At 43.1% G+C, this 144179-nt stretch overlaps 1 protein-coding gene across 1 annotated transcript; it reads right to left on the bottom strand.

The window, feature by feature from the left end:
• Nucleotides 1-42600: 42600 nt before the first annotated feature.
• LOC135526930 (serine/threonine-protein kinase D1-like) lies at nucleotides 42601-101139 on the bottom strand. Its single transcript, XM_064955599.1, has 19 exons — nucleotides 100972-101139; nucleotides 76500-76638; nucleotides 71189-71320; nucleotides 68955-69118; nucleotides 67584-67607; nucleotides 67127-67331; nucleotides 65885-65962; nucleotides 65271-65463; nucleotides 64018-64141; nucleotides 63548-63625; nucleotides 62968-63256; nucleotides 62556-62608; nucleotides 61897-61969; nucleotides 61483-61589; nucleotides 61058-61219; nucleotides 60282-60380; nucleotides 57098-57365; nucleotides 55407-55492; nucleotides 42601-43753 (listed from the first exon to the last, which is right to left on the bottom strand). The coding sequence occupies exons 1-19, from the start codon at nucleotides 101137-101139 to the stop codon at nucleotides 43520-43522; spliced, it is 2676 nt and encodes an 891-aa protein (XP_064811671.1). The 3' UTR covers nucleotides 42601-43519.
• Between the last annotated feature and the right edge of the window lie 43040 nt (nucleotides 101140-144179).

Here is a 144179-nt window from a genome sequence, read left to right as displayed (position 1 = left end):
AACCAATCTTTTTCTACCACCATCTAGCCATCACTCTGTTTGTAATGCCGATAGTGTCCACAAGATGGCAGCAGTGTATGTGCCAGATGGATAACTTGAAGTATGAGTGAACAACAAGACTTTTAGTGTGAAGTCCCCAGGTACATTTGGACAAATCGTGAAGGAAACATTCACATTCATATTCCATTTTTCAGCAAGAATATTGTCAAATCTGTATACTTGGATTTGATCTAGCTTTCCAAGTATTAGTAGCTATATTATAAGTTCAACATTTGCAAAACAAGCAGTTTTCATAACTTCATAACTCCGAATATCCTTATAATTATTGTTCAAAAGGCATGCTGTCGTAATAGGTTAGTAGATACATTTTACGACATATACATGGTCCCGTACTCCCGTAAAGAGTATGGGATTGACTAAGAAGTCACTATAATTAATGATTATAACAATTGAAATGCTAATCCTTTACACATGAACGCTCACTCGTTCGGGAACAATTGTAATCGATATATATATTTACGCTCAGTGTGTCGTCTTGATCGCTGGTGAAAAGTTTGTGTCTTTTGTAGAATTGTCCATATCTCCCCCTTTCTCTCTCGGTTGTGGTTAGAGGGGATAGTTCAAAGTGACATTCATTAATTTGTTATAGAATGGATGTTTCGGCGGTTGTCGTTCTTCGCATTCAATGATACCAAATTCCTAGCTAGTAATCAATATCAAAGACTTGTTCTTATTCTGTCGGTATCGATAGTCTAAGAGTTTAACCACGTGGTATGGTTAAAAGATTCAGCAATGATCTACAACCTTTGTCTCATCCTAATTTAGAAAAGCATGGTCTGCAACCTTTAGCCATCTCGTAATTGAGGTAAGCTTGGTCTGGTGATAATTTCTCAAAGTTGTGTTTTATTCGGAATGGCAGAAAAGGGTTGTGCCAGGATGTCTGAAACTAACTGGGCTCAGAGGTGGTTCTCTGATTTAGTTCAAATCCAATTCCCTTTTTGAGTTTTCCTTCATTAAACAGTCCAAAATCACATTGTAAAATTGTGTAAACAGTATCATACTCACTAATTCATCTTATACAACAATTAGATGTAAACCTTATAACTGGGGCTATTATATAAACAGCGTTATGGTAATGTGGCCACACCGTCTCCCATGAGCTTCCCAAGTTGTGACAAACGGACCAGTTCGTAGCTGGATTCTTCACCGATCTTTTACACTTTCTCCGGAACATGAAATTTGTTCGTACCTCAAGTTCTGTGAGGTGGAAGGATTTCCTTTGTCCTCTATGAAAGTTTACCCTCTATAACTGTGTGTCCATGAGGTCTTCTCAGGAATTTACGACATCTGACCACAGCAACCTAGTTGAAGGAGGAAAGGGGGGAGGCAGGGAGAGGGGGATGGGCTTGCTATACCCAAAGAGGCCAATGTCATGACATTAGGAAGGTGATATTAATCATTTTAACACTCAGTGGTAAGTTTAGTATTTTCAATCAATCCAAATTGAAATCAACAATGTGTCAAAGGATTTAACTAGTGAAAACTGAAACAAACAAATGGATCAAACAAAGACTCAGATCAGATCAACCACACTATTCAAGCCTGCTGAAGGTGTGGAGCTGTGGTAACCCCCTCCCCCCATGGCAATAACCAGGGGCATGCTTGAGGTGGTCTCGCACAGCTATGCGTACGTCATGTTCTATGGCCTTGCCGCTCCATTTCTTTTCTGCAACTCAGAAACAAGCATTTAGTTCTATTATATAAAACACTCAAAAGTAATGTATATGTAGAACCAATGGCCTCGGTAACACCAGGCACTTAAATGCCACTTTTATTATCCGTTCACTCCAAGCTGCTTTAGATCACATGGTGCTCACATTAGGTTTAGATCTGCCAGGATTGGCATTGTGTTCGGAATCTGACATACAGCACAAAAACCATAGGCTTCCAAAAGGGTTCTGCGGCTGTCTCCATAGCAGAACGCTTTTCGGTTCCAGGTGGAACCATCTTTGGTTCCAGGCAGAGCTATTTTGGGTTCCATGTAGAACTCTCTATGTAAAGGGTTCTACATGGAACCCAAAAGGGGTTGTTCAAAGGGTTCTCCTATGAGGACAGCCGAATAACCTTTTTTGGTTGTTGATAGCACCTTTTTTCCAATAGTGTAGTCTGGACGCAATCAGGCCACCAAATATGCATAAGCAATGTAAAGAGATGTGATGAATGAGTGGGGAAAAGTACATACCACACACATAACTATCATAATAACAAAAAACTAATTTGTGTGCCTGAGGGGAAATAAACTTTCCCACAGCCAAAAGGGTTAGGAAATGACAAGAATAATCAACGGACAATTTGCACTAATCTAAATTAACATAGATGATGGAACATACTCCCCTTTGCTTTTGAAATGAACCGCAATTGTGACAAATGCCTAACATTTAGGTGATCTCTCACCTCACTGGCTGTAGAAGGGTTCTTCCTAACCAGTCCCTCAATAGCTCTCTGACTGAACTCCACCCTCACTGGGTCCTCAGAGGAGAGGAAGGCTGGGGAAAGATGGAGGGATGGAAGGATGGATCAATCATTCAACATACAACTCTCCTTCCGTGGCCTCCAACTGCTCTTAAACGCAAGTAAAACTAAATGCTTGCTTTTCAATTGAACGGACGGCTCTGACTTAGAATATGTGGACAACTACAAATAACTGGGTGTCTGGTTAGACTGTAAACTCTCCTTCCAGACTCACATTAAGCATCTCCAATCCAAATTTAAATCTAGAATCGGCTTCCTATATCGCAACAAAGTATCCTTCACTCATGCTGCCAAACATACCCTCGTAAAACTGACCATCCTACCGAACCTCGACTTCGTTGATGTCATCTATAAAATAGCCTCCAACACTCTATTCAACAAACTGGATGCAGTCTATCACAGTGCCATCCGTTTTGTCACCAAAGTCCCATACACTACCCACCATTGCGACCTGCACGCTCTCGTTGGTTGGCCCTCAACTCATACTCGTCGCCAAACCCACTGGCTACAGGTTATCTACAAGTCTCTGCTAGGTAAAGCCCCGCCTTATCTCAGCTCACTGGTCACCATAGCAGCACCCACTCGTAGCACGCGCTCCAGCAGGTATATCTCACTTGTCACCCCCAAAGCCAATTCCTCCTTTGGTCGTCTTTCCTTCCAGTTCTCTGCTGCCCATGACTGGAACGAATTGCAAAAATCTCTGAAGCCGGAGACTCACATCTCCCTCACTAGCTTTAAGCACCAGCTGTCAGAGCAGTTTACAGATCACTGCACCTGTACTTAGCCTATCTGTAAACAGCCCATCTACCTACCTCATCCCCATATTGGTACTTATTTAATTTGCTCCTTTGCACCCCAGTATCTACCTGGAACATTCATCTTCTGCCGATCTACCATTCCAGTGTTTAATTGCTATATTGTAATTACTTCGCCACCATGGCCTATTTATTTCCTTAACTTACCTCATTTGCACTCACTGTATATAGACTTTTTGTTTTCTTTTGTTCTACTGTATTATTGACTGAATGTTTTGTTTATTCCATGTGTAACTCTGTGTTGTTGTATGTGTCGAATTGCTACGCTTTATCTTGGCCAGGTCACAGTTGCAAATGAGAACTTGTTCTCAACTAGCCTACCTGGTTAAATAAAGGTGAAATAATAAAAAATAAAAAAAACAAGTCAGTAAAATAAAAATTGCTTGGATAAGTTTAAAAGTCCATCTCCCACCCATAGAGACCGATATAATTTATCTTACCCGCCAAACAGTCTCGTAGGTAATGTGGCGGGGTGGCTTTGCTCATCTCCTGGTCAGTAGGGGGTGAGTGAATCATCCCTGGTTCATAGACACACACAGGACAGGGACATAGAGCCAAGTTAATACAACACTACTGTAAAGAGAAATAGGAATGGTGTCTTTTTGTAGGCTCTAACTCCGCATTGGTTTGTTGGACAAATCTTACAGTGAAATTAATGGCATTTTTGTCGGGTTTATGGATAAACGCAGACAGTAAGGTCTGTGGTAAACACAGGCTTAGGAGATCTTATACATTTTGTTCTATGAAATAATCTTCATCATCTTCAATATCACTTTTTTTAAATTTTGAAGCATTTATGGAATTATAAAAAGCACATAAATACTTCATAATTCATAATGGTCATGTTAACTGACTGATGTTATCTCACAGAACAAAACGTATAAGATCTCCTAAGCCTGTGTTAATAGCAGACCTTATTTTCAGCGTTTATCCCAAAACCCCATTCTTTCCCTCATAGGAATGGCTGAATGAACCAGAGGTAACTCATTTATTGTTGTCCTTCTTAACTGCCCATGGGAAGATTAAGTAGTAATGACTTGAATTAAATATAAAACTCCTGATTTCTTGGCCACTGAAGCAGCCTGGGACGGTACTGCCTGACAGTGTACAGTCTGCCCTTTGACCTCTTGAGGAAGATCCAATCTGTCATCAAGCTGCTCCGTTTCTTCACCAGACAGTGGAGTCATCAGTGAGAGTAGCTCCTTGGTCTCCTCATCCTGAGGGAAAGAAACACATAACACACACCCTTCCCTGTGCCCTAACACATGACTCATAACAAGGCAGTCATAGCCTATTGTAGGAGTACACCTCAATAGTCTACATTGGCTTCCTCTATCTCCTTTCTTTCATTTGTACTTTCAACAACATATGTGAAAGCATTATTTGTTTTCACCCATTCATTTAGATCAGTAGGAGCAGAGAACATAATATATTGAGAGTGAGCCACTTCAGACTATTGATATGCACCCTAAACCTTCGTTAAGGTGCTATACTGTACTGTACCTCCAATTTAAGCTTGGCTCAGTTGACAGGGGAAAGGACATGAGGGTGGTGATTATTAGACCAAACAGAAGAAAACGGACTTCAACAAAGCAGGACTACATGGACACTTCCCATAACAAAACACTCATAGTTGTTCTCCATAGGAAAAATGTTTTTCATTTCTCAAATGAATACCGGGAGGCAGACAGGTCAGAAAGTAGTGTGAAGAGCTCTGATCGTGTGACAGTTCTGTGCCGTAGTAATGGGGGTGTACCTGAGCGTAGCTCCTGTTGCTCTGCATCACTCAGTAGTCTCACACACAGCAGCAGAGCCTGGCTCACATAGAGCTGCTGCTCCACAGGGGGTTGGCTGAGGCCTGGCACAGCGACCGCAGCACTTGGACACACAAACAGTCACACACAATCAACAAAACCGTCATAAATACATAATCAGTACCAGTCAAAAGTTTGGACACACCTACTCATTCAAGGGTTTTTCTTTATTTGTACTCTTTTCTACATTGTAGAATAATAGTGAAGACATCAAAACTATGAAATAACACATATGGAATCATATAGTAACCAAAAAAGTGTTAAACAAAATCAAAATAGATTTTATATTTGAGAATCTTCAAAGTAGCCACCCTTTGCCTTGATGACAGCTTTACACACTCTTGACATTCTCTCAACCAGCTTCATGAGGTAGTCACCTGGAATGCATTTGAATTAACAGGTGTGCCTTGTTAAAAGTTCATTTGTGGAATATCTTTCCTTCTTAATGCGTTTGAGCCAATCAGTTGTGATGTGAAAAGGTAGGATTGGTATACAGAAGATAGCCCTATTTGGTAAAAGACCAAGTCCATATTATGGCAAGAACAGTTCAAATAAGCAAAGAGAAATGACAGTCCATCATTACTTTAAGACATGAAGGTCAGTCAGCTATGCAAAATCCCAACTGTTACATGCCCACCAACATCACGTTGATCTGTGAAAAAAAGCAAAAAGCAAAAATGAGCCTTGGAATGGCAACATATTGTAAAAACCATTCTGTTGATATTATCTTACAATGACAGTTAACAGTTATGCCACTGGTATGACAATAATTTCACTAGCTAGCAATAAAGAAGTGAAATACATCACAGGTTAACAAAACTCTGGTAAGGAGAATGCACAACTCTCTTTTTTTGTCAGTGATTGTGTGCACAGATACACATAGAGAGCGGGTGAAAGTCTAAACAACATCTTGACCTGATTCATGATTTTGCACGCTTAAAACATGTTTGACTAACTAACTAATACAAATGGTTAAGTTATGAAATGTATCATGGCGGAAAGGTTTTTGCTGGAGCATCAACAGTAGGTCGATTCAGCCAACCGTACTTTTTTTGAAAGAAAAAAATGTAACCTTTATTTAACTAGGCAAGTAAGTTAAGAATAAATTGTTATTTTCAATGATGGCTTAGGAACAGAGGGTTAACTGCCTTGTTCAGGGGCAGAAAGACAGATTTTTCCCTTGTCAGCTCAGGGATTCAATCTTGCAACCTTTTGGTTACTAGTCCAATGCTCTAACCACTAGGCTACCCTCCGGTCCTAACTTAATATTCATCATTATCTTACAAGTTCTACTCAACAACATGTATTTCACTACTTATTTACTACATACATATTTTCTAAATGTTAGTGAATTCTAAAAGGCCCTTAGTTGACTCTAAAATGTGTTCTGTACCCATTTGAAGAGAAACAAGCTATTAAGGTGTTTGATACGATTAAAGATTATCTCAGGGGACCCTATAAATGTTTTTAATTCGGTCCCACTGTATGTCTCATTACTCTCTGTGAAGAAAAGTTATTTTGTTATGAGAACTTCTATTGGCCCAGCTTCATTTCAGCCAACTGCTCCTGCTGAGGTCAGGCTCCGTTCAGGCTCCGTTAGCTTCTAACGTCATCCTTCTAGCCAGCTAATTATAGCTAGCTACCTGGCTAAAACCCAGAGCCCTTGAGCTACCTCGCTAGCAAGACATCTGACTGAAATATCAGCGACTATTTACCAGTTGTGCACTCATTCTCCGAGAGTCAGGGGGTTTGTTTGGGGGATGTCTGTTGACACGGCAGGAGTCAAGGGATGAGAAAAAACCCCACTGTCAGCGATGTCTCTCTGACACTTGCCACTCTAGGTCTGGGCTGAGGTAGTTCGTTTCACATCTCAGCCTATGTCGTGGGTGGAGTTTCCATAGGGAGCAGGTGAACATAACAAGCATGCATTAATCATTCATGATTCCACTAGTTCACAGAGGTAGGCATGATTAAAACTCAGATCAAGAAGACTTCTGTGCTATGATCAACACTGGGAATGTAATAAGGATGTGGATAAATGATAATTAACAAAAAAAGGTGAGTAAATGCTATTTCACAAATAATAACATGTATAAACAGTGTTTACCCTCCACTACATACCTGGTTGGGTCAAGCAAAACCAATTAATAAACATCAATATCCTGCCAGGCAGGTTTGAATCTACATTTGCCCCGCATTTTAGCTATCGATGTGACAGTTGGCGGTGTTTAATCCTTCAGTTCTGTACCTGCTGGCTGAACGGCAGTGTGGGTGGAATGAGTGTGCGCTCCTGGAAACCAGAGGGCAAAACACATGCGGAAATTAAACTCGGTAGTCTGCCTGGAAATCAATTTGCAAGGCCAATACATTCTTCTAATATTTTTCTTATTAACATGTTTTATCATTTTCTTTTCAAGTACCAACTTGAGAACATTTCTGATTTTCAAGATATTACAGTACTTGAATTTCAGAGTGCCACATTAAGCCCCCCTTACGAGCAAGCTACTTTAGCTAACTATGATAGTTGGATAACTACAGTAAGCTAGTTAGCAAACCAGCTAGCAATGCCTTCTCTCCTTGTTTACCTGTTAGGTAACTTAGCATCTGACTGCAGGTAACTTTACCCAGAATAGCTATCCTTAACGTTAGCTGCTAGTTTTTTGGTGTGTGAATGACTATCGTTAGCTAATCACCAGAAGTAGCTAGCTAGGTAGCTACATTTGGTCAACTCATTGTCCTCATCTCCCCTTCATAGTGGCTAAACTACATCTATGCTCGCTTCGAGGCAAATAACACTGAAACATGCATGAGAGCACCAGCTGTACCGGAAGACTGTGTGATCACACTCTCCGCAGCCGATGTGAGTAAGACCTTTGACAGGTCAAAATTCACAAGGCTGCAGGGCCAGATTGATTACCAGGACGTTTACTGCGAGCATGCGCTGACCAACTAGCAAGTGTCTTCACTGACATTTTCAACCTCCCCCTGTTCGAGTCTGTAATACAAACATGTTTTAAGCATGTGGTAAGGGTAGGTAACAACACAACCGCCACAGTGATCCTCAACACAGGGGCCTCTACAGGGGTGCGTGCTCAGCCCCTCCTGTACTCCCTGTTCACTCATGACTGCACGGCCAGGCACGACTCCAACACCATCATTAAACTTACCGATGACACAACAGTGGTAGGCCTGATCACCAACAACAATGAGACAGCCTATAGGGAGAAGGTCAGAGACCTGGACGTGTGGTGCCAGGGCAACAACCTCTCCCTCAACATGATCAAGACAAAGGAGATGGTTGTGGACTACAGGAAAAAGAGGACCGAGCACACCCCCGTTCTCATCGACGGGGCTGCAGTGGAGCAGGTTGAGATCTTCAAGTTTCTTGGGGTCCATATCACCAACAAACTATCATGGTCCAAGAACACCATGTCAGTCGTGAAGTGGGCACAACAAAACCTATTCCCCCTCAGGAGACTGAAAAGATTTGGCATGGGTCCTCAGATCCTCCAAAGATTCTACAGCTGCACCATCGAGAGCATCCCTGACTGGTTGCATCACTGCCTGGTATGGCAACTGCTCGGCTTCCGACTGCAAGGCAGTACAGAGGGTAGTGCGAACGGCCCAGTACATCACTGGGGCCAAGCTTCCTGCCATCCAGGCGGTATCAGAGGAAGGCCCTAAAAATTGTAAAAGACTCCAGCCACCCTAGTCATAGACTGTTCTCTCTGCTACCACACGGAAAGCGGTACCGGAGCGCAAAGTCTAGGTCAAAGAGGCTTCTCAACAGCTTCGACTACCAAGCCACAAGACTCCTGAACATCTAGTCAAATGGCTCCCCAGACTATTTGCATTGCCCCCCCACCCGCTCCCCTCTCCACACCACTGCTACTCTCTGTTGTTACCATCTATGCATAGTCACTTTAATAACTCTACCTACATCTACATATTACCTCAACTAACCAGTGCCCCCGCACATTGACTCTGTACCAGTACCCCCCTGTATATAGTGTCGCTATTGTTATTTTACTGCTGCTCTTAAATTACTTGTTATTTTTATTTCAAATTCTTATGCATATTTTTTTAACTGTATTGTTGGTCAGGAGCTTGTAAGTAAGGATTTCACTAAGGTCTACACCTGTTTGGCGCATGTGAATAATACAATTTGATTTGATTTTGATTTGATTTGACATACTGTACATCTCGTGTTTGAGACATTGAACTGTGACTCCACTTTATCTCTATCGGCGCTATCTTGTTAATATGTGAATTTTATTGGGTTAAAAAAAGTTACAGTGTCTTTGGAAAGTATTCAGACCCCTTGACTTTTTCCACATTTTGTTAGGTTACAGCCTTTTTCTTAAATTGATAATATATATATTTATTTATTTATATATATATTCTCAACAATCTACACACAATACCCCATAATGAAATATCACATTTACATAAGTATTCAGACCCTTTACTCAGTACTTTGTTGATGCACCTTTGGCAGCGATTACAGCCTTGCGCCTTCTTGCGTATGGCACTACATGTTTGGCAAACCTGTATTTGGGGAGTTTCTACCAATCTTCTCTGCAGATCCTCTCAAGCTCTGTCAGGTTGTATGGCAAGCCTTGCTGCACAGCTATTTTCAGGTCTCTCCAGAGATATTCGATCAAGTTCAAATCCAGGCTCTGGCTGGGCCACTCAAGGACATTCAGAGACTTGTCCCGAAACCACTCCCGCATTGTCTTGGCTGTGTGCTTAGGGTCATTGTCCTGTTAGAATGTGAACCTTCGTCTCAGTCTGAGGTCCTAAGCGCAATGGAGCAGGTTTTCATCAAGGATAGTGTATCTGTGTACTTTGCTTCATTCATCTTTGCCTCGATCCTGACTAGTCTCACAGTCCCTGCTGCTGAAAAACATCCCCACAGCATGATGCTGGCACCACCATGCTTCATAGTAGGGATGGTGCCAGGTTTCCTCCAGACGTGACACTTGGCATTCCAGCCAAAGAGTTCAATCTTGGTTTCATCAGACCAGAGAATCTTGTTTCTCTTGGTCTGAGAGTCCTTTAGGTGCCTTTTGGCAAACTCCAAGAGGACTGTCATGTGCCTTTGACTGAGGAGTGGCTTCCGTCTGGCCACTCTACCATAAAGGCCTAATTGGTGAAATGCTGCAGAGATGGTTGTCCTTCTTGAAGGTTCTCCCATCTCCACAGAGGGACTCCAGAGCTCTGTCAGAGTGAGCATCGGGTTCTTGGTCATTTTCCTGCCCTTCTCCCCCGATTGCTCAGTTTGGCCGGGCGGCCAGCTCTTGGAAGATTATGGGTGGCTCCAAACTTCTTCCATTTAAGAATGATGGAGGCCAAACTGGAGACCTTCAATTATGCAAACATTTTTTGGTACCCTTCCCCAGATCCGTGCCTCGACACAATCCTGTCTTGGAGCTCTATGGACAATTCCTTCGACCTCATGGCTTGGTTTTTGCTCTGACATGCACTGTCAACTGTGGGACCTTATATAGACAGGTGTGTGCCTTTCCAAATCATGTCCAATCAATAGAATTTACCACAGGTGGACTCCAATCAAGTTGTAGATACATCTTAAGGATGATCAAGGAATACTTATTTAAATAAGGTATTTATGTTTTTTGTTTTTAATACATTTGCTTTGTCATTATGGGGTATTGTGTGTATATACTGATGAGGATTTTTGTTTATTTAATCCATTTTACTTTCCGAATGCACTGTATTGCAGCATGAAGTTTATTAATTTACTTGGTACCATACTGATTGGTTTATGTTTACCTGAAATTAAATATCTTATGAATATGTTGATTTATTGAGACAGGTGTACTTATTACATTTCCTCAAACAATACTTTTTGCTGTGTGCATTTTGTTATCTGATAGTGGGTCAGGTTATGTTAGGGGTATTTGAGTAGGGAATCCGAACACACCTGGGGTTATTTCATTTTAGTTACACCCCAGACCAGCTCTTTAAACCACTATCAACCAGTCACCCACCAACCCACCCACCCACCCACCCACCCACCCACCTACTTAACTACCCACCCACCCACCCACCCTCCTTCCTTCCTTCCTTCCTTCCTTCCTTCCTTCCTTCCTTCCTTCCTTCCTTCCTTCCTTCCTTCCTTCCTTCCTTTATTCCTTCCGTCCTTCCTACCTACCTACCTACCTACCTACCTACCATCCCTCCCATACAGTGTATTCTTAGCTATACATGGTTGTTCACCCCGAGGACTGAGACTCGTGTAAGACTAAAGGGGATTTCATGAATCACTTGCCACAAGGAAGTGATTTTATGCGCTTGATATTTGTTTTGCCCAAGAGTGCTTTTAGAATAGGCTTTTTATTTTATCAGTCCATGCAGGCTAAAGCTGACAACATGACCACACAGAAGTGAAAATAAAGACACAAGCCATTCACTCTGGAGATTAGGCCCAGCCTCCCATGCAGCTACCTCTCTGGGATTCTGGAGTTGGAATCCAAATCCAGAATGGCTATTTTGAACATATCTGCTTTTAAGACATTCCTCTCAGAAATGTTGCTTCTTGTTTGATCTAGGAATTTGTATTTTAGAATTCACAGTGAAATCATGAAAGTAGAAATAATGTAATCTCAGAATATTTAGAATATAATTCATTTTCATTTAAGATTTTAAGGTTTGTGTTCTAGTAATTGAAGCATCATCATTGTTAGGAGCATCATGTAACCGTTGCACACAACATAATTAGTGATTTTGGGAGCTGGGCATATAAACAGGTTTTAATGGAACCATATCAGACAAATGTACAGTACTGGCCTAATTTTAACCCTCTGACCCCAACATTCATGGATCTGTCTACACTCTCTTGTTTGATATATTTCACATTTGATGCTGAACTCATATTAAACTATATGATAAAACATATGGTTTTGCAGGTAGAAGCCATCTATCTCTCTCTCTATCTTCCCATGCCTATTCCAAATTATACAGTCAGGCACCTGTTGCCCTGAGTACACAAACACTTCAGTAGAGCAACTGACAAGCCAACTGACAAGCCAACGAGTCGCTCTTTCGTTGCTGAGAATTTTCAATATGCAAACTTATAGTGTATTTGAGGTTTGAAAAGGCAACTAAAATGTGTAATTCACCACTTTAAATTTCGGACTTGATTTGTTATAACAAAAAAAATTATCAACCCCTACAAAAACATTTCCATGAATTCTAATATAATAATTCACCTTTCCTGTTGCTGCAGGGTTATTTTCCTGCTGTAGCAAAGTGGTTAAAAGGAAGGTCCTCGGTGCGTACAGCTTTGGTTGTGGTGTAGTCGTCTGACCACGGCTGGGCCTATAGCAGTCTGCATGGTCCTGAAGAGCTACTGCCCCCTAGAGTTAATTATGTCTCTGGTCAGTTATGATTTTGTTCTGATGGCCCACAAAGCAATTTTAGGTCCACTTTGATTTTACAAGACCTACTCACTTATGTTATAACGGGGCATAACAATAAGCTTTGAACAAAAGAAGGCTACGACTACAGAGTTTATGTTACTCTAGTTTCTATGGTAGGAAGGTCCTTCCTTCTTAATTAGAATCTTTACCCGATCAACTACACACTATCCACACACATTTCAGAATCAATGTATTGTTTGTGGTTAAAAAATGTGTTGAAGTTGAAGTGATATCTTCCTCAAGAGAAATGTAGGAAGTCTAATCATGTTTGCTCAATGCACAATCTGATCTGATTTGTCTTGCCATAACCATACTGAACGTAAACCTAAAATGCGTAACAATGATCTTAAATATATTTAATGTTTCATGTGTAGACAACAACCAGTCTCAGTGGTTTGTATGTTGGAGCCCTGTGGCTGTGCTTTGCTGTCTATATCAAAGGAAAAAGGCCTTGGTGCAGATGCCAGAGGAGAGAGGTGTCAGGACATGAGCAGGAGGAGAGGAATGGGAGCAGCCGGTCCTTGTTTAATTAGTGATGGCTCCTTTCAATTGACCAACGGAGGATTTGCCTTGTTTATAACCCAGATCCTGTTTTTCTAATTCTCCCCCTTTTGTTTCTTGGACAGGCAGTGGATCTGGCTCTTTTTAGACATTAAATAGAGAGCTAATTCAATCGGAGGAGACGCTCTCTTGCTCCCTCTCGCTCTCTGTCTCTCTCCATCTCTCTCTCTGGGCCACGTCTGCCTTGATGCATAGCCTCTGCCAGACTCACTGAGGCCTATTGTATCCTAGCCCTCACTGCATGTGTCTTCACTCCCCAGGCTGGTCAGATTTTATTTGTCTTGTGGGGATAATCAGCTTGGAAGAGTGCAGTGTGATGTGGTGGGAACTGGAGCTGCTCGAGGGTCCTCTCTGAAGGTGTTTGTTGTTAAATAGAACAATTCAGCTAGCTCTTTAGAAAGCCTGACAAAAGCAAATACTCCCTGCTGAACATTTTCTTAGCCCGTCACACAAAGGCTCAAGTTTGTTTAAGAAATTGCCGCTAAAGAAAGCGCCAACCCATTAAGGTAATTATATGGAACCTGTGTCGTATAAAGGCTTAATTGATGTTAATGTTTGTCTAATTGGGGATTCAGGGAGAGCAAAGGACTAAAGGTCTTCATAGCACTTTCAGGCAAGCCTCTCACAAGGGTCTTTCTGGTTTTCACACTTTCCACAATGGCTGCCCGTCTTTCTCACATTACGGCCTGTTTTCAGCTCCTTCCAGCATTCTGCAGTATTACTTAGAGCACAAAATAAGGGTGAAGAGCCATTGTCTAGTGCAAGCACTTCTCAAAGAGTGTTCCTGACAGGAATTGTTAAGGGACTCATGTAGGAGACAAGGGGGTGTGAGGGTGAAAGCCACAGTCATCCACTCCTGTCATGTCTCCACTGCTGCAGCAATAGGCTCCTAATTGCTGCATCTGTTTTTTTTCTCCATTCCTCTATTCTTTTAAACAAATACTTCACCCAGGCTAGGAACCTCATGTTCTTCTACTCAGATTGTACAAGTTTTCTATTGTGACTGTCAATGTATTTGCATGTTTTTGTACAATGTGAATGTATAAGGGAACATTTGTTTAATTAAATGGTACATTTTCCCCCTTCGTTTTTTTTCTCCATATCTTTTAATGGGGAAAGATATTTCTGTAATCTAACACAGCAAGAAACAGAGAAGAACTCTCAAACTCTCTCACACACAAAGCAATCATTTTCTCTGGTTATTTTTATTCAGAGACATTACGTGACATAACGTTTATCTGCCTCTAGTTTGTTGCTGCTACATCATTGATATACACAGCTATAGAGTGATTAGTGGGGGTCAGTTGTTATTCACAAAAGACAATCATCATCAATGTGAAATATGTTCACCGGAAAGAGTAGTGTTAAAACCAAGAACTAGAACCCAGAGTAGTGTTAAAACCAATTATTAGAACCCAGAGTGGAGTTAGAACCCAGAGTTAGAACCCTGAGTATAGTTAGAACCCAGAGTTAGAACCCAGAGTATAGTTAGAACCCAGAATTAGAACCCAGAGTGGAGTTAGAACCCAGAGTATAGTTAGACCCCATAATTAGAACCCAGAGTATAGTTAGAACCCAGAAATAGAATTCACAGTGGAGTTACAACCCAGAGTTAGAATTCACAGTGGAGTTACAACCCAGAGTTAGAATTCACAGTGGGGAGTTAGAACCCAGAGTTAGAATTCACAGTGGGGAGTTAGAACCCAGAGTTAGAATTCAGAGTGGAGTTACAACCCGGAGTTACAATTCACAGTGGAGTTAGAACCCAGAGTTAGAATTCATAGTGGGGAGTTAGAACCCAGAGTTAGAATTCAGAGTGGAGTTACAATCCGGAATTAGAACCCAAAGTGGGGGTAGAATCCAGATTACACCATACTCTTGTCTAATTCACCAGTTCCATAGTCTGTTTTGATCGACAGAGCAGGAAACAAAACAAATAAATGTTTCCCACATTTTACCCTAACCTGTCCTCATCTGATTCTGAAACATATGTAAGGGTAAATCCAAGACGCTAGCTTAGTCTCTTTCAAATATTTCCTTTCTGTCTAATTGCTATAACCATGTGTTAAAACCAACGCATGCTTTTCTATGTTAAGCTAAAATAGGAGCAGTGGTGAATGGAGAGGTGATTGTGCGGCTGTCAGACTCCCGCAGGAATCTCTCTTTGCAGACGGGGAGGAAGTGTGAGGGGAGGAAAATGAAAGGCACTTCATTTAACTTCCACCAAGCTGATTGGAGTGGAGAAGGCAATTCAGATCTTAAGTGGAGTTCACATCACAAACCTGACCCCCTTACCTAACCCCACCCCCTCTCACCCGTCCCACACTCACCCTGTCAGTCAAAGCTCACAAGGGAACCTTGGCCAAATTCAACTGTCTCCACCACCACCAACAGTGAGTAATGAATGGCCACTGAAGAACACCCTGTGTTGATCCCAAATAGCACCCTATTCCCTATATAGTGCACTACTTTTGACCAGGGCCCATATGTAGGGGATAGGGTGCCATTTGGGACATAGCACCAGCCATAGAGGCAACCCTGGGCCCGGGCATGATGCCTTCTTGATTAATTTCACCCATCAGATGGAGAGAAAGAGGTTGACAAGCAGTTTCCTCTACCCTCTCTTCTGCCGTCCTCTCTCCTTCATGACCTGGAAACCAATACGTTGCTGAGTGGTCAAGGGGATGTGAATTCATTAGTAGGCGAACAGAAGAGTGCCCTTCCCTCCTCGATAGCCAGCTTACATCAAGGATAGTCATGTGTATCCTACCTGAGTCCTTCATGGAAGAGTTTGCCATCCCCCCTTTGAATCAGCTCTCTGTCACAACTTCTGCCGAAGTCGTTGCCTCTCCTTGTTCGGGCGGTGCTCGGCGGTCGACGTCACCGGTCTTCTAGCCATCATTGATCCATTTTTCATTTTCCATTGGTTTTGTCTTGTCTTCCCACACACCTGTTTTCAATCCCATTCATTACCTGTTGTGTATTTAACCCTCTGTTTCCCCTCATGTCTTTGTCAGAGATTGTTTTTATGTCAGTGTAGTTTTATGTTTGTATAGGTGCGCGACGGGTCCTTGTACCCATGTTTATTTATGTATGTACATATTAGTGTTTGGAGCATGTTAAGTGGGCATTTATTAAATGACTCCACTTGCACTCCGTTTGACTCTCCTGTGCCTGACTTCCCTGCCACCTATACACACGACTCTGACACTCTCGTTTTGTCAGAGTAGAAAAGCATGCACACATTTAAAAATTATATGCTACTTATCGTTATGTCTTGCACAACAAACTTCATTTGTTTTGATAACTTCATACATTTATCTTGGGATCCACCCATGCAAACGCCATTTGCATGATAATGTGTGAGTGGAGTGAGTGTGTGATGTGTGAGTGGAGTCTCATTTCATACAATCACATTTTCATCAACATTCCCTCTCTTCAATTATCTTTGAGCTTTTTCAAAAGGAGGCGAGAGAGAACGGAGGAGAGAGGACGCAAGAGTTGAGCAAATCCAATTGAGAAAAGGCCTGTGTGTCTGCTTGGGCCCTTCCACCTCCCTGGCTTGGCTGCTTGTCACAGCATGAAGCACAGACCTTGCTGCTGCTGGGCTGGCTGGCAAACCTCCATCACCAGGCGAGAAGGGATTTTGAGACTCTCTTTACATTGACTGGCTGCCACACCTGCGCCACCTACCCCTGTATTAGAAATATGTCAAATGCCTGTCACCAACACAATTACCAAATAACCAGGTACATTCACTATGCCTGGAAGAAAAATACCCTCAACTAAAAATAAAAAAATCCATTAAAAAAAATGTATTCTTGCAAGTTTAGGTTTATAATGACCTACTGACTAAGTGACTGTTATTCATGCAAAACTGTTAAATTTGTCAACAAGCCATGAGGCACTCTACCTACTCGGTGACAACAATCTCTCGCCATGAAATGAATTAAAAACATGGAACGTCATTACAAGCAGTTTGCACAATTCTGTGACCACAATGAGCATTCTGATAGGTGCAGGCACTGGTTTTATACCCATGACATATTATTCATATTTCTTGATTGATTTGAAAAGCATATGGACTACTTAATACAAGTTGTTCACTTCCCCACCGAAAGTGTTTCTATCAAAATGTAATCCCTGGCAACAAGGAGTAACATAATCACAGTAGTTCGTTCGGAACAATTATCTGCAGACCCTTATCTACAAAGTGTCATGTTACTCATCAAAGTACTCTGCGGGTGAATAATGACCACAGGTCGCAACCTTTGACCTGTCTGGATGACCCCTGAGAATCTGCGAGTCAACATGCCCTGTCCATGCTGCTACCTCCTCTTCTCCCCGAACCCTGCCTCACTCCACAGAGAGAAAGTTGACTCCACATCAGCCCTGTAATCACGTTAGTACTGTTTTTGTTCATTTGGATGATCTAAAACAACTAGCAGGTGTTTGGAATCTCTAGCTTGTCTCCACATAATGAAGCATTCTGTAAACAAAAGCAGAGTTGTTATGTTGCTTCCAGCATGCTGGGGATATGCTCAAATGAAACAACTGATTTTCTTGATAACATACTGTAATCATGCTGTTCCTCTACCCTGCACTGTGCTGCTCTGGATGACTGGAGAAAAAGCCTATTAATTCATTCTCCAGCAGTTCTCATGTAAAGAGCAAGAGGGCCCTCCTTCCAGGGCTAAGCTGCTATTAATCATTATACACATGGAGGAAAGAAGTGAACAATCATCAGGCTCGCCTGGGAAGAATGAAATTATTGTGATTATTTATTTATTATGCTCACGCCTCTGCATGTTTTTGTGTGGGGGATGCAGTCCACTTTTGACTGGTGCAGTGCTCCCTGATCAAATGCTATTTAGTAATGATCAATGTTGCGGAGCAGTAAACACCATTTGACTTAATTCAAGGTTGGTCCAAAAATAATATTGTGGCTATTTATTTGCCATGTAATTACCATCCGTATAATAGCATTTATAAAACTAAGAGTGGGCTGGTACACACTCTTAGTTTCAGAACACTTAGAGATTATTTAATCAACATTTTTTCGTTTAGCCTTTTTGTATTACTGCTTTTTAGCTAAGTGAAAATTAAATTATCCGAATAGGACAAATATAATGCACCATAACATCAATGATTTATTTAATTACTAATAAAAAGTTAGATTTTCTATAATTATAAGTTACCAGCACTTTCCACTGATCTAAGCTTTGCAACTGTGAATCATCTTCAATAGATTGATGGAGTAGAGAGAGTTGGTTATCTCACCCTTCCATTTATCTCTCTGTCCCCTAGTCTGTCCCCCAGTGTGTCTCCCAGTCTATCCCCCACCCTGTCCCCCAGTCTGTCCCCTAGTCCCTTTCATGCCCAGTCTTCTGTTCCCCAGTCCTACTGATGTCCAAGGGAAGTTCACATGGCATCAGCACAAACCATCCCAGTCTCAAGAGCTTCATGTCTGCCTCTTCACCTCCTTCAGGGTGTAGTTTAGAGAGAGAACAATAAATCTGTGGGTACTTAGTATCTCCCTTGTCTTGCTCTTTGTCCTGCACCTGTGGAGAATGGCCCTTGTGAACCAGTGGTGGAACAAGAGTCAGGTCAACGGTCAAAGGTCAGTGCACTGTCAAGAGGACGTTGTCTCTCAGAATAGAGAGTCACATATCATTCATCTAAAGTGACAGCCATCTGTCAATCAAGGAATTCGTTGTCCACTTAATGCAGCATTGTCACAGTAAGATACACTTCTACGTGTCTGAAATATGCTACATGAGCTCGACCATGGTTCATGTAACATGAAAACAGCAATTGTCTTGTAATTTGATTTTATTATTTATTACAGTTTTTTACAATCACTTTGGCACTAATTTCTTGTGGTAATTTTTCAAAACTCTAGACACAAAACTCAACGGTCATCACTTGTAACACAGGCGTCCAATGTTCAAAACATTGCATTGTGTTACGATAACTAGGAGTGGTGGGTGGAATCAGGCGCAGAGAGCAGGGTTCAGTCATTTTGTGAAATTTATTCCCCAGCGCAACAAAAACGGTTACGCCAACACACAGGGCGTATATAAGTTGCCAGTCCAAACAATAGGACAGAAATAGTCCGGCGAATAAGGATATGAACAACATAACACCATCCAACACAGAGTAACAAAAAACAAGCCCGCACAAATACCCAGCGGGCCTAGTGCCCTTAAATACCCTACAAACAAACCCTAATACAAAACAGGTGTACCCAATTAACCAATAACCAAAAACAAATGGAAAGGGAATCGATGGCAGCTAATAGGCCGGAGACGACGACCACCGAGCCCCGCCCGAACAGGAAGAGGCACCATCCTCGGCGAGATTCGTGACACATTGTGCATTCATATCTTTAAAGAAACCTTGGACTTGCAGAATCATTGGTTCAAATAACTATTTTTTTTATATATATATTTTTATTTCACCTTTATTTAACCAGGTAGGCAAGTTGAGAACAAGTTCTCATTTACAATTGCGACCTGGCCAGGATAAAGCAAAGCAGTTCGACACACACAACAACACAGAGTTACACATGGAGTAAAACAAACATACAGTCAATAATACAGTATAAACAAGTCTATATACGATGTGAGCAAATGAGGTGAGATAAGGGAGGTAAGGGCAAAAAAAGGCCATGGTGGCAAAGTAAATACAATATAGCAAGTAAAACACTGGAATGGTTGATTTGCCATGGAAGAATGTGCAAAGTAGAAATAATAATAATGGGTGCAAAGGAGCAAAATAAATAAATTAATTAAATACAGTAGGGAAAGAGGTAGTTGTTTGGGCTAAAATATAGGTGGGCTATGTACAGGTGCAGTAATCTGTGAGCTGCTCTGACAGTTAGTGCTTAAAGCTAGTGAGGGAGATAACTGTTTCCAGTTTCAGAGATTTTTGTAGTCCGTTCCAGTCATTGGCAGCAGAGAACTGTAAGGAGAGGCGGCCAAAGAAAGAATTGGTTTTGGGGGTGACTCGAGAGAGATATACCTGCTGGAGCGTGTGCTACAGGTAGGAGATGCTATGGTGACCAGCGAGCTGAGATAAGGGGGGACTTTACCTAGCAGGGTCTTGTAGATGACATGGAGCCAGTGGGTTTGGCGACGAGTATAAACAAGGGCCAGCCAACGAGAGCGTACAGGTCGCAATGGTTGGTAGTATATATATGGGGCTTTGGTGACAAAACGGATTGCACTGTGATAGACTGCATCCAATTTGTTGAGTAGGGTATTGGAGGCTATTTTGTAAATGACATCGCCAAAGTCGAGAATTGGTAGGATGGTCAGTTTTACAAGGGTATGTTTATCATGAAATACCATTGGAAAATTAATTTAGATCACCCACACACAAGATACCAATAGTTTCACTGTGTAGTTGTTCGTACAATCATTAAATATTGTAGTAGAAAATATGTGATACATGTTCGTTATGCCACTACACGTAAATACATCACTGTAAAAGGACTAGTAGAGAGAATACTACAGCCACAGTGGAATCATTGAACAAAATATGAAGTGTATTGATGAAATACAATAAAATCATAGCATAGGTTTCTTTGAATCAAAGCAAAAATAATTAGCTACAAAAAAAGAAAAAATCTACAGTAAAACATCACTGCAGTGTTCCTCACCTGGCTTACTGTAAAACATCACCTGCAGTGTTCCTCACCTGGCTTACTGTAAAACATCACTGCAGTGTTCCTCACCTGGCTTACTGTAAAACATCACCTGCAGTGTTCCTCACCTGGCTTACTGTAAAAAGCAAAACAAAGGATTGATTACTGTACTTCTATATTTCCATCAACCCTGTCTTGTGGATTTGGCCATAGGTTCTCATCCACATCACAATGGATGTTTTCGTTAGCCAAACATCTTGGGAAGAATCTTCGGACGAATCCAGGCCTGACACTGGTCTGCCGTGATGTGATTGCATGCGTCATCCATGGCCTGGAGAAGGGTGCCTTGTTCGTGCGGCGCCTATCATATACCTTCCACCTCCAAGTAGAGAAAAATTCCTCAATCGGGTTAAGCAAAGGAGTATATGGGGGTAAGTACAGGGTGGTAATTTGTGGTTGGGCCTGAAACCATGCTTGCACCATTTGAGCATGGTGGAACCTGACATTATCCCACACAATGACATAGGTCATGCCATCAGCTCTACAAACCTGATTTAACTCATCAAGGAAGGTTACATTCGAACAGCGAATCATGTGGCTGTCTGCAACTCAATATATAGAGTATATAGAGTATAGAGCTTTAGATGTTGTTCGATCAAACATTTGAACAGGGAAGATGAGTAATCTAAGCAACTTTGGCCCTGGTATGATTGTTGATGCCACACATGGTGATTCCAGCATCTCAGAAACAGCTGCCTTCCTGGGATTTTTATGCACTACAGTCTCTAGAGTTTACAGAGAATGGTGAGATAAACAAAACACATTCAGTGAGCGGTAGTTCTGTGGGCAAAAACACCTTGTTATTGAGAGAGGCCAGAGGAGAATGTCCAGACTCATTCAAGCTAACAGAAAGGCCACAAACGCTCAAATAACAGCCGTTTAAAACAGTGGTGTGCAGAAGGGCATCTCTTAATGTACCACACCGTGAATAATTCAGGCTGTTCTGGAGGCAAAAGGGGGTCCTGCCCAGAACTAGATAGGTGTACCTAATAAAGTCAAATCTGAAAACATGGTCTGGAAAAGTGGTACATGGGACCATAGAAACAGTGTCTAATAAAGAATGATGATGAAATATTACATCCATAGATGTCCAATCGGTTCATGTTCCACGGTAATTGATGTCAATGGATCTTGTTATCCTAAAACTTTCATGATCTAAACATGGAATATTGTTTGTCAGTTTCCATAAAACTATGCTTTAAGAGTGATGCAACAGTTACTTATCATTTTGAGCAGTTGTATCAATTGATAGTTAGATCATTGTAATGAAATTAATAGACAGTCATCTCAGATGTAATGTGTGATTTGCATTTTGAAATGGTAATACTTTGATGTTATTTTGTGTCATTTTGAACAGGTGATTTTAGTTCAATGAACAAATGATCTTAGCTTTATGTGTATTGTATCCAAGCAATTGTAAAAAGTGTTTGAGCTTTGAAAAATTTGCATTTTGATCATTGGTTGTGAGTTTTGTGTCTAGCGTTTTGAAAAATGACATCAAGGTTCAGAAATTAGTGCAAACCTATATTGTGATTTTATTGCATTTCATCAATAAATTTCATATTTTGTTCAATGATTCCACTGTGTCTGTTGTATTCTCTCTACTAGTCCTTTTACAGTGATGTATTTATGTGTAGTAGCATAATGAAACATGTATCACATATTTTCTACAACAATATTTAATGATTGTACAAACACCTACACAGTGAAACTATCAGTATCTTGTATGTGGGTGATCTAAATGATAAATGAGTTATTTGAAGAAAAAAAATATTCTGCAAGTGTAAGGTTTCTTTAAAGATATGAATGCACAATGCAATGTTTTGAACATTGGACAGCCTGTGTTATAAGTGATGACCATTTTGAGTTTTGTGTCCAGAGTTTTGAAAAATGACCACAAGGTTCTTAGTGCCAAAGTAATTGTAAAAAACTGTAAAATCCCCTGTTGAGTGCAGTGCAGGCCAGTGGCAGCACGGCAGAGCGTCAGGGGGACCGTGGGAAAGCATCTGACTTGTCCCCTCCCATCAGGCAGCCAGTGTGACTGTGACAGACAGGGTTGAGGCTCACTGAGTGTGTGTGTGCGTGTGTGTGCGAGCCAGCAGGCGAGTGAGACAAGTCATGTAGACAGGAGAAGACAGATCAGCAGCTGGGCGTTCCTCCCTCCCTCTCCTCCTGTATTTGCTCAGGTGGCATACTGGTGTCAGGTATAACCTTCACAATGCACCATGTTTGGAAACAAACATGACTCTCCAGCTTCTCAAATGAACTCTCATTCAAAAGTGTTAGGGAACTACCTCTGGCTGGGTGAGACAATACTTTGAAGTGAAATGAATGGGGCTAACATAAGCATCTGGGCATGATTGTCTTGTTCTCAGTGTTTATGATGTGGATTATAATCAACCTGGTCTCAGAGCATTTCGTCTTATTCTGTAAGGGTTAAGGTAAGGGTTAGCTAAAATGCTAAGTAATGCAAAGTAGCAAGTAGTTGAAAAGTGGCTAATTAGCTAAAATGCTAAAGTTACACTCCCACCCCTCCTTAAGTAGCCACCTGTCTAATGTCACCATATGTCATGCCCTGGCTCAATTTTGGTTAGGCCAGGGTGTGACTAGGGTGGGCATTCTATGTCCTTTTTTCTATGTTTTGTATTTCTATGTCTTGACCTGGTATGGTTCTCAGTCAGGGACAGCTGTCTATCGTTGTCTCTGATTGAGAACCATACTTAGGTACCCTTTTCCCCCACCTGTTTTGTGGGAAGTTAACTTTGTCTTTGTTCAGGGCACATAGCCCAAAGCTTCACGGTTTGGTTTATGTTCTTCATTTGTCGGCGTCATTTTGAATAAAGAAAAAATGTACGCTTACCATGCTGTACCTTGGTCCAGTCCTTCAGCCAGCCGTGACACCATACCAAAAATAACATATCATACTCATCTCTATGTCCTGGACTTACAGTTGAAGTCGGAAGTTTACACCTTAGCCAAATACATTTAAACTCAGTTTTTCACAATTCCTGACATTTAATCCAAGTAAAATTCCCTGTCTTTGCTCAGTTAGGATCACCACGTTATTATAAGAATGTGAAATGTCAGAATAATAGTAGAGAGAATTATTTATTTCAGCTTTTATTTATTTCATCGCATTTCCAGTGGGTCAGAAGTTTACATACACTCAATTTGTATTTGGTAGCATTGCCTTTAAATTTGTTAACTTGGGTCAAACGTTTCGGGTAGCCTTCCACAACAAGTTGGGTGAATTTTGGCCCATTCCTCCTGACAGAGCTGGTGTAACTGAGTCAGTTTTGAAGGCCTTCTTCCTCGCACATGCTTTTTCAGATTTGCCCACAAATGCTCTATATGATTAAGCTATTTTGACTCAACTTTGGAATTATGCTTGGGGTCATTTGGAAGACCCAAGACCCCTTTTTCCTCCAAACATAACAATGGTCATTATGAGCAAACAGTTCTATTTTTGTTTCATCAGACCAGAGGACATTTCTCCAAAGGGTACGATCTTTGTCCCCATGTGCAGTTGCAAACCGTAGTCTGGCTTTTTTATGGCGGTTTTGGAGCAGTGGCTTCTTCCTTGCTGAGCGGCCTTTCAGGTTATATCGATATAGGACTCGTTTTACTGTGGATATAGATACTTATGTATCGGCTTCATCCAGCATCTTCACAAGGTATTTTTGCTCTTGTTCTGGGATTGATTTGTACTTTTCGCACCAAAGTACATGAATCTCTAGGAGACAGAACGCGTCTCCTTCCTGAGCGGTATGACCGCTGCGTGGTCCCGCGTTGTTCATAGTTGCGTACTATTGTTTGTACAGATGAACGTGGTACCTTTAGGTGTTTGGAAATTGCTCCCACGGACGAACCAGACTTGTGGAGGCCTACAATTATTTTTCTGAGGTCTTGGCTGATTTCATTTAATTTTCCCATGATGTCAAGCAAAGAGGCACTGAGTTTGAAGGTAAGTGAAATACAACCACAAATACACCTCCAATTGACTCAAATGATGTCAATTAGCTTATCAGAAACTTCTAAAGCCATGACATCATTTTCTGGAATTTTCCAAGCTGTTTAAAGGCACAGTCAACTTAGTGTATGTAAACTTCTGACCCACTGGAATTGTGATACAGTGAATTAGAAGTGAAATAATCTGACTGTAAACAGTAGTTGGTAAATTTACTTGTGTCATGCACAAAGTAGATGTCCTAACCAACTTGCCAAAACTATAGTTTGTTAAGAAGAAATTTGTGGAGTGGTTGAAAAACGAGTTTGAATGACTCCAACCTAAGTGTATGTAAACTTCCGACTTCAACTGTACGTTTACTATGTTAAGTCTTGTCTTTGAGACCAGGCTGATATAATACATAACTAGGAATGATAGAATAGTGACTGTTTAGTTTTTTCCAGACTTTCCATCTCACACCTTCCTTTGCTGACGTGTGTGCGTTTTTATCAATTGCTCCTCAATTAAGAACTATTTCTGATCTCATCTCAATACGAATAGGTGATCAAAACAGGCACCTGTGTAATTATTATTGACGGCACCCATCGGCTGAATTAACATTTGCTGTGTCTGGAAATCAGAGAGGGAATTACTGTGATGTGTGATAATAACATGCAGATGTGTTTTCCTTCCATGTCATCAGTAATCAGAGCACAGAGAACACGGCTCAATGGTGTACACACACGTACACACATATATACATACACATACCTGCACACACACACACACGTGCACACACACACACACACACACACAATCAAAACAAGCAAATAAAAAATTAAAAGGAAACAGGTAATACTGCATATTCATGACCGAAACCATCATAATATGAGGAGATTGATAATGTGTTCCATCATGTCACACTGAAACCGTCAACTTACGAGGAGAGTGATAATGTGTTCCATCATACGAGGAGAATGATAATGTATTCCATCATGTCACACTGAAACCGTCAACTTACGAGGAGAATGATAATGTATCCCATCATACGAGGAAAGTGATAAAGTGTTCCATCATGTCACACTGAAACCGTCAATATACGAGGAGAGTGATAATGTGTTCCATCATACGAGGAGAATGATAATGTATTCCATCATGTCACACTGAAACCGTCAACTTACGAGGAGAATGATAATGTATCCCATCATACGAGGAGAGAGATCATGTGTTCCATCATACGAGGAGAGTGATAATGTGTTCCATCATGTCACACTGAAACCGTCAATATACGAGGAGAATGATAATGTATTCCATCATACGAGGAGAGTGATAATGTGTTCCATCATGTCACACTGAAACCGCCAATATACGAGGAGAATGATAATGTATTCCATCATACGAGGGGAGTGATAATGTGTTCTATCATGTCACACTGAAACCGTCAATATACGAGGAGAATGATAATGTATTCCATCATACGAGGAGAGTGATAATGTGTTCCAACATGTCACACTGAAACCGTCAATATACGAGGAGAGTGATAATGTGTTCCATCATACGAGGAGAATGATAATGTATTCCATCATGTCACACAGAAACCGTCAACTTACGAGGAGAATGATAATGTATTCCATCATACGAGGAGAGTGATAATGTGTTCCCATCATACGAGGAGAGTGGTGATATTGTGTTCCATCATACGATGAGAGTGATGATGTGTTCCATCATATGAGGAGAGTGATAATGTGTTCCATCATACGAGGAGAGTGATATTGTGTTCCATCATGTCACACTGAAACCGTCAATATACGAGGAGAATGATAATGTATTCCATCATACGAGGAGAGTGATAATGTGTTCCATCATGTCACACTGAAACCGTCAATATACGAGGAGAATGATAATGTATTCCATCATATGAGGAGAGTAATAATGTGTTCCATCATGTCACACTGAAACCGTCAATATACGAGGATAATGATAATGTATTCCATCATACGAGGAGAGTGATAATGTGTTCCAACATGTCACACTGAAACCGTCAATATACGAGGAGAGTGATAATGTGTTCCATCATACGAGGAGAATGATAATGTATTCCATCATGTCACACAGAAACCGTCAACTTACGAGGAGAATGATAATGTATTCCATCATACGAGGAGAGTGATAATGTGTTCCCATCATACGAGGAGAGTGATATTGTGTTCCATCATACGATGAGAGTGATGATGTGTTCCATCATATGAGGAGAGTGATAATGTGTTCCATCATACGAGGAGAGTGATATTGTGTTCCATCATGTCACACTGAAACCGTCAATATACGAGGAGAATGATAATGTATTCCATCATACGAGGAGAGTGATAATGTGTTCCATCATGTCACACTGAAACCGTCAATATACGAGGAGAATGATAATGTATTCCATCATACGAGGAGAGTGATAATGTGTTCCATCATGTCACACTGAAACCATCAATATACGAGGAGAATGATAATGTATTCCATCATACGAGGAGAGTGATAATGTGTTCCATTATGTCACACTGAAACCGTCAATATACGGGGAGAATGATAATGTATTCCATCATACGAGGAGTGATAATGTGTTCCATCAAATCACACTGAAACCGTCAATATACGAGGATAATGATAATGTATTCCATCATACGAGGAGAGTGATATTGTGTTCCATTATGTTACACTGAAACAGTCAACATACGAGGAGAGTGATAATGTATTCCATCATACGAGGAGAGTGATAATGTGTTCCATCATACGAGGAGAGTGATGATGTTTTCCATCATATGAGGAGAGTGATAATGTGTTCCATCATATGAGGAGAGTGATAATGTGTTCCATCATATGATGAGAGTGATAATGTGTTCCATCATACGAGGAGAGTGATAAAGTGTTCCATCATACGAGGAGAGTGATATTGTGTTCCATCATGTCACACTGAAACCGTCAATATACGAGGAGAGTGATAATGTGTTCTATCATGTCACACTGAAACCGTCAATATACGAGGAGAATGATAATGTATTCCATCATACGAGGAGAGTGATAATGTGTTCCAACATGTCACACTGAAACCGTCAATATACGAGGAGAGTGATATTGTGTTCCATCATACGGGGAGAATGATAATGTATTCCATCATGTCACACAGAAACCGTCAACTTACGAGGAGAATGATAATGTATTCCATCATACGAGGAGAGTGATAATGTGTACCATCATACGAGGAGAGTGATATTGTGTTCCATCATACGATGAGAGTGATGATGTGTTCCATCATATGAGGAGAGTGATAATGTGTTCCATCATACGAGGAGAGTGATATTGTGTTCCATCATGTCACACTGAAACCGTCAATATACGAGGAGAATGATAATGTATTCCATCATACGAGGAGAGTGATAATGTGTTCCATCAAATCACACTGAAACCGTCAATATACGAGGATAATGATAATGTATTCCATCATACGAGGAGAGTGATATTGTGTTCCATTATGTTACACTGAAACAGTCAACATACGAGGAGAGTGATAATGTATTCCATCATACGAGGAGAGTGATAATGTGTTCCATCATACGAGGAGAGTGATGATGTTTTCCATCATATGAGGAGAGTGATAATGTGTTCCATCATATGAGGAGAGTGATAATGTGTTCCATCATATGATGAGAGTGATAATGTGTTCCATCATACGAGGAGAGTGATAAAGTGTTCCATCATACGAGGAGAGTGATATTGTGTTCCATCATGTCACACTGAAACCGTCAATATACGAGGAGAGTGATAATGTGTTCTATCATGTCACACTGAAACCGTCAATATACGAGGAGAATGATAATGTATTCCATCATACGAGGAGAGTGATAATGTGTTCCAACATGTCACACTGAAACCGTCAATATACGAGGAGAGTGATATTGTGTTCCATCATACGGGGAGAATGATAATGTATTCCATCATGTCACACAGAAACCGTCAACTTACGAGGAGAATGATAATGTATTCCATCATACGAGGAGAGTGATAATGTGTACCATCATACGAGGAGAGTGATATTGTGTTCCATCATACGATGAGAGTGATGATGTGTTCCATCATATGAGGAGAGTGATAATGTGTTCCATCATACGAGGAGAGTGATATTGTGTTCCATCATGTCACACTGAAACCGTCAATATACGAGGAGAATGATAATGTATTCCATCATACGTGGAGAGTGATAATGTGTTCCATCATGTCACACTGAAACCGTCAATATACGAGGAGAATGATAATGTATTCCATCATATGAGGAGAGTAATAATGTGTTCCATCATGTCACACTGAAACCGTCAATATACGAGGATAATGATAATGTATTCCATCATACGAGGAGAGTGATAATGTGTTCCATCATGTCACACTGAAACCATCAATATACGAGGAGAATGATAATGTATTCCATCATACGAGGAGAGTGATAATGTGTTCCATTATGTCACACTGAAACCGTCAATATACGGGGAGAATGATAATGTATTCCATCATACGAGGAGTGATAATGTGTTCCATCAAATCACACTGAAACCGTCAATATACGAGGATAATGATAATGTATTCCATCATACGAGGAGAGTGATATTGTGTTCCATTATGTTACACTGAAACAGTCAACATACGAGGAGAGTGATAATGTATTCCATCATACGAGGAGAGTGATAATGTGTTCCATCATACGAGGAGAGTGATGATGTTTTCCATCATATGAGGAGAGTGATAATGTGTTCCATCATATGAGGAGAGTGATAATGTGTCCATCATATGATGAGAGTGATAATGTGTTCCATCATACGAGGAGAGTGATAATGTGTTCCATCATACGAGGAGAGTGATATTGTGTTCCATCATGTCACACTGAAACCGTCAATATATACGAAGAGAGTGATAAAGTGTTCCATCATACGAGAAGAGTGATAATGTGTTCCATTATGTCAAACTGAAACCGTCAACATACGAGGAGAGTGATAATGTGTTCCATCATACGAGGAGAGTGATAATGTGTTCCATCATGTCACATTGCTGTCTGCTTTTAATTGATTTTGCCCCAAATGGTTGTCGCCCAAATGGCACCCTATTCCTGATTTAGTGCACTACTGTTGACCAGGTTCCTCGTCTTCCGAGGAACACAAAACTAAATTAGCCAACAGGTGAAGCAGGTCAGAAAGTTTGAAATATTTCCAACCATCACACCACAAATACAAGTGTAATACAAGACGTGCATTTTATCTGATACAATATTATTTTTATCTGATTCTATTATAGTATTTTGTTTTGTTGCATTGAGTACTGCTCGTCATCTGCAAAAGAGTGGGATCCTAATTGGGAGAGTGTGGTCTGGTACACCCAATCTACCACCATTATCCGTCACCTCTAATTGCAGTTCATGAGGGAATATGTCGGGGGGAGATCAAGCAAACTTTTGCCTCACCGTTATTTCATTTTCCCTCCTCATTTCCACTATGTGATTCCATGTTGCTTGACAGCAAATGGAAGGGGGGGATGGGAGGTGGTGGGGGGCTTGGAGGGCTGTGACACCTGCAGCTCGTCTGAAAGCCATGTTGTTTCAGTGTACTGTGGAGCCTGCTGCAGTACATTGTGTTCAGGGGGAGAAAGGATCAGACCCCTTTACCTGACCAGCTGAGGCATTTGGGCCGCACAGGGACCCTTCTAACAGATTGGTAATGAGCGCCCTGGTTATATCTGGGGTTTGCTAAGGCATTGCAGATCCCCCCCCCCCCCCCCACACACACACACCCCTCCACACCTCCAGGGAGACTGTGGTCGAGGATAATGAGAGGGCTATGTGTCCATGATTCACAGAGACCATCCGTGCGGATTAGCTTTCTCACCATGTACACAATGTCAATGTGGATTCCCAGGGTTAGGAAGAACACAGCCAGATTGGCCTGGTTCAGCCCTGGGGGTAGAAGGCCCTTTCCCAGAGTAGAAAAACACCTCTCAGTGGGCCCATGTAGTTTGATGGTAAACCATAAATACCTGTTGGCCCCCCAAAAATGCATTTGACAGATTCCTTGGAACACAAACACAAATACTACCTGCTAGATTAGCACATGAGACAGAACAATGGCCTCACCTTGCAAGCATTCACTATCAACTTAATTTAAATGGATGGTGAGATAGAGTCAAGTGCAGTAAGTCAACATCCCGTTAAGACATCGTCCGTGTGTCTTGAAGTATTAGCAACAATGCCAGTGTCACTGTAGTGTTCATCACTCTTTTCTCACTCGCTTCTCCCTCTGATTTTCTCTACAAGGTGCCAGCAAGAAAACAATGCAAAGGGCCTGAGGGACAAAGGAGTGTGTAGAATTCAAAACAAACTCTCTCAATATGCTCCTTAGAACAATATGTTTATGGTTTGGATTTTGTAAACAGAGACATGTCTTATCAAGAAGAATGGTTGTGCCAGTGATGGCCTTTGTACTCAGGCTATTAGAGTTACTCCTACAGCGGTTTGGCTGTTTATTGTATTTATGTTTGACATGAATTGGATTCTCTCACAATCCATCAATTATGTCCACTTTGTACTTTGATAGATTACATGATTAACTTTACACAGAAGTGAATTCATTTCTACACTCGTCCGTATATCATTATGGAAGCGGTGGAAATAGACAACGCTGTGCACGGCAGCATTTTTAATCTATGTTTACAATGACTTTGTATTAACCTTAAACATCTTCAGGTAATCACAAATATCCAGAGAAAAGCAATGAGACATCTATTTGTATTGTGTGTTGTTGAGAGCGATCCATGTCACTATAAAAATCTAAGTGATCGATATTCAGTTGTTAGAAGTCTGAAAATGTCTCAGATTTAGTAAAGGCACTTATGTGTGTTTGCAATACATGAGTATCCACAGTACAACTTTTCCTTTTTAAATCTGTATAGGTACGATATCTTATGCATAAATACAATATTCTCACAGCATCATTCCATTACACCTTTTATTCAAAAATTCATTAAAATCCCCATTGCAGTTTTTACATACTTCAGATACTGTGCAATGTGATTGCAATGGTGGTTTTGTCGCTCGTTGTGACACTAATTTGGTGAATATGTAATAATTTACCAATCTCCCTCAAGTAGGAAATGGACTCTTTGATTAGCACTGATTTGCACAGAAAGCACAGACAAAGGGCCAGTGTAATATTATGATGTTCAGACTACATACTCCAATCATTTAATAGCCCCTTACAAGACTGAGAGATTGTGTTACCACCCTCCTCTCACAGTGCAACTTTGGACCACATACAATACCTGTTAAGATCACAACAATAGAAACAATAATAAACCTACCTTACAAGACTCTGCACTACATCCTTCCAACCTGCTCTGCTCTCGATGTTTTTGCATAGCTGAACTGGAATAGGCTGGCCTGCCCTAGGCACAATAATAATCATCTGAATACAGCAGCTACTAAGCCGAAATAGAGTAGGGTAGGCCTAGGCTAGTTTCCCACTGCATGGCAAGGAGTTGTGGTATCCCAGAATTACTTGCTAAGCCCCAAGGTCAAGATTATAATCAGGTTATAAGGCAGAGAATCAGTCAGCTCCTAGATAACTCTCTCTCTCTCTCTCTTTCTTTATATCTCCCCCCCTTTCTCTCCCTCTCTCTCTCTACTCCCCCTTTCTCTCCTCTCTCTCACTACACCCACTCTTTCTCTTCTCTCTCCCATCTCTCTCTACTCCAACCTTTCTCTCTCTACCCCTCTTTCTCTCCTCTCTCTCTACCCGCCCCTTTTTTCTTTCTCTCTCTACCCATCCCCCATTTCTCTCATTTATCTCTCTTTTTCTCACCTCTCTCTCTCCAGCCTCTCTCCTCAGGCTGAACTCATCGTGAGCCACCAGAGTGTTATTTATCTTCTCTAGCCAGGGAACCAGTCTCTTCAGATACCTCTGCTGGCTGTTGATTAATGCTGTTGGACTGCTGCTATAAACAACCATGACCAAGTCAACATGCCTGGGATCGGAATATTTGTAAACAGTCAGGCGTCTAGATGACATTGTCAGCAGCAGTGTCAGTTCACCTCTAGCTCAGTCAGCTGGGGAGAATATGGCTGCCGATATCTCCAAGGTAGACAAAATAGCTAGAATATTTTTTAAATGTTATGTTCAGGTCAAATATACTCATCATTCAATGATGCAAATGCAAAACCTGTAATAGCTGCAAAGATTTTATGTTAGGTAATGTTCACGAAGAGGTCAAATACAGAGTACTTGGATTCAAATATGCTGAGGCTAAACCGGCACTCAGGTGAACCATTCCTATTATCAGTACAATATACAAATCACACTAATGGTGCTGTTGTTCCCACGGAAAGTCTGAAGTTATAAAAGTCATCATACAGACCATCTCTTGTGACAAGAAAAACGTAACATGGCATAATGAGAATGTCGGAACGAAACTATCATACAAATATTTACAGACTAATAAACATCCACCACAAACCCATCTGAACAAACCCCAGGTTAGTTCGTATCAAACTGTCCAGACTACAAGAGGGAGGTTGTCAAAGCAGTCGTTTGAAAAGGTGTTTGATATGTTGAAACATCAGGTAAAACCCTTCATTCACAGAACCCAACCGCTTTTTCTAAGCCATGTGACACGACTTAAAATGAAGAACACAGAGGCTTTCTTCATGTGACTGTCTAATTAGATTCCTCTAAGCAGGAGTAATGTCAGAAAGTGAAACTATTTGTGACGCTTGGTTGAAAAAGAATGTGTTTCATGCAAATAATCAGACGACTATTACTTTGTGGCCAATTACATTGCCTTCAAGTCGTTTTATCTTTTTAAACTATTCTCCTGTCTGAAAATAAAACACAGAATGTAATCCTGTACACAACAAGAATAGAATGAAAAGTACATATTGTAACTCTAGCTTTAGCTCCCACCAGAGTAATGTCATGTCATGTCAGCCAATAAACTGAGAGTGATTTTGTGAGGCGCCCAATTAGGATATTCAGCAGGACACCATGATGACAAAACAAACCTATTCTTTGAGGTGCCAATCTCTTTTCAGAAAACACAGTACAGCCAAATGCATGAAGCGTATCGCAATAGTAGTCAGTAATTTGCAAACAAGCCCACTTTTCATATTTTTCTACAAAAACAAGTTCATGTTACCATGGTTTCTGTATACCCCACAGGCAACATATAGAAAGATATTGGATTGCATTTCTAAAAGTCTTCTTCACTCAACACAGTCTCCATGCTGCTGTAAGGACCTTAGCTGAAGGTAAATTGAAGTTGAAATTGAAGAATCTTGAAGTTGAAGGTAAGTTGAAGTTGAAGGTAAGTTGAAATTGAAGTTAACTTCAAGTTGAAGGTAAGTTAGTCTTACCTCAAGAAAGTACCCTCTACACAGTTTAAGATTCTAGACCTTTTTTAAGGGTGTATAAAACGTCATGAGAATGTTCTATTTCTGATTGAAATTAAAGTAGCACTCGCTCAGTCAGCCCTACTGTGAGAAAGAAAGAATAACATTAAAAGACAGCATATAGAGAACAATTAGGTAACAATTTAGAACTCAATTTAGAACTCAATTTAGAACTTGCATGCCAAACGGGTATTTTATCCTGAAACGTTATACCAAGGACACGCTAGAGAAACCAATCAAGGGACTTTATTATTTTTCCTTTAGTTCCTGTTCAAATTGGAGCTTTCCTGGGGTCTCTGTAATGGACAGTTATCCAATCTCCCTCACTCTGATTGAGATGATGATGCTCATATGAAAGTAACTCTCATTTCATGCCTTTAGAACATTGGTTTGTAATAGGGGCCCTTTATTAAAGCTCCGGACTAATGTTCTCTTTCTAACTTACAGTAGGGGCTTTTTTTTATGGTTACCAAGGTGACGTTAGACACAGCTTCAGCAAACAGGGATGGTGTCACCGAGGTGAATAAGAAAGATAGCAAGGTGAATTTGACCGGGGGAAATTGCATGCCATTACTGTTAATATTTACTCATTAAAAGATCCAGGGAACTGGAGGGATGCTTGCACAATTCCTAATTTGTCAAATCAACTGCTGAACATACCCTTCATTGTGACCCTGCCACTCATTGTGCTCTCGCACTCTCGCTCTTTCTCTCTCTCTCTCTTTCTCTCTTAATGGACATTACAAGTGAGATGGAATTGAGTCCATTACATTATAGTCATTTTCCCCCATTGCTTTTTATATAGAAACAACGACTTTGATGCCAGTGTTTTATTTGTCATCTAAATGATACCATTGAAAGACTTTGGAAGAAGCTGGTTTAATACGTTACATCATTTTAGGAATTGCTATTGGGATTCTTAATTTTTGAGTCTATGCTGTACTTGACAGGCTCACTGTAAGATTCATGTACAGTGATAGAAAATAGAGATTAAATGATCTTTTCAATACTTGCTTTTATTGTGTCAACAATGTATAGTGTAAAATAAACAACAGTTAATGACAATCAGTTTATTGAATCAAATCAACTATCTAGGTCTTTTTCAGGGTTCCTTGGGGGTCAAAAACATATTTGCACTCCATCTTAAGTGTGAGACTCAGAGTTCCTACATCGTAAGCCAGCCAAACACCTGTCAAACTAGAGGGAAACTACCCTTCCACTTAAAATGAAAAACAGCTATTTTATACTTCACCACATTCTTATATAGAATATTGCAAATGCTATTTTCATTTAACCTTTGATTTATACAGATTATTCTCATTGAGATCAAATCTATTTTACAAGACAGACCTGTTCTAAGGTTATATTAATGTTCTGTTAAATGTGTATATAAGTTCTACTACTGTATTTGATGAGATGTATGAAATGTGTATATAGACTCTCCTACTGTATTTGATGAGATGTATGAAATGTGTATATAGACTCTACTACTGTATTTGATGAGATGTATGAAATGTGTATATAGACTCTACTACTGTATTTGATGAGATGTATGAAATGTGTATATAGACTCTACTACTGTAATTGATGAGCGGTATGACATGTGTTTATAGACTCTACTACTGTATTTGATGAGATGTGTGAAATGTGTTTATAGACTCTCCTACTGTATTTGATGAGATGTATGAAATGTGTATATAGACTATACTACTGTATTTGATGAGATGTGTGAAATATGTTTATAGACTCTACTACTGTATTTGATGAGATGTATGAAATGTGTATATAGGCTCTACTACTGTATTTGATGAGTGGACTCTCATGATATTTCTACAGCTTTTTCCCTCCAGACAGAATCACCCAGGTCCATTATTCTACTGTCTTCTTCTGTCTGTACCTGACCTACATTCCCACCAACTGGCACACAGACTTGAGAATTCATCTGAATAAAATAGCTCCATGACATAGTCACTGACTGACTGAGTGGGAGATAGAGTGGGTGACTGACAGACATAAACGGCACCTCAGTGACACGAAGAAAGCTGCTCAGAGTGTATGTATGCAGCCTAACATGAGCAGGCCCAGCCCAGTTAGAGTTGGGAGGACCAACATTTATGTTCCTCTTAATTGCCGATGAGAAGAAGAACATGTTTGGGGGAAGAAGCAGGATCAACAGACAGCACTGAGGGCAGATTCAGGCAGACCCGTGTCAAGTAGTGGACCACTAACATTGGCATGCTGTGTCTGTGCAGAGCCAGAAAGGAAGGTTTGTTTAATCCCTAAACCCTCCTCCCTCTGCCAAACCCGTAATCCCACTAATCTCCACCACATTGCCCAAGAACACACAGAGACTCAAAAAATCCCCATACAGCTAGTCATCCAATCCCTGCCTCCCTCAATCCCGCTTGGTCAGTATGGCATCCCTGGCAGCTAAACACAAACACACAGGGAATTTGCAGTGTTGGTGGTGTAACTGCACAGTTTGTTGTATTGGTGGTGGACGGTGGGGGTGGGGCCAAATAAGGGAAATGTTACCCTGCCCGACCACTTCCGCTCCTGGCCCCTTGCGTGCGAGGCAGGGTGTGCTCATTGATGCCAACTATTGAATTGTAGACACAGAGGGGCTTCTCGCTCGCCGGGTGGCTCTGCTCTGGCTGCCGGAGAGAGAGAGAAGTGGTGACCCAGAATAACTTCATCTAACCACTACTAGGAGACTATGGTGGAATAATCAGGGCTATTTCGCTCTCTCGCTCTTTTCTAGTCAGACACACTTTGCAACAGAGTGAACGTTGAGCGATCAGCACAGAAATTCTCTCTGAGCCTCTTAACTACTCTGTTGGCCAAACAGCTAGCACTACCATGACAAACAAAAGTATATGAGCATAAACAGGCCTGGTGTGAAATAATCCCAGGAAAACAGACTTTGAGGGAGAGGGGAGAGAGAGCCTGTGAACCTGAATCTGTCTCTCGATTAATTGACAGACAAATTGCTTATTGACTTTCCAGATTCTCTCTCTCCGACTAGAGGCAACAGCGCTCATTGGATAGAGACAACAGCACATTTGTGTTTGGGCTAAATAAGTTCCCATGATGCTCTCTGGCACAGTGCGGTGCAGTGCAGCGAGGTTGATTCCCCACCACTAGCTCCCTGACATTTCCATGAGCCATGCACTTGAAATGTTGCACAGTAATTGATGTTGAGCCTAACATGTGTTCAGACTCCACTACAAATTAGAAGGGAAAAGGTTATCATAATATTTAGCTAGCCCAATTTGTAGAACTTGAACTGTTCCCTGTGGGGACATCCAAAGGAAAAATATATGTTTTAAAGTTTAACTTTTGACTAAGGGGATAGCAATATTGCTGAAATATTAAACAGAGTGGAGCACTCCAACAATCATCTGGAGGCCTGACTGTGGAGATGGAAGGCTTGAGCACTCCAACAGTCATCTGGAGGCCTGACTGTGGAGATGGAAGGCTTGAGCACTCCAACAATCATCTGGAGGCCTGACTGTGGAGATGGAAGGCTTGAGCACTCCAACAATCATCTGGAGGCCTGACTGTGGAGATGGAAGGCTTGAGCACTCCAACAATCATCTGGAGGCCTGACTGTGGAGATGGAAGGCTTGAGCACTCCAACAGTCATCTGGAGGCCTGACTGTGGAGATGGAAGGCTTGAGCACTCCAACAATCATCTGGAGGCCTGACTGTGGAGATGGAAGGCTTGAGCACTCCAACAATCATCTGGAGGCCTGACTGTGGGGATGGAAGGCTTGAGCACTCCAACAATCATCTGGAGGCCTGACTGTGGAGATGGAAGGCTTGAGCACTCCAACAATCATCTGGAGGCCTGACTGTGGAGATGGAAGGCTTGAGCACTCCAACAATCATCTGGAGGCCTGACTGTGGGGATGGAAGGCTTGAGCACTCCAACAATCATCTGGAGGCCTGACTGTGGAGATGGAAGGCTTGAGCACTCCAACAATCATCTGGAGGCCTGACTGTGGAGATGGAAGGCTTGAGCACTCCAACAATCATCTGGAGGCCTGACTGTGGAGATGGAAGGCTTGAGCACTCCAACAATCATCTGGAGGCCTGACTGTGGAGATGGAAGGCTTGAGCACTCCAACAATCATCTGGAGGCCTGACTGTGGGGATGGAAGGCTTGAGCACTCCAACAATCATCTGGAGGCCTGACTGTGGAGATGGAAGGCTTGAGCACTCCAACAATCATCTGGAGGCCTGACTGTGGAGATGGAAGGCTTGAGCACTCCAACAATCATCTGGAGGCCTGACTGTGGGGATGGAAGGCTTGAGCACTCCAACACCAACACCGGAAGGGCTTCTCAGAGGGAGTGAAGCATAGTGCAAAGTTCAGACTAAAAAAAAATTGTTTTTGTAGATTGTGTGCTGCCCCTCCCCTTACCCAACCCCATTTAACAAACCTCCAACTAATGGAATTAGGTATTCCATCGGTGTATTTTACTACTTTGAATCATAATTATTCTACCAACTAATTGTACTTAAAAAATGTTAGTCTTTATTAGATTAAAAACTATTTGACACTTTTTTTCAGTGCTCTGGCATAAATTACACAAGCAGTGAGTGAGAAGTTGTATTCAGGTCCATTGGTGGAGGCATTTAATCTAGGTGATACTGTTGAATAATTGGAATGAACGGAATGTTTATTTGATGTAATATATTTTGATTGAGAACACCACTGGTGGAGTGTGTGATTTGTAAAGTTATTCATTCAATTTGTCTGCGTGTCATGCTCTTTAGATGAGCTATTCCTGGTTACAGTTGGAACCCGATGTTTTTATACTTTAGATGTGATCTGTCTTTTATTCATTCCACTTGTCCTCGTGCACGACCTAGCAACCTCTAGCGCTATATAACCTATTCATTGGACAAGTAGGTTTCATTTGTGAAACTAATATTAAAATATATTTCCTCTTCTGCAGACAAAAAAGGGAATATTCCATGCACGAATGGGTGTTGTCATATTGTGATCAAATTCAAACAGACTAAAATGTGTAAAATCATTTTAGTCTTCCCAATATATTGGGAATAACTGTATTATTTATGAAGACCCTATCAAAATCGGCATGTGCAGGAAATTAAGTTATATAAGGATGAGGTCTCATAATTACCAAAGAGAGTGCAAGTTGTAGACAGAATTACAAACGAAAAGAAATAATATGAAAATACTTTCATTTTGCGGAAATAAATGTAGGCCTATTTTTTTCTGTTTGATTTTTAAAGAGGGTGTAATTTAAAACTCAGTGTTATGTGTAGGCAATGTGTGTGTTGAAGGCCTGTTTATAAGTTATGCTTGAAAAGTTGTCTCCTGCTCTCGTCGCTCACTGACCGATGCGACCACGGTTGTTGTAAAGAATGTGTTTGGAGTTGCAGAGTGACGGATGGCAGAGTACAACTGCAGGTGTACATTCTTCAGACAGCGAACTGGCATCCACTCAGCACCACGCTATTTCCGCGCGCTAATGGAGTCGTCTCTGTTCACATGGGCTCAGTGAGCCTCCGCCGCTATAGTACGGCGCTCATGGGCAACCAACACTGATCTATAAATGTACTGATGTTGTGTCAAATAAACACCAACTGACGCATTAATGGTCACCAAGCATTGTATATTCAAAGTTGAGAAACTCTTTTCAAATGATCCTTTGGGGGCAACCTGGAAAGGAAAACAGTCCTGACATAAAATCAATATCAGAGGAGGAATACAAGCCACCACTAAACGGTGCAGGAAGAGAAAGAGCACATACTAGTGTAGTGTAGCCTACATGAAGAAGTCTCGTTTGGTATAGGCTATGGTCTCGAAGTTGACATACCCTCCTCAATTTGCAAAGGGACTTTGTTGGTTCTTGTTGTCTAACAGAGGTACTACATCATTTGGCTTTTTTATTTTCCTTTTGGTGGAATTATTATTTGTGCCAACAATTGGAAAAGAATGAATAAACGAGTTAGGCTACTAATGCCACAATCCCATTCAGCATGTTATCTGGAAACAGAACATACGGTTTATCATCGGTAGAACTTGTGATTTCTCATTAGCATATACACTAGTCTACATATCTTCTACGGCAAAACCCGCTATTAAATAGCCTACACGTTGTCGACAGTTCTCTTCTGTTGTAAATAAAATGATACAAACAGAAGTAGAATATGCAGATTAATTCATGAAATTATGTGAATGTGATTTATTTAGGCCCATTTATTTTGCAGACATGAGCCGATGAGGGCTATTCGAGGTGAGATTTTCATTTACCAGTAGGGCCTAAACATTGGTTCCATCCTTTGTATCGTGTTTCATACATTTTCCTGTTTGAATTGATTATCATTATTGAGATATCTGTTTGGTTCTCTTTGATTGATCGTGCACGCTGTGTCGGAAGGCTAGACGCAAGATTTGAATTCTCGTTTATTTGTGGAATATCTCCCGCAAAATAAATATCATTATCATGTTATAATGTTTAATGTATTTTTTATGCATTAGTAAATCTTCTTTGAAAATAATGGTCTGAAGATTATGAGTCTATTAAAATAACAATAATGATCTTATAATAACAGCAAAAAAAACATTGTTAATAATAATGTAGGCCTAATAATAATTAATTATAAATTATAATCAATAATAAAATCAGTTAAATGTCTAAGTAATAATAACAATAAACTAATGGTAATACAATATTCAATAAAAACAATAATAATTACAATTGTGCTAAGTTAGTTTTTTTATTTCAAGCATCTGAATATTGGTAATGACCGGTGTCTCGAATTTCGTCCCTTAATTAATCAAATCCTCGGGAGACTAAACTGTAATTTTCGTTGCATTATTGTTATACCCGAAGAATCGTGTAGGCACACCCAAATTAGAGTATAGCCTATAACCAGCCATAACAAGTGAATATCCTGCCTTTCCAAAAATGTATTGCTGACTTATCGAATATGGCTACAGTTTAGAATTTGCGATATGTGTGTAATAATGTTTGCAATAAGTCAACAATACTAATTATTCATTATTTCAAAAGCAATCCTTATCGATGAGATGGCTTCTCTGCTGCATTTTTCTGTTTCGATATGCCACATACCGGTAGGTAATCTTGATTTGACCAAGCTTTCAAAGAAGGCAAAGTGTACAACCTCGTCCACTATTTTGACAATCATGCCGAGAAGTGCACACAGCATTCCTTTATGTTCAACAGAAACTATGAGATAAATCAAAACATATTTGCGCTGGTTCTAATCCACTCAATAAAATATTTTTAAGAAATTAACTTGCTAATTTAAGTTTATGGTAGTTTTAGCAGGGTAGTATTTATGGAAGGATGCACTTTAAACGTGTTATTATTCCTTAATAGTTAAATGTTCGATGTAAACATACATCTTAGTGTTTGCAAATCATTTTACTTGAAGCAATCACTTCTGCTCTTATTTGTTTGGGTTTCCTATAATAGTCACAAGGCTGGTAATTCATAATATTCATATTTTTGTCTTGTATGGAATGCATGTTTTGATTTACCGTTTTTCTTAATTTTGTATGTTTTTCTTGTGGCCCTTGGTGCCCAACTAAACACAGAAGTAGGTATTCGTGGACCCTGATCCATTGACTAACGGAAAACATTTTGTATTGAGCGCCATCTCATGGTAGAATAGTAATTGTTGTACATTCAACAGTGCGTGTAACTTTCCAATGTGCCAGTATAAACCAGCATAAGTTGTTATGTGCCTTCATATCTCCAAAGTATTAAAACGGATAACTTATCTCTTAAATAATAATAAATAAATGTATATCTCTGGAAATTGATTACGAATTAGTCCCCAGAATGAAATACCCAACCTAATGTACCTAGGCCTTCATACCAATAATAAACCATCCGATTCAACCAGCTCTCAATCATATAAATGTAATCTCAACATGAATCTCCAAGTGAATGATAGTGTCTCTCTCTCATCAGTGGCATTCAGCCAATGTGCATATGGTTTAGTCTCACTTCTGGCTTGACTTTCTTCTCCCAGTATGGGGAATGGCCCTTTCCCCCTCATCTTTCTCCCTGATTCTCCTGCTCATTCTTCATGCAGTCCCCCTAAACTATGGATGAAGATGCAGCATGAGTATGGGTGCTATGTTTAAAATGACTTGCAATTTGTAAACATATGTTCTCAATAACTCCTGTTGCCAGTGTACTCAAATGTAGGTCACAATATAAGGCATGAGGCATTGGGGTGTATGTGTAAAGCAAACTCACAAATCATGTAATAAATCCATGGTATTAAAGACTTACATATCAGCTTTGAAATATATTTATTTAAATGTGTAGCCAGAGAAAATAATGTATTCCCTGTAGGCAAAAATGCATTAAAGGCTGGTTGCAATCGCGCAAAGAGCACAAACATACTGTACAGTAGCCACATACGCAACATTCAGCATCACATCATGAACACGTTTCAACACTATAGACTAGAAAAGCAGCTAGCTCATGATGAGAACAAATGCTTACAGGTATTCTACATTCACTGTTTCTCTGTATCCAGGCCTCAGGATTTTGCCTCCACACTCTTGAAGCCGACAGAGTCCGCTCTCTATCTCCCTCTCTGTCTTTGTCTTTCCACCATTTCTGGCTATACTGTTTTTCTGTGAATTATCATGTCATCATATAAAGGTACATTCAAGAGTGAGATAAAACTTGAGTAATAATAGTATCAGTTCTCACTCTTAATACCGCTAAGTTTTAGTCCTGAGCTGTCTCGTTGGGTCGCACCCAATCACAGTGAAACACATCTCATTTTGGTTTTGACTAAATTGTTTAGCTGGCTTTTTGGGGGGGGATTGTTTGCTGCTGTTGACTTAGCATACAGTACACCTGGATGATCCTTCACACCCAGAGTTTTACAGTATAAGAAGTTAGATTGTCTTTCATGAGGCAGGGAGGCAATACACCTGATTGACTCATATACAGACAATTAGAAATGGGATTATTTGTTAGTTAGGCAGTTAGTTTAAAGGCAGAGTTTGGATATCGAGCCCCGAGCTGCTGGCTGGGAATGGAGGACTCAGTCAGTCAGTCAGTTAGTTGTGGTGTGTTGTGTTGTGGAGGGAGTGAGAGGGGGCAGATGCAGCAGTACGACAGCACGTTGACTCTTAAGGGGGCAGAGGCAGCAGTACTACAGCACGTTGACTCTTAAGGGGACAGTATCCCTGCATTTACAGTATTCACATAACGCTGACTCTGTCGCTGAGGGCCGCCATGGAGTCCACCTCCTCCGACTCGGGGTCAGGCTCCACCCCCTCGCTGACGTCGGCGTGTGGGTTGACGAGGTGGGCGGGGTACGTCAGGCCGTGCTGCTCAGCGTGGCGTTCCCAGCGGGTGTCATCGCTCTCATGCGTGACGTAGCGCTCATGCATCTTCCATTCTAGGCCACGTAGGTCCAGCCACATTTGGTAGTCCTGAGAAGGACATCATTAGCAGGGACACAGTAGTTAGCATTAGCCAAAGGTTTCAATTGTATTCTTTTGATTGTGTCAAAAAAAAATGTAGGATTTTTTGCGGCTGTTGGATGACAAACTCATGTCTCTCATCTCTCTTGCTGTAGGGATTACCTGTATCCAGGAGTGTCTGAGAGACTTAGTGTAGCCAGGGGGGTCTGACAGACTTAGTGTAGCCATGGGGGTCTGACAGACTTAGTGTAGCCATGGGGGTCTGACAGACTTAGTGTAGCCAGAGGTGTCTGACAGACTTAGTGTAGCCAGGGAGGTCTGACAGACTTAGTGTAGCCAGGGGGATCTGACAGACTTAGTGTAGCCAGGGGGGTCTGAAAGATTTACCGTAGCCAGGGGGTCTGACAGACTTACCGTAGCCAAGGGGATCTGACAGACTTAGTGTAGCCATGGGTGTCTGACATACTTAGTGTAGCCAGGGGGGTCTGACAGACTTACCGTAGCCAGGGGGGTCTGACAGACTTACCATAGCCAGGGGGGTCTGACAGACTTAGTGTAGCAAGGGGGATCTGACTGACTTAGTGTAGCCATGGGGATTTAAAAGACTTAGTGTAGCCATGGGTGTCTGACAGACTTAGTGTAGCCATGGATGGCTGACAGACTTAGTGTAGCCATGGATGGCTGACAGACTTAGTGAAGCCATGGGGGGTCTGACAGACTTAGTGAAGCCATGGATGGCTGACAGACGTAGTGTAGACAGGGGGGTCTGACAGACTTAGTGTAGCCATGGATGGCTGACAGACTTAGTGTAGCCATGGGGGGTCTGACAGACTTAGTGTAGCCAGGTCTGTCTGACAGACTTACTGTAGCCAGGGGGGTCTGACAGACTTAGTGTAGCAAGGTGGATCTGACAGACTTAGTGTAGCCAGGGGGATCTGACAGACTTAGTTTAGCCAGGTCTGTCTGACAGACTTACTGTAGCCAGGGGGATCTGACAGACTTACCGTAGCCAGGGGGATCTGACAGACTTACCGTAGCCAGGGGGGTCTGACAGACTTAGTGTAGCAAGGGGGATCTGACTGACTTAGTGTAGCCATGGGGATTTAAAAGACTTAGTGTAGCCATGGGTGTCTGGCAGACTTAGTGAAGCCAGGGGGGTCTGACAGACTTAGTGTAGCCAGGGGGATCTGACAGACTTAGTGTAGCCAGGGGGGTCTGAAAGATTTACCGTAGCCAGGGGGGTCTGACAGACTTACCGTAGCCAAGGGGATCTGGCAGACTTAGTGTAGCCATGGGTGTCTGACAGACTTAGTGTAGCCATGGGGGTCTGACAGACTTAGTGTAGCCATGGGGGTCTGACAGACTTAGTGTAGCCAGGGAGGTCTGACAGACTTAGTGTAGCCAGGGGGATCTGACAGACTTAGTGTAGCCAGGGGGGTCTGAAAGATTTACCGTAGCCAGGGGGGTCTGACAGACTTACCGTAGCCAAGGGGATCTGACAGACTTAGTGTAGCCATGGGTGTCTGACATACTTAGTGTAGCCAGGGGGGTCTGACAGACTTACCGTAGCCAGGGGGGTCTGACAGACTTACCATAGCCAGGGGGGTCTGACAGACTTAGTGTAGCAAGGGGGATCTGACTGACTTAGTGTAGCCATGGGGATTTAAAAGACTTAGTGTAGCCATGGGGGTCTGACAGACTTAGTGTAGCCATGGATGGCAGACAGACTTAGTGTAGCCATGGGGGGTCTGACAGACTTAGTGAAGCCATGGATGGCTGACAGACTTAGTGTAGACAGGGGGGTCTGACAGACTTAGTGTAGCCATGGATGGCTGACAGACTTAGTGTAGCCATGGGGGGTCTGACAGACTTAGTGTAGCCAGGTCTGTCTGACAGACTTACTGTAGCCAGGGGGGTCTGACAGACTTAGTGTAGCAAGGTGGATCTGACAGACTTAGTGTAGCCAGGGGGATCTGACAGACTTAGTTTAGCCAGGTCTGTCTGACAGACTTACTGTAGCCAGGGGGATCTGACAGACTTACCATAGCCAGGGGGATCTGACAGACTTACCGTAGCCAGGGGGGTCTGACAGACTTAGTGTAGCAAGGGGGATCTGACTGACTTAGTGTAGCCATGGGGATTTAAAAGACTTAGTGTAGCCATGGGTGTCTGGCAGACTTAGTGAAGCCAGGGGGGTCTGACAGACTTAGTGTAGCCAGGGGGATCTGACAGACTTAGTGTAGCCAGGGGGATCTGACAGACTTAGTGTAGCCATGGGGGGTCGGACAGACTTAGTGTAGCCAGGGGGATCTGACAGACTTAGTGTAGCCAGGGGGGTCTGACAAACTTAGTGTAGCCAGGGGGTTCTGACAGGCTTAGTGTGGCCAGGGGGGTCTGACAGACTTAGTGTAGCCAGGAGTGTCTGACAGACTTAGTGTAGCCAGGAGTGTCTGACAGACTTACCGTAGCCAGGGGTTTCTGACAGACTTAGTGTAGCCATGGGGGGTCGGACAGACTTTGTGTAGCCAGGGGGATCTAATAGACTTAGTGTACCCATGGGGGTCTGACAGACTTACCGTAGCCACGGGGGTCTGACAGAATTAGTGTAGCCAGGGGGATCTGACAGACTTAGTGTAGCCATGGGGGTCTGACAGACTTAGTGTAGCCATGGGGGGTCTGACAGACTTAGTGTAGCCAGGGGGATCTGACAGACTTAGTGTAGCCATGGATGGCTGACAGACTTAGTGTAGCCAGGGAGGTCTGACAGACTTAGTGTAGCCATGGATGGCTGACAGACTTAGTGTAGCCATGGATGGCTGACAGACTTAGTGTAGACAGGGGGGTCTGACAGACTTAGTGTAGCCATGGATGGCTGACAGACTTAGTGTTCCGGTTGGAGCGAGCGGCCGCATCTACACTTCGGTCCGCAGGTAGTATAACTTTTTATAACTTTTCATTACATTTCGTTATAGTACAACGGTTTGATTTGTCTAATCTTAGCAATTTCTTCTTAGCCAGCTACATAGCCGTCCTTGTATCAACGACAATTGCATAATTATCGTATTTCGTCGTCCTAACGTATCTGCCCAGCAGCTAGCTAAGCAGCTAGCTAAGCAGCTAAGCAGCTAGCTAACATCCACTGTCCACTAGCACTGTAGTAACTATTACACTCAACTGAACGACTCGATTAGCGTAGTGTCAGCTAGCTACATAGTTGTCTTCGTATCCAAGATAATTGTGCAGTTTAGAGTGTGTAGACTTAGAGTGATTATCTTAATTTACCGAGGTTAGCTAGCCAGCTATTTGTCGTCCTTAACGTAGGAAATGCTGCTAGCTAGCTAGCCAACAGCTAGCCAACCTCTACCGAATTGAACTCCAACTACCCGGTCAACATTCGCGTCGTTCCACAGGTAGTATCACATTTTCATTTCACTTCATTACAGTACAACGGTTTGATTTGTTTGATCGTAGCTAGCCAGCTACATAGCCGTCTTTGTATCTAAGACAATTGTGTAGTCTAGAGCGATTTTCTAGGTTAGCTTTCTAGGTTAGCTGGCCAGCTATTGTCGTTCTTCTACTGTTTGAATAGCAGCACCGTAGTAACTATTACAGTACAACGGTTTGTTTTGTTTGATCGTAGCTAGCTAGATACATAGCCGTCTTTGTATCTAAGACAATTGTGTAGCCTAGAGCGATTTTCTAGGTTAGCCAGCCAGCTATTGTCGTTCTTTTAAGTAACGGAACGCAATCAACCTTGCTAGCTAGCCAGCTAGCCCCGAATAGCAGCACTGTAGAAACTATTACACTCGACGGAACGACTTGATTAGTGTAGTGTCAACATCGCAGCCACTACCAGCTAGCCTACTCCAGCAGTACTGTTTCATTTCAATCATTTTAGTCAATAAGATTCTTGCTACGTAAGCTTAACTTTCTGAACATTCGAGACGTGTAGTCCACTTGTCATTCCAATCTCCTTTGCATTAGCGTAGCCTCTTCTGTACCCTGTTAACTATGTGTCTATCTATCCCTGTTCTCTCCTCTCTGCACAGACCATACAAACGCTCCACACCGCGTGGCCGCGGCCACCCTAATCTGGTGGTCCCAGCGCGCACGACCCACGTGGAGTTCCTGGTCTCCGGTAGCCTCTGGAACTGCCGATCTGCGGCCAACAAGGCAGAGTTCATCTCAGCCTATGCCTCCCTCCAGTCCCTCGACTTCCTGGCACTGACGGAAACATGGATCACCACAGATAACACTGCTACTCCTACTGCTCTCTCTTCGTCCACCCACGTGTTCTCGCACACCCCGAGAGCTTCTGGTCAGCGGGGTGGTGGCACCGGGATCCTCATCTCTCCCAAGTGGTCATTCTCTCTCTCTCCCCTTACCCATCTATCTATCGCCTCCTTTGAATTCCATGCTGTCACAGTTACCAGCCCTTTCAAGCTTAACATTCTTATCATTTATCGCCCTCCAGGTTCCCTCGGAGAGTTCATCAATGAGCTTGATGCCTTGATAAGCTCCTTTCCTGAGGACGGCTCACCTCTCACAGTCCTGGGCGACTTTAACCTCCCCACGTCTACCTTTGACTCATTCCTCTCTGCCTCCTTCTTTCCACTCCTCTCCTCTTTTGACCTCACCCTCTCACCTTCCCCCCTACTCACAAGGCAGGCAATACGCTCGACCTCATCTTTACTAGATGCTGTTCTTCCACTAACCTCACTGCAACTCCCCTCCAAGTCTCCGACCACTACCTTGTATCCTTTTCCCTCTCGCTCTCATCCAACACTTCCCACACTGCCCCTACTCGGATGGTATCGCGCCGTCCCAACCTTCGCTCTCTCTCCCCCGCTACTCTTTCCTCTTCCATCCTTTCATCTCTTCCCTCTGCTCATTCCTTCTCCAACCTTTCTCCTGACTCTGCCTCCTCAACCCTCCTCTCTTCCCTTTCTGCATCCTTTGACTCTCTATGTCCCCTATCCTCCAGGCTGGCTCGGTCCTCCCCTCCCGCTCCGTGGCTCGATGACTCATTGCGAGCTCACAGAACAGAGCTCCGGGCAGCCGAGCGGAAATGGAGGAAAACCCGCCTCCCTGCGGACCTGGCATCCTTTCACTCCCTCCTCTCTACATTTTCCTCCTCTGTCTCTGCTGCTAAAGCCACTTTCTACCACTCTAAATTCCAAGCATCTGCCTCTAACCCTAGGAAGCTCTTTGCCACCTTCTCCTCCCTTCTGAATCCTCCTCCCCTCCCCCCCCTCCTCCCTCTCTGCAGATGACTTCGTCAACCATTTTGAAAAGAAGGTCGACGACATCCGATCCTCGTTTGCTAAGTCAAACGACACCGCTGGTTCTGCTCACACTGCCCTACCCTGTGCTCTGACCTCTTTCTCCCCTCTCTCTCCAGATGAAATCTCGCTTCTTGTGACGGCCGGCCGCCCAACAACCTGCCCGCTCGACCCTATCCCCTCCTCTCTCCTCCAGACCATTTCCGGGGACCTTCTCCCTTACCTCACCTCGCTCATCAACTCATCCCTGACCGCTGGCTACGTCCCTTCCGTCTTCAAGAGAGCGAGAGTTGCACCCCTTCTGAAGAAACCTACACTCGATCCCTCCGATGTCAACAACTACAGACCAGTATCCCTTCTTTCTTTTCTCTCCAAAACTCTTGAACGTGCCGTCCTTGGCCAGCTCTCCCTCTATCTCTCTCAGAATGACCTTCTTGATCCAAATCAGTCAGGTTTCAAGACTAGTCATTCAACTGAGACTGCTCTTCTCTGCATCACGGAGGCGCTCCGCACTGCTAAAGCTAACTCTCTCTCCTCTGCTCTCATCCTTCTAGACCTATCGGCTGCCTTCGATACTGTGAACCATCAGATCCTCCTCTCCACCCTCTCCGAGTTGGGCATCTCCGGCGCGGCCCACGCTTGGATTGCGTCCTACCTGACAGGTCGCTCCTACCAGGTGGCGTGGCGAGAATCTGTCTCCTCGCCACGCGCTCTCACCACTGGTGTCCCCCAGGGCTCTGTTCTAGGCCCTCTCCTATTCTCGCTATACACCAAGTCACTTGGCTCTGTCATAACCTCACATGGTCTCTCCTATCATTGCTATGCAGACGACACACAATTAATCTTCTCCTTTCCCCCTTCTGATGACCAGGTGGCGAATCGCATCTCTGCATGTCTGGCAGACATATCAGTGTGGATGACGGATCACCACCTCAAGCTGAACCTCGGCAAGACGGAGCTGCTCTTCCTCCCGGGGAAGGACTGCCCGTTCCATGATCTCGCATCATCACGGTTGACAACTCCATTGTGTCCTCCTCCCAGAGCGCTAAGAACCTTGGCGTGATCCTGGACAACACCCTGTCGTTCTCAACCAACATCATGGCGGTGGCCCGTTCCTGTAGGTTCATGCTCTACAACATCCGCAGAGTACGACCCTGCCTCACCCAGGAAGCGGCGCAGGTCCTAATCCAGGCACTTGTCATCTCCCGTCTGGATTACTGCAACTCGCTGTTGGCTGGGCTCCCTGCCTGTGCCATTAAACCCCTACAACTCATCCAGAACGCCGCAGCCCGTCTGGTGTTCAACCTTCCCAAGTTCTCTCACGTCACCCCGCTCCTCCGCTCTCTCCACTGGCTTCCAGTTGAAGCTCGCATCCGCTACAAGACCATGGTGCTTGCCTACGGAGCTGTGAGGGGAACGGCACCGCAGTACCTCCAGGCTCTGATCAGGCCCTACACCCAAGCAAGGGCACTGCGTTCATCCTCCTCTGGCCTGCTCGCCTCCCTACCTTTGAGGAAGTACAGTTCCCGCTCAGCCCAGTCAAAACTGTTCGCTGCTCTGGCCCCCCAATGGTGGAACAAACTCCCTCACGACGCCAGGACAGCGGAGTCAATCACCACCTTCCGGAGACACCTGAAACCCCACCTCTTCAAGGAATACCTAGGATAGGATAAGTAATCCTTCTCACCCCCCCCCTTAATGACTTAGATGCACTATTGTAAAGTGGCTGTTCCACTGGATGTCAGAAGGTGAATTCACCAATTTGTAAGTCGCTCTGGATAAGAGCGTCTGCTAAATGACTTAAATGTAATGTAAATGTGTAGCCATGGGGGGTCTGACAGACTTAGTGTAGCCATGGATGGCTGACAGACTTAGTGTAGCCAGGGCTGTTTGACAGACTTAGTGTAGCCAGGGGGATCTGACAGACTTAGTGTAGCCAGGGGGTCTGACAGAATTAGTGTAGCAAGGGGGATCTGACTGACTTAGTGGAGCCATGGGGATTTAAAAGACTGAGTGTAGCCAGGAGTGTCTGACAGACTTAGTGTTGCCAGGGGGGTCTGACAGACTTAGTGTAGCCAGGTCAGTCTGACAGACTTAGTGTAGCCAGGGGGATCTGACTGACTTAGTGTAGCCATGGGGATTTAAAAGATTTAGTGTAGCCAGGGGGGTCTGACAGACTTCGTGTAGCCAGGGGGATCTGACAGACTTAGTATAGCAAGGGGGGTCTGACAGACTTAGTGTAGCCAGGGGGATCTGACAGACTTAGTGTAGCCATGGGGGGTCGGACAGACTTAGTGTAGCCAGGGGGGTCTGACAGACTTAGTGTAGCCATGGGGGTCTGACAGACTTGCCGTAGCCAGGGGGGTCTGACAGACTTAGTGTAGCCAGGGGGATCTGACAGTCTTAGTGTAGCCAGGGGGGTCTGACAGACTTAGTGTAGCCAGGGGGATCTGACAGGCTTAGTGTAGCCAGGGGGATCTGACAGACTTAGTGTAGCCAGGGGGATCTGACAGAATTAGTGTAGCCATGGGGGGTCTGACAGACTTAGTGTAGCCATGGGGGATCTGACAGACTTAGTGTAGCCAGGTGGATCTGACAGACTTAGTGTAGCCAGAGGTGTCTGACAGACTTAGTGTAGCCAAGGGGGGTCTGACAGACTTAGTGTAGCCGGGGGGATCTGACAGACCTAGTGTAGCCAGGTGGATCTGACAGACTTAGTGTAGCCAGAGGTGTCTGACAGACTTAGTGTAGCCAGGGGGATCTGACAGACTTCGTGTAGCCACGGGGGACTGACAGACTTAGTGTAGCCAGGGGGGTCTGACAGACTTAGTGTAGCCATGGGGGGTCTGACAGACTTAGTGTTGCCATGGGGGGTCTGACAGACTTATGTGTAGCCAGGGGGGTCTGACAGACTTAGTGTAGCCAGGGGGGTCTGACAGTCTTAGTGTAGCCAGGGGGTCTGACAGACTTAGTGTTTCCATGGGGGGTCTGACAGACTTAGTGTAGCCATGGGGGGTCTGACAGACTTAGTGTAGCCAGGGGGGTCTGACAGACTTAGTGTAGCCATAGATGGCTGACAGACTTAGTGTAGCCATGGGGGGTCTGACAGACTTAGTGTAGCCAGGGGGGTCTGACAGACTTAGTGTAGCCAGGGGGGTCTGACAGACTTAGTGTAGCCAGGGGGGTCTGACAGACTTAGTGTAGCCATAGATGGCTGACAGACTTACTGTGGCCGGCCTCCCGAGTGGCGTAGTGGTCTAAGGCACTGCAACGCAATGCTAGCTGTGCCACTAGATATTCTGGGTTTGAGTCCAGGCTCTGTCGCAGCCAACCACGACCGGGAGACGCATGGGGCGGCGCACAATTGCCCCAGTGTCATCCGGATTAGGGGAAGGTTTGGCAGGCAGGGATGTCCTTGTCCCATCGTACACTAGCGACTCCTGTGGCGGCCCGGGCGCTGTGCACACTGACACGATCGCCAGGAGCACGTGTTTCCTCCGACACATTGGTGCGGCTGGCTTCTGGGTTAAGTGGGCATTGTGTCAAGAAGCAGTGCGGCTTATTACAGCGAAGAGACAAGACTGTAACTACCAATTGGATACCATGAAATTGGGGAGAAAACGGGGTTAAAAAATAAAAATGAAACAATTATATAAAATACTTACTGTAGCCATGGATGGCTGACAGACTTATCCAAATACAATAAGTCTTCTTACTCCTTTGTGGTATGTACAGTACCATTTTATTTATTTTATCTGTTACATTGTCTGTTAAATCTCTAATTTAAAGGAGTTTTCCCCCCCCACGTTGTAGACATACTGTACTAGTAAAGGCCCAGTGCACTACTTTTGTGATTTTTTGTATTACTGTTTACCATAATTTCTAACTTGAGTCTGATGATTATCTGAACAAAGCAGTTGATCTGATAATACTTGTGGAATATAAAAATACTTGCTTGATATACAATACCAGTCAAAACTTTGGACACACCTACTACTCAAGGGTTTTTCTTTATTTTTACTATTGTCTCCATTGTAGAATAATAGTGAAGAGATCAAAAGTATGAAACAACCCATACGGAATCATGTAGTAAACAAAAAAGTGTTTAACAAATTAAAACAAGCCTCCTGGGTGGCGCAGTGGTTTAGGGTGCTGTACTGCAGCGCCAGCTGTGCCATCAGAGACTCTGGGTTCGCGCCCAGGCTCTGTTGTAATCGGCCGCGACCGAGAGGTCCGTGGGGTGACGCACAATTGGCCTAGCGTTGCCCGGGTTAGGGAGGGCTTGGCCAGTAGGGATGTCCTTGTCTCATCACGCACCAGCGACTCCTGTGGCGGGCCGGGCCCAGTGCGCGCTAACCAAGGTTGCCAGGTGCACAGTGTTTCCTCTGACACATTGGTGCGGCTGGCTTCTGGGTTGGATGCGTGCTGTGTTAAGAAGTATTGCGGCTTGGTTGGGTTGTGTATCGGAGGACACATGACTTTCAACCTTCATCTCTCCTGAGTGCATGCTGAAGCGATGAGACAAGATAGTAGCTACTAAAAACAATTGGATACCATGAAATTGGGGAGAAAATGGGGTAAAATTCGAACAAAAAAAACAAAAATGAAAACATATTTAATATTTGAGATTCTACAAATTAGCCACCCTTTGCCTTGATGATATGAATCTACATGAATCAAGCCTTTGTGGTCCAAATTTGAGATTTTTGGTTCCAACCATCATGTCTTTGTGAGACAGATGATCTCCGCATGTGTGGTTTCACCTGGTGAAGCATGGAGGAGGAGGTGTGATGGTTTGCTTTGCTGATGACACTGTCAGTGATTTATTTAGAATTCAAGGCACACTTAACCAGCATGGCTACCACAACATTCTGGCTGTGTAAGGGCTATTTGACCAAGAAGGAGAGTGATGGAGTGTTGCATCAGATGACCTGGCCTCCACAATCACCCAGACTCAACCCAATTGAGATGGTTTGGGATGAGTTGGACCACAGACTGACGGAAAAGCAGCCAACAAGTACTCAGCAAATGTGGGAACTTCTTCAAGACTGTTGGAAAAGCATTCCAGGTGATGCTGGTTGAGAGAATGCCAAGAGTGTGCAAAGATTTCATCAAGGCAAAGGGTGGCTATTTGAAGAATATCAAATATACAATATATTTTTTTATTTGTATAAGACTTTTTTGGTTACTACATGATTCCATATGTGTTATGTCATAATGTTGATGTCTTCACTATTATTCTATAACATAGAAAATAGTAAAAATAAAGAAAAACCCTTGAATGAGTAGTTGTGTCCAAACTTTTGACAGGTACTGCATGTTATCCAGTTTCTTGAAATACTTCACAAATGCAACTTCTTTCTACATGAAAACTGAAAAGTTTTATTCATTCCTTTTCAGTAGTGAGTGGATACATTTTCATATGTTCAGTCCCCCATGGGAATCGAACCCACAACCCTAGCATTGCAAGTGCCACACTATACCAACGGAGCCACATTCTCACATCACAAACCACTTCTCAATGTACTCAATTACAGCATTGTGCATTGTTTTTCATCATGGTAATAGAAAGTCTACAGGTCCAATCCTAGGTAACCAGCCTATGTACAATGCAGTAGCGTACCTTTACATTAAGTGGTTTGTAAGGATAGTAATTTAATATTGCACAAAAAGTGATGTTATTTGATCAAGAAAACGATTTAATTTGATGTGGATGTTTTGTGTCTTTGCCCATAACTTTGCACCTTTTGATGTAAATCTTTGAGGAAAGGGTTTTGTTCTTTCTGGATTCCATTAGAGTGACAATAGCAGAGAAAGAGGCATGGGAACTACTCTTACAATATCAACTATTGAATCCTGCAAGATACTGTTCTTAATTATACAACTAAGTGGAGATGCAGATGTTTTTCCTTCCATTCATTACAGACATCTATATCAGTGGAGGCTGCTGAGGGGAGGACGGCTCATAATAATGGCTGAAACGGAGGAAATGGAATGGCATCAAACACATGGAAACTATATGTTTGATGTATGTGATACCATTCCACTCATTCCGCTTCAGCCATTGCCACGAGCCTGTCCTCCCCAATTAAGGTCCACCAACCTCCTGTGGTCTATATCAGCCCGATAATACTACTAAAGGCACGGTACTTTTAAGAAAAAATATATATTTGTATTAATATATATTTTTATTAATATATTTTTAAATTGTGATTTTTCAGGGGGTGCTGCAGCACCCTCAGCATCCATACTTTCCGCAGCTATGGAAGGGTAGCTTATCTGTAGCCAGGGATGGCTGAAAGACAGGCCGAAAATGTCTTATTTTTAAAACTATTTTGTGATATATGCAGTATGGAGTGTATGTAGTAGGGAGAGCTTACCTGTAGCCAGGCATGGCTGAGCGACTTGTCCACGCTGTAGCGCTTCCTCATCTTGACTTGCAGCAAGTTATTAATGAGGTCAATTGCTGGAACAACAAAGCAGGCCGTCAGAGGATAACTCATGGTGGGAAACCTAGAGGATTTGGTGCAGGCCCCTTTCAGAGCCATGCAAGGGCTAATGAGCAAAGCCAACATCATGTTAAGATTATTTCAGGGGTCATGGTTCTCTGAGTCCCAGTTGGGATTCTTGACCTTTAGGCTCTCCTCTATAGTACCAGGGATCGCTTGGCATTATGCACATGAATAGGCTGCAACAAGAATTGGTTCTCTCTCTCACACACTCTCTCTCTTCCCCCCCTCTGTCTATTCCTCCCTCTCTCTCAAGCACACACACACTCTCCCTCTGTTGCTTTCTCATCCCTCTGTCTCACTCACACACAACACTCTCTCTCTCTCTCTCTCTCTCTCTCTCTCTCTCTCTCTCACTCTCACTCTCATACACACTTTCTTTCCTTCCTTTTCCATCTCTCGGACAATGACGCATGCCATCCGCCCAATTCAATAGCAGCATAGTTGTTGGGGCCAGGATATGTGTTGTAGGCTTTCAAAGTGGTTTTGTGAGCCACTGAGCACGAGAGGTGAGAAAAATTGTGATAAGAGAGGTTCCTATGCTAGACAGGCCCTAACACGAATCAATTCTAAAAAATCTGCAGACTCCCTCAGATAAACATAAAACTGACTCACTGACCTCGTAAATGCATGTATTCATGTGAAAACATATTTTTTTAAATTTATCATTAGTCTCTGTGTTTCATAATTTCTTTTCAATTTGCAAGAGGCTGAATGTATCTCACCGGAGAAAGCATCTGAGTGAGCGAAACAGCGTCCCTCTGTTTCTGTATGTGTATGACATCTATCTGATTCTGTCTGGTCCTAAAGAGTATGACATTGTTGCCCCCTGTACCATTGAATGCAAGGAAAGCCAGTGAGCATTTGGCCTCCCTTGACAAAAAAGTATAAAATATCAGCTTTGAGCTAAACTGAGTGAGCACAACAGTGAATGGTCCTGGCACACCAAAAAACGTGTCAAGGGAAGCCAGTTTGGATTTTGCTTCACTCCTATCACATCGCATAAAAATAAATACGTAATTGACAGAAACAACTTAAATTGTTGCATCTAGTTGTGTTGTGTTCCTCCGGTGGCTAGATAAAATTGTCCCTTTCCTAAATTAGCCATGGATGGAGGTAGGGATTTGGGCCTGTGATTTTACTTCATTCTCAGTACTGGTCAATGATTATAATGCCGATTCGAATCCAACCCTAAATTCATACATTGTGCCCCTGGACTGAGAGGACGGAAGTTCAATATGTAGCTAGATGTTGAATGCTAATGTTAACTAGAGCAAACAACTCAATTATCACAACACATAGGTTGTAATATGGCTTTTCTTTCTGGCTAGGGTTCCCCAGTGATTTTACCAACGCACCGCTACTAAATCAGATTATCATAAAAGGCATTCTGACCGTGTAGCAAACATTCACTATATGATTACAAGATCTAACAGAGACTCAGGAAGAGGCTATTCTAGTCTGATTTTCCGAGTAATGATGTATCATTCCAACACAACTATATCAAATGTTATTTTACAGTAATGGACTTATCACAGTAATGCTGCTCGACAGACACCCACCTTCCTGGGACACCTTCTTCCAGGGGTTGGGTGGGTACATGAAGGCAGCATTCTGGATCTGGTCGTGAATGTCCTCGTCCTCGTTGAAGGGGAAGGTGCCGCTGAGGCTGACGTAGATGATGACCCCCACAGACCACATGTCCAGGGAGCGGTTGTAGCCTTTATTCCTCAGGACCTCAGGGGCCAGGTAGGCCGGAGTGCCCACCACTGACCGACGGAAAGACTTCTCTCCAATGATGCGGGCAAAGCCAAAGTCGCACAACTTCACCTGAGACACAGATAGGGTGTGTCTCAAATTATATCAGTGACGTTTGAGACACGGTCATGTGTGGTAGTGAATATTACACTAGATTCCACACTATGTTGGGAATATCAGTGACGTTTGAGACACGGTCATGTGTGGTAGTGAATATTACACTAGATTCCCCACTATGTTGGGAATATCAGTGACGTTTGAGACACGGTCATGTGTGGTAGTGAATATTACACTAGATTCCCCACTATGTTGAGAATATCAGTGACGTTTGAGACACGGTCATGTGTGGTAGTGAATATTACACTAGATTCCACACTATGTTGGGAATATCAGTGACGTTTGAGACACGGTCATGTGTGGTAGTGAATATTACACTAGATTCCCCACTATGTTGGGAATATCAGTGACGTTTGAGACACAGTCATGTGTGGTAGTGAATATTATACTGCCACAGTTCCAAGTCTCGTATTCACTTGAACATGAGAAAGTGTGGTGGTAATCAAGGGTTTCCTACAAGAGTAACTGGACTAAGACTTGTTAGAGAAGGCTAATACATAACATCCTGTATGTTCGCCATCCAAACAGTTGGTTCCACAGACATAATAATAATCACCTGGCAAGGATTATCCAAAAGGCCACTTAACATTATCACACTGTCTGTTCGACATGGACACGATATGGTCTACAGACGATTTACTGTAGCTACAGAAATCTACCAAAATAGACTTTGGCAAGACTGCAGAGGATGTCAGTTCTCAGCACTATAATGACGCCAGTGATGTTGCCAGAGGATGTCAGTTCTCAGCACAATAATAACGCTAGTGATGTTGCCAGAGGATGTCAGTTCTCAGCACAATAATAACGCTAGTGATGTTGCCAGAGGATGTCAGTTCTCAGCACTATAATAACGCTAGTGATGTTGCCAGAGGATGTCAGTTCCCAGCACTATAATGATGCTAGTGATGTTGCCAGAGGATGTCAGTTCTCAGCACAATAATAACGCTAGTGATGTTGCCAGAGGATGTCAGTTCCCAGCACTATAATGACGCTAGTGATGTTGCCAGAGGATGTCAGTTCTCAGCACAATAATAACGCTAGTGATGTTGCCAGAGGATGTCAGTTCCCAGCACTATAATGACGCCAGTGATGTTGCCAGAGGATGTCAGTTCTCAGCACAATAATAACGCTAGTGATGTTGCCAGAGGATGTCAGTTCCCAGCACTATAATGACGCCAGTGATGTTGCCAGAGGATGTCAGTTCTCAGCACAATAATAACGCTAGTGATGTTGCCAGAGGATGTCAGTTCCCAGCACTATAATGACGCCAGTGATGTTGCCAGAGGATGTCAGTTCCCAGCACTATAATGACGCTAGTGATGTTGCCAGAGGATGTCAGTTCTCAGCACAATAATAACGCTAGTGATGTTGCCAGAGGATGTCAGTTCTCAGCACAATAATAACGCTAGTGATGTTGCCAGAGGATGTCAGTTCTCAGCACTATAATAACGCTAGTGATGTTGCCAGAGGATGTCAGTTCTCAGCACTATAATGATGCTAGTGATGTTGCCAGAGGATGTCAGTTCTCAGCACAATAATAACGCTAGTGATGTTGCCAGAGGATGTCAGTTCCCAGCACTATAATGACGCTAGTGATGTTGCCAGAGGATGTCATTTCTCAGCACAATAATAACGCTAGTGATGTTGCCAGAGGATGTCAGTTCCCAGCACTATAATGACGCCAGTGATGTTGCCAGAGGATGTCAGTTCTCAGCACTATAATGACGCCAGTGATGTTGCCAGAGCATATTTGGGGAAATGAAATACAGATATATAAGAACGGACTCTCTTTCTTCCCTTTCAGAAAATATTTGTTGTAAATAACACAAATGCAATTTGTTTAACACCCATCCAATGCCTGGCCATGCCTAAGACAGTGACTCATAGTACAGTACAGAGCAGTACTGGGCTATGGCTATGGAGAGAAGGGCAGCATAATTGGGAGTGTATCATTAAAATCAAGAGACATAGAAGATTGTAGAGACACTGAGCGTGCAGTTTCCATAATCATCCACATTATCTTAGAGTAGACTGATAGATGAATGTCTGTTTATGTCTGTGAACTTGATGTTTCTGTTTTGGCTTGTTTGGGGGATGAGCTGTAGGTGTCTGTTTTGGCTTGTTTGGGGGATGAGCTGTAGGTGTCTGTTTTGGCTTGTTTGGGGGATGAGCTGTAGGTGTCTGTTTTGGCTTGTTTGGGGGATGAGCTGTAGGTGTCTGTTTTGGCTTGTTTGGGGGATGAGCTGTAGGTGTCTGTTTTGGCTTGTTTGGGGGATGAGCTGTAGGTGTCTGTTTTGGCTTGTTTGGGGGATGAGCTGTAGGTGTCTGTTTTGGCTGGTTTGGGGGATGAGCTGTAGGTGTCTGTTTTGGCTTGTTTGGGGGATGAGCTGAAGGTGTCTGTTTGGGCTTGTTTGGGGGATGAGCTGAAGGTGTCTGTTTTGGCTTGTTTGGGGGATGAGCTGTAGGTGTCTGTTTTGGCTTGTTTGGGGGATGAGCTGTAGGTGTCTGTTTTGGCTTGTTTGGGGGATGAGCTGTAGGTGTCTGTTTTGGCTGGTTTGGGGGATGAGCTGTAGGTGTCTGTTTTGGCTTGTTTGGGGGATGAGCTGTAGGTGTCTGTTTTGGCTTGTTTGGAGGATGAGCTGAAGGTGTCTGTTTTGGCTTGTTTGGGGGATGAGCTGTAGGTGTCTGTTTTGGCTTGTTTGGGGGATGAGCTGAAGGTGTCTGTTTTGGCTTGTTTGGGGGATGAGCTGTAGGTGTCTGTTTTGGCTTGTTTGAGGGATGAGCTGTAGGTGTCTGTTTTGGCTTGTTTGGGGGATGAGCTGAAGGTGTCTGTTTTGGCTTGTTTGGGGGATGAGCTGAAGGTTTGCTTACTTGTGGAAAAGCGTCTGCGGACGCCAGTAAGACGTTCTCTGGTTTGAGGTCACAGTGGACGATATTCTTGAAGTGGAGATGACGAAGAGCCTGAAGAATCTGAAAAATATGTGAAATTAATGATTACACAGTGAATGATTACTTTAATTAGGGATGATTAAAACATTTAATATAATCTGGTCATTTGCATTTATATACTGTCAAACATTACTGCAATGAGCTAAATCAGTTTCACACTGACTGTTTCTTGGTAGTCTTAAACAAATCTACTTTGAAACAAAAGCATACAACTCAAACACATGGTTATGGGCTTTAAAAAAAGAAGACACCTGTACCATGTCAGATATAGAGTTGAAATGTATTACATTGAGAGTTTGCATCCTAATATTACACTTTATATACATCACAGAAGTCTGAAATATAACAAAAATATTAGTTTGACATAGAAACACTGGATTTTCTGCGTTTAAAAACAAATCATGTTTAAAAATATGAATAACATTTCAGCCATGAGGCCACTAGGTCATTTGACTACAGCAAAGAGCAACTAATACATTACATATCATAGTGAAAAGTGCAACAACACGTGATTAAACAAATATTATAATATTATTATCAGAAAAATACATAAGCATACCTGTAAACCTTTTACTTCACTGACTGTGTTTCTATACAGTATACAGTATGTGAGTGTCACAGTAAAAGCAGGTGTGTGGCACTGCTACAGCACATCCGTCCATTGTCTGCGAGCGACAACGCTTGTCAGCCAGGGTTACCTGTGAGACGAAGAACTTGGTGATGCGTTCAGGCAGCCTGCCCTTCTCACTGGACAGGATCATCTCCAGCATGTCTCCGTGGAGCTTCTCCATGACAACGAAGACGCGCTCCGGCGTCTCAAACATGCACTCCAGGTTCACTACCCCAGGGTGGTGCAGGTTCTAGGAAGTAAACACAGAAACACAGGAGCCTTTTAAAGGAAGCAGGCAGAGAGCTCGACAGGCTCTCCAAACACCCACTGTGTTGTCATGATAATAACTTCATTATTTACCTCCTGAGACAATATCTCTATTTTTGTCTTTAGGTCTGTTGTTTTTCCTCTCATGTGTTCATCATAACGTGTGTCTGGCAACATCTGAGAAAAAGGTTCTAATAGTGTGTGTTTCATAGGAGCACATAGGGCCACGCGTACTGGTGTGTTTACCTGAAGGATGGCGACCTCATTGCGTAGCTGGCTCTCCTGCTTGGTGGGGAAGCGTAACTTGTCAATGATCTTAATTGCTACATCCCGGCCAGTTTTTCGGTGCTTTCCTGTAGTATGGATACATTATATTATGGAGAAATCAATGGCAGGTTACAGGTTTAAACAGGTTTTACTTCTCTGAATTAATGACTATCTCAAATACTTTTTCAAAAGATTAAAATTGATCTGATGAACACCTTTTAACAATGTACTGCATTATTTCACAATATAATAAACACCTTCTTGGTCATGCAAATATTTTTCTGGCATGAGATTAGGAGAGAATTGTTATAAAAGGCTGTGTCCCTCGTGCAATCAAGTGAACACTTTTTTTTGCCAGGTTATCAGTGTGACAAGGAGGTACAAATGCATCACCTCCATAAACAATCCCAAATTGGCCCGATCCAAGGACTTCATCCGGGAATATCTGATACACTGAGCTGATATCCTGTAGGTGTGAAAATCCAGTCAATGGGTTTAAATGTGCATACTGTCACAAATATTTAGTTTTTGGTTTGTCTACAACCATTTTTATCTCTTCTCACATGACAACTTAATACCCACTAATCTCATACACGACTGGAAGAGTTACCCAGAAATATAATTATAACCAGTGGTACTGTGACTAATTATCGAGAGTAGCTATGGCAACTGCTTGGCTGAGTGGGTAATCAAAATCATCTCCATTTGAGCTACTTAGAAGATGATGTCACCTCAGAAATCTAACCACGCATTCAGCTTTTTTCTTTATGTTGAAGGTTGGACAGTCCCAGCCACTGTCATGTCTAGTTTAGTGGATCCATGTCTGTGGAATGTTAAGTTGTCTACTGTCTTTTGTCTATTATTTTTTTAAATCCTACAAAATCTAAAAAATAATCTAACCATACATGAGGAGCAGGCATGACCCGCAATATATTATTACAGCAATATTATATATAATATAGATATATTATGACCAACATTATAGTCACTAAATCTGAAAATAAAAATATAGCCAAAGTTGTTCAAATAACGTGAGACCAAATCCTACTTACCACATTCTCTTGAATCTGGCAGTTGGACACTGAAATACTGATGGAAACATCCTCTGTTGATGTAAGGGAAATGTTAAGAGTATTCCATAAGAGTTAAGAGTATTCCATAAGAGTTAATAGTCTTCCATACTATAACCTTGAGAGTGTTCCTTCCTAATGCTAAGTAGGGTTACAAAATTCTGGTAACTTTCCCCAAATTCCCAGAAATCCTGGTTGGAGGCTTTAGGATTTCCTGCCTATTCCCCTCCTGATTCCAGGAATCTTCCAAGCAGGATTTCTGGAAAACCTGGGAATTTTGGGAACGTTACCAGAATTTTGCAACCCTAGTGCTGAGTAATACAAGGTTGCTTCAATAATATTACATTCATTTCTATAAGAGTTCATCTATCCAATTAACTCTGCTTATACTTACTGTGGCCACTGTGACGTGACCCGTGTGACAGTCCTTTAGAGATGGCGGGCATGAGGGCATGCTGGATGGCCATCTCCCACATCCTGGCCACATCCGGCCCGACCCCGCTGACCAGCATACTGCTGTGGGCCGACATGCTCCCCGGGCCCTCCGGCCTCGCCAGGTTCTCCCCTACGTAGTAGACCAGGCTGCCCGTGGCGATCTCAAAGCAGTGGGCGTTGGAGCCCTCAGACAGCAGGTTGAAGGTCTTGGCTGGGTCCAGAGACAACACCTCTGACAACGGAATTTCCTGCCGCATAGCAGAGGTAGTATTGCTCTTTGTTGTTTGGGGTCTAGGCCGGGTTACTGTCAAGTGCTTTGTGACAACAGCTGTTGTACAAAGTGCTTTATGAAATACATTTGATTGATTGTTGTAGTAGCAGTCGCTTTACAGTGGTTAGAGTACTTGCATTTCAATATAAACATGATATTTCAATCTGATCAATGTCTGATCAATGTCTTGGTCCATTAACTTCAGTTCTTAGATTCCATTCACCCTTCACCCATAATAATCTATATAACATATCAATTGATTTCTTACCTTGTAGTATTTGCTGCCTGTGTCATTCTGGAAAAGGGTGATGCATTTGCTGTCCAGCCTCCAGTAGTGTCTTTTCCTCTGAAGTGGAAACAGATCGAGAGCCTTGCACAGACTGGGACTACATAACATATTTTCCTGGTGGGTTCCCCCTCTTGGCAATGGGGGTTTCCATCTACTCATACAGCATCTATTATGCCATAGGTCAGTGCCCATAGCAGATTTGACTAAATAAAAACAACATTTAACATTTAAAAAGACATGCATTCCCAAAATAAATTACACAAAACACACAAAACATTACAAAAAAACACAGAAAAGATGAAGTCTATAAAATGGCAGAACATTAGTGTTGCAAATTTTCAGTACGTTTTCCAAAATTTGCAGGTTTTCCAGAAATCATGGAATTTTGCCACTCTACAGCAGATTGATTAGTTGGTGTGATAAAAATACATTCATATAATCAGACTTACCAGAGTGTCTTTGCTGCTGAAGTGCACTAGCCAACCTTCCTTCATGATATTGCTACTTTTCCTCTTGGTGTTTTTGACTGACTGGACCACTCGCATAAGTGGGATGTTGTTGCTAGTAGATGGGCTTTGAAATGAAGGGAGTCAAACATAAAAACTCTGGCCGTGTGAATGCTTTTCTTCTCAACTTCAGGACTCAGTTAGGGTTACGGATTGGGTCAGGGTTGTGGTTAAGGCTAAGGGTTGAACCGGAATGTGGACATGAAGCTAGGGTTAGGGTTGAGGTTAAGGCTAAGGGTTGAACCGGAATGTGGACATGAAGCTAGGGTCAGGGTTGTGGTTAAGGCTAAGGGTTGAACCGGAATGTGGACATGAAGCTAGGGTTAGGGTTGAGGTTAAGGCTAAGGGTTGAACCGGAATGTGGACATGAAGCTAGGGTTAGGGTTGTGGTTAAGGCTAAGGGTTGAACCGGAATGTGGACATGAAGCTAGGGTTAGGGTTGTGTTTAAGGCTAAGGGTTGAACCGGAATATGGACATGAAGCTAGGGTTAGGGTTGTGGTTAAGGCTAAGGGTTGAACCGGAATGTGGACATGAAGCTAGGGTTAGGGTTGTGGTTAAGGCTAAGGGTTGAACCGGAATGTGGACATGAAGCTAGGGTTAGGGTTGTGGTTAAAGCTAAGGGTTGAACCGGAATGTGGACATGAAGCTAGGGTTCGGGTTGTGGTTAAGGCTAAGGGTTGAACCGGAATGTGGACATGAAGCTAGGGTTAGGGTTGTGGTTAAGGCTAAGGCTTGAACCGGAATGTGGACATGAAGCTAGGGTTAGGGTTGTGGTTAAGGCTAAGGGTTGAACCGGAATGTGGACATGAAGCTAGGGTCAGGGTTGTGGTTAAGGCTAAGGCTTGAACCGGAATGTGGACATGAAGCTAGGGTTAGGGTTGTGGTTAAGGCTAAGGGTTGAACCGGAATGTGGACATGAAGCTAGGGTTAGGGTTGTGGTTAAGGCTAAGGGTTGAACCGGAATGTGGACATGAAGCTAGGGTTAGGGTTGTGGTTAAGGCTAAGGGTTGAACCGGAATGTGGACATGAAGCTAGGGTTAGGGTTGGGTAGGGTAAGGGTTGAGCCGGGGTAAATTGCTTCATTCTAAGCAGTATGCTAGAATGGATATTTTAACAGGACCTATGACTACTGTACATATCCACAGCCATAGCCATTGGGGGTCCCCCTGTCCTAGTCCCAGGCCCAGTCAATCACCTTATAGCCCTGTTGCAGTCATCCTCTGGGTCATGGAGGTCTCCCATTTCCCCATGGCCAGCCTCCAGCAGGCCCGAGTCAGGCACTATGGCCTCCTCCATGTCATCCATCAGACCACTGTTCATGTCACTGTCGTGGTCGTCACAACCCTCCCCCATCCCCACATCAGACTCCGCCCCTGAGCTCAGCAGATCTGGAGGAGGAGGAGCAACAGGTGGAAACACACAAGGTGTAGACAAAGAGAATAGTAGAAAATGAAGTATGACAGAGAAACCCTGTTTTTTAAAAGAAGAAATAAGGAACAAAAAGCGGAAAATACAAAGAATATCAGAGTGGTAGTGTGGGAGAGATTTTTAAATAAAACAGTGACATCATTTCACAGTCATAATTCTGTTGATATTTCAAGGAATATTCTGGTACTTCCAAGAATTCAGCTGGTGTCCTACATATGATTCTCTTCCTACAGTCTCTCATAACTGAAGTAAATGTTGCAGAATTGAAAGAAAAATATCTCAATCCTGTGACATTTCTTGGAAACTACATGAGATGGACCACCACTTACTAGGGGAAATCTGCCATACTTAAAGCAAATGACTATCTAAAGTGAAACTTGCCTTCAGTTTTAGACACTTCTCCAAGGCAGTTGTTTGGCACTTTGGGCGCACATCGTTTATGACAGTTGAATTTGCAATCTGTAACCGTGAGAGAGAAACAGAGAGAGTGAGAGAGTGTGTAAGATGGGAAGGATAAAGATAGAGAAAGGAGAGAGAGAGAGAGAAAGGAGAGAGAGAGAGAGAGAGAGAGAAAGGAGAGAGAGAGAGAGAGAGAGATGGCCTGTCCATATGAAACCTATCTAATAGCACTGTGAGTACAAACAGACCCTTATCTGTCTGCTAGAGTACCTAATGAACTGTCTCACACACGATACTATCACACTCTGTTCTGCTGAATATATAAAGTACAACTCTATTGAAGTGATAATGTCCGAGAAGCCGGTGTTTGGAAAGGGTGTTGTTAAGCTCAATGTCACGACTCCTACCGAAGGTGGCTCCTCTTCCTGTTCGGGTGGCGCTAGGCAGTCGTCGTCACCGGCCTACTAACTGCCACCGATCCCTTTTCCATTTTCTGTTGGTTTTGTCTGATTTGTTTCACCTGTTTCTTTTTTACATTTTGAGTTGGGCTATTTAAGCCGGTAGGCCCGCCTGCTCTTTGTGCGGGCTTGGGTCTTTTTCCCACTGTGTGATGTGTGGTAGTGCGTGTTGTTTAGTTACCTGTTTTGGGCTTTTGTTTTATTACGCCCAGTTTCGTGGAGAGTGCCTCCGACACCTGACTCCGCACCCACTATGCCTAGTGTGTTACACCCGAGACTAAGTCGAGAGCCGGCCAACCGTTCCAATATTTGAGGGCGTTATCACTTGTATACAATGGGTTACCAACATATTCAAATAATGATTGACATATTCTTGTGTACACTGTAGTAACCATAGAGTTACAGTGCATCTGTGAATTATATGACGTCTATGGTAGTCACAACACTGTTTCTGCATTTGCAATTAGCATGTAATTATAAAGTTACAGGGCTATCTATTAATCAGGCCACAATAGTTATTTAAGATGTCACGAAGAAAGCTTGAGGTAGAAACAACTGCCATCTGTTAGCTTTGCCAACTCTGTGACAACAGAGTCTTGAGATTTCCAAAAATAATACCATAATAATATTGAGCTGGCGAAAGCCCACAGGTGAGTCACACAGTATAACAGTATGTACTGTGTGACTCACTATCATCCCCACCTCCTCCGACCAACCACTGGTAACCTCTATCATTATCTCAAGTTTCTCTGAACCCCTACGGTACCTTTGCATTGCAGGCCTTGACGGAACAGGCCCTTGAGTAGCTTCTTGCAGTGCTGGCAGACGGTGGGGCGTGTGTAGGAGTGGATGACGAGGGTGTGAGGCACCTTAACTTTGGACAGGAGGATTTTGTCTAACTCTATAGGTCGGCCGATGTAGGAAGAGGACCTTCTCTCTCTGCCAGAAAAGAAGTCTGTCTGCGTCTTTTGCTGTGGAGGGTAAGCAGGGTAGACTAGTCAGTGTTGCTCTGATGCCCCACTCAGAGCAAGGCACATGGTGGTTAACAGATCACAAGCAACAACAACCTAAGCTAAGATTATATTATTCAATCTCCTTTCTTTGTCTTATTTGTCTTATTTTGGCATATGACACAAAACAAACAGGGAAACAGCGATGTGCTTCTGGTGATAATAGGCGTATTGATACTGCAATACGTGAGGCCAGGGTATTGGGGTACCTACCTCCATGCCAGGACTGACAGGAGACTGAGCATGCAGCGAGGAGAGAACAGGGACACACAGGGAGGAGGTGAAGAGAGAGATCAGAGTTAAACCATAACAATATTCACACACATGCCTGACTGCTGCTGAAGTAAAGACCTGCTCCTACAGAATTCATAATGAAAACAACCAGCCACAAAGGCCTTCATAATCACATCAGGTCCTTTATATTAGGAACATGCTACTCATCATAATTCAACAATTTGCCATTGAGAGGTTGGGAATGTATAGGCATGTACTGTAGTAATCTATGGCGTGTGTGTGTGTGTGCCTGCGTCTGTGTGTGTGTGTGTGTGTGTGTGTGTGTGTGTGTGTGTGTGTGTGTGTGTGTGTGTGTGTGTGTGTGTGTGTGTGTGTGTGTGTGTGTGTGTGTGTGTGTGTGTGTGTGTGTGTGTGTGCCTGGGTCTGTGTGTCCATCCATGCCCGTGTGAGCATGCACATGTGTGTGTGTAGCTCTTCATGATGACCCACAGTAACCAGGGTAAACTCACCAGTAACCAGGGGAAAACTCATCAGTAACCAGGGTAAACTCACCAGTAACCAGGGTAAACTCGCCAGTAACCAGGGATAAACTCACCAGTAACCAGGGATAAACTCACCAGTAACCAGGGATAAACTCACCAGTAACCAGGGGTAAACTCACCAGTAACCAGGGTAAACTCACCAGTAACCAGGGATAAACTCACCAGTAACCAGGGGTAAACTCACCAGTAACCAGGGTAAACTCACCAGTAACCAGGGGTAAACTCACCAGTAACCAGGGGTAAACTCACCAGTAACCAGGGGAAAACTCACCAGTAACCAGGGTAAACTCACCAGTAACCAGGGTAAACTCATCAGTAACCAGGGTAACCTCACCAGTAACCAGGGTAAACTCACCAGTAACCAGGGATAAACTCACCAGTAACCAGGGATAAACTCACCAGTAACCAGGGATAAACTCACCAGTAACCAGGATAAACTCACCAGTAACCAGGGTAAACTCACCAATAACCAGGGATAAACTCACAAGTAACCAGGGGTAAACTCACCAGTAACCAGGGTAAACTCACCAGTATTCAGGGGTAAACTCACCAGTAACCAGGGGTAAACTCACCAGTAACCAGGGTAAACTCACCAGTAACCAGGGTAAACTCACCAGTAACCAGGGATAAACTCACCAGTAACCAGGGGTAAACTCACCAGTAACCAGGATAAACTCACCAGTAACCAAGGTAAAGTCACCAGTAACCAGGGGTAAACTCACCAGTAACCAGGGTAAACTCACCAGTATCCAGGGGTAAACTCACCAGTAACCAGGGGTAAACTCACCAGTAACCAGAGTAAACTCACCAGTAAGGCCTCGTCGGAGGTGAAAGGCGAAGGTTCATTGGACCGTGTGGTGGTCAGTGTGGTCAAGCCGGTCAGAGAGACATTGGACAACCTCCGCTTGCGGATACCACTGCAGTTATTTGGGATTTTAAAGGCACAGCGCTTGTGATAGTTCAGACCACAACCTTCAGGGGAGAGAAACAAGCGGTTTCAGAGCAAAGGTGAGTTCACGTGTAACGTGGTCATTTTTATACTTGCATCAAACTTGTGAGAGACTGTCTTTATGGAACTACACTGAACAAAAATATAAATTGAACATGTCAACTGTTGATCCCATGTTTCATGAACTGAAATAAAAGATCCCATAAATGTTTCATACACACAGAAAGCTTATTTCTCTCAAATGTGGTGCACAAACTTGTTGACATTCCTGTTAGTGAGTGTTTCTTATTTGCCAAGGTAATCCATCCATCTGACAGGTGTGGCATATCAAGAAGCTGATTAAACAGCATGATCATTACACAGGTGCATTGCCATAGATGTCTCAGGTTTTGAGGGAGCGTGCAATTGGCATGCTGACTGCAGGAATGCCCACTAGAGCTGTTGCCAGAGAATTTAATGCTCATTTATCTACTATTAGCCAGCTCCAACATTGTTTTAGAGAATTTGGCAGTACATTCAACCGGCCTCAAAACTGCAGACCACGTGTAACCACGCCAGCCCAGGACCCACACATCCGGCTTCTTCACCTGCGGGGTCATCTGAGAACAACCACCCAGACAGTTGGTGAATAAGTGGGTTTGCGTAACCAAAGAATTTCTGCATAAACTGTCCGAAACAGTCTCAGGGAATCTCATCTGCATTCTCGTCGTTCTTAGGGTCTTGACCTGACTGCAGTTCAGCGTCATAACCGACTTCAGTGGGCAAATGCTCACCTTTAATGGCCACTGGTACGCTGGAGAAGTGTACTCTTCACAGATGAATCCCGGTTTCAACTGTACCGAGCAGATGGCAGACAGTATGTATGGCGTCATGTGGGTGAGCTGTTTGCTGATGTCAACGTTGTGAACAGAGTGCCCCATGGTGGCGGTGGGGTTATGCTACGGACAACGAACATAAACTATGGACAACAAACACAATGCATTTTATTGATGACAATTTGAATGCATATACTGTAGATACCCTGACAAGATCCTGTGGCCCATTGTCGTGCCATTCATCCACCACCAACACCTCATGTTTCAGCATGATAATGCATGGCCCCATGTCGCAAGGATCACTACACAATTCTTGTAAGCTGAAAATGTCCCAGTTCTTCCACGGCCTGCATACTCACCAGACATGTCACGCATTGAACATGTATGGGTATGCTCTGGATTGACGTGATGACAGCTTCTTCCCACCAATATCCAGCAACTATCCAGCAACGCACAGCCATTGAAGATGAGTGGAACAACATTCCTCAGGCCACAATCAACAGCCTGATCAACTTTATGTGGAAGAGAGGTGTCGCACTGCATGTGGCAAATGGTGGTCACACCAGAAACGGACTGGTTTTCTGATCCACAACATTACTTTTTTTAAGGTATCAGTGTCCAACAGTGAAATCCATAGATTTGGGCTTTATTTCAATTGATTGATTTCCTTATATGAACCGTAACTCAGTAAAATCTTTGAAATTGTTGCATGTTGCATTTATATTTTTGTTCAGTATTAGTAGGAGTCATCTATTGGAACAAGTCATTCATGGATAGTTGAAACTTTGTCTTTGGGAAACTTTCCTCCATGAGCTCGCCACCATTCCAGTCAGACACCACATTATGTAATACTTTTATACATGTTAGGCTATTGTGTGTACCTTCATCCCCTCTATGCACGACCTTTCCAACCACTTTCCAACTGCCTCCAGCCTGACAGAAGACAAATTGTTTTCTTCTTCTCAACACTCTTCAAGCAGGGACTTTGCTGCTCATCGTGGACCCTGAAGAGACCTCTTCGGACCAGAGTACACCTGAGTGGCCTGTATCCAATGTACCCTGATAATATCCCCTCTTAGAAAGTTATGTAATGGTGTCAGAGTGGCTGGAACCTAATTACATTTCTTGAAATAGGTCCACGGCGGTATCCAAAATTGTACCCTATTCCCTACAAAGTGCACTACTTCCCACCAGAGCTCTGGTCAAAAGTAGTGCACTATATGGGGAATAGGGTGCCACTTGAGACGCAACCCAGAGCTCCTTCTATACAGTACCTACCTTCACACTTGAGACCCTGTCTCACCAGGCCCCACAGCATCTCTCCACAGTGGTCACAGAAGGCAGGGGACCGGTAGGAGTGGACAAACAAGCCATGGGGACGGATCTGGAAGTCCTCCACTGTGGCAGAGGCTAGAACAGGACAACGACAATGACAACAACAGTCAATGGTTCAATTCCAACATTTTCCTCACACTCCTAGATTTAAACAGTACTCAAGAACTGAGTTGTATTCTGTGAATAGTGATATAATAGTAGTGTAGTGGGACGGTGTTTTCAATGGATGTACAATTAAAAATGAATGGCCGTTCCCTGGTACAGTATTTGTATATGTTGAGGTAACCAAGGCTTTTTGCTGCATATGGAGTTGTGATTTTCTGATTGGCTGGTGCAGTTAGGCTGCATTGGGCCAATGGGATAGAGTGGAGAGCACAGCATGAGAGTAGACTGCCTCAACAAACACACATATCTCCCCACCAACATGCTTGTCTTAGCACGCTCAAGTAGGATACATTCTGATTAGCCATTCTGCTGGGTAAACTGCTTCAATTTATTCAAATTATTGTTTTGCCTTTTGTTTAAAGGCCAATATATGTTTGGAAGTTTAACAACATGTAAACTGTCATTACATGCTTCAGAAAATTAGTGTGTATGTGAATGTGGAGTCTAGGTAGTCTGAATCTAAATATGTTTATTTGCATTTTAAAGCATACTACAAGAACACAAACTTTACTGTGGTGGTAAAGTCTGCTCACATGATACAGTGTATCTACATTCCAGTATGGTACAGTATTGATCATTTGACTCTTCCACAATGGCAAAAAGTGTTCCAGTGTGCCACATTTCAGTGTACAAACAGGGCAGAAAGCATTCTCATAGGACAGAGTTCAAGTTGAGTTCTTCCTCTCTTCCATATTTATGTTTACAGTATGGTCTACACACCCCTGCTTGCATCCAGTAGCATCCTGCGCCAACGTAACAAATGTACGCTGTTCACACCCTCATGCTGATGACAGAAAAAGTGGTTTTAGCATCCTATCCACCTTCACACTAATTAACTTGCTCTATAAGTTGTAAAGCTCAAACGAGGATACACAGATTGCGAGATCTTTGACAGTAAGACTGACTGGTGAAAACAACTCTCTGGGATGCAGTGTAACAAACCGTAATGTTAATTTACCAACCATAAGCATTTTTATTTCTCCTTGTACGTAGGAGATTTAACCCAAGTGATCATCTGTGAAGGGAATGAATGATTTTATTGATGAGTTCAATGGAGCTCAAGTGTACTGGATCTGTCAAGTTGGGAAGCGTTTATAGCAGCTGTTCTATTTTAGCATGATCACACTCACACTGTCTTCCCTCATATATCTTCTAAGACTCATCAAGATTAAGGAACAGAAGAAGGTTATATCCTGTTCTGATCTTTTATCTCAAATGTGAGTGTGAGCATAAACTGAGATTAACTGACTAAAGACAGTAGTACACAAATAAATACCTGTGCAGTAAGACATACCAATGTGAACCTTTACAGCACGTGACCCTAACATAACACAATAGCTATACATTAGAATCAATGCAGTTCTCTGTTGTGATTCACTTTGCGCTGCCTGGCTGATGCAAAAACAGACACAGAAACACATGTCAACACACCACAGTCAACAGAGGACACATTTTGTTCAGATCAGCGACCTTGGTGGAAATGACCACAATTAATAACCACAGACTGTCTCGTCTTCACTTCTTCTTTCTGACAGTTGTAAGGTTTTCCCTGCGTTTCTTTTAGTGTGCTCACTGTTCTATCAGCTGTTGAGTGTGTCATTAAAACGTGTCATGACAGATGTCGGGGAGCATGTCTATGAGAATCTGTGCATCTGGGCGAGTAAATCACTAAATGACCTGAGCCGTCACCTTCCCAGTGAGGCATGTAGCCAAGGTAACAGAGGTGTCGCTCTACCCCATGTCTCCCCTGTCGCTGTACCAGACACAACTAAATGACCTGCCATACTGTAACACACAGAGGGGGAAGAGAAAGCCTGCCAAGTGTTTAGAAAAACACTTTACCAGTGTCAAGATTGATACTTGAATCACGTCCTACTCCTGAGCTAAGATAAGCGCACCCCTGATTTCTCACCAGGTGAGGCATTTAAACTTTCCACAACAAGGGGAGCGGGTGGAGAGGGGCAGAACACTGCCAAAACAAAGCAAACCCACTGATCACACACTGGTTGAATCAATGTTGTTTCCACGTCATTTCAATTAAATTGAAACAACTTGGAATAGACATCTGTGCCGAGTGGGGAGGGACATCACTGGACACACAGAGATGAGCAACGATTTGTGTGACAACTTACTGTTTTGTTATTTCCATATTATTTCACAAGAGAGGGGCATCTGAGAGCTTACTGTCTTTGGTAAATGTGCATATTGGGATAGCTCCAAATGTCTAGACCTTGACTTGTTCTGATTGGCAGCTAACCTTCTAGAGTTTTTATTATTATTTATTTAACTAGGCAAGTCCGTTAAGAACAAATTCTTACTTACAATGATGACCTACCCTGGCCAAACCCTGGACGACGCTGCACCAATTGTGCCCCTATGGGGTTCCCAATCACAGCCAGATGTGATACAGCCTGGACTTGAACCAGCAACTGTAGTGACACCTCTTGCACTGAGACACAGTGCCTAAGACCGCTGCGCCTAAGACCGCTGCACCACTCTGGATATGTGGATAAATGATCTTTGGTAGCAGGCTACATCAGCCAGCAGCAACATACACTATAGTTCTGTATTTTGTCATGCAGACAGTTATTCATGTTCTTGTCTGTTGTGTTGACTGACTTAACCATATAGCTATTAGCCAAGCACACTGAATACACACAAGCTTATCTCATGTAAATTCATGTCATAGTAACATTATGTCCTCACTATTATCATTGTGTCGTCTGATTAGTCCATTACTCTGAGTAACATCTCTCTCCTCCTTTTCAAGCTGCTATTATGGAGATGCTTTGTACTCTGTTCACAATCTGTATGAAGCTCGAACATGTTCTGCATTTTGAACACAACAAAAGGAACCTACCAATTTCTGCTGTTATTCAACCTCAAGGGTTCAAATGAGAGTTCACCTCTCTTCCCTATGTCAACTGGTCTATTCCAGAGGCTACATAACTGACAGAAAGGAGAGCTGAATAGAACCAGTGAATGCAATAGGCCTATGTTCAATTGCAAATGAAATCAGATCAAATCCAATTTTATTGGTCACATGCACATGGTTAGAAGATGTTAATGTCAGTGTAGTGAAATGCTTGTGCTTCTAGTTCCAACAGTGCAGTAATATCTAACAAGTAATCTAACAATTCCCCAACAACTACCTAATACACACAAATCTAAAGGGATGAATGAGAATATGTACATATAAGTATATGGATGAGCGATGGTCGAGCGGCATAGGCAAGTTGAGGTAGATGGTATAAAATACAGTATATACATGTGATATGAGTAATGTAAGATATGTAAACATTATTAAAGTGGCATTGTTTAAAGTGACTAGTGATCAATTTATTAAAGTGTCCAGTGATTCCGTCTCAATGTAGGCAGCAGCATCTCTGAGTTAGTGATTGCTGTTCAGCAGTCTGATGGCCTTGAGATAGAAGCTGTTTTTCAGTCTCTCGGTCCCAGCTTTGATGCACCTGTACTGACCTCGCCTTCTGGATGATAGCGGTGTGAACAGGCACTGCCTCGGGTTGTTGTTGTCCTTGATGATCTTTTGGCCTTCCTGTGACATCGGGTGCTGTAGGTGTCATGGAGGGCAGGTAGTTTGCCCCCGGTGATGCGTTGTGCAGAACGCACCACCCTCTGGAGAGCCTTGAAGTGGAGGGCGGTACAGTTGCCGTACCAGGCTGTGATACAGCCGACAGGATGCTCTCGATTGTGCATCTGTAAAAGTATGTCAGGGTTTTGGGTGACAAGACAAATTTCTTCAGCCTCCTGAGGTTGAAGAGGCACTGTTGCGCCTTCTTCACCACACTGTCTGTGTGGGTGGACCATTTCAGATTGTCTGTGATGTGTACGCCCAGGAACTTAAAACTTTCCACCTTCTCCGCTGCTGTCCCATCGATGTGGATAGAGGTGTGCTCCCTCTGCAGTTTCCTGAAGTCCACAATCATCTCCTTTGTTTTTTTGACGTTGAGTGAAAGTTTGTTTTCCTGACACCACACTCTGAGTGCCCTCACCTCCTCCCTGTAGGCCGTCTCGTTGTTGTTGGTGATCAAGACCACTACTGTTGTGTTGTCTGCAAACTTGATGATTGAGTTGAAGGCGTGCATGGCCGTGCAGTCGTGGGTGAACAGGGAGTACAGGAGAGGGCTGAGTAGACACCCTTGTGGGGCCCCAGTGTTGAGGCAAAGTGGAGATGTTGTTTCCTACCTTCACCACCTGGGTGCAGCCCGTCAGAAAGTCCAGGACCCAGTTGCATAGGGAGGGGTTGAGACCCAGGGCCTCCAGCTTGATGATGAGCTTGTAGGGTACTATGGTGCTGAGCTGTAGTCAATGAACAGCATTTTTACATACAGTACGTATTATTTTTGTCCAGATGGGATAGGGCAGTGTGCAGTGTGATGGCGATTGCGTCGTCTGTGGACCTGTTGGGGCGGTATGCAAACTGAAGTGGGTCTAGGGTGGCCGGTAAGGTGGAGGTGATATGATCTGCATTAATATACTGTGGACAAAGGTTAAATGAATGTAGCCTATATGCAAAAAGAACACAGGTGAACAGAAATCACCCTCAAACAGGAGCATGCTGCATACTCAAAACCAGAGGAACACTGTATGCATGTTGAGAAGTTCCACTTTAAATGATGAAGATTTAATTTTACCTTTATTTTGCGAGGCAAGTCAGTTAAGAACAAATTCTTATTTTCAATGACGGCCTAGGAACAGTGGGTTAACTGCCTGTTCAGGGGCAGAACGACAGATTTGTACCTTGTCAGCTAGGGGATTTGAACTTGCAACCTTTCGATTACTAGTCCAACGCTCTAACCACTAGGCTACCCTACGCCATGCGTGACCTTCTAAGGAGGGATCATTTTCATTGGGGAAACTGTGACAAAATGTTTTGAAACATTTTGCATCAGAAAACCAAAACAAATGTTTCCTATTGGTCAAGTTTGGGTATTTCCTCCCTATCTCAGTTTATTTTCTTCCGTTTTGGGCTAACGGACACAACCCTATTCTAGTGTGTACTGTAGTCTTACCTGACAGGACCACCTCAACCAGGTAGTGTGTATTGTGTAGTGAACATTGGTCTTACCTGACAGGACCACCTCAACCAGGTCTCCCTCTGTGATGTCTGTAGCACATTTCACCAGCTGGAGGATGTTCTCTGAGCCTGGGTCGTGGCGGAACAGCAGGATCTTGTCATACATCCCATAGAAGCCACACTCGGGTAACTGTGTGGGAGACACAAAAAGAGTAGCTGGCATTGGTTAACATTTGTTGTTATATTGCTGGTTGACTTATTGGAGAGAAATGTACAATTATTTCCTTTCAAACTATTATAAAACATGATGTTTAATTGTCACATTAAAGAGGCCCTTTTCTGCTTTGCTTGTATGCAACCCAAGAAGACAGCAGTCTCAATAGAGGCCCTTCTGGGGGCATCTCACACAGCAGACTAGGACAGAGTGTACGCTACAGTGTACGCTATTCTCCACATAGCTCACCGTAATATACATGCATACCATTTTCTTTTCAAGTTATATACGGTCTATACACACCATGTATTTATATTTATATTCTGGATTCTGACACTGCTCACTCTAATATATCTACGTGGAGAGTTAATTGGACTTGTTCTGACATTTCGTTGTTCATTGTTTTATTTTATTTGTGTATTAGTATTGTATTAGCTAGACATTCGACTGAACTGTTGGAACTAGTAACGTAAGCATTTCAATGCACCTGCTACATACAACACCTGCAAATCTGTGTACGTGACCAATAAACTTTGATATGATTTTGATTACATTAACCTTATAACATTTAGAGGAACAATGACGTTGTCTCTAAATTCAATTTAGAGAGCCCATTGTTCAAATTTTCACAATTGATGATACTGTACTGTCTGATACCAAACTGACAATTGATGTAATAAATATACTAGCGCATTACTGAGTAGCTCCAATGGTTCTTCAGGGATATTTACAAAGCTGTTCATCACAGCATCCTTTCAGTAGTAATGCAAGTCACAGCTAGGTAATATGCCTCATCAACTGAGTTTTACTCTGCTGATTATGCATAATGATGCAGACTGTTATAAGCATGTTACGAGCCCGTATTATGTCTTATTATGCAGCTTATAATATGTTATATACAGTCTTTACCAAGTGGCAGAAGCCTATAGCCAACAAACAGACATGGCAATTGTTTTCCTTTGGTAAATGTAGGGTAGGTGTTAAACCAAACAGTCTTTTGCCAAGGAGCCCACATTAATTAACAGACCCCTTACTATATTTTAATGGAGTTAGAAAATTACCTTAATTAATACTTAATACAAATAAATACCCAGGATGCTAGAAAACAGTCCACAGCAAGGCCACTAAACAAACCTGGGGTGATTTCAATTAGGTGAAACATGCAGAATATTGCAGAGAGAAACGCATTGGATAGAGCTGCACATGCTGTAATGTTGCACCCAGCTGAACAGACCCTTGGTATTTAGAAACATAGTAAAAGGAGACTGGTCTGTTTCACCATGTTCTGTAGTAGAACACTGGATTTCTCAAGGTCAGTTTTCACTAATCTATCCAAAGTCAAACTACTTGCACAACGTTTAAACACTATTTCTGTGGTTAGTTACAAAACAGTTTTAGGAATAACAGCCTGCCAATCAATCCAATGTCAAAGAAAAGAGCAACATATTGACTGACCTGTGTAGTGTGGTGAGGGAACCACTGCTGTGCATAACCCGCTATTGATCTACTCTGATGAGCTAGGTTACAGCATGTAGCCAATTCCACTACTTCACCATCTAGCCAAGCACATACACACACACACACACACACACACACACACGCACGCACGCGCGCGCGCACGCACGCACGCACGCACACACGCACGCACGCACGCACGCACGCACGCACGCACGTACGCACGCACGCACGCACGCACACACACACACACACACACACACACACACACACACACACACACACACACACACACACAGGGATACAGTCATTTGATCAACTGTTACCCTTAGACTAGTCACAAAGTATGTTCTGCAAAGGGAGCACCCGAGGATAACGATGCAACAGAAACAGCTAGAGGGAAAGAGACCTAGTAGATTTTTTTTATCAATATGAATGAACAATGATAATATTTTCCAAATATTGTCTAAGACAAAAAGAAAGAAGACTTCAAGTGGCATGGAAATTAACATATCTCTATCATTAAAAAAAGTTAAGCATCTCACAATTGTACTATGAGTCTAATATGTTAGCTAATCCTATTGTGAATAATGCGTCTTAGTAGCAATATCACACATTTTAGGATGTTTTCACACTTGGTCACATTCAGACAATTTTTGTGAACCCAAATTTGTCGTGCAGTGTGAACACTCCAAAAGGAACTCAGACCACTTAAAAGAGCCCCGAAGCGAACCGAACTGAGACCATCGCAGGAGGTGGTCTGGGTTCGGTTCACTTTAATTACAAGGTCTGGCTGACTTTTTTAAGATAATATGTACACAAAGGCCTCCAGGTTGGCTTGACATTATGCAACACCGTTTCCCTTGCCATAACACCTCTCATTGGTTCTGCAAAAGTGAGAAGATGATGATTCAGATTCGTGGAGAAACAAAAAGTATGTGTGGCGTTTTGTACTGACAAGATGTTTCTGATTATTTGTTTGCAATATGTGAGCTATAGGCTAAGAGAGCTTCATATGCTGTTTATTTGATTGTGGGGATTGAATAGTGTGACGACCCTCCCACTCTGTCTGCCGTATTCTGTCTTTGTTCTTGTTTCCTTATTAGGATGCCGGTGGGCGGAGTTGGGGAGGGTCGTCAGCTACATGGGAAACACAGGGCCAGGTGTGTCCCAGAATAAATGGACCTCTTCCACATTCATGGAGGAGACTCTCTCCATGCAGACACCTTTGTAGATTGTGTTGTGGTTCTTGGTGGCCTTTTGTTTGTTTGCATTGGCACCTTTCAACACCCTGCATTATCACATTCATGCATGCAAAAACACTCACTTACATTACTGATTACACACACCATTGTATATTTTCCTTAGTTGCTTTGGTTAATAAATATATTTTGTTACTCCTTATCTCCACGTTGTCTCCCTTTGTTACGGGCTTTGAGCCGGTTCGAGACAAGTGGGGGCTCGTCCGGGATCTTTGAACTATTGGTTTGGGAGACCGTGGAGGTATGTGTTTGGTTTGCATATTGTGTTTTGAGTTTGATAGGCCCAGTATTGGTTGATTTTGTTGCTTGGTTTGTGTGCTGCGTTGGAGAGCGATAATGGTTAGTTTCCAGGCCCTGCCTAGCCTGAACTCTTGTTCTGCTTTCTGTTGGGAAGTCAGTCTGAGGAGGTGAGTAAATCGGCTGTGTACCTCGGTAGGAGATTTGTGTAGGGTAGTGGAACTTGCTACCTGGAGCTATAGCCTTTTACCCCTGATAGGCTTAGCGACGTGTTTCATTTTTGGACATGTTTGGCATGGTTAAATGTTTGTTATTTTTGTGTGGTGTCTGTGGACTGAGCAGTTGTCTCGGGGGCACATCCGTGGCTTGGTGGAATTTGCCAGCATGCTGGGGAGTTTTTCCTTGCCAGCGGGCTACAGTGCGTAAATTCCCACCGCAAATCTGCACGAAGACTAGGGTTGAGTTATTGTAGGTTTGGGGAAGCTCCGTATCTCATCTCTCTTCTGTGGTGCTCAGGGTGATTGTCATTTCTCTGGTTGTGGTCTGATGTGCTCAGCAGAGGGGTTGAGCAAGATTATTGACTTTACTTATGACTATGGTGTCTCATGTACACAAGTTCATTCGCTTTCCATCAGAGGACCTGTTAGAATTATGTACTAAAGAACAGCTGTTGAAGATGGCTGAACACTACAAGGTTAAATGATTGAAATTAGTGAAATTATGACTCGTTGGCAGTGACTATGACTTGTTGGCAGTGACTATGACTTGTTGGCAGTGACTATGACTTGTTGGCAGTGACTATGACTTGTTGGCAGTGACTATGACTCGTTGGCAGTAACTATGACTCGTTGGCAGTGACTATGACTCGTTGGGAGTTGTAAAAATTAAGGACCCTGATGTTCTTTTCGTTGGAGTTTGTAGCTGTTGTGGTCTCTTGTGCCATTTTACTGAATGTTTGTGACTGACCATTGGTTGGGGTTGTCATCTATCTTTCCTGTCTGTTTTTCCTGGTCTTGTGTTCTTTCTTCTTAAATATTGCTTCCTATGCGCAAAGGTTGCTGAGGTCTGGGGAGGAGGTTGGTTGGTGGAGGTGTGAACACATAACCCCTCATCAATTTGGGACGCAGAGGCTGTGTCAATTTGGGACGCAGAGGCTGTGTCAATTTCGGACTGCAGAGGCTGGTATGTTCCGGGGTCCTTGTTGGTCCCCGGTTTTATGGGGGGGAATGTGACGACCCTCCCACTCTGTCTGCCGTATTCTGTCTTTGTTCTTGTTTCCTTATTAGGATGGCGGAGTTGGGGAGGGTCGTCAGCTACATGGGAAACACCTGGGCCAGGTGTGTCCCAGAATAAATGGACCTCTTCCACATTCATGGAGGAGACAATATTTTGTGACAATCACAAAATAGGTTACAAAATCAACACTAGCTCTTAAAGGGGCAGTAGCCTACATTGGGGTTTCAATTACAGCAATATTTAATCTGCAATTATTATTTTTCTCTTACCAAGCATATTTACATGTTAATATTATCTTCTGATTATAATTATTATGCATTGTCTTTGAACTAAATGCAATCTATTAGCATTCAAATTGTAAATACAGTTGAAGTTGGAAGTACATAAACCTTAGTTCTCACAATTCCTGACATTTAATCCTGGTAAAAATTCCCTGTCTTAGGTCAGTTAGGATCACCACTTTATTTCAAGAATGTGAAATGTCAGAATAATTGTAGAGAATTATTTCAGCTTTTACTTCTTTCATCACATTCCCAGTGGGTCTGAAGTTTACATACACTCAATTAGTATTTGGTAGCATTGCCTTCACATTGTTTAACTTGGGTCAAACATTTCAGGTAGCCTTCCAAAGCTCCCCACAAAAAGTTGGGTGAATTTTGGCCCAGTCCTCTTGACAGAGCTGGTGTAACTGAGTCAGGTTTGTTGCCCTCCTTGCTGGCACACACTTTTTCAGTTCTGCCCACAAATGTTCAGTAGGATTGAGGTCAGAACTTTGTTATGGCAACTCCAATATCTTGTTGTCCTGAAGCCATTTTGACACAACTTTGGAAGTATGCTTGGGGTCACTGTCCATTTGGAAGACCCATTTGCGACCAAGCTTTAACTTACTGACTGATGTCTTGAGATGTTGCTTCAATATATCCACATAATTTCCCTCCCTCATGATGCCATCTATTTTGTGAAGCGCACCAGTCCCTCCTGCAGCAAAGCACCCCCACAACATGTTGCTGCAACCCCCATGCTTCACGGTTGGGATGGTGTTCTTCGGCTTGTAAGCCTCCCCCTTTTTCCTCCAAACATAACGATGGTCATTATGGCCAAACAGTTATATTTTTGTTTCATCAGACCAGAGGACATTTCTCCAAAAAGTGCCATCTTTGTCCCCATGTGCAGCTGCAAACCGTAGTCTAGCTTTTTATGGCGGTTTTGGAGCAGTGGCTTCTTCCTTGCTGAGCAGCCTTTCAGATTATGTCAATATAGGACTCGTTATACTGTGGATATAGATACTTTTGTACATGTTTCCTCCAGCATCTTCACAAGGTCCTTTGCTGTTGTTCTGGGATTTATTTGCACTTTTCGCACCAAAGTACGTTCATCTCTTGGAGACAGAATGCATCTCATTCCTGAGCAGTATGATGGCTGCATGGTCCCATGGTGTTTATACTTGTGTACTATTGTTTGTACAGATGAAAGTGGTACCTTCAGGCATTTGGAAATTGCTCCCAAGGATGAACCAGACTTGTGGAGGTTTACAATTTCTTTCTGAGCTCTTGGCTGACTTCTTTTGATTTTCCCATGATGTCAAGCAAAGAGGCACTGAGTTTGAAGGTAGGCCTTGAAATACATCCACAGGTCCACTTCCAATTGACTCAAATGATGTCAATTAGCCTATCAGAAGCGTCTAAAGCCATGACATAATTTTCTGGAATTTCCCAAGCTGTTAAAGGCACAGTCAACTTAGTGTATGTAAACATCTGACCCACTAGATTTGTGATACAGTGAAATAGTCTGTAAACAATTGTTGGAGAATTTACTTGTCATGCACAAAGTAGATGTCCTAACCAACTTGCCAAAACTATAGTTTGTTAAGAAGAAATTTGTGGAGTGGTTGAAAAATGAGTTTTAATGACTCCAACCTAAGTGTATGTAAACTTCCAATATCAACTGTAGGTACTTCTAGCTGTCTGATAACACATTCTGATGGAATGGCTTTTCCTGCACTTCGTAAAAACCCAGAGTGCATTGAGTGAATGTTGGTAAAAGATCTTGGTTCCTTTCATAGCAATGTGAATGCAAAGATAACTCAGACTACAAAATAGATGAGGTGAACTAGCAAAAGAGTTGAGTCCTCATTCAAAGGCAAGGGCAGTGTGAATACAAAGAGAACTGAGTTATTTGACTCTTATTTATTTTTTTAACCGCAGAGTTCACTTTAATTAAAGAGGACTGAGATCACTTATTTTAAGGAGGACTATATGTGAAAAAGCCCTAACCTGTATGTCTGGTTGAAATTCAAACAGCTCCTGCACTCTCAGAAATCTCAGAATTTAGTTCCTTAAGGGGCACAAACACTCGTCACTGTGGTACCCTGCAAGGTACGTTCCTTGCACCTTTTAGTTATAGGTACATAACTGTACCTTGGTAGTTTGCAACTTAATAGAGCCAATAGTGTACATTAGGGGACAAGATAGTACAGGTAGAAAAGCTTACCTTCAGAAAAGGTACAAATTTGACTTTTTCGGGTGCCACCACTATGACAAAGCTGTGTGTTCCTTTTAAGTGGCAAAAAAATAACCTCTAAAAAGGTTTTGGGGTGTTGCTTTAACACTGTAGTGTGTAAAGCCTTATTTGCATATTTCCCAGGGTGCCTTTCAAACACATTTTTGAGTTACCAGTACCACCCATATGACTGTGTGCTCGTGATAGAGATATGGTTGTAGCATTCAATGGCTTTCAGTCCTGTAGAGTGCCTAAATTAAAATTGTATCATTTAAATTAAACTCTTTGTGACAATACATTACATATATCATGAGGCGATAACTTGACACTAGTTTTACCGCAACACAGTGGTCTGAAACTCCTGGTTTGCAGGCCACATTAGGCAAGTCACATTATGCTGGCTTGCAAAGTCATATGTATTTCCTATTTGAATCTAGCCAAAGTTAGAATATCCATGAATGTTAACTTTTAATCACCTGAATTCTGCATTTATAATGACTGCCAAGGTAGGGAATAATAAAAAATGAGACTACGTAAACCATCTAAACGGGAACAACCATCTCAGTAACGGGTGCAATAAGTCCGAATACTAACAGATTGGATTAGTTTAGAAAAATGTATGATATTTATCTTTGTGTAGCATAAGATCAATCAATCAATGTGCATGCAAAAACACATATTGAAACAAACAAAAATCGACCTACAATAGAGCATGCTGGGAAATATGATAATGGGTGTGGTTTTTGAGAGTGTGTGATGATTGTCCCTTTTATATACAAAATATTGGGTACAAAAATGTACCATTATAGTAGATTATCCACACATGTACCCTAAAAGGTACCGAACAGTAGGCCTACCATGTAAGATTTTATCTGTACTTGAAGATACATTATGTGATTTATTTTTTATATTTTTTTTTTATATTTGTACTGTACCCTAACCATACCCTTATTTCTAAGAGTGTGGAAAATACAAATCTATATCTCAATTTTCTCTACCTAGTTAATGGCAGTAGATATCTCTCCTGTCAGCCTCTAATGAGGTCTGTACAAAAAATATACAGAGGTAAGTGTGGTACTGAGGTCACCATGAGAGCAATCCCACTGTAACAGTAGGGTTGTCATGGCAGCGTAACCCAAGGCTCGATTCCTGATTGAAATTATATTCATTTATTTGACACAACGGATTCACATATATCTGCTGAATGTCTGAACCATCAAAAGAAAAGCAGAGAGAGACTGAACCTTGTCATTTACCCCCCTATGAGGGAGAAATGCTACTTTTAAAAGCACAGGACATTCACAGGCAACAGTACTAGCTATATTGCCGCTCTGGGGAGACTGATGTGGCACTTCTAAGATGGCCTTTCAACACTGTTATTTTCCTGCTTTATATTTTTTACGGATAAGTGCGATGTACAAAGAACATCAATTTGGAGGCCGTCTTCTCTCTCAAACAATAGGCACAGTCAGTGGCGTAGCTAGCTGAAGTTCTGTTTTTAACACTGTTAGAAGCAGCTGCGGCTCAGTCCGTCGGCTGAGGGGGAAATAGCCTCTGAAAGCTATTCAGCCTGTGTGAATCACCAATGCAGCTCTAACTGCCGTTCTGCTCCCACACCTACGCCATAGACTAGTCTTATTGAGTTGCCCTTCCTTCTGAGAACATCAACCTATGCTTTTCTTTCACCTTACACCTTGGTAGCAAACTCCACTGTGCAAAGGTTTAAATCTTGTTGTTGAGGTTTTCAAACAAGATATTTGTGACTAAAAAGCTATGAAAAAATGCAATATGGTACACAAACTGTGAAGTTCAACAATGTCATTGATTCATGACTGAGTGAACCTGTGCTATAAGTGTCTCATGCCCCATTTTTTTATACCTGGTTCCAACATGCATCCTTTGTCTTGATCTTGTCCTCATTCTGATTGTGCCCACATTTTCAGACAGGTGTAGATGATTAAAAGATGCATTCTGATCTGATTGTGATCAGATATTCATGACCAGCTCTGGAGATAGTCAAGCAATCATTGTGTCTGGATATCTTACAAGTGTAGACAGATATGGACAGTGAAACCATTTAATCATTATAATTATGTTTTAAAATAAATAAATAAATATGATGTTTTGAAAGAATAGGCCCAGGAAATCTGGTCACAATGTGGACAGATATGAGACACATTTTAATACATTGTGTAGACATATTTCTGAAAATGTGTGCACGATCAAAATCCGGATATGATCAAGACAAAGGACGCATGTTAGCGGCAGGTATAAACAAGGCTTAAGTCGAGTTCCAAGTCCAAGTATAATCACGGCGAAATGATCTGATTTAAAATTGAATATGCACATCAGCTGCAATTGAACAAAAAGTGTCTAAGTGGTGGGAGAGCAGTCTGTTGCAGCAGTACTGTATACATCTCAGTGGATAGAAGTGTCTAAGTGGTGGGAGAGCAGTCTGTTGCAGCAGTACTGTATACATCTCAGTGGATAGAAGTGTCTAAGTGGTGGGAGAGCAGTCTGTTGCAGCAGTACTGTATACATCTCAGTGGATAGAAGTGTCTAAGTGGTGGGAGAGCAGTCTGTTGCAGCAGTACTGTATACATCTCAGTGGATAGAAGTGTCTAAGTGGTGGGAGAGCAGTCTGTTGCAGCAGTACTGTATACATCTCAGTGGATAGAAGTGTCTAAGTGGTGGGAGAGCAGTCTGTTGCAGCAGTACTGTATACATATCAGTGGATAGAAGTGTCTAAGTGGTGGGAGAGCAGTCTGTTGCAGCAGTACTGTATACATATCAGTGGATAGAAGTGTCTAAGTGGTGGGAGAGCAGTCTGTTGCAGCAGTACTGTATACATCTCAGTGGATAGAAGTGTCTAAATGTACCGTGGTCATAACGTTTCTAAACTAACGCCCAAGAATAGCAAAACCAAATGCTATACTGCTCTGACAAAGGAAGTACACAATGACTACACAACCTATTTCAAATCAAAACAAATCCAATTTTCACAGTTTTGTGGAAATGAGTGACTAAGCAGAATTGAGTGGGGAAAAAAGACTAAGAATAACACAAGCACTCTCAAAATGGACGTGGGTCGTTCCACGAAATGAGTGACTTTGATATTTTAAGTAGAAGTTGTGCATCAACATTACATTTTCAACGAAGTGCCCTTTAATAAAAAAAAGTGCCCTTTTGCATCTATCCAGTATATGTGACCAGAAATAATATTAATAATAATATATTAACCACATGGAGAATCAATCACATTCACAATTCAATAAGAATATGTATAAAATAAAGTGCAAAAAATTATACATTTTCACATGTCCCTCTGTGCACCATCTGTGGACTTCTAGGAAGAGTTTAACCCACTTAACCCCAAAATGTCTCAGAGTCATTGTAAAGCCCTAGTTATTTTGTTGCTTTGAAAAAGTTATTTTTGAAGATTATTAGTTATTTAATGTGATTAGTGATTCATTTGAAGGAAAAATGTTGAACTGTCCCTCATTTTAAGGTCAACCCTGTCATGTGATCTGAACTCTCGTTTTAATATTGTGAAACTTTTACTTTTTTCCCCAAAAGAAACATTGAACATCTGATGGTCAAATAATAGCGTAAAAGCAGGTAAGCTGGTTCTACTCTGTTTGCCAATTGTCTGGTGTTTTGTGGTGGAAGACTGAGTGGGTTGAACATAACACGTCAACCCTGCTACCCATAGATAGACAGGCTAGAATAACATGTCAACCCTGCTACCCATAGATAGAAAGGCTAGAATAACACGTCAACCCTGCTACCCATAGATAGACAGGCTAGAATAACACGTCAACCCTGCTACCCATAGATAGACAGGCTAGAATAACACGTCAACCCTGCTACCCATAGATAGACAGGCTAGAATAACACGTCAACCCTGCTACCCATAGATAGACAGGCTAGAATAACACGTCAACCCTGCTACCCATAGATAGACAGGCTAGAATAACACGTCAACCCTGCTACCCATAGATAGACAGGCTAGAATAACACGTCAACCCTGCTACCCATAGATAGACAGGCTAGAATAACACGTCAACCCTGCTACCCATAGATAGACAGGCTAGAATAACACGTCAACCCTGCTACCCATAGATAGACAGGCTAGAATAACACGTCAACCCTGCTACCCATAGATAGACAGGCTAGAATAACACGTCAACCCTGCTACCCATAGATAGACAGGCTAGAATAACACGTCAACCCTGCTACCCATAGATAGACAGGCTAGAATAACACGTCAACCCTGCTACCCATAGATACACAGGCTAGAATAACACGTCAACCCTGCTACCCATAGATAGACAGGCTAGAATAACATGTCAACCCTGCTACCCATAGATAGACAGGCTAGAATAACATGTCAACCCTACTACCCATAGATAGACAGGCTAGAAATGTTTTAACAATACATTTTTTGCCCCTCCTGGTTGCACACAACAAGCTTCCATTCCCCCTGTCACAAGGGGATGGCTGATTTAAGATAAAAAATGGTAAACCCTGTTACGGTCAACCCTGTAACTTTTTTGGGCACTTTACAGGTATACTATAATACTATATCTATATATTTTTATTTATTTAACCTCTTGATATGGAAAAACTTGTTTTTATGAAGTTGATCATGTGCTCTTTATGACAGAATGTTAAAATAAGGTTAAAGCAACTGTTTTTTTCCCCTCAAAGTTACATTCCCCTCTCAAAAGGCACCAAATTGGTGGAACGACCCACATAACAGGCTCATTGCTCTGATATCAATTACCTCTTCTTTTTGTTAATGTATTTTTGTTTCATGTTATGGATCAGTTTCCAGTGCCTGTACCTCACAACTATACTGTGGGCGTATATTGCTGACTATTTCGTTTTAATAATGCAGTTACTGTAAATATAAGCCTTGCATCACATAGAATGGACACCTTTTCAATCAAATAGCAACTTACAAATCCTGACAATCTTATAGGATCACCTTCCTCTCATGAGAAATGGCATGTACTCCCAAAATACAGTGCATTGCGCAAAAAGTTATACACCTTTCCTTGTGTTTACTAACTGACACCTTTACCCCAGAGATAGTGTGGTCTTTGGCTCAGAGTCCTGACTGAGTTGTGTAAATGGAAAGGAACTCCCTATCAAGAGACAGAGGTGTGGATGTGGCTTGGGTGATACTAAATAGCACACTCAGTATAGCACATACAGCTAGAGACGCCTCAAGATTGCCTGACTTGTCCAAGCCCTTGTCACCACCGAAGGTGAGATATTGTCAAACTCGACTGTACAAAGCATTACATTTCAAAAGGATCCCAAACGGGTTCTGTGCAGAGGGAGAGGGTTATGCCGTTTTCATCTGAAGAACCCTTTTTAGTAGACGAGGGTTCTTTCTACCTTAAACAACATACGAACCATTTTGGAAGAAAGGGTACATTGATTATTATTTATAATCCTTCTGAATTTGAATAAGCTTTTTTATTGTCATGTTTTTCTCTTTCTTTGAAATAGTGCCAGAGCATTAGTGTTTACCTCAGTGTTTAAACTTTAACATCAGGAGTTTGGGTAATATGATACATTTAAAAATATAAGTGAGAATGTTTTCAACTGTGCCTACATGGGAATATTTGTACATGTATATATTATTCCCTTCATCCTTTTACGTATACAGTACTGATGTACAGTAGTTGAGATCTTTGCCATGATTTCTGTCTTTCAATGTAGCCCTTTGATGATTTTATTGAGCAGAAAGTAGGAGAATATTGGGCCCCGTTACTAAGATGGTTGTTCCAGTTTAGATGACTTGATTAATCAATATGCTCTACCCTGGCAGTCATTCTCTATGCAGGTTGAGGTTGATTAAAAGTTCCAATTGTTGGATATCCTCACTCTGGCTGGATTCCAATAGGAATTACACATCACTTTGCAAGCGAGCATAATGTGACTTGAAGGGCTGATGTGGCCTGTAAACCAGGAATTTATAACTAGGTGTTGTAACTAGGTCCTTAAAGTTTTTATGATACAGTATACAATATGTCACGTATTGTCATTTTATATTTTATAGGCAAATAGAGTAGGAGTATGACAATGTATGCACTCACTACTGTAAGTCATTCTGGATAAGAGTGTCTGCTAAAATGTAAACATCTTCAGCCAGGTTATTATCCCTGTATGGTATGAGCAGAGGTTGATCATGTGTTTCTCACTGTGAGTATTGCTGGCTGTGGTGTGACAACCACTGGTCAATACTGTTACACTTCTGGGCTTTTGCTTCTCTGCCTCACTCTGTACACACAAACCCCTATGACTGGCGGACATAGAAGAGCTGTTGCTGCAGCTATTGCTATTATTTTAGCCCTCAGAGTGATACGAGGTGCAGTACACATAAATGCTCACAACACATACAATTGCAATTCAAAGGCAAACTCTCTAGTCTAGACTAACCCTGCCACGTTTTTTTATTTTTTATTATGTGATTTATGTAACTCTTCAGGGATACTAGTGTATTTGAATAGAGTTGCAAAATTCCAGTCACTATCTCTAAATTCCTAGATTTTTCAGAAATATCGGTTGGAAAATTCGCAGAATTAGAAGGGAATGAACAGGAAATCTGGAACCTTTTAATTTAAGGTATTAATTTGGGGAAATATATATTTGTATATTTTATAACTCTAGACTTGAACGCATGCCTTTAGAGAGAATGTCTGATATGAAAGCTAGAGAGATAGCTACTAAAGAGCTGAGAAATGATTGGTACCATGGGGTACGATGGGTGGACGTCCATAACCAGTAGAGAAAAGAAAATCATTGTTATTATAAAGAATAATTACCGGAACAAAATCAATGAACATGTCTCACTGTAAATTAAATTCCTACTTGTTATTATACTGTACTTTTCATTTTACAGTGAATAACCAAGGGTCTGGAGTGCTCACTCACTTAGATAAATCAAATCAAAATCAAATCAAATCAAATTTTATTTGTCACATACACATGGTTAGCAGATGTTAATGCGAGTGTAGCAAAATGCTTGTGCTTCTAGTTCCGACAATGCAGTAATAACCAACAAGTAATCTAACTAACAATTCCTAATCTACTGTCTTATACACAGTGTAAGGGGATAAAGAATATGTACATAAGGATATATGAATGAGTGATGGTACAGAGCAGCATAGGCAAGATACAGTAGATGGTATCGAGTACAGTATATACATGTGAGATGAGTATGTAAACAAAGTGGCATAGTTAAAGTGGCTAGTGATACATGTATTACATAAGGATGCAGTCGATGATATAGAGTACAGTATATACGTATGCATATGAGATGAATATTGTAGGGTAAGTAACATTATATAAGGTAGCATTGTTTAAAGTGGCTGGTGATATATTTACAACATTTCCCATCAATTCCCATTATTAAAGTGGCTGGAGTTGAGTCAGTGTCAGTGTGTAGGCAGCAGCCACTCAATGTTAGTGGTGGCTGTTTAACAGTCTGATGGCCTTGAGATAGAAGCTGTTTTTCAGTCTCTCGGTCCCAGCTTTGATGCACCTGTACTGACCTCGCCTTCTGGATGATAGCGGGGTGAACAGGCAGTGGCTCGGGTGGTAGATGTCCTTGATGATCTGTATGGCCTTCCTGTAACATCGGGTGGTGTAAGTCGCTCTAGATAAGAGCGTCTGCTAAATGACTTAAATGTAATGTATGTAAATGTGTCCTGGAGGGCAGGTAGTTTGCCCCCGATGATGCGTTGTGCAGACCTCACTACCCTCTGGAGAGCCTTACGGTTGAGGGCGGAGCAGTTGCAGTACCAGGCGGTGATAAAGCCCTCCAGGATGCTTTCGATTGTGCCTCTGTAGAAGTTTGTGAGTGCTTTTGGTGACAAGCCGAATTTCTTCAGCCTCCTGAGTTTGAAGAGGTGCTGCTGCGCCTTCTTCACGATGCTGTCTGTGTGAGTGGAACAATTCAGTTTGTCTGTGATGTGTATGCCGAGGAACTTAAAACTTGCTACTCTCTCCACTACTGTTCCATCGATGTGGATAGGGGGGTGTTCCCTCTGCTGTTTCCTGAAGTCCACAATCATCTCCTTAGTTTTGTTGACATTGAGTGTGAGGTTATTTTCCTGACACCACACTCCGAGGGCCCTCACCTCCTCCCTGTAGGCCGTCTCGTCGTTGTTGGTAATCAAGCCTACCACTGTTGTGTCGTCCGCAAACTTGATGATTGAGTTGGAGGCGTGCGTGGCCACGCAGTCGTGGGTGAACAGGGAGTACAGGAGAGGGCTCAGAACGCACCCTTCTGGGGCCCCAGTGTTGAGGATCAGCGGGGAGGAGATGTTGTTACCTACCCTCACCACCTGGGGGCGGCCCGTCAGGAAGTCCAGTAGCCAGTTGCACAGGGCGGGGTCGAGACCCAGGGTCTCGAGCTTGATGACGAGCTTGGAGGGTACTATGGTGTTGAATGCCGAGCTGTAGTCGATGAACAGCATTCTCACATAGGTATTCCTCTTGTCCAGATGGGTTAGGGCAGTGTGCAGTGTGGTTGAGATTGCATCGTCTGTGGACCTATTTGAGCGGTAAGCAAATTGGAGTGGGTCTAGGGAGTCAGGTAGGGTGGAGGTGATATGGTCCTTGACTAGTCTCTCAAAGCACTTCATGATGACGGAAGTGAGTGCTACGGGGCGGTAGTCGTTTAGCTCAGTTACCTTAGCTTTCTTGGGAACAGGAACAATGGTGGCCCTCTTGAAGCATGTGGGAACAGCAGACTGGTATAGGGATTGATTGAATATGTCCGTAAACACACCAGCCAGCTGGTCTGCGCATGCTCTGAGGGCGCGGCTGGGGATGCCGTCTGGGCCTGCAGCCTTGCGAGGGTTAACACGTTTAAATGTTTTACTCACCTCGGCTGCAGTGAAGGAGAGACCGCATTTTTCCGTTGCAGGCAGTGTCAGTGGCACTGTATTGTCCTCAAAGCGGGCAAAAAAGTTATTTAGTCTGCCTGGGAGCAAGACATCCTGGTCCGTGACTGGGCTGGATTTCTTCCTGTAGTCCGTGATTGACTGTAGACCCTGCCACATGCCTCTTGTGTCTGAGCCGTTGAATTGGGATTCTACTTTGTCTCTGTACTGACGCTTAGCTTGTTTGATAGCCTTACGGAGGGAATAGCTGCATTGTTTGTATTCAGTCATGTTACCAGACACCTTGCCCTGATTGAAAGCAGTGGTTCGCGCTTTCAGTTTCACACGAATGCTGCCATCAATCCAAGGTTTCTGGTTAGGGAATGTTTTAATCGTTGCTATGGGAACGACATCTTCAACGCACGTTCTAATGAACTCGCACAACAAATCAGCGTATTCGTCAATGTTGTTATTTGACGCAATACGAAACATGTCCCAGTCCACGTGATGGAAGCAGTCTTGGAGTGTGGAGTCAGCTTGGTCGGACCAGCGTTGGACAGACCTCAGCGTGGGAGCTTCTTTTTTTAGCTTTTGTCTGTAGGCAGGTATCAGCAAAATGGAGTCGTGGTCAGCTTTTCCAAAAGGGGGGCGGGGCAGGGCCTTATATGCATCGCGGAAGTTAGAGTAACAGTGATCCAAGGTTTTTCCGCCCCTGGTTGCGCAATCGATATGCTGATAAAATTTAGGGAGTCTTGTTCTCAGATTAGCCTTGTTAAAATCCCCAACAACGATGAATGCAGCCTCCGGATAAATGGTTTCCAGTTTGCAAAGAGTTAAATAAAGTTCGTTCAGAGCCATCGATGTGTCTGCTTGGGGGGGGATATATACGGCTGTGATTATAATCGAAGAGAATTCTCTTGGTAGGTAATGCGGTCTACATTTGATTGTGAGGAATTCTAAATCAGGTGAACAGAAGGATTTGAGTTCCTGTATGTTTCTTTCATCGCACCATGCCTCGTTAGCCATAAGGCATACACCCCCACCCCTCTTCTTACCAGAAAGGTGTTTGTTTCTGTCGGCGCGATGCGTGGAGAAACCCGTTGGCTGCACCGCATCGGATAGCGTCTCTCCAGTGAGCCATGTTTCCGTGAAGCACAGAACGTTACAGTCTCTGATGTCCCTCTGGAATGCTACCCTTGCTCGGATTTCATCAACCTTGTTGTCAAGAGACTGGACATTGGCAAGAAGAATGCTAGGAAGTGGGGCACGATGTGCCCGTCTCCGTAGTCTGACCAGAAGACCGCTACGTTTCCCTCTTTTTCGGAGTCGTTTTTGGGGTCGCTGCATGCGATCCATTCCGTTGTCCTGTTTGTAAGGCAGAACACAGGATCCGCGTCGCGAAAAACATATTCTTGGTCGTACTGATGGTGAGTTGACGCTGATCTTATATACAGTAGTTCTTCTCGGCTGTATGTAATGAAACCTAAGATGACCTGAGGTACTAATGTAAGAAATAACACGTAAAAAAAACAAAAAACTGCATAGTTTCCTAGGAACGCGAAGCGAGGCGGCCATCTCTGTCGGCGCCGGAAGTACAGTGCATACTGTATATGCACTGTATGTATACTGTATGTACACTGTATGTATATTGTATGTATATAAAACTGATCTTATGCAGTATGGACTGAACTAATTAACAAACACTTGAGATATGAAAGACCTGAATCTAACATGGACTAATCTAATGTACTGTACCCTCTACTAATCTCTTACGCTCTTTCTCCCAGACACAACTATAGTCGACAAAGAGAATACGTTCTTGGCTAATAATTTCACAACATATTTAATCATAGTTCTCTTTTAAGACGGTTTCTCATTGTCACCATAACAGAGATACTTTTTAGGAGATGGGGAAACTCAATTGGAATCGTTTTAACAGCCATTGTGTATGTGTAACAACCCTTCAAACGTAAAAATGGTTTGAAGTCTATCTAGTCAACGCGGCCCGTTGATGATGTGTGGCCAACATACACAATGGCCGTTAATAAGATTCCAATGGAGTTTCCCATCTCCTAAAAAGTTGATTCTGGGACAAGGAGTGCACTCCGCTAGGAGTGAATGGGAGTCAATTGGGCATTAGCTCAAAAACCCAACATTAGCATGAATTACGTCAACAAGAACTACAGCTTTAAAAGCCTCCAGCAACAGGAAAGGTGAATTATCATGTGGATTATAATTCATGGACATCTTTGTAGAGGTTTACACATTTTTTTTACACATCAAAAGGGAAAATCACATCTGAAATTCCAAAGTGGAAATGACAAACTTCAGAAGCCTTTTAAAACCTCAAAAAAGTTATATATTTCTGCATTTCAGGAATGTTCTCCTGCAACACAGTGATCAAAGCTTGGCCCCAGTGATGTACGGGGCCTTACGCATTACCATCTGTAGTGCCTTACGGTCAGAGGCCGAACAGTTGCTATACCAGGCGGTGATGCAACCGGTCAGGATGCTCTCGATGGTGCAGCTGTAGAAATTTTGGAGGATCTGGGGACCCATGCAAATCTTTTCAGTCTCTTGGGGGATAATAGGCATTGTCGTGCCCTCTTCACAACTGTATTGGTGTATTTGGACCATGATAGTTTGTTGGTGATGTGGACACCAAGGAACTTGAAGCTCTCGAACCGCTCTCCTACATCCCCATCGATGTGAATGGGGACATGTTCAGCCCTCCTTCTCCGGTAGTCCATGATCAGCTCCTTTGTCTTGCTCACATTGAGGAAGAGGTTGTTGTCCTGGCACCACACTGCCAGGTCTCTGACCTCCTCCCTATAGGCTGTCTCATCATGGTCGGTGATCAGGCCTACAACCGTTGTGTCGTCAGCAAACTTAATGATGGCGATGCAGTCGTGGGTGAACAGGGAGTAGAGGAGGGGACTAAGCATGCACCCCTGAGGGGCCCCAGTGTTTAGGATCAGTGTGGCAGATGTGTCGTTGCCTACCCTTACCACCTGTGGGTGGCCCATCAGGAAGTCCAGGATCCAGTTTCAGAGGGAGGTGTTTCGTCCCAGAGTTCTTAGCTTAGTGATGTGCTTTGTGGGCACTATGGTGTTAAACGCTGAGCTGTAGTCGATGAACAGCATTCTCACATAGGCGTTCCTTTTGTCCAGGTGGCAAAGGGCAGTGTGGAGTCCAATTGAGATTGCGTCATCTGTGGATCTGTTGGGGAGGTATGCGAATTGGAGTGGGTCTAGTGTTTCCGGGATGATGGTGTTAATGGGAGCCATGACCAGCCTTTCAAAGCACTTCATGGCTACAGACATAAGTGCTATGAGGCTGCAGTATCGATTTTAATTTTTCCCAACACTGACAGAAACCACAGCTTATTTTTTGTAATTTCAATTATTGAGAGTGCAGTGTTTACTTAATTACTAAAGTAATTAACAGTCAGGCAGAGGTATTTTGTTGCCTTTCTCTAGCATAAATATTAAATATTAAAGGGGCAATCCAGAATTGGTATAAATTATTTATTTTTACTTTTAAATGTATGTTATATAGCTATTAATATTATTCATATGTCATGACACTCCATCAGAACCCAAAAGGTAATAATATTTTACTCCATTGTTTGCAAGTGTAAACAAACACATTACTGCATCTCATGGATGGTCAATCCTTGCATCCATAGCGGCATCTATGTAATTTTAGTACAGTTCCATTCCTCCAGTTGTTTACAAGTGTTTTGTTGTTGTTTAAGTTACGGACTGCAGCTTTAAAGGGTGCAACCAGAGAGGATGAATATTAGTCTGTAAGAACACACTAGATAACACAAAGTCGACACTACAGATTTATACTGTACATCCTAGTTAATAGTTAATGAGACCAAAGAAGGCTTTTATGGTGCCGACACTAAGGGGAGAGCACTCATGAGAGTGCTGGGGCAGAAAAGGGCCATGATCCTCAAAGGGAATGGTGACCCTCTACAGCATCTCTTTTATGCTAATGAAGATGCATGGTGCTTAGAATGCTTTCCAAAACAGCTGCCCCACAATGGCCTATGCACATCGCACAACCTTCATCTTCGGTTCTGTTCTTCCCAAAGTGCGTGTGTGTGTGTGTGTGCGCGCGTCTGCTAGTACGTGACCCTACTGCACATGGCTCTCATCAGGATAATGGCACTCATATGGATACTTCACAGGCAATCAAAATCAGTTGCCAAGCAACTGGGGGACCATTCTCTAACTAGGAGACAAACCTTGGGGAGCTGACCACAGAATGTAATCATTTTGCTAATTAATTTCATCTTCGGGACACGTATAGTAAACTATAACTTGATAATGTTTGTTTAATGTTTCTCATTTGTATATCATCATGATATAAAAATCACCATCTTTATCTCCAAATACATAACATACATTACTTCTGTTTCTCAAACCATATTCACGACATTATGAATTTATGAGAGCATCCCAGTGTTGAATATGAGTGGTTATTATTGTGGGTGAAGAAATAAAGAAAGCTTGGTGTGAAGAAGAAGTAGAAGAATCGTAATGGAAGGTTGAGGTTGGTTGAAGGACTTGAGGGATGGATGCTTAGTCTATGTGGTCATCACAGCTCCCATCATAGCTCTACTTATGGACTGACACAGACTGAACAAGGAAGTTAGCACTTCCTGTGAGGAACTAACATGGTGCCACCTGATTAATAAGGACACTTGAATGAAAAGAGCTGTAAAGAGCGGTAATGTAAAAAGGTGGCAAAACTTCAAACAAAGGCACCATCCTTTTAATTAGTCCTGATAACGCTTGGCTCTGGTGGATTCCAATGTGATGGCCTGTTAACAGTCTATTAGGTCTATTAGACAGCCTTTTGATGGGAACCAGGACCCTGGTTGAAGAAGTAATGAAGAGGTCAAGGCGGTGACTGCCCATCCTCGTTTCTCTGTCCAACATCAGGTGAATTTATTAAAGGACTGTTCAACACTCATACATGTCATGTCAATAGCAATGGTTATGCTGGTTCATGGTTGCAAGATCTTATTTGGATCAGGACTTGCATGTTAGGTGGAGGATGACACGACAATCCGATATACATCATGGACACCTACATCGGCATACTATACAGACCTTAACTTGATCAACCTGTTGCAGGATAACTTTCCTGGTTAAAAAGGCTTCTGAAGTTTGTAATTTCCACTTTTGAAATTTCTGCTTATCTTAATTGGCGTAAGGTCAAAATTGAATTAAGCATACGCAGATTAAAACACCTGCTTTTCTGAACAATCTGTTGAATTATTAAGACATGTAAACACCTTAATCGTCATTCCAGCAGTGTATTTGATCTGCACAGCGGTGTATTTGATCTGTACATGTGCTAGCACCAGCCGAATGAGACTCCCTCTTTAGCGCGAGTGAAGTTCGGAACAACAATGTATGCGTCATACAAGTCGTTTTCACATACAAACTTTATATGTCTGAACTCAGAAACAAATATGCTTCCCAAAAGTAACATGTTCACCGTGGTAGAATGTTTATTTTCATTGGCAGTATCATCAGGTAGCCTGATTTCCAATGTGCCCATGGAAACAGGATAATTGTTATTTAACTAGGCAAGTCAGTTAAGAACAAATTCTTATTTTCAATGAGGGCCGAGGAACAGTGGGCCTAGTTCAGGAGCAGAACAACAGATTTGTACCTTGTCAGCTCGGGGATTTGAACTTGCAACCTTCCAGTTACTAGTCCAACGCTCTAACCACTGGGCTACCCTGCCGCCTCTTCCTGCAAAGCATGCCATCGTTTTAATTAACTATTACATTAATCTGACTACACACAATAATCACATTATTATGTGCATGTAACTGCACTCAGTGTCTGAATCAGTATAAGTATCCGTTTCAGACAGACAGACAGTCATTGAAGGTTATTCAGAAGGTTATTCAGAAGGTGATGTCAGAAGGTGAATTCACCAATTTGTAAGTCGCTCTGGATAAGAGCGTCTGCTAAATGACTTAAATGTAAATGTAAATGTTATTGACATGTCCATCTAAGCTATAACAAGACCCTTTCAAGGAACTTCTCTTTGGACATTACTATCAATGTCATCATTGCCCTTAAATGATCTAACTCTCTCTTTGTCACAAAGAAGACCCAGAGAGCTGCCAGAGTAGTGCTGTAAACTTTGATTGGACCTTGAAATTGTCAAGCATTCGATGCAACCACTCCCAAGGAGGTCATTTATCCTGGAAAGACCAATCATCGTGCCAAACTAGCTTTTAGTACAGTTGCAATTTGATTACTAATTCTAGGCATTTAGGGCCAAATCTTAACTTCTATAAAGTTAACTTGATCCATCCCAGGACATGCTAATGTGAAATCAAACTTACTTTCTCATAATCCACAGTGTTTAGGCCCTGTTGCATACTGTTAGCTTTGTCACTTTATACACCACACACACCCACACACAAACTCACACACACACACACACACACGCACGCACGCACGCACACACACACACACACACACACACACACACACATTTAAGATCTCACCTCACTTCGTAATATTTAAATGAGTGTTTCTGAGCATCTATACAGGAGAGGGAACCTCTCTCTGTGATAAAATGTGTCTACAACAAGGTGTTGAGGTACAACCTCCTGTAGTTCATATATATTTTGTGCTTTACTTAATTAAGAATTTAGTGTGATTTTCCCACACACACTAATAACCCTGGGACAGAAGGTGTTTCTGCTTTCTAGTGTCATGTCAGTATTACTACTGTAACCCTTAGACAACAACAAAAGCCTACATTTTAACACCCATGACAGACGTGCAACCCAGGAACATTATAAGTGTTACAGATAACTTCTCATATGACCAATTACAATAACTTGGGCCTGTGGAAACGGTATCATGTTGAAAAGGAAATAAACTAATGAAGGGAGACTATACCCACTGGGCACACAATGGATGAATCAACGTTGCTGCCACGTCCTTTCAATTAAATGGCGTTGTACCAATGTAGAATAGACGTTATATTGAAGTCTGTGCTCAGTGGGTAAAGACGTCATCACCAAATTCAACTATCAAGTTACAACATATGTAAGCCTACATAAAATTGTCTTTGAGAGATAGTTTTCAGGTGGGTGTTAACAAACTGTGTTTTTTAGCCCATACCCTTTTCAGATATAAACAAAATACGGTAGCCTATAAAGAAGATTCTATGATAAAGAATATGTGTTTTTCCTCTAGATATGAAAGGGGTTTATACGACCTCAGATCTTGGAGTAATAGATGGTCATACATACACCATGTCGGCTACAACAGGCCTGATGATTATGGAGGAAGGAGGTGATCACCACATGCTCGAATGGTAGATAATTGTCTTGTTATTCAAAGCTGTTCTACAATGTCAGTGATCTCTGTGCATGGAATGTACTAGAACTCCTCACCATGCTCACAACACACATAGTTCGCATCCCAAATGGCACCCTATTCCCTATGGGCCCAGGTCAAAAGTAGTACACTATATTGGGATTAGGGTGCCATTTGCGACGCATCCATAGGCACAGTATAGAACATTATAATATAAACCTTCACAGTCAAAACTTAAACTTACTCCCCCTCTGAGCCTGTCATTATTAATGAGCACACTATAGACTAGGCTCAAGCTGAGCCAGTAGTGTAGACCTACTGAGAGTCTGCACTGGGGTGGTGCTGGCATGCCAGCAGTACAGCAAAGAGCTGTTAAATAGTCTCTAATAAAGTGTGAACATACAGCTATTAAGAGATACTTACAGATGTGGGATCTCAATTTGATCACTGTGTTGCAGGAGAACATTCCTGAAATGCAGGAAATGTCAAACTTGTAGAGTATTTGAGGTTTTAAAAGGCTTCTGAAGTTTGTCATTTCCACTTTGACATTTCAGACTTGATTTTCCCTTACAAAAAATGTATCAACCTGTTGCTGCAGGATTAGTTTCCTGCTAAAGCAAACAGGCTCAATTTAAGATTCTACACCTGTAGTTACCATGTTGTTAATCAGTGATCAATTACAACTTTATTAAACATCTGGATTCTTAATGTCCTTAGCTTGTTTAACATTTCCTTTCTTATGTTGAAAGGAAATGTCATGCCTCTCTCGTAATGATAAAACCCTCTTTGTAGGTATACATTTCCATGACCAATACATTTGTAGGGTAGCTGCCCACCCCCCTGTAATTCTATCAGAAACCACTTCCTCTCACCAGTCTCTTTCCCTTGCTGACACTACTCTTGCTCAACTGGGGGTCTAAAAAAGTGTACACAGTAGCCACTTATTTCCTTCTTGGTTATGTTGCCTAAGAATGACCATGGACTTTCTGAGTTGTTCATCCTATCAGAATGGAAACACACAAAAAAATGTAATGTTTAGGCAAACATGACCTACTGTATGGCTCTGGGTCAGATCCCACTGGGCATTCACTGGTTGAATTAACTTTGTTTCTATGTAATTGCAATGCAATATATGTTCAACCAACGTGGAATAAACGTTGAATTGACGTCTGTGACCAGTGGTATGGATTATGTCACGCAATATAAAAGACTGAAATCTGTATACCCGAATGTAAACATGTAGGCAAAAGTTAATAGTTCACTAATACCTAGCCTATATCTGTGCATGACATGTTTTCCAACTAAATCCATAATAAGAATGGCGCTACAGAAGTTATAGGATATTACCTTCTGGTCCACGATGGAGCATGCCATCTCCCGGACCTGAGCGAGGCTGAAGTCGACAGAGTCCAAAAGAACAGGCTCGCGGCTCAACCCGATCTGTATCTGGAAAGATATGCCATTGGACCCCGGGGACAGGGGACTTGGCGGTCGGATCACTGGCGGAGCGCTCATATGAATCTCCCGGGAGTCAAAACAATACCGATTTGACATAGGTGAGTAAATCTACGTACTTGTCTAACCGCTAAACAGCCGCCTGTTTTGAATATCAAACTAAAATGTCAAATATCCGACCGTGTCATGAACGCAAAAATATGACGAGATTATAAGGATAATAAAACGAATGATAGAAATCAGAGAGATTATGAAAAATCTCTTAAATCATTTGAGAGGTGAAAGACGATGAAGTATAGCCTACGTCAGTTATGTTTGATTGTTCGGATGTGATCAGAGCCCGCCTCCTGCCTGGCTGACTGATGATAGATCTCATCATCAGTGAGACAGGGTGATGCGAGAGGAAAGAAGAGCTGAGCAGTGACGAGGAGCGAAATGGATGGTAGGCTAGTCCTCATCCTCTCTTTTTTTAAAGTTTAATTATAGGTTTGGGTACCAATGTGTCTGAACAAGAGCTGTCCTCTCAAACATCCGAAATGTTGACTCAATGGAAATATTACCACCGACTAAACTTCCATTCTGTTACAGCCAAGAGCCAAATCTGGAAGTACATTTTATGGATAAGGCAATGGGACAATCATATGTAGAAATAAAAAATAAAAGACGTGACTAATTATGGCTAATTAATTTTAATTTTAAAAGTTGAATAAAATAAAAATATTTTGTACAAGTGATGAGAGGAGCTATTCAACACCTGTAGTTGGGATATGCAAAAAAAATAATAATTTCCAATTCACACATGCATATTAATACACACTTGTACATGTGTGAAATAGGACAGGTATAATCACCCACCAACGTATTATTATTATTATTATTATTATTATTACCTGGTCTTTATGAGTGATTCTGGAGGGGGAACTGATCTCAAACCTGCCCCCAGGGATAACTTCCTAGTGGTCCATAACAGCATTGCAGTAAAACAGTAAAATAAATACAGTTGAAGTTGGAAGTACACATACACCTTAGCCAAATACATTTAAACTCAGTTTTCACAATTCCTGACATTTAATCCTAGTAAAAAATGCCTGTTTTAGGTCAGTTAGGATCACCACTTTATTTTAAGTATGTGAAATGTCAGAATAATAGTAGAGAGAATGATTTACTTCAGCTTTTATTTCTTTCACCACATTGCCAGTGGGTCAGAAGTTTACATACACTCAATTAGTATTTGGTAGCATTGCCTTCACATTGTTTAACTTGGGTCAAACTTTTTGGGCAGCCTTCCATAAGCTTCCCATTCCTCCTGACAGAACTGGTGTAACTGAGTCAGGTTTGTAGGCCTCCTTGCTCGCACACGCTTTTTCAGTTCTTCCCACAAATTTTCTATAGGTTTGAGGTCAGGCCTTTGTGATGGCCACTCCAATACCTTGACTTTGTTGTCCTTAAGCCATTTTGCCACAACTTTGGAAGTATGCTTGGGGTCACTGTCCATTTGGAAGATCCATTTGCGACCAAGCTTTAACTGATGTCTTGAGATGTTGCTTCAAAATATCCACATAATTTCCCCTCCTTCATGATGCCATCTATTTTGTGAAGTGCACCAGTCCCTCCTGCAGCAAAGCACCCCAACAATATGATGCTGCAAGCCCCGTGTTTCACGGTTGGGATGGTGTTCTTCAGCTTGCAAGCATCACCATTTTTCCTCCAAACATAACGATGGTCATTATGACCAAACAGTTTTATTTTTGTTTCATCAACCAGAGAACATTTCCCCAAAAAGTAAGATCTTTGTCCCGATGTGCAGTTGCAAACCGTAGTCTGGCTTTTTTATGGCCGTTTTGGAGCAGTGGCTTCTTCCTTGCTAAACAGCCTTTCAGGTTATGTCGATATAGGACTCGTTTTACTGTGGATATAGATACTTATGTACCGGTTTCCTCCAGCATCTTCACAAGGTCCTTTGCTGTTGTTCTGGGATTGATTTGAACTTTTCGCACCAAAGTACATTCATCTCTAGGAGACAGAACGCGTCTCCTTCCTGAGCGGTATGATGGCTGCGTGGTCCCATGGTTTTTATACTTGCATACTATTGTTTGTACACATGAATGTGGTACATTCAGGCATTTGGAAATTGCTCCCAAGGTGAACCAGACTTGTGGAGGTGTACCATTTTTTTCTGAGGTCTTGGCTGATTTCTTTTGATTTTCCCATGATGTCAAGCAAAGAGGCACTGAGTTTGAAGTTAGGCCTTGAAATACATCCACAGGTGTTATGCACAAAGTACATGTCCTAACCCACTTGCCAAAACTATAGTTTGTTAACAAGAAATTTGTGGAGTGGTTGAAAAACGAGTTTTAATGACTTCAACTGTATATAGGGCAGGTAATCAAGGAGGTGATGGAGTCCAGGTGAGTGTCATAATGTGCTGATGCGCGTAACAATGGTGACAGGTGTGCCACATAACGAGCAGCCTGGTGACAGAGGGAGGCCGGAGAAGGAGCACATGTGACAGACATAATGTGGATTTGCTAAACAGTATTTTTAGAACAGTAAGAAATACTGTAGATTTGCTAAACAGTATTTTTAGAACAGTAAGAAATACTGTGGATTTGCTAAACAGTATTCTTAGAACAGTAAAAAATGCTGTGGATTTCCTAAACAGTATTTTTAGAACAGTAAGAAATACTGTGGATTTGCTAAACAGTGTCCTAGAACAGTAAGAAATACTGTGGATTTGCTAAACAGTATTTTTAGAACAGTAAGAAATACTGTGGATTTGCTAAACAGTATTCTTAGAACAGTAAGAAATACTGTGGATTTGCTAAACAGTATTCTTAGGACAGTATGAAATACTGTAGATTTGCTAAACAGTATTCTTAGAACAGTACGAAATACTGTGGATTTGCTAAACAGTATTCTTAGAACAGTAAGAAATACTGTGGATTTGCTAAACAGTATTCTTAGAACAGTAAGAAATACTGTAGATTTGCTAAACAGTATTCTTAGAACAGTACGAAATACTGTAGATTTGCTAAACAGTATTCTTAGAACAGTAAGAAATACTGTGGATATGCTAAACAGTATTCTTAGAACAGTAAGAAATAATGTTGATTTGCTAAACAGTGTTCCTAGAACAGCATGTGTGCTGGCATGTTGGTAACAGGCTGGGAGAGCTCAAGACTAGTGGTTGCTAGGAGAGAGAGAGGACAGCTGATGCTTCTCCTCCTACGCTTCAACCTTGTACACATTAATGCTTCAGCTCAGCTGTAATACATTTACACCAGCAGATATGCTTTTCCATCATATCAGCTTTGAGTATTTTACGGGCAGCTTGCAGCTGATTAGGGCATAGAGACATCACAGCAGTAAATTTACAGTGCCTTGAGTGACACTGCCATAGAGATTTATCTCTATGAACAATGTATCCACAATTATACTTTGAACCTCAACCCATTTTCATGGTCAAACTGCATACAAATATATGTAGCATTACGTGATTTAATAGCTAGCATAATGCATCATGATATATTACATAAGGAGATTTAACTAAAGTATCCACCTTACAGTATTACATTTTGACAGAAAACAAAGTCCTCTTACAAAGTCCTGTTTCTGTCACGCCCTGACCTTAGTTCCTTTTTATGTCTCTATTTTGGTTTGGTCGGGGCGTGAGTTGGGGTGGGCATTCTATGTTGTTTTTCTATGTTTTCTATGTGTTTAGCCTGGTATGGTTCCCAATCAGAGGCAGCTGTCTATCGTTGTCTCTGATTGAGAACCATACCTCGGTAGCCTGTTCCCACCTGGTGTTTATGGGTAGTTGTTTCCTATTTTGTGTTGTGTCACCTTTCAGGACTGTTTTGATATTCGTTGTTTCACTTGGTTATTTTGTATTTCGTGTTCAGTTATATTACATTAAAATGGACACTTACCACGCTGCGTTTTGGTCCGATCTTTCCTGTTCCTCAGATGAAGAAGATCGTTACAGTTTCCACCATTATGTCAACTTCAATATGTGACATACTGTATGTCATATGAAAGCCATGCTAGACTCTCATCGAGATGGATGGATGGATGGTTGGATTCCGTCATTTCAGGCCTGCTGACCGTGGCAGCAAATTACTCTGATTATTGTAATTCTCCCAGAAAAAAGAGAGGAACAGAACCATTATGAATCCTCTAAGAGGATGTGTTTCTGTGTGTTTGTATGGAAGGCTGACACAGTGTGAGACTGTCGTCTTTTTGATAGAGATATATTATATTATCTCTGTCAGTATATACAGTACATCTGCAAAGTTTGTCTGTGAAGCCTATTGTAATATATATACAGTGCCTTGCGAAAGTATTCGGCCCCCTTGAACTTTGCAACCTTTTGCCACATTTCAGGCTTCAAACATAAAGATATAAAACTGTATTTTTTTGTGAAGAATCAACAACAAGTGGGACACAATCATGAAGTGGAACGACATTTATTGGATATTTCAAACTTTTTTAACAAATCAAAAACTGAAAAATTGGGCGTGCAAAATTATTCAGCCCCTTTACTTTCAGTGCAGCAAACTCTCTCCAGAAGTTCAGTGGGGATCTCTGAATGATCCAATGTTGACCTAAATGACTAATGATGATAAATACAATCCCCCTGTGTGTAATCAAGTCTCCGTATAAATGCACCTGCACTGTGATAGTCTCAGAGGTCCGTTAAAAGCGCAGAGAGCATCATGAAGAACAAGGAACACACCAGGCAGGTCCGAGATACTGTTGTGAAGAAGTTTAAAGCCGGATTTGGATACAAAAAGATTTCCCAAGCTTTAAACATCCCAAGGAGCACTGTGCAAGCGATAATATTGAAATGGAAGGAGTATCAGACCACTGCAAATCTACCAAGACCTGGCCGTCCCTCTAAACTTTCAGATCATACAAGGAGAAGACTGATCAGAGATGCAGCCAAGAGGCCCATGATCACTCTGGATGAACTGCAGAGATCTACAGCTGAGGTGGGAGACTCTGTCCATAGGACAACAATCGGTCGTATATTGCACAAATCTGGCCTTTATGGAAGAGTGGCAAGAAGAAAGCCATTTCTTAAAGATATCCATAAAAAGTGTTGTTTAAAGTTTGCCACATGCCACCTGGGAGACACACCAAACATGTGGAAGAAGGTGCTCTGGTCAGATGAAACCAAAATTGAACTTTTTGGCAACAATGCAAAATGTTATGTTTGGCGTAAAAGCAACACAGCTCATCACCCTGAACACACCATACCCACTGTCAAACATGGTGGTGGCAGCATCATGGTTTGGGCCTGCTTGTCTTCAGCAGGGACAGGGAAGATGGTTAAAATTGATGGGAAGATGGATGGAGCCAAATACAGGACCATTCTGGAAGAAAACCTGATGGAGTCTGCAAAAGACCTGAGACTGGGACGGAGATTTGTCTTCCAACAAGTCAATGATCCAAAACATAAAGCAAAATCTACAATGGAATGGTTCAAAAATAAACATATCCAGGTGTTAGAATGGCCAAGTCAAAGTCCAGACTTGAATCCAATCGAGAATCTGTGGAAAGAACTGAAAACTGCTGCTCACAAATGCTCTCCATCCAACCTCACTGAGCTCGAGCTGTTTTGGAAGGAGGAATGGGAAAAAAATTCAGTCTCTCAATGTGCAAAACTGATAGAGACATACCCCAAGCGACTTACAGCTGTAATCGCAGCAAAAGGTGGCACTACAAAGTATTAACTTAAGGGGGCTGAATAATTTTGCACGCCCAATTTTTCAGTTTTTGATTTGTTAAAAAAGTTTAAAATATCCAATAAATGTCATTCCACTTCATGATTGTGTCCCACTTGTTGTTGATTCTTCACAAAAATATATAGTTTTATATCTTTATGTTTGAAGCCTGAAATGTGGCATAAGGTCGCAAAGTTCAAGGGGGACGAATACTTTCGCAAGGCACTGTATATATAATTTAGCAGACATATTTCTACTGTATGTACATTTTGGGTGGCCCCAGGAATCAAAACCACAGTCCTGCTGTTGCAAAATCCATGCTCTACAATCATACAGGACAAGACTATCATCTGTCTTAATCTCAGTATTTATTTATGTTTCATACTAATTGTTCACAAAAAAAATTGGGAACAGTTAGCTAGACATTATGCATACAGTGAATATTTCAATATTAATTTCTATCATCAGGTAATTCACTGTATGTGATTCACCGTACAGACTGTTGAACATGGTGTGCAGCTTACTGTACATGCAAAGGTCCAAAGAAAATGCCTACCTACCCTGATCTAATGGCAAGATTAGATACTAATTTCTGCAGCTTCATGATTACAAATACATCTGGATCATAATTATGGATCCCCTTGTTGAAATAGATTATGCCAAAAGATATCGAAAGAGACTAGAGAGATGTTTTTCAGCCCTTGCACTTTACCTATTTCAAGAGATGTAAGTGTCTAATCTGTTTCCAGTTATAGATGTGTGTGTTACTTTAGGTCATAGGTCACCTTAGCGAACTAAACTTCACACTATGGTGAGGGAAGTTTCCTATAGACTTCATCAACGGCGTGGAGCCAAAACTAGGCTTTGTGGAATCTAGCGCCGATTATATCGATTCACCCAAGGTCAATACTTAAAAAATATGAAAAGCCAGCTAGCCCCCGAATAGCAGCACTGTAGAAACTATTACACTCAACGGAACGACTTGATTAGTGTAGTGTCAACAACGCAGCCACTGCCAGCTAGCCTACAAAGTCAACAACGCAGCCACTGCCAGCTAGCCTACTCCAGCAGTACTGTATCATTTCAATCATTTTAGTCAATAAGATTCTTGCTACGTAAGCTTAACTTTCTGAACATTCGAGACGTGTAGTCCACTTGTCATTCCAATCTCCTTTGCATTAGCGTAGCCTCTTCTGTAGCCTGTCAACTATGTGTCTATCTATCCCTGTTCTCTCCTCTCTGCACAGACCATACAAACGCTCCACACCGCGTGGCCGCGGCCACCCTAATCTGGTGGTCCCAGCGCGCACGACCCACGTGGAGTTCCAGGTCTCCAGTAGCCTCTGGAACTGCCGATCTGCGGCCAACAAGGCAGAGTTCATCTCAGCCTATGCCTCCCTCCAGTCCCTCGACTTCTTGGCACTGACGGAAACATGGATCACCACAGATAACACTGCTACTCCTACTGCTCTCTCTTCGTCCACCCACGTGTTCTCTCACACCCCGAGAACTTCTGGTCAGCGGGGTGGTGGCACCGGGATCCTCATCTCTCCCAAGTGGTCATTCTCTCTTTCTCCCCTTACCCATCTGTCTATCGCCTCCTTTGAATTCCATGCTGTCACAGTTACCAGCCCTTTCAAGCTTAACATCCTTATCATTTATCGCCCTCCAGGTTCCCTCGGAGAGTTCATCAATGAGCTTGATGCCTTGATAAGCTCCTTTCCTCAGGACGGCTCACCTCTCACAGTCCTGGGCGACTTTAACCTCCCCACGTCTACCTTTGACTCATTCCTCTCTGCCTCCTTCTTTCCACTCCTCTCCTCTTTTGACCTCACCCTCTCACCTTCCCCCCCTACTCACAAGGCAGGCAATACGCTCGACCTCATCTTTACTAGATGCTGTTCTTCCACTAACCTCATTGCAACTCCCCTCCAAGTCTCCGACCACTACCTTGTATCCTTTTCCCTCTCGCTCTCATCCAACACTTCCCACACTGCCCCTACTCGGATGGTATCGCGCCGTCCCAACCTTCGCTCTCTCTCCCCCGCTACTCTCTCCTCTTCCATCCTATCATCTCTTCCCTCTGCTCAAACCTTCTCCAACCTATCTCCTGATTCTGCCTCCTCAACCCTCCTCTCTTCCCTTTCTGCATCCTTTGACTCTCTATGTCCCCTATCCTCCAGGCCGGCTCGGTCCTCCCCTCCCGCTCCGTGGCTCGACGACTCATTGCGAGCTCACAGAACAGGGCTCCGGGCAGCCGTGCGGAAATGGAGGAAAACTCGCCTCCCTGCGGACCTGGCATCCTTTCACTCCCTCCTCTCTACATTTTCCTCCTCTGTCTCTGCTGCTAAAGCCACTTTCTACCACTCTAAATTCCAAACATCTGCCTCTAACCCTAGGAAGCTCTTTGCCACCTTCTCCTCCCTCCTGAATCCTCCTCCCCCTCCCCCCCCCCTCCCTCTCTGCAGATGACTTCGTCAACCATTTTGAAAAGAAGGTCGACGACATCCGATCCTCGTTTGCTAAGTCAAACGACACCGCTGGTTCTGCTCACACTGCCCTACCCTGTGCTCTGACCTCTTTCTCCCTCTCTCTCCAGATGAAATCTCGCTTCTTGTGACGGCCGGCCGCCCAACAACCTGCCCGCTTGACCCTATCCCCTCCTCTCTTCTCCAGACCATTTCCGGAGACCTTCTCCCTTACCTCACCTCGCTCATCAACTCATCCCTGACCGCTGGCTACGTCCCTTCCGTCTTCAAGAGAGCGAGAGTTGCACCCCTTCTGAAAAAACCTACACTCGATCCCTCCGATGTCAACAACTACAGACCAGTATCCCTTCTTTCTTTTCTCTCCAAAACTCTTGAACGTGCCGTCCTTGGCCAGCTCTCCCGCTATCTCTCTCAGAATGACCTTCTTGATCCAAATCAGTCAGGTTTCAAGACTAGTCATTCAACTGAGACTGCTCTTCTCTGTATCACGGAGGCGCTCCGCACTGCTAAAGCTAACTCTCTCTCCTCTGCTCTCATCCTTCTAGACCTATCGGCTGCCTTCGATACTGTGAACCATCAGATCCTCCTCTCCACCCTCTCCGAGTTGGGCATCTCCGGCGCGGCCCACGCTTGGATTGCGTCCTACCTGACAGGTCACTCCTACCAGGTGGCGTGGCGAGAATCTGTCTCCTCACCACGCGCTCTCACCACTGGTGTCCCCAGGGCTCTGTTCTAGGCCCTCTCCTATTCTCGCTATACACCAAGTCACTTGGCTCTGTCATAACCTCACATGGTCTCTCCTATCATTGCTATGCAGACGACACACAATTAATCTTCTCCTTTCCCCCTTCTGATGACCAGGTGGCGAATCGCATCTCTGCATGTCTGGCAGACATATCAGTGTGGATGACGGATCACCACCTCAAGCTGAACCTCGGCAAGACGGAGCTGCTCTTCCTCCCGGGGAAGGACTCCCCGTTCCATGATCTCGCCATCACGGTTGACAACTCCATTGTGTCCTCCTCCCAGAGCGCTAAGAACCTTGGCGTGATCCTGGACAACACCCTGTCGTTCTCAACTAACATCAAGGCGGTGGCCCGTTCCTGTAGGTTCATGCTCTACAACATCCGCAGAGTACGACCCTGCCTCACACAGGAAGCGGCGCAGGTCCTAATCCAGGCACTTGTCATCTCCCGTCTGGATTACTGCAACTCGCTGTTGGCTGGGCTCCCTGCCTGTGCCATTAAACCCCTACAACTCATCCAGAACGCCGCAGCCCGTCTGGTGTTCAACCTTCCCAAGTTCTCTCACGTCACCCCGCTCCTCTGCTCTCTCCACTGGCTTCCAGTTGAAGCTCGCATCCGCTACAAGACCATGGTGCTTGCCTACGGAGCTGTGAGGGGAACGGCACCGCAGTACCTCCAGGCTCTGATCAGGCCCTACACCCGAACAAGGGCACTGCGTTCATCCACCTCTGGCCTGCTCGCCTCCCTACCACTGAGGAAGTACAGTTCCCGCTCAGCCCAGTCAAAACTGTTCGCTGCTCTGGCCCCCCAATGGTGGAACAAACTCCCTCACGACGCCAGGACAGCGGAGTCAATCACCACCTTCCGGAGACACCTGAAACCCCACCTCTTTAAGGAATACCTAGGATAGGATAAAGTAATCCTTCTCACCCCCCCCCCCCCCCCACCCCTTAAATGATTTAGATGCACTATTGTAAAGTGGAAGTTCCACTGGATGTCATAAGGTGAATTCACCAATTTGTAAGTCGCTCTGGATAAGAGCGTCTGCCAAATGACTTAAATGTAAATGTAACGTCCATCTTGTACCTATGTTTGTCCCAGTGGAGGCTGCTGAGGGAGGACAGCTCATAATAATGGCTGGAATAGAGTAAGAGGAAACCATGTGTTTGATGTATTTGATACCATTCTACTTATAACACTTCAGCCATTACCAAATCATCAAATCAAATGACATTTTATTGGTCACATACACATGGTTAGCAGATGTTATTGCGAGTGTAGTGAAATGCTTGTGCTTCTAGTTCCGAGAGTGCAGCAATGTCTAACAAGTAATATCTAACAATTCCACAAAAAATACCAAATACACACAAATCTAAGTAAAGGAATGGAAAAATAATATATAAATATAAATATGTGGATGAGCAATGTCAGAGCGGCATAGGCTAAGGTGCAATAGGCTAAGGTGCAATAGAATGGAGTATATACATATGAAATGAGCAATGCAAGATATGTAAATATTATTAAAGTGGCATTATTAAAGTGACTAGTGTTCCATTTATTAGTGGCCAATGATTTCAAGTCTGTGTTTTTCAGTCTCTTGGTCCCAGCATTGATGCACCTGTACTGACCTCGCCTTCTGGATGGTGAACAGGCAGTGGATCGGGTGGTTGTTGTCCTTGATGATCTTTTCGGCCTTCCTGTGACATCGGGTGCTGTAGGTGTCCTGGAGGGCAGATAGTTTTCCCCCGGTGATACGTTGTGCAGACCGCATCACCCTCTGGAGATCCCTGCGGTTGTGGGCGGTGCAGTTGCCGTAGCAGGCTGTGATACAGCCCGACAGGATGCTCTCAATTGTGGATCTGTAAAAGTTTGTGAGGTTTTTAGGTGACAAGCCACATTTCTGTGGCACCTTCTTCACCACACTGTCTGTATGGGTGGACCATTTCAGTTTGTCAGTGATATGTATGCAGAGGAACTTTCCACTTTCTCCACTGCTGTCCCGTCGATGTGGATAGGGGGGGGGTGCTCCCTCTGCTGTTTCCTGAAGTCCACGATCATCTCCTTTGTTTTGTTGACGTTGAGTGAGAGATTTTCCTGACACCACACTCCGAAAGCTCTCACCTTCTCCCTGTAGGCTGTCTCGTCGTTGTTGTTTCCTACCTTCACCACCTGGGGTTGGCCCGTCAGGAAGACCAGGACCCAGTTGCACAGGGTGGGGTTGAGAACCATGGCCTCAAGCTTATTGATGAGCTTGGAGGGTACTATAGTGTTGAATGCTAAGCTAGTCAATGAACAGCATTCTTACATAGATATTCCTCTTATCCAGATGGGATAGGTCAGTGTGCAGTGTGATGGCGATTGCATCGTCTGTGGACCTTTTTGGGCAGTAAGCAAATTGAAGTGGGTCTAGGGTAAGGGGGGGAGCAAAGTAGACGTGAAGGTCGAGGAGAGGCGAAGGTCGAGATCCGTGCATCCTCTGAAACTTGACCTAGCCAAGCCGCACTGCTTCTTAACACAATGCCCGCTTAACGAGGAAGCCAGGCACACCAATGTGTCAGAAGAAAGACCGTACACCTGGTGACCGTGTCAGCGTGCATGCGCCTGGCTCGCCACAGGAGTCGCTAGAGCGCGATAGGACAAGGAAAACTCGGTCTGCCAAACCCTCTCCTAACCCGGACGACGCTGGGCCAATTGTTCGCCGCCTCATGGGTCACCCAGTCACTGCCAACTGTGACACAGCCTGGGATCAAAACCAGGTCTGTAGTGAAGCCACAAGCACTGTGATGCAGTGCCTTAGACTGCTTTACCACTCGGGAGGCCCCAGCAATTGATTTTAACAATCAATTGGTCAGCCAAAAACTCGATCCCTTCGTTGAATTCCAAAATCCCGATGTGGCCCTCGAGCCAAAAGGTCGGCCCACCCCTGGTCTAAGGTGACAGGTAAGGTGGAGGTGATATGATCCTTGACTAGTCTCTCAAAGCACTTCATGATGACAGAAGTGAGTGCTACGGGGCGATAGTCATTTAGTTCAGTTACCTTTGCATTCTTGGGTACAGGAACGATGGTGGCCATCTTGAAGCATGTGGGGACAGCAGACTGGGATAGGGAGAGATTGAATATGTCCACAAACACACCAGCCAGCTGGCCTGCGCATCCTCTGAGGACGCGGCTAGGGATGCCGTCTGGGCTGGCAGCATTGAGAGTGTTAACACATTTAAATGTCTTACTCATGTCAGCCATGGAGAAGGAGTGCCCACAGTCCTTGGTAGCGGGCTGCATCGGTGGCACTGTATTATCCTCAAAGTGGGCAGAGAAGGTGTTTAGTTTGTCTGGAAGCAAGACGTCGGTGTCCGCGACGTGGCTGGTTTCTTTTTGTAGTCCGTAATTGTCTGTAGACCCTGCTACATATGTCTCATGTCTGAGTCTGAATTGCAACTGCACTTTGTCTCAATACTGGCGTTGTGCCTGTTTGATTGCCTTGCGGAGAGAATGACTACTCTGTTTGTATTCTGTCAAATTCCTAGTCGCCTTGCCATGGTTAAATGGGGTGGTATGCGATTCCAGTTTTGAGCGAATGCTGCCATCCATCCACGGTTTCTGGTTAGGGTAGGTTTTTATAGTCACAGTGGGTACAACATCTCCTATACACTTCCTTATAAACTCACTCACCGAATCAGCGTGTACATCAATATTATTCTCTGAGGCTACCCGGAACATATTCCAGTCTTGGAGCGTGGATTCCGATTGGTCAGACCAGCGTTGAATAGTCCTTAGCACGCGTACTTCCTGTTTGAGTTTCTGCCTATAGAAAGGGAGGAGCATTACGGAGTTATGGTCAGAATTACCAAAAACAGGGTCGGGGAGGGCCTTGTATGCATCGCGAAAGTTAGAGTAACAATGGTCCAGTGCTTTTCCAGTGCGAATGCTACAGTCGATATGCTGATAGAATTTAGGTAGCCTTTTTCTCAAATTTGCTTTGTTAAAATCCCCAGCTACAGTAAATGCAGCCTCAGGATATATGGTTTCCAGTTTGCATAAAGTCCAGTGAAGTTCCTTGAGGGCCGTTGTTGTATCGGCTTGAGAGGGGATATACACAGCTGTGACAATAACAGAAGAGAATTCTCTTGGGAGATATTACGGTCGGCATTTGACTGTGAGGAATTCTAGGTCAGGTGAACAAAATGACAAAAGGCGATTTTAGCATGTACAGTTGAAGTCATAACACTTAGGTTGGAGTCATTAAAACTTGTTTTTCAACCACTCCACAAATTTCTTGTTAACAAACTATAGTTTTGGCAAGTCGTTCAGGATATCTACTTTGTGCATGACAAGTCATTTTTCATACAATTGTTTACATATAGATTATTTCACTTATTTCACTTCACTGTATCACAATTCCAGTGGGTCAGACGTTTACATACACTAAGTTGACTGTGCTTTTAAACAGCTTGGAAAATTCCAGAAAACAATGTCATGGCTTTAGAAGCTTCTGATAGGCTAACTGACATCATTTGAGTCAATTGGAGGTGTACCTGTGGATGTATTTCAAGGCCTACCTTCAAACACAGTGCCTCTGCTTGACATCATGGGAAAATCAAAAGAAATCAGCCAAGACCTCAGAATAAAATAGTAGACCTCCACGAGTCTGGTTCATCCTTGGGAGCAATTTCCAAACACCTGAAGGTACCACATTCATCTGTGCAAACAATAGTACGCACGTATAAACACCATGGGACCACGCAGCTGTCATACCGCTCAGGAAGGAGATACGTTCTGTCTCCTAGAGATGAACGTACTTTGGTGCGAAAAGTGCAAATAAATCCCAGAACAGCAGCAAAGGACCTTGTGAAGATGCTGGAGGAAACATGTACAAAATTATCTATATCCACAGTAAAACAAGTCCTATATCGACATAATCTGAAAGGCCGCTCAGCAAGGAAGAAGCCACTGCTCCAAAACTGCCATAAAACGGTTTGCAACTGCACATGGTGACAAAGATCGCACTTTTTGGAGAAATGTCCTCTGGTCTGATGAAACAAAAATAGAACTGTTTGGCCATAATAACCATTGTTATATTTGGAGCAAAAAGGGGGATGCTTGCAAGCTGAAAAACACCATCCCAACCGTGAAACACGGGGGTGGCAGCATCATGTTGTGGGGGTGCATTGCTGCAGGAGGGACTGGTGCACGTCATAAACTAAATGGCATCACGAGGGAGGAGAAGTATGTGAATATATTGAAGCAACATCTCAAGACATCAGTCAGGAAGTTAAAGCTTGGTCGCAAATCGGTCTTCCAAATGGACAGTGACCCCAAGCATACATCCAAAGTTGTGGCAAAATGGCTTAAGGACAACAAAGTCAATGTATTGGAGTGGCCATCACAAAGCCTTGACCTTAATCCTATAGACAATTTGTGGGCAGAACTGAAAAAGCGTGTGCGAGCAAGGAGGCCTACAAACCTGACTCAGTTACATCAGCTCTGTCAGGAGGAATTGGCCAAAATTCACCCAACTTATTGTGGGAAGCTTGTGGAAGGCTACCCAAAACGTTTGACCCAAGTTAAACAATTTGAAGGCAATGCTACCAAATACTAATTGAGTGTATGTAAACTTCTTACCCACTGGGAATGTGATGAAAGAAGTAAAAGCTGAAATAAATCATTCTCTCTACCATTATTCTGTCATTTTACATTCTTAAAATAAAGTGGTGATCCTAACTGACCTAAGACAGGAATTTTTTTACTAGGATTAAATTTCAGGAATTGTGAAAACTGATTTTAAATGTATTTGGCTAAGGTGTATGGAAACTTCTGACTTCAACTGCAAATCTGGGTGGGCAAACAAACAAACAAACAAACAAGTGGGGTGCATGCCAGCAAAGCCACTACACAACACAAAGCTAAACAATACATGAACTGCACTATAACAGTGACAAACCGTGCCCACAAATTGTTATGGCCTACATAAAGCTGTCCCAAAAGCAGTCCCAACATTTTACCACTGCTACACCTGGCTATCAGCGGACTCTCGTCTGGCAGTGAAAGAGTTAATTCAGCCTCATTTACTGACTTTAAAAAAAACATAGCTGATATGGCTGACTTGTTTAAACAAATGTGATTTCTAATGACATTTGAGATGTACAAACTATGCCATAAGGGGACGACAAGCGGATAAGAGACAATCCGTAATTTCATTTAAGACCTTAATGAGCGAGCTAGGACAGACGTAGTCAATTTAACTATTTGTAATACCTTTGAAATGTACAGTGACAGAATTCAGAACATGGGCCATTCTTACAGTACACAAAGTCAGAACTGTAGGATAAATAATGGGTGCATATAAGCAGACAATGACAGCTCTAACAAAATGTGATGATTTACATTTCTCTAAAAATGGTTATAGGCTACATGTGTACCACCAAGTCAGAAAAGTAGGTGAAATTAAGAGGGGTAAATAGATTAAATTATTAGGGTGAGGCACATGGGCTACTAACAGCTTAAAAAACAACATACACTTAGTATTACTTTCTTAGCGACAGTATACATATCAACCTGGCAACCTGGCATATTAAATATTTTATGCAGCATCATACAATACATTTTTAGACATTTTTAGACTCACCTTGTTGTGCTCACTTGAACAGGAAGCTGGAACGGCGGTCCTTCGTGGGCAAATGTTGTCATCAAAGTCTGGCATTCTCTGGATTTATGGTGCTTTCAAGGCAACTGGGAACTCGGGGAAAAAAACAAGGTCTAATCATGATGATTTCATTGATCTTCAGGTCGTAGCTCTAGAAAGAGGCCCGAGTTCCCCACTTTCAAAGTCCGAGTTGGATGACCATTCCAAACATATTTTCCAGTCGGGGCTAGTTTTTTTTCTGGAATTCCCAGTTGTCTTGAACTCACTGAAGTCAAGTTTTCGCTACTGTAGATATAATGTGATTTGACGTAATGTTATCTGTGGCCAATTACCTTGAGCCATCTTGGATGTAACTCTATGGTAGCACCCAAGGGGCTTGAATCTTTGAGGTCTACCCTTAGACTTGGCGGTGACGTACTCTCCCCAAGAGTGACAGAACACTGAGCTAATCATGGTGCAACTAGAGAGCATTACCAACCCCTACTCTCCATATTTTCCGCTGGCTGCCCCACCACCACAGAAAGCACTGAGCTCGGCTGAAACAGCTGCATTTCAGAGCTGCTTTACTCAAGAAAACAAAAAAGAGACCATGTTTGTATGCGGCTTTATTAACTCAATGATTTTTTTTTTTTTACATTGTTTGCAAACTGATATGTGACATGTATTAAGGCCAAAATAACATTCTTTTTTTTTTTGCTAAGAAGGTGGAGCTCAAAATAGATCCTGAATGATGGGTCACCACTGGCTGTTGCTCTTAAGATGACAACTCCATTCCACAAAGCCTGCTCTTGGCTCCACACCGTTGGTGAGGTTCATCAGAAACTTTCATCACCATGGAGTAGAGTTTAGTCCGCTGTAGTTACCTATGTTTTTTGTTAACCAGGCAAGTCAGTTAAGAACAAATTCTAATTTACAATGACAGCCTACACCGGCCAAACCTGGGCCAATGTGCACCACCCTATGGGACTCTCAATTACTGCCGGGTGTGATACAGCCTGGATTAGAACCAGGGTGTCTGTAGTGACCCCTCTATCACTGGGATGCAGTGCCTTAGACCGCTGCGCCACTCCGGAACCCAAACACATTAAATGATTGTTGTTCGATTATTTATCGATAATTTTGTGTAGTTCAGTTCGATTTTCCACTCATTGGTTTTGAACATTACATTGGCATTAAACAACATAGTATTCAGTTTGATCCCAGTAAACAATATACCGGTATTTCTATTTCAGGTGATTAACCTTTGAAATGACTGCATGTCATTTCATGTTTGATTCCATAAAGTCTCCGCAATTACATATAATTTCTCTCCCCAACAACGGGAACTAACATTATTCCACTGATAAATACGTAAAATAAAATGTTTGAAATCTGTCTACATTACAGTAGATCAGAATCAAAAGATTATCTTTGCATGTCACGCAGGAACCAGATGCAATGTCAATTGGCAACATTTGTCAAAGCATCTCACGGAGGATAATAAGGCCTCTCTGTGTATGAGAAATTACAGGTCAACACCCCCTGTTCCATGTCGTGATGACTCCTAATTACAATTTATGTAATAAGCAGGAGAGAGTTTTGCAAGCATGCAGAAAAGGAGAAGGAGTTGTTATGGTTGTCAGTTATGACAGTTTTCAGTTAAGAGACTCCCTTTTTCAGTGTTCTCTAGTGGTAGCACTGCTGTCCTCTCCCTTAGCAATTAACTTGGCTCTCATTAATCACAAGGTACAAGATCATCTCTACATTGTACATCGGAGTGGAGAAGACATGTAGTTAGTCTGCTGCTGCTGCTGAGAATTCCTGTGTAGCTCAGTTGGTAGAGCATGGTGCTTGCAGGGGTTATGGGTTCAACAAGGGGTTAGGGGTTCAACAAGGGTTCTTCTAAGACCCTCAAAGTTCCTTGAAGAGCCTTAGGGTTCTTGGCACTGAAAATGTTCCCCAAAGTTTTCTTCCAAGAACCCCATAGGAGGTGGGTTAATCAAGGAACCTTTTAGTTCTTGGGGGTTCTTTCTGGAACCTATCTGCCCAGGCACTTATCTGAAAAATGTTAAGATCTCCTCAATTCAGGGTTTCTCTCTTTATGATCCAAATGTATATTGTTTTCATATTTGTGCAAATAGTTGTGTTATTTGACAATTTCCCCCTTTTTTAAATTATTATTTTTAAAAGGACACAATTCAATGGATATGAATCAACAAAGAAGTAAGAATATTTTAAGAATATGTCAAAGGCTATAGCTGCATAGGATGCAGATGACTGAACTGCTCACTTACTTGTTTGTGTCTGTGTCTGCAGGTGTACTTCCGGCGCTGACAGAGATGGCCGCCTCACTTCGCGTTCCTAGGAAACTATGCCATATTTAGTTTTTTTATGTGTTATTTCTGACATTATATTTCTTACACAGGAAATATGAGGTTTTATTACATACAGTCGGGAGCAACTATTGGATATAAGAGCAACATCAACATTACGAACAAGAATAAAAAAAAATTGAAGCGGATCCTCTGTTTGGTCCACCACCCAGGACAATGGAACGGGTCCCAGCCGGGCAACCCAAAACAACGGCGCCGCAGAAGGGGCAGACTAAAGGTCTTCTGGTCAGGCTCCGTAGACGGGCGCATCGCCCACCGCTCCCGAGCATACTACTCGCCAATGTCCAGTCTCTTGACCACAAGGTAGACGAAATCCGAGCAAGTGTTGCCTTCCAGAGAGACATCAGAGATAGTAACGTTCTTTGTTTCACGGAAACATGGCTCACTCAGATACGTCATCAGAGTCGGTACAGCCACCCGGCTTCTTCACGCATCGCGCCGACAGAAACAAACATCTGTCTGGTAAGAAGAAGGGTGGGGGTGTATGCCTTATGATTAACGAGACATGGTGTGATCATAACAACATACAGGAACTCAAGTCCTTTTGTTCACCTGACCTAGAATTCCTTAGAATGAAATGCCGACCGCACTATCTTCCAAGAGAATTCTCTTCGATCATAATCACAGTCGTGTATATCCCGCCCCAATCAGACACATTGGCGCCCTGAAAGAACTTCATTTGACTCTATGTAAACTAGAAACCACATATTATTAGGCTGCACTTATTGTAGCTGGGGATTTTAACAAGACTAATCTGAAAACAAGGCTCCCTAAATTGTATCAGCATATCGAATGCACGATCCAAGCTGGCAAAACCCTGGATTATTGTTATTCTAACTTCCGCAACACATATAAAGCTCTCCCCCGCTCTCCTTTCGGAAAATCTGACCACAACTCCATTTTGTTGCAGCCTATAGACAGAAACTAAAACAGGAAGTGCCCGTGCTCAGGTCTGTTCAACGCTGGTCAGAACAATCTGATTCCACGCTTCAAGATTGCTTCGATCACGTGGACTGGGATATGTTCCACATAGTGTTGGACAATGACATTGATGAATACACTGATTCGGTGAGCGAGTTTATTAGCAAGTGCATCGTGATGTTGTAGCCACAGCGTCGATTAAAACATTCCCCAACCAGAAACCGTGGATTGATGGCAGCATTCACGCAAAACTGAAAGCACGAACCACTGCTTTTAATCAGGGCAAGGTGTCACGTTCTGACCTTTATTTCCTTTGTTTTGTCTTTATTTAGTATGGTCAGGGCGTGAGTTGGGTGGGCAGTCTATGTTTGTTTGTTCTATATTTTGGGTATTTCTATGTTTCGGCCTAGTATGGTTCTCAATCAGAGGCAGGTGTCATTAGTTGTCTCTGATTGAGAATCATACTTAGGTAGCCTGGGTTTCACTGTGTGTTTGTGGGTGATTGTTCCTGTCTCTGTGTCTGCACCAGATAGGACTGTTTGGGGTTTTCACATTTCTTGTTTTTGTAAGTTTGTTCATGTGAAGTGATTTATTAAAGCATGAATCAAAATAACCACGCTGCGCTTTGGTCCGCCTCTCCGTCAATGGAAGAAATCCCTTACAGAATCACCCACCACAACAGGACCAAGCGGCGTGGTAAACAGCAGCTGCAGCAAAAGCAGCAGCAGGAGAAGGAACAAAGGCAGCAGCAGCAGGATCAGCAACAGCGAGGTCAGGATTTCGGGACATGGGAGCAGAATCTGGACTACACAACTTGGGAGGAGATAGACAGGTGGGCGGTCGACCCAGGGAGAGTGCCGGAGCCCACCTGGGATTCGATGGAGCAGTGCAAGGAAGGTTACAGGAGAATGAGGTTGGCGAAGCCAGCACGGCAGTGCAAAAGGTACGAGAGGCAGCCCCCAAATTTTTGGGGGGGGCACACGAGGTGTGGAGCTAAGCCAGGTAGCCTCCTGAGGGTCTCCCCAGCCTGGTGGTTCCGGTGGCAGCCCCACACACCAGGCTGTCTCTCTGTATCCTCCCTACAGGTGGTCCCGTCTGTCCGGCGCTGTTCCCGGAGACTCCCGCCTGTCCAGCGCTGCTGCCGGAGTCTCCCGCCTGCTCGGCGCTGCTGCCGGAGTCTCCCGCCTGCCCGGCGCTGCTGCCGGAGTCTCCCGCCTGTCCGGCGCTACTGCCGGAGTCTCCCGCCTGTCCGCCGCTGCTGCCGGAGTCTCCCGCCTGTCCGGCGCTGCTGCCGGGGTCTCCCGCCTGTCCGGCGCTGCTGCCGGGGTCTCCCGCCTGTCCGGCGCTGCTGCCGGAGTCTCCCGCCTGTCCGGCGCTGCTGCCGGAGTCTTCCGCCTGCCCGGCGCTGCTGCCGGAGTCTCCCGCCTGCTCGGTGCTGCTGCCAGAGTCTCCCGCCTGCCCGGCGCTGCTGCCGGAGTCTCCCGCCTGTCCGGCGCTGCTGCCGGGGTCTCCCGCCTGTCCGGCGCTGCTGCCGGGGTCTCCCGCCTGTCCGGCGCTGCTGCCGGAGTCTCCCGCCTGTCCGGCGCTGCTGCCGGAGTCTTCCGCCTGTCCGGCGCTGCTGCCGGAGTCTGAGGCGCCAGAGCCCCTCAGCCCAGAGGCGCCAGAGCGTCCGCCCCTCTGTCCCGAGCTGCCCCTCTGTCCCGAGCTGCCCCTCTGTCCGGTGGGGTCATTGAGAAGGGTTGCCATGGTTAGAAAGCCACGGAGGCGGACTATAAGGCGGACTAAGACAATGGTGAAGTGGGGTCCGCGTCCCGCGCCAGAGCCGCCACCGCGGACAGACGCCCACCCAGACCCTCCCCTATAGGTCAAGGTTTTGCGGCCGGAGTCCGCACCTTTGGGGGGGTACTGTCACGTTCTGACCTTTATTTCCTTTGTTTTGTCTTTATTTAGTATGGTCAGGGCGTGAGTTGGGTGGGCAGTCTATGTTTGTTTGTTCTATATTTTGGGTATTTCTATGTTTCGGCCTAGTATGGTTCTCAATCAGAGGCAGGTGTCATTAGTTGTCTCTGATTGAGAATCATACTTAAGCAGGTCTGGCTGCTCCATGCAGACTGACAGCTCTGGCTGCTCCATGCAGACTGGCAGCTCTGGCTGCTCCATGCAGACTGGCAGCTCTGGCTGCGCTAAACGGGCAGGAGACTTCGGCAATGCTGTAGAGGCGGAAGGCTCTGGCAGCGCTAAACAGGCGGGAGACTCCAGCAGTGCAGGAGAGGAGGAAGGCTCCGGCAGCGCTAAACAGGCGGGAGACTCCAGCAGCGCTGTAGAGGAGGAAGGCTTCGACAGCGCTGAACAGGCGGGAGGCTCCGGCAGCGCAGGAGAGGCGAGGCGCACTGTCGGCCTGATGCGTGGTGCTGGCACTGGTGGTAGAGGACACGCACAGGAAGCCTGGTGCGGGGAGCTGCCACCGGAGGGCTGGGGTGTGGAGGTGGTACTGGGTAGACCGGACCGTGCAGGCGCACTGGAGCTCTTGAGCACCGAGCCTGCCCAACCTTACCTGGTTGAATACTCCCGGTCGCTCTGCCAGTGCGGCATGGTGGAATAGCCCGCACTGGGTTATGCAGGCGAAACGGGGATACCGAGCGTAAGTCTGGTGCCATGTAAGCTGGCCCAAGGAGACGCACTGGGGACCAGATGCGTAGAGCCGGCTTCATGGCATTTGGCTCGACGCTCAATCTAGCCCGGCCGATACGCGGAGCTGGAATAGAACGCACCGGGCTATGCACCCGCACTGGAGACACCGTGCGCACCACAGCATAACACGGTGCCTGCCCGGTCTCTCTAGCCCCCCGGTAAGCACAGGGAGTTTGCGCAGGTCTCCTACCTGACGTAGCCATACTCCCTGTTAGCCCCCCCAATAAATTTTTGGGGCTGACTCTCGGGCTTCCAACCGCGTCGCCGCACTTCCTCTTCATACCAGCGCCTCTCCGCTTTCATCGCCTCCAGTTCTTCCTTGGGACAGCGATATTCTCCAGGCTGATCCCAGGGTCCTTTTCCGTCCAATATCTCCTCCCAAGTCCAGAAGTCCTGTGATTGCTGTTGCTGCCTTTGTTGCTTCTCCTGTGGCTCCTGCCTGTTGACACGTTGCTTGGTCCGTTTGTGGTGGGTGATTCTGTAACGGGTTTCTTCCAACTCCTCCTCTGACGAAGAGGAGGAACAAGGATCGGACCAAAATGCAGCGTGGTTCGTTAGATACATCTTTAATGATGAAGAAAACACGAACAATGCAAAACAACAAACATCGAAAACCGAAACAGCAACAAACACAGAGACAGGAACAATCACCCACAAACACACAGTGAAACCCAGGCTACCTAAATATGGTTCCCAATCAGAGACAACGATAATCACCTGACTCTGATTGAGAACCGCCTCAGGCAGCCATAGACTAATCTATACACCCCACACAACTCCAAGACAAAACAAACTACAAATAAACCCATGTCACACCCTGGCCTGACCCAATAAATGAAGATAACATAATAAATATAGACCAGGGCATGACAGAAGCCTTGTTCCAAAATCTGTGCCATGCAATATTTGAAAAGACAACATTTCACTAGATGGCGGAGCTAGTTGGTCACATTTTCCATATTTTCTTATTTCTTATTGTTGTTACTATCATGTTTCAGGTATGACCATGGCACAGACAGTGTTGAAGAAACAAACGTTTATTTCTACAACAGGGGCAAGCAAACGACAGGTCAAAGGCAGGCAGGGATGAATAATCCTGAGAAGGTGCAAAGGGTCCAGAATGGCAGGCAGGCTCAGGGTCAGGGCAGGCAGGGGTCAATAGTCCAGTAAAGTGGGGTAAGATATAGAAACGGCAGGCAGGCTCAGGGTCAGGGCAGGCAGGGGTCAATAGTCCAGTAAAGTGGGGTAAGATATAGAAACGGCAGGCAGGCTCAGGGTCAGGGCAGGCAGGGGTCAATAGTCCAGTAAAGTGGGGTAAGATATAGAAACGGCAGGCAGGCTCAGGGTCAGGGCAGGCAGGGGTCAATAGTCCAGTAAAGTGGGGTAAGATATAGAAACGGCAGGCAGGCTCAGGGTCAGGGCAGGCAGGGGTCAATAGTCCAGTAAAGTGGGGTAAGATATAGAAACGGCAGGCAGGCTCAGGGTCAGGGCAGGCAGAATGGTCAAAAACGGGATGGACTAGAAAACAGGAACAAGAAACAGGCAGGAGCAGGGGAACAAAACACTGGTAGGTTTCACGAAAACAAACCGACAACAGACAAACAGAGAACACAGGTATAAATACAAAGGGGATAATGGAGAAAATGGGCGACATCTCGAGGGGGGTGAAGACAATCACAAAGACAGGTGAAACAGATCAAGGTGTGACAGTTGCATTGTCCAGGGGGAACCTGAATGAATGCATGTGTGTGTGTGTAGCATGGATGTTTTGTGTGTGTGTACATTCCCTGTGCAATCAGGCCCTTTGGACAAATAAAAGAGACGTGGTGTTTGTGTATGTATATGTGTGTTAGTATGTATTGATGGATGTGTGTGTGTGTGTGTGTGTGTGTGTGTGTGTGTGTGTGTGTGTGTGTGTGTGTGTGTGTGTGTGTGTGTGTGTGTGTGTGTGTGTGTGTGTGTGTGTGTGTGTGTGTGTGTGTGTGTGTGTGTGTGTGTGTGTGTGTGCTTGAGTAGGTGCATGTGTTCTAAGGTGTGGAGAATCAGAGCAGGTGGTCAGGCCAGTTCAAGTGTTCAGCAGTCGGAAGCTTTGTGGACAGAAACTGTCTCTGAGCCCGTTGGTCCGAGACCCGATGCTGCAATACCTGCCCATCGGTAAAGGAGTCAACAGTCCGTGATTGGAGTGTGTATGGTCCTTGATGATGCTGCATGACTTCCTCAGGCACCGTTTTGAGTAGATGTACTCGGCCGTCTTCACCACCCGCTGGAGGGCCTCATGTCCTGTGATGCAGCCGATAACCCCTAGAGATGAAGCTAACAAAGATCTGGACCTAGAACTAAAGTATATTACAACTACAACTACAATACACAATACACCAACTGCCATACAAAGGTTGTGATTACTGTAAGATGACAACATTGGAAAAAGTCAGAGATTATCAGAGTTGGTCTCCTCTGGCCATACCCTGTTATTGCAAGGCTGACGTTGCAATGAGTTTATCTTGTACTGTACTATCCCTATAGTGTTGTATCTTCCTTACAAGGGTACATTTTGGCTCTACTTTAAATCCCTATGGTGAAGACACACTATCTGTTATGACACATAGGTGGTAACAGCACAAACAGTTCCTGTTTGTAAGTTATCACTGTCTGCCATTGTTATTCCTACCATGGGTGATATTCAGAGCACAATGGGATGCATGCATGTAGGTGTAAAAACGTCATAGCACTTGATGCTATGTTGTTTTGGGTGAAGTTTGTTTATTTGTTGTCATCCATGCACACAAGATGAAAAGGGCAGCATAGTAGTAAGAAACACTATGTCTGTGCACTCTATCCCAGATCACAGACCCTTAAACAGACCCTACTTTTCTAGCAGACTTTAATACTGAACATTAAGCATTTACACACTAGACAGAGTGTGTGCTGGTGACCTGTGGGGACTAGAAGACTGATGCTTCTGTATGGTGCGTATTCTCCAGCCAAGTCACGTGTGTTTGGAACTGTTGGCTGACTTAATTTGCTGCACCGGGAATCCTTCTTTGAGCTAAACCACAAGAATGAATTTCTCCTCCATCAATGGCTGATACCATACAGCCATCCGTAGATCAGTGGCAAAACTGCATCCTCAATCACAGCCATTGTTTATGATTATGAAGACAACAGGTTTGTTCCACACAACTAAGTAGATAAACATGTTATTGCCATGTTATATTGGCGGGGTAAGAATAAAACAAGGGATAATGTCTTAAACTTGAGTAGTTTGTACCCTTGGTTTCATTAACCTTGGTATATTGCTCAGCTGCAAAGGGGATATGTGAATCACGTAGCTTTTTCTGATTATGGAAATGTGAAAAATATTACATTTGGGGAGACATTTCCGCCATGCAAAAGAGCACAGACCTGCACAAAATTACTGTAGAAGTAATTTTAAGTCATTGCTATTGCATGTGCAGATGTTGGTTGAGAGATTGGCTAGTGAAACACAACATTAACAATATTTCAAGTTCTCCTGTTACTTTGAGATATGTGAATAGTATACTAGAAGAAAACACATTATGGGAGCACTCTCAACCTTAATTAAGATAAATGTACAGAAGCCCCACATTTATAATCTGTGTATAACCTAACTTGCCGTTTGATGACAGCTGACAGCTCTGTTAAAAACACCACACATAACATCTTGTTGATGAACCTCGCCTTCTCCGTGGGTCTACACACTCATCAATGTTTACTCACTGGCAGTTGTGAAACATAATATTGCCATCCTCTCATACTTCTACATAGATATAAACATATGCCTTGTTTCTCCCCCACCATAAAGACGTGTGTGATTAAATGTGATTGGTGTAGAATGTAAATTCTCAACGTAATTGCACCTCTCTCACACATGAGGAATAACAACAAACTCTCCAGCTTTCATAATAGGGGGCAATGAACGCTAGAAGCCTATTTTTGATACTTAAGTGGGAAATTGAATAGCAAACAGAAGAAAACATATTGCAACAGTGCCAGGGGCAGCCCTCACCCAACCCAAATAAAAAACAACAAAGTGCACCTTTAATTATTTTGTGTCTCCCACAAACAACTTTAATTGAGTCGGAGGAAGCAGGGGAGGGACTGCCAACACACTGGCTTGTGTTCATTAGGGATTTTACTGTCCCCTAACAGATCTTTTCTGTGACTACATAGTCACAGGCGGATAATGACCCTGTTGTCACCCCTCTCGTTAGCTGAGGCCAGGCCCCAACAGGCAGGCAGGCACACTCTGCCCAGGGCTACTGATAACAGTAATTGGATGGTGTGCTGCCTGGGTGTGGCCACAAGAGGGGTGGTGGTGGCGGTGGCGGTGGGTGGAGTCTTCCATCAGAGCACGGGTCAGTAAACTTGATAATAAACCCCTATGAGACACACTATATCCATCTACAGTTTCAAACCTGCTAATTGAACTGTCCACTGGAGGAAGAGGGTCTCTATAGAGCTTTTATCATTCAATGCATTTAAAAAAGGTGGGGGCGGGGGGTCATTTAGGAATGTAGAGCTTGAAACGTTTCTGATCTTCACTAAATGCACTGTAATGTGTCTGGCATTTTCAGTCAAGAAACAATCGACTAACAGATCCAGACACATTGAACTCAAGCTTGTAGAAATAATATATAAGATGTAGCAGAGAGGATATTCAATGTGGTAAACCAGTCAAATGAATGGCAGCAGGACCACAATTGAGGGTCTCCTTGTCCTTTGTTGATTGGATGTTGCCCTTGTGGTTTCTTCTGTTGCCTTGGCAACCTGTAATCGTAACAATTGGTGCAATATCCTGACAGGGATTTTCTAATGGTTTTGTTGGTCCACTGGTTGCTACAGTGACTACTTTAGCAGCATAAGATCAAGAAGGTGTGTAGCGGAGAGAGAAAGCTGTCTGATCTGACAGTATCTCACTCATAGCATATGTCATGTCCACCATGAGAATAATAGAGCCTCAATCACTTTGATATCATATGAGGTATTGTTTATCCTGCACTGAGTGATCCACATAAGGCCACAATCCTGAGTTTGTGTCTCAGCTAAACGGCAGCCTTGCCAGAGGCAAGTGGCTTGGGAAAATGTAACCACTCTCAAATTCAAAGATGGATGAAAGTTCTGACAGTCCATGTGATCTAAAAAGCACTGGACCTAAGATAACGGAAACCTTACCCTTAGTTCAGCACAGGGTTGTACATCATGTTCATTGGCCCACCGCCCTTCAAACAGCCGACACACACACACACACACACACACACACACACACACACACACACACACACACACACACACACACACACACACACACACACAAACACACAGACACACACACACACACACACACACACACACACACACACACACAAACACACAGACACACACACACACACACACACAGACACATGATATGTATCTAGTTAATTGCAAATCATCTGTGATGTACACGACTGCTTCACTAATTGCTGCTGGAAGCTGTGCTCATTAGTGGTTCTCATCTGGCTTGGTGCACAAGCTAAACAACCTGCAAACGATCCAGCAATTACTGCTATTTTACCACTCCAGGGCCGGGCGAGCGAGTGTATCAGGAAAATAGCTGTAGTAAATAACAAAGGGGCGTTTGGCCCGCCACAGAGTGAGAAGAGAAGCACCTCATTAAGGAATACTTGTGTGTGTTTTAAAGGAGCCACACCAGGGTAGTCTTGAAGGTCTTTACCAAGGCTCTCTGCAGTACAGCATCACCCCTTCAAATTAGTGGATTCTGCTATTTCAGCCAAACTCGTTTCTGACAGGTGTATAAAATCAAGCACACTGCATAGACGGACATTGGCAGTAGAATGGCCTTACAGAAGACTTTCAACGTGGCACCGCCTTAGGATGCCACCTTTCCAACAAGTCTGTTGTCAAATTTCTGCCCTGCTAGAGCTGCCCCGGTCAACTGTAAGTGCTGTTATTGTGAAGTGGAAATGTCTAGGAGCAACAACGTCTCAGCCGCGAAGTGGTAGGCCACACAAACTCACAGAACCGGACCGCTGAGTGCTGAAGCGCGGGAAAATTATCTGTCCTTAGTTGCAACACTCACTACCAAGTTCCAAACTGCCTCTGGAAGCAATGTCGGCACAATAACTGTTCGTCGGGAGCTTCTTGTAAGGGGTTTCCATGGCCGAGCAGCTGCACACAAGCCTAAGATCACCATGCGCAATGCAAAGTGTTAGGCTGAAGTGTGTAAAGCTCGCAGTCATTGGAATCTGAAGCATTGGAAACGCATTTTCTGGAGTGATGAATCACGCTTCACCATCTGGCAGTCTGGGTTTGGCTGACGCCAGGAGAACACTACCTGCCCGAATGCATAGTGCCAACTGTAAAGTTTTGTGGAGGAGGAATAATTTTCTGGGGCTGTTTTTCATGGTTCGGGCTAAGCCCCTTAGTTCCAGTGAAGGGAAATCTTAATGCTACAGCATACAATGACATTCTTAAAGATTCTGTGCTTCCAGCTTTGTGGCAACAGTTTGGGTAAGGCCCTTTCTTGACCACGTCCCAGTTGCAATGTTCCATCATCTAGTGGAAAGCCTTCCCAGACGAGTGGAGGCTGTTATAGCCTCAAAGAGGGGGACCAACTGCATATTAATGCCCATGATTTTGGAATGAGATGTTCGACGAGCAGGTGTCCACATTCTTTTGGTCATGTAGTGTATCATTTATTGACCAAACTGAGTTTTCTTGTTTACCAATAAAGTGTTGCTACATTGACAATGTGTGGGCATATATCTTAGCCTCATTTGAGTCACAGGCATAAGTCTCGACAAAAACATCTCTAGTCTACACAGCTGGGTGACCACACATGCTTCCTTTTTTGTGTATATTTACACAGTCATTATCGAGTGTATCATTAACATTTACTGTATTTCTTGGAATACGTTTTTGGGCAAAAAAGAACTAACAGCTCTCAAAACACAACTACTAAGCATGCAGGGTCACATACTATCAGACACACACACACCGGTTAATGCTGCTCCCTCCCTCACTTCCGTCCCCACCTTTCTCCCTCTCTGTGTGTCTTTCTCTTCCTCCCTGTCTCTCTCCATATCTCTCTTTCAATTCAATTCCATTCAAGGGGCTTTATTGGCATGGGAAACATATATTTACATTGCCAACGAAAGTGAAATAGATAATAAACAAAAGTCAAATAAAGAATAAAAATTAACAGTAAACATTACACTCACAAAAGTTCCAAAGAGTAAAGACATTTCAAATGTCATATTATATCTGTATACAGTGTTGTAACAACGTGCAAATAGTTCAAGTAAAAAAGGGAAAATAAATCAACATAAATATGGGTTGTATTTACAATGGTGTTTGTTCTTTCCCTCACATACACATTACACAAACAAAGAGAGAACTCATAGGGTCCAAACTCAAGCATCTGTGCCTTGATTTTATTTTGAATGTCAGCTTACCTATTCTTTCTTGTTCCTTTTAAAACAGGATTTTACAGAAAAGCCAGCTGTCCGCCCACACAAAATCTATTTTCCCCCCATCACTCTTTACAATGGGAAATAATGGCTCAAAGGTAGGATTTTGAAATTATTTGATAAACACATTACAGTGGGTCCATACTAGCGAACATAAGCAATAACTTTTATTTAAACAGGTTCTCCGACACAAAATCCTTATCAGCCAATTAAAAGTGTCAATTTACTTACACCTGACAGAACGCTAAATTGTAGCTGGCCCCATCAGATAACATGGCACATGTTAGCCCTATGCTAACCTCACCAGGTGTCACTGATTATATCCTGGCATGAGTTCTGCATAAGCCAATTAAAATCATTGACGTGGTTGGACATGTTCCAACACTTGTTCATGGAAGTGTCTTTAACATACTGTACCTCAGTCCAACAGCACGTTCTGATCATCAAAGCAACTATAGCGTGTATTTTACTGACTGCTCAGATGGCTCTCTGTGTAAAGTGCCTAGTCCACGAAATTATCTCAGATTGTGGCTGGCGTTCGAATCTCACGAGTTCCCTCCCCCCCCTTAAAATGTAGATGTATGTGTATTGTGTTAGTTTATAGGCTATATTACATGGACGTGTAGGCCTACAACGTTTTGTATGCATTTTTATAATCATTTGCTTAGTCACAGATGGGTTATTTGACTCGAGGAGGATGAGTATTACAAAGCGTACAGTAGGACTGTATTTTGCACTCTCGATATCGTTCTACAGATGGCAGTACTGCAGGTCTTTTAAAATAAGTTAATCACGAGTCCGAAATTGACAGTCTTAGTCTAGGAAAACACTTGGCTGTCACTAGTATATTCTTATTTATAAACTGGATGGTTTTAGCCCTGAATTCTGATTGGCTGAAGGCCATGTTATATCAGACCGTATACCACGTGTATGACAAAACATTTAGGTTTAGTGCTCTAATTACATTGGTAACCAGTTTATAATAGCAATAAGGCTCCTCAGGGGTTTGTGGTATATGGCCAATATACCACGGCTAAGGGCAGTGCCCACATTGCGTGGTACGTAAGAACAGCCCTTAGCCGTGGTATATTGGCCATATACCACATCTTCTCTGGTCTTATTGCTTAAGTAAGCTACACATACTGTACATGCATGCCTACAAGGTTTTATCGGCTATGCATTACTATAACTATCCACCTCGTCACATGTTTTGAATCGAGCACCAAGGACCGGCAGTGAACAGTTTTTTCCTCAACAAAAAAGCTTGAGGCGAGGGTGGCTCGAACCCACCCATTTAAGTGTACTATCAATTTAGAATCAGCCATTTTAGCTGTGTGTGCCACCTAAAATTTATGACAATAATAGCCTACATGACTGCTATTTGACAAATCCATAAGGCTCTTAATTTTTTTACGATGTACGATAAACATACATGTAAGTACCTCATTTATATTTTTGTTCCATAAAAGCACATGGTTGTGTATAAATCAAAAACAAAAACACTGTATTTTGTCATTAATGCAAAAACATGAAAATGTCAACTAACGTTAGTAGTAGCTAGTATCCTAGTCAAGGATGCATCAATGCAATACCGGCATACAACATTTGTTACAGACCAACGGAACAATTGGTAGGTTTAAAATATCCCTCTAGTGGCCAGAGTTGACCTGTTTTAAGAAATGCCATTGGTTAGTGGATATAAAGTCTAAGATCTTTGATAGGTTGATGAAGAATTTGTGCAAGAATATACGTAATTAGTGCCACCTGTTGAGGTTAGCATAGGGCTAACATGTGCCATGTTATCTGATGGGACCAGCCACAATTTAGCATTATGTCACATGCAAGTAAATCACAGATTTGAATTGGCTGATTCGCATTTTGTGCCAGAGTACCTGTTTAAATTGAAATGATTGCTTATGTTCGCTAGTATGGACCCACTGTAATGTGTTGATCAAATGTAAAGCCATTCATTTCAAAATCCTACCTTTGAGCCATTATTTCCCATTGTAAAGAGTGATGGGAGAAAATACTGTTTTAAAAGGGATGAGAAAGAATAGGATAAGCTGACATTTATTTGAAAGAAATGCACAGATTCGAGAATAGGAGTAGTGGAGGCTATAAGTGGGGATATGATTGGCAGATACAAGGACACTCTGTACCAAAGACCAGGGCAATTATCCCAGGTGTCATCTATGCTTTGTGTATGCGTGTGTGTCTGTGTCTGTGTCTGTGTGTGTTGTGTGTGCCTGTGAGCATGAAATAAAATGTAGACTGCCTCTCTCTTGACCTTTTCCCTCTTTGGAAAGGTTTGTTATTAGATATATTCACATGTGACTATCCACATGTCCTCACCTTTAGTAATTAGAGAACATGCAATATCATTGCCCAGAGAGCTTGAGGTCAAAGTATCAGACTGGGGAGTGTTGGTTGAACCCAATCCTGTTGGTCCTGTTCTGGAGTCCAGACCTGGGTTCAAATATTATTTGATTGTTTCAAATAATGTATATGCTGGATTCAATCAAATGTAATCAAATGTATTTAGAAAGCCCTTCTTACATCCGCTGATGTCACAAAGTGCTATACAGAAACCCAGCCGAAAACCCCAGGTGTAGAAGTACAGTGGCTAGGAAAAACTCCCTAGAATATTTTTGGACTGACAGTCAATGTCTTCGGATTGACCTTGTCTGGTATAATGGATCAATAGAATAGTCCAGAAGTACAAACCCCACCCATCTGGCACTCCAGGCATGCTCGAGCAAAATCTCGAAGTATTTTAAAGATTTCAAATAGCATTTGATGTTGTGATGTGGTGTTGGTGCAGTACATAGAAAAGGCTATCTGTGGTGCTGGTACCACAGCCATTGGCCAGTCGGGAAGGAGCTAAGCTGACTAAGCCCCTAATGAAGTGCCCCAGGCACCAGGTTGTTTGTCATCACCACCACCAGCAGCAGCTTTCACACCTCCCCCAAAACTCAGGGGAATCAATTTAAACAAATAAAGAACATATTGTAACTGGGCTCATTGCAGCGTTAATGAATGTAGCAGACACTAAGAACACAGAGTCCCAATTACCAGGGGAACTGGCAAGAGCCCATTTGCCATTTGTTATATTAAGTATTTAGAATTAGCACCCGTCCAAGTATAATTAAAAATGCTGCCACTTTCACCTTCAACATGTGGAAACTTGTTAATTTACAACTTCTTTCATTTCACCCTGGTGATTTCAACAGATGGCATATGGGAAAATTTGAAACTAGATTAAGTAAAATGCTTTTTTACAAATATATAAATGTTGAAGTTAATGTAGTGAATAGCTGGTAAATCAGGTTTTGGCAACAGTAATGTGTTTGACATCAGAAGAGAGGGTAACGAGCGGGGATGAGAGGTCTCTAGACACTTTCTGCAGTTTGTGTTGAATCCAACAAGTTATATCCAGAAACAAGTCAGTGAAGTATAGACACTTTGAGAACCTTGTTACAGCATCACCTCCTGATCACTATATTTAACGTATGACTCTGGGTGCTTGTATTTTCTGCCATGATTACCACCACACTATCCATAGAGGCGTAGGTTTCTCAATCTGGACTACTTTGGCTGGAATTCTACACAACCCACCATAGCACATTTAGACAGTCAATGTCTTTGTTTACAAACTTCTACCACCATGCATACACACTACATCTACATGTGATTATCTGGGGGAATAAAACAAGTAAGGCAGGCCAGTTTAAATTGAATTCAGCCCTTTGTATTGTCCAGCAGTCGTGTTTCTTGAATGGTCTATATCTGCTCAGAGCAGCCTCAGTGTTTGAATGGTCTATAACTGCTCAGAGCAGCCTCAGTGTTTGAATAGTCTATATCTGCTCAGTGCAGCCACAGTGTTTGAATAGTCTATATCTGCTCAGAGCAGCCTCAGTGTTTGAATAGTCTATATCTGCTCAGTGCAGCCACAGTGTTTGAATGGTCTATAACTGCTCAGAGCAGCCTCAGGGTTTGAATGGTCTATATCTGCCCAGAGCAGCCTCAGTGTTTGAATGGTCTATATCTGCTCAGTGCAGCCTCAGTGTTTGAATAGTCTATATCTGCTCAGAGCAGCCACAGTGTTTGAATAGTCTATATCTGCTCAGTGCAGCCTCAGTGTTTGAATAGTCTATATCTGCTCAGTGCAGCCTCAGTGTTTGAATAGTCTATATCTGCTCAGTGCAGCCACAGTGTTTGAATGGTCTATTTCTGTTCAGTGCAGCCTCAGTGTTTGAATAGTCTATATCTGCTCAGTGCAGCCTCAGTGTTTGAATAGTCTATATCTGCTCAGTGCAGCCTCAGGGTTTGTAAAATGGTGATGCGTGTGATGGTGAAAGGGTTGTGCAATTTGATTAACTTTCCCCAAATTCCCAGGTTTTCTAGAAATGTTGGTTGGAGGATCTCCTGATTATTTCTTCCTGATTGCAGAAATATTCCACAATTACTGGAATAAACATGTTGCAACATAGGTGGTTGTATGTTTGCAGTGACGTCAGTGTGACTCAGTGACACAGGGACGTCATGGCAGTGCTCAGTGCTAGGGTCATTTGGCACAGTGGGCTCTAACAAACAGACTGCTCCTCGGAAACCATGTTGACATCCATGAATCAGATCTGGGTTCAAATAGTGTTGATTTTCTTTCAAAATACTTTGTGTCTAATTGAGTCTGCCTGCAGTGCCAGATGGGTTGGGGCAGAGCCATGCATTTAGATGGTTGGGACCATCGAATTAGGAATTAGAAAACTAGAATTGACATGAATCTTCTTATGATTGTCCAAAGGTCAGCCATGTTGGTCAAGGAGTTGGTCAACCATAGTCCCAGTCGGTATTAAATAAAATGACCCTGCATGTGGGGATAACAACCTGTGGTTACCTACAGTTGAAGTCGGAAGATTACATGCACTTAGGTTGGAGTCAATAAAACCACTCCACAAATGTCTTGTTAACAAACTATAGTTTTGGCAAATCGGTTAGGACATATATATATACTTTGTGCATGACATAAGTCAATTCTCCAACAATTGTTTATAGACAGATTATTTCACTGATAATTCACTGTATCACAATTCCAGTGGGTCAGAAGTTTACATACACTAAGTTGACTGTGCCTTTAAACAGCTTGGAACATTCCAGAAAATGATGTCATGGCTTCAGAAGCTTCTGATAGGCTAATTGACATAATTTGAGTCAATTGGAGGTGTACCTGTTGATGTATTTCAAGGCCTACTTTCAAACTCAGTGCCTCTTTGATTGACATCATGGGAAAATCAAAAGAAATCAGCCAAGACCTCAGAAAAAAAATAGTAGACCTCCACAAGTCTGGTTCATCCTTGGGAGCAATTTCCAAACGCCTGAAGGTACCACGTTCATCTGTACAAACCGTCCTGAGCCGTCACACCGCTCAGGAAGGAGACGCGTTCTGTCTCCTAGAGATGAATGTACTTTGGTGCAGAAAGTTCAAATCAATCCCAGAACAACAGCAAAGGACCTTGTGAAGATTCTGGGGGAAACAGGTACAAAAGTATCTATATCCACAGTAAAGTCCTATATCAACATAAACTGAAAGGCAGCTAAGCAAGGAAGAAGCCACTGCTCCAAAACCGCAATAAAAAAGCCAGACTACAGTTTGCAACTGCAGATGGGGACAAAGATCATACTTTTTGGAGAAATGTCCTCTGGTCTGATGAAACAAAAATAGAACTGTTTGGCCATAATGACCATCATTATGTTTGGAGGAAAAGGGGGGAAGATTGCAAGCCAAAGATCACCATCCCAACCGTGAAGCACGGGGATGGCAGCATCAAGTTGTGGGGGTGCTTTGCTGCAGGAGGGACTGGTGCACTTCACAAAATAGATGGCTTCATGAGGAAGGGATATTATGTGGGTATATTGAAGCAACATCTCAAGACATCAGTCAGGAAGTTAAAGCTTGGTCGCAAATGAGTCTTCCAAATGGACAGTGACCCCAAGCATACTTCCAAAGTTGTGGCAAAATGGCTTCAGGACAACAAGATATTGGAGTTGCCATCACAAAGCCCTGATCTCAATCCTATAGAACATTTGTGGGCAGAACTGAAAAAGTGTGTGCCAGCAAGGAGGGCAACAAACCTGACTCAGTTACACCAGCTCTGTCAGGAGGAATGGGCCTAAATTCGGGCAACTTATTGTGGGAAGGCTACCCGAAAAGTTTGACCCAAGTTAAACAATTTATAGGCAATGCTACCAAATACTAATTGAGTGTATGTAAACTTCTGACCCACTGGGAATGTGATGAAATAAATAAAAGTTGAAATAAATCATTCTCTCTACTATTATTCTGACATTTCACATTCTTAAAATAAAGTGGTGATCCTAACTGACCTAAGACAGGGAATTTTTACTAGGATTAAATGTTAGGAATTGTGAAAACTGAGTTTAAATGTATTTGGCTAAAGGGTATGTAAACTTATGACTTCAACTGTAGGTTCACAGCAAAAACCTTCTTGTTTTTAGTCAATTTCAAAACTACATTTAACCCTAGGATGGATATGCTGGGTCAAAATGACCCGGCCTAATGTTTTTTTGCTGTTTTGATCCCCCCAAAAATGTTATCGTCTAATATTCCAGGAATTCAGTGAATAATGTATCTTTAATGTTCTAACATCCTAGTTTTGTTTTTTAAGTAAAAATTGTTTTTGTATCACTACCCCAAGTTTTCATATGTGGGTCAAATATGGCCCATATGTATTTCCTATGGAATTCACTGCATTGCACTCATCAAGCTGCCCTTTCTTTTCGCTACAACAATAAAATCAAAGTAATTAATAACATATTTATTAAATATCTGGTGTTTAATGTTCATTAATCACCATTTTCATTTCTCCTTTTTAACTCATTGAGTAGAAGGAGTTTCATGAGGAGGCTCATAAGAATGTTGCCAGATATACAACCAAAATGGTTTTACAGATGCTGGATGAGGAAGCCATTGGTGCCTCTGACTCAGAATGTGAGGAATCCAATTCAGATGACACAGACTATGTGCCTGTGGGTCAAGTTGGAGTTGTGGATGCACCTGGCAGTCCAGCTTCCTAGATTATTCTACAGATGGGGAGGACTCCTCTGAGGAGGAGAGTTGTGTCACCAAAGGTTGCCTGGGAGCTGTTCATTAGTGACAACATTATTGAGGAGGTCCTAAAGTGTCCAAATTTAGAAGCACGGAGAATAGCGACAGAAAAAGAGACAGAGTGGAGAGAGGTCAACAAAGAGGAACTAAAGGCCTTCTCTAAAGGTGTTCTCAGTGCAACACTCCAGTCTGCAAATAGCACAGTCACATGCTTGTGGTTTGTAACAAATGCATGGATTAAAACAGCATAAGTAAGCATCACACACATGCACAATTTGTTCATTTTAATGTTCATGTTTTCTAAATTCACAATTGCTAGTGTTGTCTTTTATGCTGGATAAGAGCGTCTGCCAAATGACTTAAATGTAAATGTAAATGTATATATGCCAGCAGTGTACCACCCTGCATACCACTGCTGGCTTGCTTCTGAAGCTAAGCAGGGTTGGTCCTGGTCAGTCCCTGGATGGGAGACCAGATGCTGCTGGGAGTGGTGTTGGAGGACCAGTAGGAGGCACTTTCCTCCGATTTAAAAAAAAAAAAAAAAAAAAAAAAAGAAAATATCCCCATTACCCAGGGCAGTGATTGGGGACATTGTACTGTGTAGGGTGCCTTCTTTCAGGTGGGATGTTAAATGGGTGTCCTGACTCTCTGAGGTCATTAAAGCTCCCATGGCACTTGTTGTAAGAGTAGGGGTGTTAACCCTGGTGTCCTGGCTAAATTCCTAATCTGACCCTCAAAACATCATGGTTGCCTAATAATCCCCAGTTTACAATTGGCTCATTCCTCTACCATGTAACTATTCCCAGGTTGTTGCTGCGAATGAGAACTTGTTCTCAGTCAACTTACCTGGTAAAATAACAGATAACTAAAATATTAATGATGTTCAAATAAAGTTTTGAAATATTATAAAACATGCTTAAGGTGGTTTGATTTTGTTCTTCAGACTAAGCTAATGTTTTCTATAACCATTACGAAATTTCATAAATATGTCAAATCAAATCAAATTTAATTGGTCACATACACATGGTTAGCAGATGTTAATGTGAGTGTAGCGAAATGCTTGTGCTTCTAGTTCCAACCATGCAGTAACGTCTAACAAGTAATCTAACAATTTCATAACAACTACCTTATACACACAAGTGTAAAGGAATGATTAAGAATATGTACATATGAGCAATGGCCGAACGGCAAGATGCAGTAGATGGTATAGAGTACAGTATATACATATATAAGTAATGAAGGGTAGGTAAACATTAGATAAAGTGGCATTGTTTAAGTGACCAGTGATACATTTATTACATCCAATTCTAAATTATTAAAGTGGCTAGAGATTGATTTTGTATGTTGGCAGCAGCCACTCAATGTTAGTGATGGCTGGTTAACAGTCTGATGGCCTTGAGATTGAAAAACAGCTTCTGTCTCTCTCTCCCAGCTTTGATGCACCTGTACTGACCTCGCCTTCTGGATGATAGCGGGGGGGAACAGGCAGTGGCTCGGGTGGTTGTTGTCCTTGATGATATTTTTGGCCTTCCTGTGACATTGGGTGGTGTAAGTGTCCTGGAGGGCAGGTAGTTTGCCCCCGGTGATGCGTTGTGCAGACCACATTACCCTCTGGAGAGCCTTGCGGTTGTGGGCGGACCAGTTGCCATACCAGGCGGTGATACAGCCCAACAGGATGCTCTCGATTGTGCATCTGTAGAAGTTTGTGAGTGTTTTTGGTGACAATCCAAATTTTTTCTGCGGTTGAAGAGGCGCTGTTGCGCCTTTTTCACCACGCTGTCTGTGTGGGTTGACCATTTCAGTTTGTCCGTGATGTGTACGCCCAGGAACTTAAAACTTTCCACCTTCTCCACTACTGTCCCGTCGATGTGGATAGGGGGGTGCTCCCTCTGCTGTTTCCTGAAGTCCAGAATCATCTCCTTTGTTTTGTTGACATTGTGTGTGTGAGGTTATTTTCTTGGCACCACACCCTCACCTCCTCCCTATAGACCGTCTCTTCGTTGTTGGTAATCAAGCCTACCACTGTAGTGTCGTCTACAAACTTGATGATTGAGTTGGAGTACATGGCCACGCAGTCATGTGTGAACAGAGAGTACAGGAGAGGGCTGAGAACGCACCCTTGTGGGGGCCAAAGTGTTGAGGATCAGCTGGGTGGAGATGTTGTTTCCTAACCTCACCACTTGGGGGCAGCCCGTCAGAAAGCCCAGGACCCAGTTGCACAGGGCGGGGTTGAGACCCAGGGTCTCGAGGCTTAATGACGAGTTTGGAGGGAACTCTGCTGCTGAATGCTGAGCTGTAGTCGATGAACAGCATTCTCACATAGGTATTCCTCTTGTCCAGATGGCATAGGGCAGTGTGTAGTGTGATTGCGTCGTCTGTGGACCTATTGGGGCGGTAGGCAAATTGGAGTGGGTCTACCTTCTCTTTCTTGGGAACAGGAACAATGGTGGCCCTCTTGAAGCATGTGGGAACAGCAGACTGGGATAGGGATTGATTGAATAAGTCTGCAAACACACCAGCCAGCTGGTCTGCGCATGCTCTGAGGACGCGGCTAGGGATGCTGTCTGGACCGGCAGCCTTGCGAGGGTTAACACGTTTAAATGTTTTACTCGCGTTGGCTGCGGTGAAGGAGAGCCTGCAGGTTTAGGTAGCAGGCCGTGTCAGTGGCACTATATTGTACTCAAAGCAAGCAAAGAAGTTGTTTAGTTGGTCTGGGAGCAAGACATTGGTGTCCGCGACGGGCCTGGTGTTCTTTTTGTAGTCCGTGATTGACTGTAGACCTTGCCACATACATCTCGTGTCTGAGCAATTGAATTGTGACTCTACTTTGTCTCTACACTGACGTTTAGCTTGTTTGATTGCCTTGCGGAGGGAATAGCTACATTGTTTGTATTCGGTTATGTTTCCGGTCGCCTTGCCAGGATTAAAAACATTTCAAACAATGAAATCATTATTGAAATGTCCAAATCATCACTAAAAATAATGATGTTCCACAAAATGGATAATATTTTAGACCAATATAAATAAAACACAGATATTACATTATCGGATTCTTTTGATCCGGCATATGCATTCTTGGGGCACCATGTTTACTATGCATCCTAGGGTTATGAAAAGTGCAACATGTCTAAAGATGACTTGTCAATGCGCCTTCTCCTAAGTGTGCTCACTACTCAGAAACACATAATACTGTAGTGCTTCCCTCATGCCCCTTTTCATCACTTGAGTGAGTGAGTGCTAGCTGGCTACTAACCGGAACATTAAGCTAGCCAAGACCAACAACACAAACAAACGGACTGTACAGCTACAAGTAGTGAGTGAAGTTACAAACATACTGTACTAAACAAGTTAAATGTCTTACCTGTGATGAAATGTTTTCCACACACACATAACTCCATGTAGCCTACTTGGACACTGCGTCCCCACATTTCCCACTCTCCTGCACCGAATAGCCTGAAGCCACAGGGCTCTTCTCGCAGGCTTTATTTCCCTACATGGAAGCATTGCAAACCGTAGGTAGGGATTTGTCACCTGGCTACATGTACATTCAATAACACAGCAGCTTTTTAGCATGTTTTGTTATTTCTGTATCACAACAAATCTACGCCGAAGTAGGATCTTTTACAATGAGGGTCAATAGGAAAGAATGTTTGTTTCCCCCAATTTGTGGAAATGGTCTAGGGGAATTCCTTATTATTATGTGAATACCAACTGGGACTATGGTTTGCCAGTGCTGTGATAAGATATGGTGTAAAACAATGAATGTGAAGAATGTATCTGTACTGTATGTGTATTAGATAGCTAGCCAGACAGTTTAAGAAGAATGATTGCATTAATATTTCAAATTACCTGCCAATATGTCAACATTCCATTCAAACAATGCAGTCAACCCACAGCTGTACACTGGCTGAAACCAGTTGATGACAGGACATAGACAAGTTGGTAATACAACAACTACTGATATTGTATCATATAATAGCACTCACAACCTTCCAATAAAACAAAATGAGACATTTATTTTTGAAAATTGGTATAAAACCTGTATAAACTGGAAAATATAAACTTAATAATTATATTTATGTTGACTATAATTCCATTACACAATTTCTGATACACAACATGCCTTACTTTTATTTTCCTGCATAGGTAAAAGCAGGAACTGCATCACCTACTGTATTCCTCTACTGGCATTCATTCCAATTGGACTGGTCTGGAATTCCTCCCTGGCTATTATGGCTGCCATTTTCACCTTATTATGGAATCAAATCAAATCAAATCAAATCTATTTGTCACATACATGGTTAGCAGATGTTAATGCGAGTGTAGCGAAATGCTTGTGTTTCTAGTTCCGACAATGCAGTAATAACCAACAAGTAATCTAACTAACAATTCCTAAACTACTGTCTTATACACAGTGTAAGGGGATAAAGAATATGTACATAAGGATATATGAATGAGTGATGGTACAGAGCAACCTTTATGGTTTATGACATTCAGGTTTTGCATTATGATGCATTTACATGGCACTACAACATTCTATGGCAGCCATGTTAGCTCCTCATTAACATAACAAGTGCAATGCTATGTAACTGAATGTCCAGAATTAGAACAATATTCAAAATTCGAAAAGTTGTCCCAACTCTCTCAATATAAAGCTCTGGGTTGGGTTTGCACTATTCCATCGGTTCCATTGCACTAGTTAAACTCAATCAAGTGGCGCTAAAGTATTAAAGGAAGACAAATAGGACCTACTATTTACATCTAGGTCTGTTCCCTTTAGAACAGTTGAACACATTTCACCAAGTTGTTTATAGAGATTAAATGTTACTGAGATTCAGATATCTATGCTTATTATTTGTTACTGTCTGGAAATCATACAGGTCTACTATTATAGTTGTATAATCCTACTCTGAAATGTCATGTCACTGTTTAAACACTCCTCCCTTACGATAAAGGACAGCTTTATTGTATTTCAAATCAAATGTATTTATATAGCCCTTCGTACATCAGCTGATATCTCAAAGTGCTGCACAGAAACCCAGACTAAAACCCCAAACAGCAAGCAATGCAGGTGTAGAAGCTCCCTAGAAAGGCCAAAACCTAGGAAGAAACCTAGAGAGAAACCAGGCTATGAGGGGTGGCCAGTCCTCTTCTGGCTGTGGCGGGTGGAGATTATAACAGAACATGGCCAAGATGTTCAAATGTTCATAAATGACCAGCATGGTCAATTAATAATAATCACAGTAGTTGTCGAGGGTGCAGCAAGTCAGCACCTCAGGAGTAAATGTCAGTTGGCTTTTCATAGCCGATCATTAAGAGTATCTCTACCGCTCCTACTGTCTCTAAAGAGTTGAAAACAGCAGGTCTGGGACAGGTAGCACGTCAGGTGAACAGGTCAGGATTCCATAGCCGCAGGCAGAACAGTTGAAACTGGAGCAGCAGCACGGCCAGGTGGACTGGGGACAGCAAGGAGTCATCGCCAGGTAGTCCTGAGGCATGGTCCTAGGGCTCAGGTCCTCCGAGAGAGAGAAAGAGAGAATTATAGAGAGCATACTTAAATTCACACAGGACACCGGATAAGACAGGAGAAGTACTCCAGATATAACAAACTGACCCTAGCCCCCCCAACACATAAACTGCTGCAGCATAAATACTGGAGGCTGAGACAGGAGGGGCCAGGAGACACTGTGGCCCTATCCGATGATACCCCTGGACAGGGCCAAACAGGAAGGTTATAACCCCACCCACTTTGCCAAAGCACAGCCCCCACACCCACTAGAGGGATATCTTCAACCACCAACTTACCATCCTGAGACAAGGTTGAGTATAGCCCACAAAGATCTCCGCCACGGCACAACCCAAGGGGGGGCGCCAACCCAGACAGGAAGATCACACCAGTGATCACATATTTCAAGTGAATAAAACATATAGTAGAGACATCTTTCCTGTTTCAAACAGACACACCAGTCTTCTTACATGGTAACTGAATGAGGATGGTACTGAGAGAAATAATTAGGTGAAATGCACATTGGCAGAACATCACACATCTGTAGCGTAGACAGTAGATGATGTTCCTTAGGTCAGGCAAGATCGAGATGAGATCGACAACGAGGAGTCAGAAAGAAATGGTAACATCATCACAAATTCTACTCTGACCCAAGCAGGCAAACAGCAGCAGTCTGCCAGTGTCTCAGAGGCTGCCTGGCTCACTCATAGAGTAGTGTGGACTGACTGGAGTGTGTTTTCCTTTTATTACCATGACAACGGCTCCCTGCCTTTCAAAGGCTGTGTGTGTGTTCACAATATGTATGCCAATACCCATGTTTGAATGTTTAGGATCTCTCTCGTATCAGTGTCCCCCATAAACACAGCTTGCTTAATTATTGTTTGTCATTTTAGCTAGAAATAAATAAGACATAAGAGTGTGTATGTGGTATGGACAGGGCCGGTTGCAGGCATAAGTGACATAAGCGGTCACTTAGGGGCCCCGGTCGCTAGGGGCCCCCATTGATTTTGTTAGTCATTCTCACTCAGATTAACATGGCATATGTCTTAGAAAATAGGTAGAATTGCAGGAAATTCAATTTAAAACATTTCTCTCCACCTTCAAGAGAGGGGCCACTAAATGTTTTGTCATGAGGTGGGGGGACCACTAACCAAGTTTTGCTTAGGGCACCCAAAAGGCTAGAGTCGGCCCTGGGTATGGATGCTTTCACGGACTTGTATGATGAGGTAGTGTGAGATGAACTAACATACGTCCACGCCTGCTGACTTGATTTGCATACAGGCAATATGAAGATACAGTACTGATATTGGACTGATTATGTTAGACTCATCATACTGTAGCTACTAGCTGGTATAATTAGACTCAACCCAATAAAGGTGATTGAAGCACATATCT

This window comes from Oncorhynchus masou, chromosome 32 (genome assembly GCF_036934945.1).
Source record: "Oncorhynchus masou masou isolate Uvic2021 chromosome 32, UVic_Omas_1.1, whole genome shotgun sequence".
NCBI classification, from domain to species: Eukaryota; Metazoa; Chordata; class Actinopteri; order Salmoniformes; family Salmonidae; genus Oncorhynchus; species Oncorhynchus masou.
Note: the sequence above shows the minus strand (reverse complement) of the source record. Positions and strands in the feature narration are given on the sequence as shown.

What these genes read in the sequence shown, in the direction of transcription:
- LOC135526930 (XM_064955599.1), bottom strand. Translation starts at nt 101,139, where the DNA reads ATGAGCGCTCCGCCAGTGATCCGACCGCCAAGTCCCCTGTCCCCGGGG. An exon ending in ATGAGGTCGCCATCCTTCAG is followed by an intron (nt 61,220 to 61,482) that starts GTAAACACACCA and finishes TTTACTTCCTAG; the next exon opens with AACCTGCACCACCCTGGGGT. An exon ending in CCAAGTTCTTCGTCTCACAG is followed by an intron (nt 60,381 to 61,057) that starts GTAACCCTGGCT and finishes CATATTTTTCAG; the next exon opens with ATTCTTCAGGCTCTTCGTCA.